This window comes from Eubalaena glacialis, chromosome X (assembly GCF_028564815.1).
Source record: "Eubalaena glacialis isolate mEubGla1 chromosome X, mEubGla1.1.hap2.+ XY, whole genome shotgun sequence".
Lineage (NCBI taxonomy): Eukaryota > Metazoa > Chordata > Mammalia > Artiodactyla > Balaenidae > Eubalaena > Eubalaena glacialis.
In genome coordinates, this window is record NC_083736.1 from 54532672 (window position 1) to 54676118 (window position 143447).

A 143447-nucleotide genomic window follows, 5' to 3' on the forward strand; every position below is an offset into this window, starting at 1 on the left:
CAGCATACACGCAGGAGCAGAGCTTCCTGGTTCTACGCAGTGTTCTGGTACTGAAACGGGTGCTGAAGCAAGGCCCCTAGGAGTGTTGAAAAGCTTACTACCTTGAAACTAAAGCAGAACAACGATGAAGGCCTCATGGAGCTGCTGCACGCCTCTCGTTTTGCAAGGATAATCAGGGCCTTACTTCGAAGCTTGGGCTCACGTTGACTTTCACTTTAGGTATAGCGCAGAGCAGGGTGAGCTTCCAACAAGGAACTGGAAACCCAAGGTTTCTTAGGAGAAAACTCATTTTCTTCTCAGAACCATGCCGGCAGTGAGGAAAACCCCGGCAACAACAATGCTTTTCAGGTAGCTTCGAGGCCGCATGAACGGAGCTTTCATAATGGGAAAAGAAGCCTTATGCCATCAGTCTCCAATTTCTAGGTTGACACGCAGCATACACGCAGGACCAGAGCTTACTGTCTCTACGCAGTGTTCTGGTACCGAAACGGTTGCTTAAGCAAAGTCCCTAGGAGTCTTGGAAAGCTTACTACCGTGAAACTAAAGCAGAACAGCGATGAAGGCCTCATGGAGCTGCTGCACGCCTCCCGTTTTGCCAGCATAATCAGGGCCTTACTTCGAGGCTAGTGCTCACATTGACTTTCACGTTTGGTATAGAGCAGAGCAGGGTGAGCTTCCAACTAGGAACTGGAAGCACAAGGTTTCTTTCGAGAAAACTCATTTTCTTCTATGAACCATGCCGGCTGTAAGTAAAAGCACGGTAACAACAGTGCTTTTCAGGTAGCTTCGGGGCCGCATCAACGGAGCTTTCATAATGGGAAAACTAGCCTTGTGCCATCAGTCTCTAATTTCTAGGTTGACACGCAGCATACACGCAGGAGCAGAGCTTCCTGGTTCTACGCAGTGTTCTGGTACTGAAACGGGTGCTGAAGCAAGGCCCCTAGGAGTGTTGAAAAGCTTACTACCTTGAAACTAAAGCAGAACAACGATGAAGGCCTCATGGAGCTGCTGCACGCCTCTCGTTTTGCAAGGATAATCAGGGCCTTACTTCGAAGCTTGGGCTCCCGTTGACTTTCACTTTAGGTATAGCGCAGAGCAGGGTGAGCTTCCAACAAGGAACTGGAAACCCAAGGTTTCTTAGGAGAAAACTCATTTTCTTCTCAGAACCATGCCGGCAGTGAGGAAAACCCCGGCAACAACAATGCTTTTCAGGTAGCTTCGAGGCCGCATGAACGGAGCTTTCATAATGGGAAAAGAAGCCTTATGCCATCGGTCTCCAATTTCTAGGTTGACACGCAGCATACACGCAGGACCAGAGCTTACTGTCTCTACGCAGTGTTCTGGTACCGAAACGGTTGCTTAAGCAAAGTCCCTAGGAGTCTTGGAAAGCTTACTACCGTGAAACTAAAGCAGAACAGCGATGAAGGCCTCATGGAGCTGCTGCACGCCTCCCGTTTTGCCAGCATAATCAGGGCCTTACTTCGAGGCTAGTGCTCACATTGACTTTCACGTTTGGTATAGAGCAGAGCAGGGTGAGCTTCCAACTAGGAACTGGAAGCACAAGGTTTCTTTCGAGAAAGCTCATTTTCTTCTATGAACCATGCCGGCTGTAAGTAAAAGCACGGTAAGAACAGTGCTTTCAGGTAGCTTCGGGGCCGCATCAACGGAGCTTTCATAATGGGAAAACTAGCCTTGTGCCATCAGTCTCTAATTTCTAGGTTGACACGCAGCATACACGCAGGAGCAGAGCTTCCTGGTTCTACGCAGTGTTCTGGTACTGCAACGGGTGCTGAAGCAAGGCCCCTAGGAGTGTTGAAAAGCTTACTACCTTGAAACTAAAGCAGAACAACGATGAAGGCCTCATGGAGCTGCTGCACGCCTCTCGTTTTGCAAGGATAATCAGGGCCTTACTTCGAAGCTTGGGCTCACGTTGACTTTCACTTTAGGTATAGCGCAGAGCAGGGGGAGCTTCCAACAAGGAACTGGAAACCCAAGGTTTCTTAGGAGAAAACTCATTTTCTTCTCAGAACCATGCCGGCAGTGAGGAAAACCCCGGCAACAACAATGCTTTTCAGGTAGCTTCGAGGCCGCATGAACGGAGCTTTCATAATGGGAAAAGAAGCCTTATGCCATCAGTCTCCAATTTCTAGGTTGACACGCAGCATACACGCAGGACCAGAGCTTACTGTCTCTACGCAGTGTTCTGGTACCGAAACGGTTGCTTAAGCAAAGTCCCTAGGAGTCTTGGAAAGCTTACTACCGTGAAACTAAAGCAGAACAGCGATGAAGGCCTCATGGAGCTGCTGCACGCCTCCCGTTTTGCCAGGATAATCAGGGCCTTACTTCGAGGCTAGTGCTCACATTGACTTTCACGTTTGGTATAGAGCAGAGCAGGGTGAGCTTCCAACTAGGAACTGGAAGCACAAGGTTTCTTTCGAGAAAACTCATTTTCTTCTATGAACCATGCCTACTGTAAGTAAAAGCACGGTAAAAACAGTGCTTTTCAGGTAGCTTCGGAGCCGCATCAACGGCACTTTCATAATGGGAAAACTAGCCTTGTGCCATCAGTCTCTAATTTCTAGGTTGACACGCAGCATACACGCAGGAGCAGAGCTTCCTGGTTCTACGCAGTGTTCTGGTACTGAAACGGGTGCTGAAGCAAGGCCCCTAGGAGTGTTGAAAAGCTTACTACCTTGAAACTAAAGCAGAACAACGATGAAGGCCTCATGGAGCTGCTGCACGCCTCTCGTTTTGCAAGGATAATCAGGGCCTTACTTCGAAGCTTGGGCTCACGTTGACTTTCACTTTAGGTATAGCGCAGAGCAGGGTGAGCTTCCAACAAGGAACTGGAAACCCAAGGTTTCTTAGGAGAAAACTCATTTTCTTCTCAGAACCATGCCGGCAGTGAGGAAAACCCCGGCAACAACAATGCTTCTCAGGTAGCTTCGAGGCCGCATGAACGGAGCTTTCATAATGGGAAAAGAAGCCTTATGCCATCAGTCTCCAATTTCTAGGTTGACACGCAGCATACACGCAGGACCAGAGCTTACTGTCTCTACGCAGTGTTCTGGTACCGAAACGGTTGCTTAAGCAAAGTCCCTAGGAGTCTTGGAAAGCTTACTACCGTGAAACTAAAGAAGAACAGCGATGAAGGCCTCATGGAGCTGCTGCACGCCTCCCGTTTTGCCAGCATAATCAGGGCCTTACTTCGAGGCTAGTGCTCACATTGACTTTCACGTTTGGTATAGAGCAGAGCAGGGTGAGCTTCCAACTAGGAACTGGAAGCACAAGGTTTCTTTCGAGAAAACTCATTTTCTTCTATGAACCATGCCGGCTGTAAGTAAAAGCACGGTAACAACAGTGCTTTTCAGGTAGCTTCGGGGCCGCATCAACGGAGCTTTCATAATGGGAAAACTAGCCTTGTGCCATCAGTCTCTAATTTCTAGGTTGACACGCAGCATACACGCAGGAGCAGAGCTTCCTGGTTCTACGCAGTGTTCTGGTACTGAAACGGGTGCTGAAGCAAGGCCCCTAGGAGTGTTGAAAAGCTTACTACCTTGAAACTAAAGCAGAACAACGATGAAGGCCTCATGGAGCTGCTGCACGCCTCTCGTTTTGCAAGGATAATCAGGGCCTTACTTCGAAGCTTGGGCTCACGTTGACTTTCACTTTAGGTATAGCGCAGAGCAGGGTGAGCTTCCAACAAGGAACTGGAAACCCAAGGTTTCTTAGGAGAAAACTCATTTTCTTCTCAGAACCATGCCGGCAGTGAGGAAAACCCCGGCAACAACAATGCTTTTCAGGTAGCTTCGAGGCCGCATGAACGGAGCTTTCATAATGGGAAAAGAAGCCTTATGCCATCAGTCTCCAATTTCTAGGTTGACACGCAGCATACACGCAGGACCAGAGCTTACTGTCTCTACGCAGTGTTCTGGTACCGAAACGGTTGCTTAAGCAAAGTCCCTAGGAGTCTTGGAAAGCTTACTACCGTGAAACTAAAGCAGAACAGCGATGAAGGTCTCATGGAGCTGCTGCACGCCTCCCGTTTTGCCAGGATAATCAGGGCCTTACTTCGAGGCTAGTGCTCACATTGACTTTCACGTTTGGTATAGAGCAGAGCAGGGTGAGCTTCCAACTAGGAACTGGAAGCACAAGGTTTCTTTCGAGAAAACTCATTTTCTTCTATGAACCATGCCTACTGTAAGTAAAAGCACGGTAACAACAGTGCTTTTCAGGTAGCTTCGGAGCCGCATCAACGGCACTTTCATAATGGGAAAACTAGCCTTGTGCCATCAGTCTCTAATTTCTAGGTTGACACGCAGCATACACGCAGGAGCAGAGCTTCCTGGTTCTACGCAGTGTTCTGGTACTGAAACGGGTGCTGAAGCAAGTCCCCTAGGAGTGTTGAAAAGCTTACTACCTTGAAACTAAAGCAGAACAACGATGAAGGCCTCATGGAGCTGCTGCACGCCTCTCGTTTTGCAAGGATAATCAGGGCCTTACTTCGAAGCTTGGGCTCACGTTGACTTTCACTTTAGGTATAGCGCAGAGCAGGGTGAGCTTCCAACAAGGAACTGGAAACCCAAGGTTTCTTAGGAGAAAACTCATTTTCTTCTCAGAACCATGCCGGCAGTGAGGAAAACCCCGGCAACAACAATGCTTCTCAGGTAGCTTCGAGGCCGCATGAACGGAGCTTTCATAATGGGAAAAGAAGCCTTATGCCATCAGTCTCCAATTTCTAGGTTGACACGCAGCATACACGCAGGACCAGAGCTTACTGTCTCTACGCAGTGTTCTGGTACCGAAACGGTTGCTTAAGCAAAGTCCCTAGGAGTCTTGGAAAGCTTACTACCATGAAACTAAAGCAGAACAGCGATGAAGGCCTCATGGAGCTGCTGCACGCCTCCCGTTTTGCCAGCATAATCAGGGCCTTACTTCGAGGCTAGTGCTCACATTGACTTTCACGTTTGGTATAGAGCAGAGCAGGGTGAGCTTCCAACTAGGAACTGGAAGCACAAGGTTTCTTTCGAGAAAACTCATTTTCTTCTATGAACCATGCCGGCTGTAAGTAAAAGCACGGTAACAACAGTGCTTTTCAGGTAGCTTCGGGGCCGCATCAACGGAGCTTTCATAATGGGAAAACTAGCCTTGTGCCATCAGTCTCTAATTTCTAGGTTGACACGCAGCATACACGCAGGAGCAGAGCTTCCTGGTTCTACGCAGTGTTCTGGTACTGAAACGGGTGCTGAAGCAAGGCCCCTAGGAGTGTTGAAAAGCTTACTACCTTGAAACTAAAGCAGAACAACGATGAAGGCCTCATGGAGCTGCTGCACGCCTCTCGTTTTGCAAGGATAATCAGGGCCTTACTTCGAAGCTTGGGCTCACGTTGACTTTCACTTTAGGTATAGCGCAGAGCAGGGTGAGCTTCCAACAAGGAACTGGAAACCCAAGGTTTCTTAGGAGAAAACTCATTTTCTTCTCAGAACCATGCCGGCAGTGAGGAAAACCCCGGCAACAACAATGCTTTTCAGGTAGCTTCGAGGCCGCATGAACGGAGCTTTCATAATGGGAAAAGAAGCCTTATGCCATCAGTCTCCAATTTCTAGGTTGACACGCAGCATACACGCAGGACCAGAGCTTACTGTCTCTACGCAGTGTTCTGGTACCGAAACGGTTGCTTAAGCAAAGTCCCTAGGAGTCTTGGAAAGCTTACTACCGTGAAACTAAAGCAGAACAGCGATGAAGGCCTCATGGAGCTGCTGCACGCCTCCCGTTTTGCCAGCATAATCAGGGCCTTACTTCGAGGCTAGTGCTCACATTGACTTTCACGTTTGGTATAGAGCAGAGCAGGGTGAGCTTCCAACTAGGAACTGGAAGCACAAGGTTTCTTTCGAGAAAACTCATTTTCTTCTATGAACCATGCCGGCTGTAAGTAAAAGCACGGTAACAACAGTGCTTTTCAGGTAGCTTCGGGGCCGCATCAACGGAGCTTTCATAATGGGAAAACTAGCCTTGTGCCATCAGTCTCTAATTTCTAGGTTGACACGCAGCATACACGCAGGAGCAGAGCTTCCTGGTTCTACGCAGTGTTCTGGTACTGCAACGGGTGCTGAAGCAAGGCCCCTAGGAGTGTTGAAAAGCTTACTACCTTGAAACTAAAGCAGAACAACGATGAAGGCCTCATGGAGCTGCTGCACGCCTCTCGTTTTGCAAGGATAATCAGGGCCTTACTTCGAAGCTTGGGCTCACGTTGACTTTCACTTTAGGTATAGCGCAGAGCAGGGTGAGCTTCCAACAAGGAACTGGAAACCCAAGGTTTCTTAGGAGAAAACTCATTTTCTTCTCAGAACCATGCCGGCAGTGAGGAAAACCCCGGCAACAACAATGCTTTTCAGGTAGCTTCAAGGCCGCATGAACGGAGCTTTCATAATGGGAAAAGAAGCCTTATGCCATCAGTCTCCAATTTCTAGGTTGACACGCAGCATACACGCAGGACCAGAGCTTACTGTCTCTACGCAGTGTTCTGGTACTGAAACGGGTGCTGAAGCAAGTCCCCTAGGAGTGTTGAAAAGCTTACTACCTTGAAACTAAAGCAGAACAACGATGAAGGCCTCATGGAGCTGCTCCACGCCTCTCTTTTTGCAAGGATAATCAGGGCCTTACTTCGAAGCTTGGGCTCACGTTGACTTTCACTTTAGGTATAGCGCAGAGCAGGGGGAGCTTCCAACAAGGAACTGGAAACCCAAGGTTTCTTAGGAGAAAACTCATTTTCTTCTCAGAACCATGCCGGCAATGAGGAAAACCCCGGCAACAACAATGCTTTTCAGGTAGCTTCGAGGCCGCATGAACGGAGCTTTCATAATGGGAAAAGAAGCCTTATGCCATCAGTCTCCAATTTCTAGGTTGACACGCAGCATACACGCAGGACCAGAGCTTACTGTCTCTACGCAGTGTTCTGGTACCGAAACGGTTGCTTAAGCAAAGTCCCTAGGAATGTTGGAAAGCTTACTACCGTGAAACTGAAGCAGAACAGCGATGAAGGCCTCATGGAGCTGCTGCACGCCTCCCGTTTTGCCAGCATAATCAGGGCCTTACTTCGAGGCTAGTGCTCATATTGACTTTCATGTTTGGTATAGAGCAGAGCAGGGTGAGCTTCCAACTAGGAACTGGAAGCACAAGGTTTCTTTCGAGAAAGCTCATTTTCTTCTATGAACCATGCCGGCTGTAAGTAAAAGCACGGTAACAACAGTGCTTTCATGTAGCTTCGGGGCCGCATCAACGGAGCTTTCATGATGGGAAAACTAGCCTTGTGCCATCAGTCTCTAATTTCTAGGTTGACACGCAGCATACACGCAGGAGCAGAGCTTCCTGGTTCTACGCAGTGTTCTGGTACTGAAACGGGTGCTGAAGCAAGGCCCCTAGGAGTGTTGAAAAGCTTACTACCTTGAAACTAAAGCAGAACAACGATGAAGGCCTCATGGAGCTGCTGCACGCCTCTCGTTTTGCAAGGATAATCAGGGCCTTACTTCGAAGCTTGGGCTCACGTTGACTTTCACTTTAGGTATAGCGCAGAGCAGGGTGAGCTTCCAACAAGGAACTGGAAACCCAAGGTTTCTTAGGAGAAAACTCATTTTCTTCTCAGAACCATGCCGGCAGTGAGGAAAACCCCGGCAACAACAATGCTTTTCAGGTAGCTTCGAGGCCGCATGAACGGAGCTTTCATAATGGGAAAAGAAGCCTTATGCCATCAGTCTCCAATTTCTAGGTTGACACGCAGCATACACGCAGGACCAGAGCTTACTGTCTCTACGCAGTGTTCTGGTACCGAAACGGTTGCTTAAGCAAAGTCCCTAGGAGTCTTGGAAAGCTTACTACCGTGAAACTAAAGCAGAACAGCGATGAAGGCCTCATGGAGCTGCTGCACGCCTCCCGTTTTGCCAGCATAATCAGGGCCTTACTTCGAGGCTAGTGCTCACATTGACTTTCACGTTTGGTATAGAGCAGAGCAGGGTGAGCTTCCAACTAGGAACTGGAAGCACAAGGTTTCTTTCGAGAAAACTCATTTTCTTCTATGAACCATGCCGGCTGTAAGTAAAAGCACGGTAACAACAGTGCTTTTCAGGTAGCTTCGGGGCCGCATCAACGGAGCTTTCATAATGGGAAAACTAGCCTTGTGCCATCAGTCTCTAATTTCTAGGTTGACACGCAGCATACACGCAGGAGCAGAGCTTCCTGGTTCTACGCAGTGTTCTGGTACTGAAACGGGTGCTGAAGCAAGGCCCCTAGGAGTGTTGAAAAGCTTACTACCTTGAAACTAAAGCAGAACAACGATGAAGGCCTCATGGAGCTGCTGCACGCCTCTCGTTTTGCAAGGATAATCAGGGCCTTACTTCGAAGCTTGGGCTCACGTTGACTTTCACTTTAGGTATAGCGCAGAGCAGGGTGAGCTTCCAACAAGGAACTGGAAACCCAAGGTTTCTTAGGAGAAAACTCATTTTCTTCTCAGAACCATGCCGGCAGTGAGGAAAACCCCGGCAACAACAATGCTTTTCAGGTAGCTTCGAGGCCGCATGAACGGAGCTTTCATAATGGGAAAAGAAGCCTTATGCCATCAGTCTCCAATTTCTAGGTTGACACGCAGCATACACGCAGGACCAGAGCTTACTGTCTCTACGCAGTGTTCTGGTACCGAAACGGTTGCTTAAGCAAAGTCCCTAGGAGTCTTGGAAAGCTTACTACCGTGAAACTAAAGCAGAACAGCGATGAAGGCCTCATGGAGCTGCTGCACGCCTCCCGTTTTGCCAGCATAATCAGGGCCTTACTTCGAGGCTAGTGCTCACATTGACTTTCACGTTTGGTATAGAGCAGAGCAGGGTGAGCTTCCAACTAGGAACTGGAAGCACAAGGTTTCTTTCGAGAAAACTCATTTTCTTCTATGAACCATGCCGGCTGTAAGTAAAAGCACGGTAACAACAGTGCTTTTCAGGTAGCTTCGGGGCCGCATCAACGGAGCTTTCATAATGGGAAAACTAGCCTTGTGCCATCAGTCTCTAATTTCTAGGTTGACACGCAGCATACACGCAGGAGCAGAGCTTCCTGGTTCTACGCAGTGTTCTGGTACTGAAACGGGTGCTGAAGCAAGTCCCCTAGGAGTGTTGAAAAGCTTACTACCTTGAAACTAAAGCAGAACAACGATGAAGGCCTCATGGAGCTGCTGCACGCCTCTCGTTTTGCAAGGATAATCAGGGCCTTACTTCGAAGCTTGGGCTCACGTTGACTTTCACTTTAGGTATAGCGCAGAGCAGGGTGAGCTTCCAACAAGGAACTGGAAACCCAAGGTTTCTTAGGAGAAAACTCATTTTCTTCTCAGAACCATGCCGGCAGTGAGGAAAACCCCGGCAACAACAATGCTTTTCAGGTAGCTTCGAGGCCGCATGAACGGAGCTTTCATAATGGGAAAAGAAGCCTTATGCCATCAGTCTCCAATTTCTAGGTTGACACGCAGCATACACGCAGGACCAGAGCTTACTGTCTCTACGCAGTGTTCTGGTACCGAAACGGTTGCTTAAGCAAAGTCCCTAGGAGTCTTGGAAAGCTTACTACCGTGAAACTAAAGCAGAACAGCGATGAAGGCCTCATGGAGCTGCTGCACGCCTCCCGTTTTGCCAGCATAATCAGGGCCTTACTTCGAGGCTAGTGCTCACATTGACTTTCACGTTTGGTATAGAGCAGAGCAGGGTGAGCTTCCAACTAGGAACTGGAAGCACAAGGTTTCTTTCGAGAAAACTCATTTTCTTCTATGAACCATGCCGGCTGTAAGTAAAAGCACGGTAACAACAGTGCTTTTCAGGTAGCTTCGGGGCCGCATCAACGGAGCTTTCATAATGGGAAAACTAGCCTTGTGCCATCAGTCTCTAATTTCTAGGTTGACACGCAGCATACACGCAGGAGCAGAGCTTCCTGGTTCTACGCAGTGTTCTGGTACTGAAACGGGTGCTGAAGCAAGGCCCCTAGGAGTGTTGAAAAGCTTACTACCTTGAAACTAAAGCAGAACAACGATGAAGGCCTCATGGAGCTGCTGCACGCCTCTCGTTTTGCAAGGATAATCAGGGCCTTACTTCGAAGCTTGGGCTCACGTTGACTTTCACTTTAGGTATAGCGCAGAGCAGGGTGAGCTTCCAACAAGGAACTGGAAACCCAAGGTTTCTTAGGAGAAAACTCATTTTCTTCTCAGAACCATGCCGGCAGTGAGGAAAACCCCGGCAACAACAATGCTTTTCAGGTAGCTTCAAGGCCGCATGAACGGAGCTTTCATAATGGGAAAAGAAGCCTTATGCCATCAGGCTCCAATTTCTAGGTTGACACGCAGCATACACGCAGGACCAGAGCTTACTGTCTCTACGCAGTGTTCTGGTACTGAAACGGGTGCTGAAGCAAGTCCCCTAGGAGTGTTGAAAAGCTTACTACCTTGAAACTAAAGCAGAACAACGATGAAGGCCTCATGGAGCTGCTCCACGCCTCTCTTTTTGCAAGGATAATCAGGGCCTTACTTCGAAGCTTGGGCTCACGTTGACTTTCACTTTAGGTATAGCGCAGAGCAGGGGGAGCTTCCAACAAGGAACTGGAAACCCAAGGTTTCTTAGGAGAAAACTCATTTTCTTCTCAGAACCATGCCGGCAATGAGGAAAACCCCGGCAACAACAATGCTTTTCAGGTAGCTTCGAGGCCGCATGAACGGAGCTTTCATAATGGGAAAAGAAGCCTTATGCCATCAGTCTCCAATTTCTAGGTTGACACGCAGCATACACGCAGGACCAGAGCTTACTGTCTCTACGCAGTGTTCTGGTACCGAAACGGTTGCTTAAGCAAAGTCCCTAGGAATGTTGGAAAGCTTACTACCGTGAAACTAAAGCAGAACAGCGATGAAGGCCTCATGGAGCTGCTGCACGCCTCCCGTTTTGCCAGCATAATCAGGGCCTTACTTCGAGGCTAGTGCTCATATTGACTTTCATGTTTGGTATAGAGCAGAGCAGGGTGAGCTTCCAACTAGGAACTGGAAGCACAAGGTTTCTTTCGAGAAAGCTCATTTTCTTCTATGAACCATGCCGGCTGTAAGTAAAAGCACGGTAACAACAGTGCTTTCATGTAGCTTCGGGGCCGCATCAACGGAGCTTTCATGATGGGAAAACTAGCCTTGTGCCATCAGTCTCTAATTTCTAGGTTGACACGCAGCATACACGCAGGAGCAGAGCTTCCTGGTTCTACGCAGTGTTCTGGTACTGAAACGGGTGCTGAAGCAAGTCCCCTAGGAGTGTTGAAAAGCTTACTACCTTGAAACTAAAGCAGAACAACGATGAAGGCCTCATGGAGCTGCTGCACGCCTCTCGTTTTGCAAGGATAATCAGGGCCTTACTTCGAAGCTTGGGCTCACGTTGACTTTCACTTTAGGTATAGCGCAGAGCAGGGTGAGCTTCCAACAAGGAACTGGAAACCCAAGGTTTCTTAGGAGAAAACTCATTTTCTTCTCAGAACCATGCCGGCAGTGAGGAAAACCCCGGCAACAACAATGCTTTTCAGGTAGCTTCGAGGCCGCATGAACGGAGCTTTCATAATGGGAAAAGAAGCCTTATGCCATCAGTCTCCAATTTCTAGGTTGACACGCAGCATACACGCAGGACCAGAGCTTACTGTCTCTACGCAGTGTTCTGGTACCGAAACGGTTGCTTAAGCAAAGTCCCTAGGAGTCTTGGAAAGCTTACTACCGTGAAACTAAAGCAGAACAGCGATGAAGGCCTCATGGAGCTGCTGCACGCCTCCCGTTTTGCCAGCATAATCAGGGCCTTACTTCGAGGCTAGTGCTCACATTGACTTTCACGTTTGGTATAGAGCAGAGCAGGGTGAGCTTCCAACTAGGAACTGGAAGCACAAGGTTTCTTTCGAGAAAACTCATTTTCTTCTATGAACCATGCTGGCTGTAAGTAAAAGCACGGTAACAACAGTGCTTTTCAGGTAGCTTCGGGGCCGCATCAACGGAGCTTTCATAATGGGAAAACTAGCCTTGTGCCATCAGTCTCTAATTTCTAGGTTGACACGCAGCATACACGCAGGAGCAGAGCTTCCTGGTTCTACGCAGTGTTCTGGTACTGAAACGGGTGCTGAAGCAAGGCCCCTAGGAGTGTTGAAAAGCTTACTACCTTGAAACTAAAGCAGAACAACGATGAAGGCCTCATGGAGCTGCTGCACGCCTCTCGTTTTGCAAGGATAATCAGGGCCTTACTTCGAAGCTTGGGCTCACGTTGACTTTCACTTTAGGTATAGCGCAGAGCAGGGTGAGCTTCCAACAAGGAACTGGAAACCCAAGGTTTCTTAGGAGAAAACTCATTTTCTTCTCAGAACCATGCCGGCAGTGAGGAAAACCCCGGCAACAACAATGCTTTTCAGGTAGCTTCGAGGCCGCATGAACGGAGCTTTCATAATGGGAAAAGAAGCCTTATGCCATCAGTCTCCAATTTCTAGGTTGACACGCAGCATACACGCAGGACCAGAGCTTACTGTCTCTACGCAGTGTTCTGGTACTGAAACGGGTGCTGAAGCAAGTCCCCTAGGAGTGTTGAAAAGCTTACTACCTTGAAACTAAAGCAGAACAACGATGAAGGCCTCATGGAGCTGCTCCACGCCTCTCTTTTTGCAAGGATAATCAGGGCCTTACTTCGAAGCTTGGGCTCACGTTGACTTTCACTTTAGGTATAGCGCAGAGCAGGGGGAGCTTCCAACAAGGAACTGGAAACCCAAGGTTTCTTAGGAGAAAACTCATTTTCTTCTCAGAACCATGCCGGCAATGAGGAAAACCCCGGCAACAACAATGCTTTTCAGGTAGCTTCGAGGCCGCATGAACGGAGCTTTCATAATGGGAAAAGAAGCCTTATGCCATCAGTCTCCAATTTCTAGGTTGACACGCAGCATACACGCAGGACCAGAGCTTACTGTCTCTACGCAGTGTTCTGGTACCGAAACGGTTGCTTAAGCAAAGTCCCTAGGAATGTTGGAAAGCTTACTACCGTGAAACTGAAGCAGAACAGCGATGAAGGCCTCATGGAGCTGCTGCACGCCTCCCGTTTTGCCAGCATAATCAGGGCCTTACTTCGAGGCTAGTGCTCATATTGACTTTCATGTTTGGTATAGAGCAGAGCAGGGTGAGCTTCCAACTAGGAACTGGAAGCACAAGGTTTCTTTCGAGAAAGCTCATTTTCTTCTATGAACCATGCCGGCTGTAAGTAAAAGCACGGTAACAACAGTGCTTTCATGTAGCTTCGGGGCCGCATCAACGGAGCTTTCATGATGGGAAAACTAGCCTTGTGCCATCAGTCTCTAATTTCTAGGTTGACACGCAGCATACACGCAGGAGCAGAGCTTCCTGGTTCTACGCAGTGTTCTGGTACTGAAACGGGTGCTGAAGCAAGTCCCCTAGGAGTGTTGAAAAGCTTACTACCTTGAAACTAAAGCAGAACAACGATGAAGGCCTCATGGAGCTGCTGCACGCCTCTCGTTTTGCAAGGATAATCAGGGCCTTACTTCGAAGCTTGGGCTCACGTTGACTTTCACTTTAGGTATAGCGCAGAGCAGGGTGAGCTTCCAACAAGGAACTGGAAACCCAAGGTTTCTTAGGAGAAAACTCATTTTCTTCTCAGAACCATGCCGGCAGTGAGGAAAACCCCGGCAACAACAATGCTTTTCAGGTAGCTTCGAGGCCGCATGAACGGAGCTTTCATAATGGGAAAAGAAGCCTTATGCCATCAGTCTCCAATTTCTAGGTTGACACGCAGCATACACGCAGGACCAGAGCTTACTGTCTCTACGCAGTGTTCTGGTACCGAAACGGTTGCTTAAGCAAAGTCCCTAGGAGTCTTGGAAAGCTTACTACCGTGAAACTAAAGCAGAACAGCGATGAAGGCCTCATGGAGCTGCTGCACGCCTCCCGTTTTGCCAGCATAATCAGGGCCTTACTTCGAGGCTAGTGCTCACATTGACTTTCACGTTTGGTATAGAGCAGAGCAGGGTGAGCTTCCAACTAGGAACTGGAAGCACAAGGTTTCTTTCGAGAAAACTCATTTTCTTCTATGAACCATGCCGGCTGTAAGTAAAAGCACGGTAACAACAGTGCTTTTCAGGTAGCTTCGGGGCCGCATCAACGGAGCTTTCATAATGGGAAAACTAGCCTTGTGCCATCAGTCTCTAATTTCTAGGTTGACACGCAGCATACACGCAGGAGCAGAGCTTCCTGGTTCTACGCAGTGTTCTGGTACTGAAACGGGTGCTGAAGCAAGGCCCCTAGGAGTGTTGAAAAGCTTACTACCTTGAAACTAAAGCAGAACAACGATGAAGGCCTCATGGAGCTGCTGCACGCCTCTCGTTTTGCAAGGATAATCAGGGCCTTACTTCGAAGCTTGGGCTCACGTTGACTTTCACTTTAGGTATAGCGCAGAGCAGGGTGAGCTTCCAACAAGGAACTGGAAACCCAAGGTTTCTTAGGAGAAAACTCATTTTCTTCTCAGAACCATGCCGGCAGTGAGGAAAACCCCGGCAACAACAATGCTTTTCAGGTAGCTTCGAGGCCGCATGAACGGAGCTTTCATAATGGGAAAAGAAGCCTTATGCCATCAGTCTCCAATTTCTAGGTTGACACGCAGCATACACGCAGGACCAGAGCTTACTGTCTCTACGCAGTGTTCTGGTACCGAAACGGTTGCTTAAGCAAAGTCCCTAGGAGTCTTGGAAAGCTTACTACCGTGAAACTAAAGCAGAACAGCGATGAAGGCCTCATGGAGCTGCTGCACGCCTCCCGTTTTGCCAGCATAATCAGGGCCTTACTTCGAGGCTAGTGCTCACATTGACTTTCACGTTTGGTATAGAGCAGAGCAGGGTGAGCTTCCAACTAGGAACTGGAAGCACAAGGTTTCTTTCGAGAAAACTCATTTTCTTCTATGAACCATGCCGGCTGTAAGTAAAAGCACGGTAACAACAGTGCTTTTCAGGTAGCTTCGGGGCCGCATCAACGGAGCTTTCATAATGGGAAAACTAGCCTTGTGCCATCAGTCTCTAATTTCTAGGTTGACACGCAGCATACACGCAGGAGCAGAGCTTCCTGGTTCTACGCAGTGTTCTGGTACTGAAACGGGTGCTGAAGCAAGGCCCCTAGGAGTGTTGAAAAGCTTACTACCTTGAAACTAAAGCAGAACAACGATGAAGGCCTCATGGAGCTGCTGCACGCCTCTCGTTTTGCAAGGATAATCAGGGCCTTACTTCGAAGCTTGGGCTCACGTTGACTTTCACTTTAGGTATAGCGCAGAGCAGGGTGAGCTTCCAACAAGGAACTGGAAACCCAAGGTTTCTTAGGAGAAAACTCATTTTCTTCTCAGAACCATGCCGGCAGTGAGGAAAACCCCGGCAACAACAATGCTTTTCAGGTAGCTTCGAGGCCGCATGAACGGAGCTTTCATAATGGGAAAAGAAGCCTTATGCCATCAGTCTCCAATTTCTAGGTTGACACGCAGCATACACGCAGGACCAGAGCTTACTGTCTCTACGCAGTGTTCTGGTACCGAAACGGTTGCTTAAGCAAAGTCCCTAGGAGTCTTGGAAAGCTTACTACCGTGAAACTAAAGCAGAACAGCGATGAAGGCCTCATGGAGCTGCTGCACGCCTCCCGTTTTGCCAGCATAATCAGGGCCTTACTTCGAGGCTAGTGCTCACATTGACTTTCACGTTTGGTATAGAGCAGAGCAGGGTGAGCTTCCAACTAGGAACTGGAAGCACAAGGTTTCTTTCGAGAAAACTCATTTTCTTCTATGAACCATGCCGGCTGTAAGTAAAAGCACGGTAACAACAGTGCTTTTCAGGTAGCTTCGGGGCCGCATCAACGGAGCTTTCATAATGGGAAAACTAGCCTTGTGCCATCAGTCTCTAATTTCTAGGTTGACACGCAGCATACACGCAGGAGCAGAGCTTCCTGGTTCTACGCAGTGTTCTGGTACTGAAACGGGTGCTGAAGCAAGGCCCCTAGGAGTGTTGAAAAGCTTACTACCTTGAAACTAAAGCAGAACAACGATGAAGGCCTCATGGAGCTGCTGCACGCCTCTCGTTTTGCAAGGATAATCAGGGCCTTACTTCGAAGCTTGGGCTCACGTTGACTTTCACTTTAGGTATAGCGCAGAGCAGGGTGAGCTTCCAACAAGGAACTGGAAACCCAAGGTTTCTTAGGAGAAAACTCATTTTCTTCTCAGAACCATGCCGGCAGTGAGGAAAACCCCGGCAACAACAATGCTTTTCAGGTAGCTTCGAGGCCGCATGAACGGAGCTTTCATAATGGGAAAAGAAGCCTTATGCCATCAGTCTCCAATTTCTAGGTTGACACGCAGCATACACGCAGGACCAGAGCTTACTGTCTCTACGCAGTGTTCTGGTACCGAAACGGTTGCTTAAGCAAAGTCCCTAGGAGTCTTGGAAAGCTTACTACCGTGAAACTAAAGCAGAACAGCGATGAAGGCCTCATGGAGCTGCTGCACGCCTCCCGTTTTGCCAGCATAATCAGGGCCTTACTTCGAGGCTAGTGCTCACATTGACTTTCACGTTTGGTATAGAGCAGAGCAGGGTGAGCTTCCAACTAGGAACTGGAAGCACAAGGTTTCTTTCGAGAAAACTCATTTTCTTCTATGAACCATGCCGGCTGTAAGTAAAAGCACGGTAACAACAGTGCTTTTCAGGTAGCTTCGGGGCCGCATCAACGGAGCTTTCATAATGGGAAAACTAGCCTTGTGCCATCAGTCTCTAATTTCTAGGTTGACACGCAGCATACACGCAGGAGCAGAGCTTCCTGGTTCTACGCAGTGTTCTGGTACTGAAACGGGTGCTGAAGCAAGGCCCCTAGGAGTGTTGAAAAGCTTACTACCTTGAAACTAAAGCAGAACAACGATGAAGGCCTCATGGAGCTGCTGCACGCCTCTCGTTTTGCAAGGATAATCAGGGCCTTACTTCGAAGCTTGGGCTCACGTTGACTTTCACTTTAGGTATAGCGCAGAGCAGGGTGAGCTTCCAACAAGGAACTGGAAACCCAAGGTTTCTTAGGAGAAAACTCATTTTCTTCTCAGAACCATGCCGGCAGTGAGGAAAACCCCGGCAACAACAATGCTTTTCAGGTAGCTTCGAGGCCGCATGAACGGAGCTTTCATAATGGGAAAAGAAGCCTTATGCCATCAGTCTCCAATTTCTAGGTTGACACGCAGCATACACGCAGGACCAGAGCTTACTGTCTCTACGCAGTGTTCTGGTACCGAAACGGTTGCTTAAGCAAAGTCCCTAGGAGTCTTGGAAAGCTTACTACCGTGAAACTAAAGCAGAACAGCGATGAAGGCCTCATGGAGCTGCTGCACGCCTCCCGTTTTGCCAGCATAATCAGGGCCTTACTTCGAGGCTAGTGCTCACATTGACTTTCACGTTTGGTATAGAGCAGAGCAGGGTGAGCTTCCAACTAGGAACTGGAAGCACAAGGTTTCTTTCGAGAAAACTCATTTTCTTCTATGAACCATGCCGGCTGTAAGTAAAAGCACGGTAACAACAGTGCTTTTCAGGTAGCTTCGGGGCCGCATCAACGGAGCTTTCATAATGGGAAAACTAGCCTTGTGCCATCAGTCTCTAATTTCTAGGTTGACACGCAGCATACACGCAGGAGCAGAGCTTCCTGGTTCTACGCAGTGTTCTGGTACTGAAACGGGTGCTGAAGCAAGGCCCCTAGGAGTGTTGAAAAGCTTACTACCTTGAAACTAAAGCAGAACAACGATGAAGGCCTCATGGAGCTGCTGCACGCCTCTCGTTTTGCAAGGATAATCAGGGCCTTACTTCGAAGCTTGGGCTCACGTTGACTTTCACTTTAGGTATAGCGCAGAGCAGGGTGAGCTTCCAACAAGGAACTGGAAACCCAAGGTTTCTTAGGAGAAAACTCATTTTCTTCTCAGAACCATGCCGGCAGTGAGGAAAACCCCGGCAACAACAATGCTTTTCAGGTAGCTTCAAGGCCGCATGAACGGAGCTTTCATAATGGGAAAAGAAGCCTTATGCCATCAGTCTCCAATTTCTAGGTTGACACGCAGCATACACGCAGGACCAGAGCTTACTGTCTCTACGCAGTGTTCTGGTACTGAAACGGGTGCTGAAGCAAGTCCCCTAGGAGTGTTGAAAAGCTTACTACCTTGAAACTAAAGCAGAACAACGATGAAGGCCTCATGGAGCTGCTCCACGCCTCTCTTTTTGCAAGGATAATCAGGGCCTTACTTCGAAGCTTGGGCTCACGTTGACTTTCACTTTAGGTATAGCGCAGAGCAGGGGGAGCTTCCAACAAGGAACTGGAAACCCAAGGTTTCTTAGGAGAAAACTCATTTTCTTCTCAGAACCATGCCGGCAGTGAGGAAAACCCCGGCAACAACAATGCTTTTCAGGTAGCTTCAAGGCCGCATGAACGGAGCTTTCATAATGGGAAAAGAAGCCTTATGCCATCAGTCTCCAATTTCTAGGTTGACACGCAGCATACACGCAGGACCAGAGCTTACTGTCTCTACGCAGTGTTCTGGTACTGAAACGGGTGCTGAAGCAAGTCCCCTAGGAGTGTTGAAAAGCTTACTACCTTGAAACTAAAGCAGAACAACGATGAAGGCCTCATGGAGCTGCTCCACGCCTCTCTTTTTGCAAGGATAATCAGGGCCTTACTTCGAAGCTTGGGCTCACGTTGACTTTCACTTTAGGTATAGCGCAGAGCAGGGGGAGCTTCCAACAAGGAACTGGAAACCCAAGGTTTCTTAGGAGAAAACTCATTTTCTTCTCAGAACCATGCCGGCAATGAGGAAAACCCCGGCAACAACAATGCTTTTCAGGTAGCTTCGAGGCCGCATGAACGGAGCTTTCATAATGGGAAAAGAAGCCTTATGCCATCAGTCTCCAATTTCTAGGTTGACACGCAGCATACACGCAGGACCAGAGCTTACTGTCTCTACGCAGTGTTCTGGTACCGAAACGGTTGCTTAAGCAAAGTCCCTAGGAATGTTGGAAAGCTTACTACCGTGAAACTGAAGCAGAACAGCGATGAAGGCCTCATGGAGCTGCTGCACGCCTCCCGTTTTGCCAGCATAATCAGGGCCTTACTTCGAGGCTAGTGCTCATATTGACTTTCATGTTTGGTATAGAGCAGAGCAGGGTGAGCTTCCAACTAGGAACTGGAAGCACAAGGTTTCTTTCGAGAAAGCTCATTTTCTTCTATGAACCATGCCGGCTGTAAGTAAAAGCACGGTAACAACAGTGCTTTCATGTAGCTTCGGGGCCGCATCAACGGAGCTTTCATGATGGGAAAACTAGCCTTGTGCCATCAGTCTCTAATTTCTAGGTTGACACGCAGCATACACGCAGGAGCAGAGCTTCCTGGTTCTACGCAGTGTTCTGGTACTGAAACGGGTGCTGAAGCAAGGCCCCTAGGAGTGTTGAAAAGCTTACTACCTTGAAACTAAAGCAGAACAACGATGAAGGCCTCATGGAGCTGCTGCACGCCTCTCGTTTTGCAAGGATAATCAGGGCCTTACTTCGAAGCTTGGGCTCACGTTGACTTTCACTTTAGGTATAGCGCAGAGCAGGGTGAGCTTCCAACAAGGAACTGGAAACCCAAGGTTTCTTAGGAGAAAACTCATTTTCTTCTCAGAACCATGCCGGCAGTGAGGAAAACCCCGGCAACAACAATGCTTTTCAGGTAGCTTCGAGGCCGCATGAACGGAGCTTTCATAATGGGAAAAGAAGCCTTATGCCATCAGTCTCCAATTTCTAGGTTGACACGCAGCATACACGCAGGACCAGAGCTTACTGTCTCTACGCAGTGTTCTGGTACCGAAACGGTTGCTTAAGCAAAGTCCCTAGGAGTCTTGGAAAGCTTACTACCGTGAAACTAAAGCAGAACAGCGATGAAGGCCTCATGGAGCTGCTGCACGCCTCCCGTTTTGCCAGCATAATCAGGGCCTTACTTCGAGGCTAGTGCTCACATTGACTTTCACGTTTGGTATAGAGCAGAGCAGGGTGAGCTTCCAACTAGGAACTGGAAGCACAAGGTTTCTTTCGAGAAAACTCATTTTCTTCTATGAACCATGCCGGCTGTAAGTAAAAGCACGGTAACAACAGTGCTTTTCAGGTAGCTTCGGGGCCGCATCAACGGAGCTTTCATAATGGGAAAACTAGCCTTGTGCCATCAGTCTCTAATTTCTAGGTTGACACGCAGCATACACGCAGGAGCAGAGCTTCCTGGTTCTACGCAGTGTTCTGGTACTGAAACGGGTGCTGAAGCAAGGCCCCTAGGAGTGTTGAAAAGCTTACTACCTTGAAACTAAAGCAGAACAACGATGAAGGCCTCATGGAGCTGCTGCACGCCTCTCGTTTTGCAAGGATAATCAGGGCCTTACTTCGAAGCTTGGGCTCACGTTGACTTTCACTTTAGGTATAGCGCAGAGCAGGGTGAGCTTCCAACAAGGAACTGGAAACCCAAGGTTTCTTAGGAGAAAACTCATTTTCTTCTCAGAACCATGCCGGCAGTGAGGAAAACCCCGGCAACAACAATGCTTTTCAGGTAGCTTCGAGGCCGCATGAACGGAGCTTTCATAATGGGAAAAGAAGCCTTATGCCATCAGTCTCCAATTTCTAGGTTGACACGCAGCATACACGCAGGACCAGAGCTTACTGTCTCTACGCAGTGTTCTGGTACTGAAACGGGTGCTGAAGCAAGTCCCCTAGGAGTGTTGAAAAGCTTACTACCTTGAAACTAAAGCAGAACAACGATGAAGGCCTCATGGAGCTGCTCCACGCCTCTCTTTTTGCAAGGATAATCAGGGCCTTACTTCGAAGCTTGGGCTCACGTTGACTTTCACTTTAGGTATAGCGCAGAGCAGGGGGAGCTTCCAACAAGGAACTGGAAACCCAAGGTTTCTTAGGAGAAAACTCATTTTCTTCTCAGAACCATGCCGGCAATGAGGAAAACCCCGGCAACAACAATGCTTTTCAGGTAGCTTCGAGGCCGCATGAACGGAGCTTTCATAATGGGAAAAGAAGCCTTATGCCATCAGTCTCCAATTTCTAGGTTGACACGCAGCATACACGCAGGACCAGAGCTTACTGTCTCTACGCAGTGTTCTGGTACCGAAACGGTTGCTTAAGCAAAGTCCCTAGGAATGTTGGAAAGCTTACTACCGTGAAACTGAAGCAGAACAGCGATGAAGGCCTCATGGAGCTGCTGCACGCCTCCCGTTTTGCCAGCATAATCAGGGCCTTACTTCGAGGCTAGTGCTCATATTGACTTTCATGTTTGGTATAGAGCAGAGCAGGGTGAGCTTCCAACTAGGAACTGGAAGCACAAGGTTTCTTTCGAGAAAGCTCATTTTCTTCTATGAACCATGCCGGCTGTAAGTAAAAGCACGGTAACAACAGTGCTTTCATGTAGCTTCGGGGCCACATCAACGGAGCTTTCATGATGGGAAAACTAGCCTTGTGCCATCAGTCTCTAATTTCTAGGTTGACACGCAGCATACACGCAGGAGCAGAGCTTCCTGGTTCTACGCAGTGTTCTGGTACTGAAACGGGTGCTGAAGCAAGTCCCCTAGGAGTGTTGAAAAGCTTACTACCTTGAAACTAAAGCAGAACAACGATGAAGGCCTCATGGAGCTGCTGCACGCCTCTCGTTTTGCAAGGATAATCAGGGCCTTACTTCGAAGCTTGGGCTCACGTTGACTTTCACTTTAGGTATAGCGCAGAGCAGGGTGAGCTTCCAACAAGGAACTGGAAACCCAAGGTTTCTTAGGAGAAAACTCATTTTCTTCTCAGAACCATGCCGGCAGTGAGGAAAACCCCGGCAACAACAATGCTTTTCAGGTAGCTTCGAGGCCGCATGAACGGAGCTTTCATAATGGGAAAAGAAGCCTTATGCCATCAGTCTCCAATTTCTAGGTTGACACGCAGCATACACGCAGGACCAGAGCTTACTGTCTCTACGCAGTGTTCTGGTACCGAAACGGTTGCTTAAGCAAAGTCCCTAGGAGTCTTGGAAAGCTTACTACCGTGAAACTAAAGCAGAACAGCGATGAAGGCCTCATGGAGCTGCTGCACGCCTCCCGTTTTGCCAGCATAATCAGGGCCTTACTTCGAGGCTAGTGCTCACATTGACTTTCACGTTTGGTATAGAGCAGAGCAGGGTGAGCTTCCAACTAGGAACTGGAAGCACAAGGTTTCTTTCGAGAAAACTCATTTTCTTCTATGAACCATGCCGGCTGTAAGTAAAAGCACGGTAACAACAGTGCTTTTCAGGTAGCTTCGGGGCCGCATCAACGGAGCTTTCATAATGGGAAAACTAGCCTTGTGCCATCAGTCTCTAATTTCTAGGTTGACACGCAGCATACACGCAGGAGCAGAGCTTCCTGGTTCTACGCAGTGTTCTGGTACTGAAACGGGTGCTGAAGCAAGGCCCCTAGGAGTGTTGAAAAGCTTACTACCTTGAAACTAAAGCAGAACAACGATGAAGGCCTCATGGAGCTGCTGCACGCCTCTCGTTTTGCAAGGATAATCAGGGCCTTACTTCGAAGCTTGGGCTCACGTTGACTTTCACTTTAGGTATAGCGCAGAGCAGGGTGAGCTTCCAACAAGGAACTGGAAACCCAAGGTTTCTTAGGAGAAAACTCATTTTCTTCTCAGAACCATGCCGGCAGTGAGGAAAACCCCGGCAACAACAATGCTTTTCAGGTAGCTTCGAGGCCGCATGAACGGAGCTTTCATAATGGGAAAAGAAGCCTTATGCCATCAGTCTCCAATTTCTAGGTTGACACGCAGCATACACGCAGGACCAGAGCTTACTGTCTCTACGCAGTGTTCTGGTACCGAAACGGTTGCTTAAGCAAAGTCCCTAGGAGTCTTGGAAAGCTTACTACCGTGAAACTAAAGCAGAACAGCGATGAAGGCCTCATGGAGCTGCTGCACGCCTCCCGTTTTGCCAGCATAATCAGGGCCTTACTTCGAGGCTAGTGCTCACATTGACTTTCACGTTTGGTATAGAGCAGAGCAGGGTGAGCTTCCAACTAGGAACTGGAAGCACAAGGTTTCTTTCGAGAAAACTCATTTTCTTCTATGAACCATGCCGGCTGTAAGTAAAAGCACGGTAACAACAGTGCTTTTCAGGTAGCTTCGGGGCCGCATCAACGGAGCTTTCATAATGGGAAAACTAGCCTTGTGCCATCAGTCTCTAATTTCTAGGTTGACACGCAGCATACACGCAGGAGCAGAGCTTCCTGGTTCTACGCAGTGTTCTGGTACTGAAACGGGTGCTGAAGCAAGGCCCCTAGGAGTGTTGAAAAGCTTACTACCTTGAAACTAAAGCAGAACAACGATGAAGGCCTCATGGAGCTGCTGCACGCCTCTCGTTTTGCAAGGATAATCAGGGCCTTACTTCGAAGCTTGGGCTCACGTTGACTTTCACTTTAGGTATAGCGCAGAGCAGGGTGAGCTTCCAACAAGGAACTGGAAACCCAAGGTTTCTTAGGAGAAAACTCATTTTCTTCTCAGAACCATGCCGGCAGTGAGGAAAACCCCGGCAACAACAATGCTTTTCAGGTAGCTTCGAGGCCGCATGAACGGAGCTTTCATAATGGGAAAAGAAGCCTTATGCCATCAGTCTCCAATTTCTAGGTTGACACGCAGCATACACGCAGGACCAGAGCTTACTGTCTCTACGCAGTGTTCTGGTACCGAAACGGTTGCTTAAGCAAAGTCCCTAGGAGTCTTGGAAAGCTTACTACCGTGAAACTAAAGCAGAACAGCGATGAAGGCCTCATGGAGCTGCTGCACGCCTCCCGTTTTGCCAGCATAATCAGGGCCTTACTTCGAGGCTAGTGCTCACATTGACTTTCACGTTTGGTATAGAGCAGAGCAGGGTGAGCTTCCAACTAGGAACTGGAAGCACAAGGTTTCTTTCGAGAAAACTCATTTTCTTCTATGAACCATGCCGGCTGTAAGTAAAAGCACGGTAACAACAGTGCTTTTCAGGTAGCTTCGGGGCCGCATCAACGGAGCTTTCATAATGGGAAAACTAGCCTTGTGCCATCAGTCTCTAATTTCTAGGTTGACACGCAGCATACACGCAGGAGCAGAGCTTCCTGGTTCTACGCAGTGTTCTGGTACTGAAACGGGTGCTGAAGCAAGGCCCCTAGGAGTGTTGAAAAGCTTACTACCTTGAAACTAAAGCAGAACAACGATGAAGGCCTCATGGAGCTGCTGCACGCCTCTCGTTTTGCAAGGATAATCAGGGCCTTACTTCGAAGCTTGGGCTCACGTTGACTTTCACTTTAGGTATAGCGCAGAGCAGGGTGAGCTTCCAACAAGGAACTGGAAACCCAAGGTTTCTTAGGAGAAAACTCATTTTCTTCTCAGAACCATGCCGGCAGTGAGGAAAACCCCGGCAACAACAATGCTTTTCAGGTAGCTTCGAGGCCGCATGAACGGAGCTTTCATAATGGGAAAAGAAGCCTTATGCCATCAGTCTCCAATTTCTAGGTTGACACGCAGCATACACGCAGGACCAGAGCTTACTGTCTCTACGCAGTGTTCTGGTACCGAAACGGTTGCTTAAGCAAAGTCCCTAGGAGTCTTGGAAAGCTTACTACCGTGAAACTAAAGCAGAACAGCGATGAAGGCCTCATGGAGCTGCTGCACGCCTCCCGTTTTGCCAGCATAATCAGGGCCTTACTTCGAGGCTAGTGCTCACATTGACTTTCACGTTTGGTATAGAGCAGAGCAGGGTGAGCTTCCAACTAGGAACTGGAAGCACAAGGTTTCTTTCGAGAAAACTCATTTTCTTCTATGAACCATGCCGGCTGTAAGTAAAAGCACGGTAACAACAGTGCTTTTCAGGTAGCTTCGGGGCCGCATCAACGGAGCTTTCATAATGGGAAAACTAGCCTTGTGCCATCAGTCTCTAATTTCTAGGTTGACACGCAGCATACACGCAGGAGCAGAGCTTCCTGGTTCTACGCAGTGTTCTGGTACTGAAACGGGTGCTGAAGCAAGGCCCCTAGGAGTGTTGAAAAGCTTACTACCTTGAAACTAAAGCAGAACAACGATGAAGGCCTCATGGAGCTGCTGCACGCCTCTCGTTTTGCAAGGATAATCAGGGCCTTACTTCGAAGCTTGGGCTCACGTTGACTTTCACTTTAGGTATAGCGCAGAGCAGGGTGAGCTTCCAACAAGGAACTGGAAACCCAAGGTTTCTTAGGAGAAAACTCATTTTCTTCTCAGAACCATGCCGGCAGTGAGGAAAACCCCGGCAACAACAATGCTTTTCAGGTAGCTTCGAGGCCGCATGAACGGAGCTTTCATAATGGGAAAAGAAGCCTTATGCCATCAGTCTCCAATTTCTAGGTTGACACGCAGCATACACGCAGGACCAGAGCTTACTGTCTCTACGCAGTGTTCTGGTACCGAAACGGTTGCTTAAGCAAAGTCCCTAGGAGTCTTGGAAAGCTTACTACCGTGAAACTAAAGCAGAACAGCGATGAAGGCCTCATGGAGCTGCTGCACGCCTCCCGTTTTGCCAGCATAATCAGGGCCTTACTTCGAGGCTAGTGCTCACATTGACTTTCACGTTTGGTATAGAGCAGAGCAGGGTGAGCTTCCAACTAGGAACTGGAAGCACAAGGTTTCTTTCGAGAAAACTCATTTTCTTCTATGAACCATGCCGGCTGTAAGTAAAAGCACGGTAACAACAGTGCTTTTCAGGTAGCTTCGGGGCCGCATCAACGGAGCTTTCATAATGGGAAAACTAGCCTTGTGCCATCAGTCTCTAATTTCTAGGTTGACACGCAGCATACACGCAGGAGCAGAGCTTCCTGGTTCTACGCAGTGTTCTGGTACTGAAACGGGTGCTGAAGCAAGGCCCCTAGGAGTGTTGAAAAGCTTACTACCTTGAAACTAAAGCAGAACAACGATGAAGGCCTCATGGAGCTGCTGCACGCCTCTCGTTTTGCAAGGATAATCAGGGCCTTACTTCGAAGCTTGGGCTCACGTTGACTTTCACTTTAGGTATAGCGCAGAGCAGGGTGAGCTTCCAACAAGGAACTGGAAACCCAAGGTTTCTTAGGAGAAAACTCATTTTCTTCTCAGAACCATGCCGGCAGTGAGGAAAACCCCGGCAACAACAATGCTTTTCAGGTAGCTTCGAGGCCGCATGAACGGAGCTTTCATAATGGGAAAAGAAGCCTTATGCCATCAGTCTCCAATTTCTAGGTTGACACGCAGCATACACGCAGGACCAGAGCTTACTGTCTCTACGCAGTGTTCTGGTACCGAAACGGTTGCTTAAGCAAAGTCCCTAGGAGTCTTGGAAAGCTTACTACCGTGAAACTAAAGCAGAACAGCGATGAAGGCCTCATGGAGCTGCTGCACGCCTCCCGTTTTGCCAGCATAATCAGGGCCTTACTTCGAGGCTAGTGCTCACATTGACTTTCACGTTTGGTATAGAGCAGAGCAGGGTGAGCTTCCAACTAGGAACTGGAAGCACAAGGTTTCTTTCGAGAAAACTCATTTTCTTCTATGAACCATGCCGGCTGTAAGTAAAAGCACGGTAACAACAGTGCTTTTCAGGTAGCTTCGGGGCCGCATCAACGGAGCTTTCATAATGGGAAAACTAGCCTTGTGCCATCAGTCTCTAATTTCTAGGTTGACACGCAGCATACACGCAGGAGCAGAGCTTCCTGGTTCTACGCAGTGTTCTGGTACTGAAACGGGTGCTGAAGCAAGGCCCCTAGGAGTGTTGAAAAGCTTACTACCTTGAAACTAAAGCAGAACAACGATGAAGGCCTCATGGAGCTGCTGCACGCCTCTCGTTTTGCAAGGATAATCAGGGCCTTACTTCGAAGCTTGGGCTCACGTTGACTTTCACTTTAGGTATAGCGCAGAGCAGGGTGAGCTTCCAACAAGGAACTGGAAACCCAAGGTTTCTTAGGAGAAAACTCATTTTCTTCTCAGAACCATGCCGGCAGTGAGGAAAACCCCGGCAACAACAATGCTTTTCAGGTAGCTTCGAGGCCGCATGAACGGAGCTTTCATAATGGGAAAAGAAGCCTTATGCCATCAGTCTCCAATTTCTAGGTTGACACGCAGCATACACGCAGGACCAGAGCTTACTGTCTCTACGCAGTGTTCTGGTACCGAAACGGTTGCTTAAGCAAAGTCCCTAGGAGTCTTGGAAAGCTTACTACCGTGAAACTAAAGCAGAACAGCGATGAAGGCCTCATGGAGCTGCTGCACGCCTCCCGTTTTGCCAGCATAATCAGGGCCTTACTTCGAGGCTAGTGCTCACATTGACTTTCACGTTTGGTATAGAGCAGAGCAGGGTGAGCTTCCAACTAGGAACTGGAAGCACAAGGTTTCTTTCGAGAAAACTCATTTTCTTCTATGAACCATGCCGGCTGTAAGTAAAAGCACGGTAACAACAGTGCTTTTCAGGTAGCTTCGGGGCCGCATCAACGGAGCTTTCATAATGGGAAAACTAGCCTTGTGCCATCAGTCTCTAATTTCTAGGTTGACACGCAGCATACACGCAGGAGCAGAGCTTCCTGGTTCTACGCAGTGTTCTGGTACTGAAACGGGTGCTGAAGCAAGGCCCCTAGGAGTGTTGAAAAGCTTACTACCTTGAAACTAAAGCAGAACAACGATGAAGGCCTCATGGAGCTGCTGCACGCCTCTCGTTTTGCAAGGATAATCAGGGCCTTACTTCGAAGCTTGGGCTCACGTTGACTTTCACTTTAGGTATAGCGCAGAGCAGGGTGAGCTTCCAACAAGGAACTGGAAACCCAAGGTTTCTTAGGAGAAAACTCATTTTCTTCTCAGAACCATGCCGGCAGTGAGGAAAACCCCGGCAACAACAATGCTTTTCAGGTAGCTTCGAGGCCGCATGAACGGAGCTTTCATAATGGGAAAAGAAGCCTTATGCCATCAGTCTCCAATTTCTAGGTTGACACGCAGCATACACGCAGGACCAGAGCTTACTGTCTCTACGCAGTGTTCTGGTACCGAAACGGTTGCTTAAGCAAAGTCCCTAGGAGTCTTGGAAAGCTTACTACCGTGAAACTAAAGCAGAACAGCGATGAAGGCCTCATGGAGCTGCTGCACGCCTCCCGTTTTGCCAGCATAATCAGGGCCTTACTTCGAGGCTAGTGCTCACATTGACTTTCACGTTTGGTATAGAGCAGAGCAGGGTGAGCTTCCAACTAGGAACTGGAAGCACAAGGTTTCTTTCGAGAAAACTCATTTTCTTCTATGAACCATGCCGGCTGTAAGTAAAAGCACGGTAACAACAGTGCTTTTCAGGTAGCTTCGGGGCCGCATCAACGGAGCTTTCATAATGGGAAAACTAGCCTTGTGCCATCAGTCTCTAATTTCTAGGTTGACACGCAGCATACACGCAGGAGCAGAGCTTCCTGGTTCTACGCAGTGTTCTGGTACTGAAACGGGTGCTGAAGCAAGGCCCCTAGGAGTGTTGAAAAGCTTACTACCTTGAAACTAAAGCAGAACAACGATGAAGGCCTCATGGAGCTGCTGCACGCCTCTCGTTTTGCAAGGATAATCAGGGCCTTACTTCGAAGCTTGGGCTCACGTTGACTTTCACTTTAGGTATAGCGCAGAGCAGGGTGAGCTTCCAACAAGGAACTGGAAACCCAAGGTTTCTTAGGAGAAAACTCATTTTCTTCTCAGAACCATGCCGGCAGTGAGGAAAACCCCGGCAACAACAATGCTTTTCAGGTAGCTTCGAGGCCGCATGAACGGAGCTTTCATAATGGGAAAAGAAGCCTTATGCCATCAGTCTCCAATTTCTAGGTTGACACGCAGCATACACGCAGGACCAGAGCTTACTGTCTCTACGCAGTGTTCTGGTACCGAAACGGTTGCTTAAGCAAAGTCCCTAGGAGTCTTGGAAAGCTTACTACCGTGAAACTAAAGCAGAACAGCGATGAAGGCCTCATGGAGCTGCTGCACGCCTCCCGTTTTGCCAGCATAATCAGGGCCTTACTTCGAGGCTAGTGCTCACATTGACTTTCACGTTTGGTATAGAGCAGAGCAGGGTGAGCTTCCAACTAGGAACTGGAAGCACAAGGTTTCTTTCGAGAAAACTCATTTTCTTCTATGAACCATGCCGGCTGTAAGTAAAAGCACGGTAACAACAGTGCTTTTCAGGTAGCTTCGGGGCCGCATCAACGGAGCTTTCATAATGGGAAAACTAGCCTTGTGCCATCAGTCTCTAATTTCTAGGTTGACACGCAGCATACACGCAGGAGCAGAGCTTCCTGGTTCTACGCAGTGTTCTGGTACTGAAACGGGTGCTGAAGCAAGGCCCCTAGGAGTGTTGAAAAGCTTACTACCTTGAAACTAAAGCAGAACAACGATGAAGGCCTCATGGAGCTGCTGCACGCCTCTCGTTTTGCAAGGATAATCAGGGCCTTACTTCGAAGCTTGGGCTCACGTTGACTTTCACTTTAGGTATAGCGCAGAGCAGGGTGAGCTTCCAACAAGGAACTGGAAACCCAAGGTTTCTTAGGAGAAAACTCATTTTCTTCTCAGAACCATGCCGGCAGTGAGGAAAACCCCGGCAACAACAATGCTTTTCAGGTAGCTTCGAGGCCGCATGAACGGAGCTTTCATAATGGGAAAAGAAGCCTTATGCCATCAGTCTCCAATTTCTAGGTTGACACGCAGCATACACGCAGGACCAGAGCTTACTGTCTCTACGCAGTGTTCTGGTACCGAAACGGTTGCTTAAGCAAAGTCCCTAGGAGTCTTGGAAAGCTTACTACCGTGAAACTAAAGCAGAACAGCGATGAAGGCCTCATGGAGCTGCTGCACGCCTCCCGTTTTGCCAGCATAATCAGGGCCTTACTTCGAGGCTAGTGCTCACATTGACTTTCACGTTTGGTATAGAGCAGAGCAGGGTGAGCTTCCAACTAGGAACTGGAAGCACAAGGTTTCTTTCGAGAAAACTCATTTTCTTCTATGAACCATGCCGGCTGTAAGTAAAAGCACGGTAACAACAGTGCTTTTCAGGTAGCTTCGGGGCCGCATCAACGGAGCTTTCATAATGGGAAAACTAGCCTTGTGCCATCAGTCTCTAATTTCTAGGTTGACACGCAGCATACACGCAGGAGCAGAGCTTCCTGGTTCTACGCAGTGTTCTGGTACTGAAACGGGTGCTGAAGCAAGGCCCCTAGGAGTGTTGAAAAGCTTACTACCTTGAAACTAAAGCAGAACAACGATGAAGGCCTCATGGAGCTGCTGCACGCCTCTCGTTTTGCAAGGATAATCAGGGCCTTACTTCGAAGCTTGGGCTCACGTTGACTTTCACTTTAGGTATAGCGCAGAGCAGGGTGAGCTTCCAACAAGGAACTGGAAACCCAAGGTTTCTTAGGAGAAAACTCATTTTCTTCTCAGAACCATGCCGGCAGTGGGGAAAACCCCGGCAACAACAATGCTTTTCAGGTAGCTTCAAGGCCGCATGAACGGAGCTTTCATAATGGGAAAAGAAGCCTTATGCCATCAGTCTCCAATTTCTAGGTTGACACGCAGCATACACGCAGGACCAGAGCTTACTGTCTCTACGCAGTGTTCTGGTACTGAAACGGGTGCTGAAGCAAGTCCCCTAGGAGTGTTGAAAAGCTTACTACCTTGAAACTAAAGCAGAACAACGATGAAGGCCTCATGGAGCTGCTCCACGCCTCTCTTTTTGCAAGGATAATCAGGGCCTTACTTCGAAGCTTGGGCTCACGTTGACTTTCACTTTAGGTATAGCGCAGAGCAGGGGGAGCTTCCAACAAGGAACTGGAAACCCAAGGTTTCTTAGGAGAAAACTCATTTTCTTCTCAGAACCATGCCGGCAATGAGGAAAACCCCGGCAACAACAATGCTTTTCAGGTAGCTTCGAGGCCGCATGAACGGAGCTTTCATAATGGGAAAAGAAGCCTTATGCCATCAGTCTCCAATTTCTAGGTTGACACGCAGCATACACGCAGGACCAGAGCTTACTGTCTCTACGCAGTGTTCTGGTACCGAAACGGTTGCTTAAGCAAAGTCCCTAGGAATGTTGGAAAGCTTACTACCGTGAAACTGAAGCAGAACAGCGATGAAGGCCTCATGGAGCTGCTGCACGCCTCCCGTTTTGCCAGCATAATCAGGGCCTTACTTCGAGGCTAGTGCTCATATTGACTTTCATGTTTGGTATAGAGCAGAGCAGGGTGAGCTTCCAACTAGGAACTGGAAGCACAAGGTTTCTTTCGAGAAAGCTCATTTTCTTCTATGAACCATGCCGGCTGTAAGTAAAAGCACGGTAACAACAGTGCTTTCATGTAGCTTCGGGGCCGCATCAACGGAGCTTTCATGATGGGAAAACTAGCCTTGTGCCATCAGTCTCTAATTTCTAGGTTGACACGCAGCATACACGCAGGAGCAGAGCTTCCTGGTTCTACGCAGTGTTCTGGTACTGAAACGGGTGCTGAAGCAAGGCCCCTAGGAGTGTTGAAAAGCTTACTACCTTGAAACTAAAGCAGAACAACGATGAAGGCCTCATGGAGCTGCTGCACGCCTCTCGTTTTGCAAGGATAATCAGGGCCTTACTTCGAAGCTTGGGCTCACGTTGACTTTCACTTTAGGTATAGCGCAGAGCAGGGTGAGCTTCCAACAAGGAACTGGAAACCCAAGGTTTCTTAGGAGAAAACTCATTTTCTTCTCAGAACCATGCCGGCAGTGAGGAAAACCCCGGCAACAACAATGCTTTTCAGGTAGCTTCGAGGCCGCATGAACGGAGCTTTCATAATGGGAAAAGAAGCCTTATGCCATCAGTCTCCAATTTCTAGGTTGACACGCAGCATACACGCAGGACCAGAGCTTACTGTCTCTACGCAGTGTTCTGGTACCGAAACGGTTGCTTAAGCAAAGTCCCTAGGAGTCTTGGAAAGCTTACTACCGTGAAACTAAAGCAGAACAGCGATGAAGGCCTCATGGAGCTGCTGCACGCCTCCTGTTTTGCCAGCATAATCAGGGCCTTACTTCGAGGCTAGTGCTCACATTGACTTTCACGTTTGGTATAGAGCAGAGCAGGGTGAGCTTCCAACTAGGAACTGGAAGCACAAGGTTTCTTTCGAGAAAACTCATTTTCTTCTATGAACCATGCCGGCTGTAAGTAAAAGCACGGTAACAACAGTGCTTTTCAGGTAGCTTCGGGGCCGCATCAACGGAGCTTTCATAATGGGAAAACTAGCCTTGTGCCATCAGTCTCTAATTTCTAGGTTGACACGCAGCATACACGCAGGAGCAGAGCTTCCTGGTTCTACGCAGTGTTCTGGTACTGAAACGGGTGCTGAAGCAAGGCCCCTAGGAGTGTTGAAAAGCTTACTACCTTGAAACTAAAGCAGAACAACGATGAAGGCCTCATGGAGCTGCTGCACGCCTCTCGTTTTGCAAGGATAATCAGGGCCTTACTTCGAAGCTTGGGCTCACGTTGACTTTCACTTTAGGTATAGCGCAGAGCAGGGTGAGCTTCCAACAAGGAACTGGAAACCCAAGGTTTCTTAGGAGAAAACTCATTTTCTTCTCAGAACCATGCCGGCAGTGAGGAAAACCCCGGCAACAACAATGCTTTTCAGGTAGCTTCAAGGCCGCATGAACGGAGCTTTCATAATGGGAAAAGAAGCCTTATGCCATCAGTCTCCAATTTCTAGGTTGACACGCAGCATACACGCAGGACCAGAGCTTACTGTCTCTACGCAGTGTTCTGGTACTGAAACGGGTGCTGAAGCAAGTCCCCTAGGAGTGTTGAAAAGCTTACTACCTTGAAACTAAAGCAGAACAACGATGAAGGCCTCATGGAGCTGCTCCACGCCTCTCTTTTTGCAAGGATAATCAGGGCCTTACTTCGAAGCTTGGGCTCACGTTGACTTTCACTTTAGGTATAGCGCAGAGCAGGGGGAGCTTCCAACAAGGAACTGGAAACCCAAGGTTTCTTAGGAGAAAACTCATTTTCTTCTCAGAACCATGCCGGCAATGAGGAAAACCCCGGCAACAACAATGCTTTTCAGGTAGCTTCGAGGCCGCATGAACGGAGCTTTCATAATGGGAAAAGAAGCCTTATGCCATCAGTCTCCAATTTCTAGGTTGACACGCAGCATACACGCAGGACCAGAGCTTACTGTCTCTACGCAGTGTTCTGGTACCGAAACGGTTGCTTAAGCAAAGTCCCTAGGAATGTTGGAAAGCTTACTACCGTGAAACTGAAGCAGAACAGCGATGAAGGCCTCATGGAGCTGCTGCACGCCTCCCGTTTTGCCAGCATAATCAGGGCCTTACTTCGAGGCTAGTGCTCATATTGACTTTCATGTTTGGTATAGAGCAGAGCAGGGTGAGCTTCCAACTAGGAACTGGAAGCACAAGGTTTCTTTCGAGAAAGCTCATTTTCTTCTATGAACCATGCCGGCTGTAAGTAAAAGCACGGTAACAACAGTGCTTTCATGTAGCTTCGGGGCCGCATCAACGGAGCTTTCATGATGGGAAAACTAGCCTTGTGCCATCAGTCTCTAATTTCTAGGTTGACACGCAGCATACACGCAGGAGCAGAGCTTCCTGGTTCTACGCAGTGTTCTGGTACTGAAACGGGTGCTGAAGCAAGTCCCCTAGGAGTGTTGAAAAGCTTACTACCTTGAAACTAAAGCAGAACAACGATGAAGGCCTCATGGAGCTGCTGCACGCCTCTCGTTTTGCAAGGATAATCAGGGCCTTACTTCGAAGCTTGGGCTCACGTTGACTTTCACTTTAGGTATAGCGCAGAGCAGGGTGAGCTTCCAACAAGGAACTGGAAACCCAAGGTTTCTTAGGAGAAAACTCATTTTCTTCTCAGAACCATGCCGGCAGTGAGGAAAACCCCGGCAACAACAATGCTTTTCAGGTAGCTTCGAGGCCGCATGAACGGAGCTTTCATAATGGGAAAAGAAGCCTTATGCCATCAGTCTCCAATTTCTAGGTTGACACGCAGCATACACGCAGGACCAGAGCTTACTGTCTCTACGCAGTGTTCTGGTACCGAAACGGTTGCTTAAGCAAAGTCCCTAGGAGTCTTGGAAAGCTTACTACCGTGAAACTAAAGCAGAACAGCGATGAAGGCCTCATGGAGCTGCTGCACGCCTCCCGTTTTGCCAGCATAATCAGGGCCTTACTTCGAGGCTAGTGCTCACATTGACTTTCACGTTTGGTATAGAGCAGAGCAGGGTGAGCTTCCAACTAGGAACTGGAAGCACAAGGTTTCTTTCGAGAAAACTCATTTTCTTCTATGAACCATGCCGGCTGTAAGTAAAAGCACGGTAACAACAGTGCTTTTCAGGTAGCTTCGGGGCCGCATCAACGGAGCTTTCATAATGGGAAAACTAGCCTTGTGCCATCAGTCTCTAATTTCTAGGTTGACACGCAGCATACACGCAGGAGCAGAGCTTCCTGGTTCTACGCAGTGTTCTGGTACTGAAACGGGTGCTGAAGCAAGGCCCCTAGGAGTGTTGAAAAGCTTACTACCTTGAAACTAAAGCAGAACAACGATGAAGGCCTCATGGAGCTGCTGCACGCCTCTCGTTTTGCAAGGATAATCAGGGCCTTACTTCGAAGCTTGGGCTCACGTTGACTTTCACTTTAGGTATAGCGCAGAGCAGGGTGAGCTTCCAACAAGGAACTGGAAACCCAAGGTTTCTTAGGAGAAAACTCATTTTCTTCTCAGAACCATGCCGGCAGTGAGGAAAACCCCGGCAACAACAATGCTTTTCAGGTAGCTTCGAGGCCGCATGAACGGAGCTTTCATAATGGGAAAAGAAGCCTTATGCCATCAGTCTCCAATTTCTAGGTTGACACGCAGCATACACGCAGGACCAGAGCTTACTGTCTCTACGCAGTGTTCTGGTACCGAAACGGTTGCTTAAGCAAAGTCCCTAGGAGTCTTGGAAAGCTTACTACCGTGAAACTAAAGCAGAACAGCGATGAAGGCCTCATGGAGCTGCTGCACGCCTCCCGTTTTGCCAGCATAATCAGGGCCTTACTTCGAGGCTAGTGCTCACATTGACTTTCACGTTTGGTATAGAGCAGAGCAGGGTGAGCTTCCAACTAGGAACTGGAAGCACAAGGTTTCTTTCGAGAAAACTCATTTTCTTCTATGAACCATGCCGGCTGTAAGTAAAAGCACGGTAACAACAGTGCTTTTCAGGTAGCTTCGGGGCCGCATCAACGGAGCTTTCATAATGGGAAAACTAGCCTTGTGCCATCAGTCTCTAATTTCTAGGTTGACACGCAGCATACACGCAGGAGCAGAGCTTCCTGGTTCTACGCAGTGTTCTGGTACTGAAACGGGTGCTGAAGCAAGGCCCCTAGGAGTGTTGAAAAGCTTACTACCTTGAAACTAAAGCAGAACAACGATGAAGGCCTCATGGAGCTGCTGCACGCCTCTCGTTTTGCAAGGATAATCAGGGCCTTACTTCGAAGCTTGGGCTCACGTTGACTTTCACTTTAGGTATAGCGCAGAGCAGGGTGAGCTTCCAACAAGGAACTGGAAACCCAAGGTTTCTTAGGAGAAAACTCATTTTCTTCTCAGAACCATGCCGGCAGTGAGGAAAACCCCGGCAACAACAATGCTTTTCAGGTAGCTTCAAGGCCGCATGAACGGAGCTTTCATAATGGGAAAAGAAGCCTTATGCCATCAGTCTCCAATTTCTAGGTTGACACGCAGCATACACGCAGGACCAGAGCTTACTGTCTCTACGCAGTGTTCTGGTACTGAAACGGGTGCTGAAGCAAGTCCCCTAGGAGTGTTGAAAAGCTTACTACCTTGAAACTAAAGCAGAACAACGATGAAGGCCTCATGGAGCTGCTCCACGCCTCTCTTTTTGCAAGGATAATCAGGGCCTTACTTCGAAGCTTGGGCTCACGTTGACTTTCACTTTAGGTATAGCGCAGAGCAGGGTGAGCTTCCAACAAGGAACTGGAAACCCAAGGTTTCTTAGGAGAAAACTCATTTTCTTCTCAGAACCATGCCGGCAATGAGGAAAACCCCGGCAACAACAATGCTTTTCAGGTAGCTTCGAGGCCGCATGAACGGAGCTTTCATAATGGGAAAAGAAGCCTTATGCCATCAGTCTCCAATTTCTAGGTTGACACGCAGCATACACGCAGGACCAGAGCTTACTGTCTCTACGCAGTGTTCTGGTACCGAAACGGTTGCTTAAGCAAAGTCCCTAGGAATGTTGGAAAGCTTACTACCGTGAAACTGAAGCAGAACAGCGATGAAGGCCTCATGGAGCTGCTGCACGCCTCCCGTTTTGCCAGCATAATCAGGGCCTTACTTCGAGGCTAGTGCTCATATTGACTTTCATGTTTGGTATAGAGCAGAGCAGGGTGAGCTTCCAACTAGGAACTGGAAGCACAAGGTTTCTTTCGAGAAAGCTCATTTTCTTCTATGAACCATGCCGGCTGTAAGTAAAAGCACGGTAACAACAGTGCTTTCATGTAGCTTCGGGGCCGCATCAACGGAGCTTTCATGATGGGAAAACTAGCCTTGTGCCATCAGTCTCTAATTTCTAGGTTGACACGCAGCATACACGCAGGAGCAGAGCTTCCTGGTTCTACGCAGTGTTCTGGTACTGAAACGGGTGCTGAAGCAAGTCCCCTAGGAGTGTTGAAAAGCTTACTACCTTGAAACTAAAGCAGAACAACGATGAAGGCCTCATGGAGCTGCTGCACGCCTCTCGTTTTGCAAGGATAATCAGGGCCTTACTTCGAAGCTTGGGCTCACGTTGACTTTCACTTTAGGTATAGCGCAGAGCAGGGTGAGCTTCCAACAAGGAACTGGAAACCCAAGGTTTCTTAGGAGAAAACTCATTTTCTTCTCAGAACCATGCCGGCAGTGAGGAAAACCCCGGCAACAACAATGCTTTTCAGGTAGCTTCGAGGCCGCATGAACGGAGCTTTCATAATGGGAAAAGAAGCCTTATGCCATCAGTCTCCAATTTCTAGGTTGACACGCAGCATACACGCAGGACCAGAGCTTACTGTCTCTACGCAGTGTTCTGGTACCGAAACGGTTGCTTAAGCAAAGTCCCTAGGAGTCTTGGAAAGCTTACTACCGTGAAACTAAAGCAGAACAGCGATGAAGGCCTCATGGAGCTGCTGCACGCCTCCCGTTTTGCCAGCATAATCAGGGCCTTACTTCGAGGCTAGTGCTCACATTGACTTTCACGTTTGGTATAGAGCAGAGCAGGGTGAGCTTCCAACTAGGAACTGGAAGCACAAGGTTTCTTTCGAGAAAACTCATTTTCTTCTATGAACCATGCCGGCTGTAAGTAAAAGCACGGTAACAACAGTGCTTTTCAGGTAGCTTCGGGGCCGCATCAACGGAGCTTTCATAATGGGAAAACTAGCCTTGTGCCATCAGTCTCTAATTTCTAGGTTGACACGCAGCATACACGCAGGAGCAGAGCTTCCTGGTTCTACGCAGTGTTCTGGTACTGAAACGGGTGCTGAAGCAAGGCCCCTAGGAGTGTTGAAAAGCTTACTACCTTGAAACTAAAGCAGAACAACGATGAAGGCCTCATGGAGCTGCTGCACGCCTCTCGTTTTGCAAGGATAATCAGGGCCTTACTTCGAAGCTTGGGCTCACGTTGACTTTCACTTTAGGTATAGCGCAGAGCAGGGTGAGCTTCCAACAAGGAACTGGAAACCCAAGGTTTCTTAGGAGAAAACTCATTTTCTTCTCAGAACCATGCCGGCAGTGAGGAAAACCCCGGCAACAACAATGCTTTTCAGGTAGCTTCGAGGCCGCATGAACGGAGCTTTCATAATGGGAAAAGAAGCCTTATGCCATCAGTCTCCAATTTCTAGGTTGACACGCAGCATACACGCAGGACCAGAGCTTACTGTCTCTACGCAGTGTTCTGGTACCGAAACGGTTGCTTAAGCAAAGTCCCTAGGAGTCTTGGAAAGCTTACTACCGTGAAACTAAAGCAGAACAGCGATGAAGGCCTCATGGAGCTGCTGCACGCCTCCCGTTTTGCCAGCATAATCAGGGCCTTACTTCGAGGCTAGTGCTCACATTGACTTTCACGTTTGGTATAGAGCAGAGCAGGGTGAGCTTCCAACTAGGAACTGGAAGCACAAGGTTTCTTTCGAGAAAACTCATTTTCTTCTATGAACCATGCCGGCTGTAAGTAAAAGCACGGTAACAACAGTGCTTTTCAGGTAGCTTCGGGGCCGCATCAACGGAGCTTTCATAATGGGAAAACTAGCCTTGTGCCATCAGTCTCTAATTTCTAGGTTGACACGCAGCATACACGCAGGAGCAGAGCTTCCTGGTTCTACGCAGTGTTCTGGTACTGAAACGGGTGCTGAAGCAAGGCCCCTAGGAGTGTTGAAAAGCTTACTACCTTGAAACTAAAGCAGAACAACGATGAAGGCCTCATGGAGCTGCTGCACGCCTCTCGTTTTGCAAGGATAATCAGGGCCTTACTTCGAAGCTTGGGCTCACGTTGACTTTCACTTTAGGTATAGCGCAGAGCAGGGTGAGCTTCCAACAAGGAACTGGAAACCCAAGGTTTCTTAGGAGAAAACTCATTTTCTTCTCAGAACCATGCCGGCAGTGAGGAAAACCCCGGCAACAACAATGCTTTTCAGGTAGCTTCGAGGCCGCATGAACGGAGCTTTCATAATGGGAAAAGAAGCCTTATGCCATCAGTCTCCAATTTCTAGGTTGACACGCAGCATACACGCAGGACCAGAGCTTACTGTCTCTACGCAGTGTTCTGGTACCGAAACGGTTGCTTAAGCAAAGTCCCTAGGAGTCTTGGAAAGCTTACTACCGTGAAACTAAAGCAGAACAGCGATGAAGGCCTCATGGAGCTGCTGCACGCCTCCCGTTTTGCCAGCATAATCAGGGCCTTACTTCGAGGCTAGTGCTCACATTGACTTTCACGTTTGGTATAGAGCAGAGCAGGGTGAGCTTCCAACTAGGAACTGGAAGCACAAGGTTTCTTTCGAGAAAACTCATTTTCTTCTATGAACCATGCCGGCTGTAAGTAAAAGCACGGTAACAACAGTGCTTTTCAGGTAGCTTCGGGGCCGCATCAACGGAGCTTTCATAATGGGAAAACTAGCCTTGTGCCATCAGTCTCTAATTTCTAGGTTGACACGCAGCATACACGCAGGAGCAGAGCTTCCTGGTTCTACGCAGTGTTCTGGTACTGAAACGGGTGCTGAAGCAAGGCCCCTAGGAGTGTTGAAAAGCTTACTACCTTGAAACTAAAGCAGAACAACGATGAAGGCCTCATGGAGCTGCTGCACGCCTCTCGTTTTGCAAGGATAATCAGGGCCTTACTTCGAAGCTTGGGCTCACGTTGACTTTCACTTTAGGTATAGCGCAGAGCAGGGTGAGCTTCCAACAAGGAACTGGAAACCCAAGGTTTCTTAGGAGAAAACTCATTTTCTTCTCAGAACCATGCCGGCAGTGAGGAAAACCCCGGCAACAACAATGCTTTTCAGGTAGCTTCAAGGCCGCATGAACGGAGCTTTCATAATGGGAAAAGAAGCCTTATGCCATCAGTCTCCAATTTCTAGGTTGACACGCAGCATACACGCAGGACCAGAGCTTACTGTCTCTACGCAGTGTTCTGGTACTGAAACGGGTGCTGAAGCAAGTCCCCTAGGAGTGTTGAAAAGCTTACTACCTTGAAACTAAAGCAGAACAACGATGAAGGCCTCATGGAGCTGCTCCACGCCTCTCTTTTTGCAAGGATAATCAGGGCCTTACTTCGAAGCTTGGGCTCACGTTGACTTTCACTTTAGGTATAGCGCAGAGCAGGGGGAGCTTCCAACAAGGAACTGGAAACCCAAGGTTTCTTAGGAGAAAACTCATTTTCTTCTCAGAACCATGCCGGCAATGAGGAAAACCCCGGCAACAACAATGCTTTTCAGGTAGCTTCGAGGCCGCATGAACGGAGCTTTCATAATGGGAAAAGAAGCCTTATGCCATCAGTCTCCAATTTCTAGGTTGACACGCAGCATACACGCAGGACCAGAGCTTACTGTCTCTACGCAGTGTTCTGGTACCGAAACGGTTGCTTAAGCAAAGTCCCTAGGAATGTTGGAAAGCTTACTACCGTGAAACTGAAGCAGAACAGCGATGAAGGCCTCATGGAGCTGCTGCACGCCTCCCGTTTTGCCAGCATAATCAGGGCCTTACTTCGAGGCTAGTGCTCATATTGACTTTCATGTTTGGTATAGAGCAGAGCAGGGTGAGCTTCCAACTAGGAACTGGAAGCACAAGGTTTCTTTCGAGAAAGCTCATTTTCTTCTATGAACCATGCCGGCTGTAAGTAAAAGCACGGTAACAACAGTGCTTTCATGTAGCTTCGGGGCCGCATCAACGGAGCTTTCATGATGGGAAAACTAGCCTTGTGCCATCAGTCTCTAATTTCTAGGTTGACACGCAGCATACACGCAGGAGCAGAGCTTCCTGGTTCTACGCAGTGTTCTGGTACTGAAACGGGTGCTGAAGCAAGTCCCCTAGGAGTGTTGAAAAGCTTACTACCTTGAAACTAAAGCAGAACAACGATGAAGGCCTCATGGAGCTGCTGCACGCCTCTCGTTTTGCAAGGATAATCAGGGCCTTACTTCGAAGCTTGGGCTCACGTTGACTTTCACTTTAGGTATAGCGCAGAGCAGGGTGAGCTTCCAACAAGGAACTGGAAACCCAAGGTTTCTTAGGAGAAAACTCATTTTCTTCTCAGAACCATGCCGGCAGTGAGGAAAACCCCGGCAACAACAATGCTTTTCAGGTAGCTTCGAGGCCGCATGAACGGAGCTTTCATAATGGGAAAAGAAGCCTTATGCCATCAGTCTCCAATTTCTAGGTTGACACGCAGCATACACGCAGGACCAGAGCTTACTGTCTCTACGCAGTGTTCTGGTACCGAAACGGTTGCTTAAGCAAAGTCCCTAGGAGTCTTGGAAAGCTTACTACCGTGAAACTAAAGCAGAACAGCGATGAAGGCCTCATGGAGCTGCTGCACGCCTCCCGTTTTGCCAGCATAATCAGGGCCTTACTTCGAGGCTAGTGCTCACATTGACTTTCACGTTTGGTATAGAGCAGAGCAGGGTGAGCTTCCAACTAGGAACTGGAAGCACAAGGTTTCTTTCGAGAAAACTCATTTTCTTCTATGAACCATGCTGGCTGTAAGTAAAAGCACGGTAACAACAGTGCTTTTCAGGTAGCTTCGGGGCCGCATCAACGGAGCTTTCATAATGGGAAAACTAGCCTTGTGCCATCAGTCTCTAATTTCTAGGTTGACACGCAGCATACACGCAGGAGCAGAGCTTCCTGGTTCTACGCAGTGTTCTGGTACTGAAACGGGTGCTGAAGCAAGGCCCCTAGGAGTGTTGAAAAGCTTACTACCTTGAAACTAAAGCAGAACAACGATGAAGGCCTCATGGAGCTGCTGCACGCCTCTCGTTTTGCAAGGATAATCAGGGCCTTACTTCGAAGCTTGGGCTCACGTTGACTTTCACTTTAGGTATAGCGCAGAGCAGGGTGAGCTTCCAACAAGGAACTGGAAACCCAAGGTTTCTTAGGAGAAAACTCATTTTCTTCTCAGAACCATGCCGGCAGTGAGGAAAACCCCGGCAACAACAATGCTTTTCAGGTAGCTTCGAGGCCGCATGAACGGAGCTTTCATAATGGGAAAAGAAGCCTTATGCCATCAGTCTCCAATTTCTAGGTTGACACGCAGCATACACGCAGGACCAGAGCTTACTGTCTCTACGCAGTGTTCTGGTACCGAAACGGTTGCTTAAGCAAAGTCCCTAGGAGTCTTGGAAAGCTTACTACCGTGAAACTAAAGCAGAACAGCGATGAAGGCCTCATGGAGCTGCTGCACGCCTCCCGTTTTGCCAGGATAATCAGGGCCTTACTTCGAGGCTAGTGCTCACATTGACTTTCACGTTTGGTATAGAGCAGAGCAGGGTGAGCTTCCAACTAGGAACTGGAAGCACAAGGTTTCTTTCGAGAAAACTCATTTTCTTCTATGAACCATGCCTACTGTAAGTAAAAGCACGGTAACAACAGTGCTTTTCAGGTAGCTTCGGAGCCGCATCAACGGCACTTTCATAATGGGAAAACTAGCCTTGTGCCATCAGTCTCTAATTTCTAGGTTGACACGCAGCATACACGCAGGAGCAGAGCTTCCTGGTTCTACGCAGTGTTCTGGTACTGAAACGGGTGCTGAAGCAAGGCCCCTAGGAGTGTTGAAAAGCTTACTACCTTGAAACTAAAGCAGAACAACGATGAAGGCCTCATGGAGCTGCTGCACGCCTCTCGTTTTGCAAGGATAATCAGGGCCTTACTTCGAAGCTTGGGCTCACGTTGACTTTCACTTTAGGTATAGCGCAGAGCAGGGTGAGCTTCCAACAAGGAACTGGAAACCGAAGGTTTCTTAGGAGAAAACTCATTTTCTTCTCAGAACCATGCCGGCAGTGAGGAAAACCCCGGCAACAACAATGCTTCTCAGGTAGCTTCGAGGCCGCATGAACGGAGCTTTCATAATGGGAAAAGAAGCCTTATGCCATCAGTCTCCAATTTCTAGGTTGACACGCAGCATACACGCAGGACCAGAGCTTACTGTCTCTACGCAGTGTTCTGGTACCGAAACGGTTGCTTAAGCAAAGTCCCTAGGAATGTTGGAAAGCTTACTACCGTGAAACTGAAGCAGAACAGCGATGAAGGCCTCATGGAGCTGCTGCACGCCTCCCGTTTTGCCAGCATAATCAGAGCCTTACTTCGAGGCTAGTGCTCATATTGACTTTCATGTTTGGTATAGAGCAGAGCAGGGTGAGCTTCCAACTAGGAACTGGAAGCACAAGGTTTCTTTCGAGAAAGCTCATTTTCTTCTATGAACCATGCCGGCTGTAAGTAAAAGCACGGTAACAACAGTGCTTTTCAGGTAGCTTCGGGGCCGCATCAACGGAGCTTTCATAATGGGAAAACTAGCCTTGTGCCATCAGTCTCTAATTTCTAGGTTGACACGCAGCATACACGCAGGAGCAGAGCTTCCTGGTTCTACGCAGTGTTCTGGTACTGAAACGGGTGCTGAAGCAAGGCCCCTAGGAGTGTTGAAAAGCTTACTACCTTGAAACTAAAGCAGAACAACGATGAAGGCCTCATGGAGCTGCTGCACGCCTCTCGTTTTGCAAGGATAATCAGGGCCTTACTTCGAAGCTTGGGCTCACGTTGACTTTCACTTTAGGTATAGCGCAGAGCAGGGTGAGCTTCCAACAAGGAACTGGAAACCCAAGGTTTCTTAGGAGAAAACTCATTTTCTTCTCAGAACCATGCCGGCAGTGAGGAAAACCCCGGCAACAACAATGCTTTTCAGGTAGCTTCGAGGCCGCATGAACGGAGCTTTCATAATGGGAAAAGAAGCCTTATGCCATCAGTCTCCAATTTCTAGGTTGACACGCAGCATACACGCAGGAGCAGAGCTTCCTGGTTCTACGCAGTGTTCTGGTACTGAAACGGGTGCTGAAGCAAGTCCCCTAGGAGTGTTGAAAAGCTTACTACCTTGAAAATAAGCAGAACAACGATGAAGGCCTCATGGAGCTGCTGCACGCCTCTCTTTTTGCAAGGATAATCAGGGCCTTACTTCGAAGCTTGGGCTCACGTTGACTTTCACTTTAGGTATAGCGCAGAGCAGGGGGAGCTTCCAACAAGGAACTGGAAACCCAAGGTTTCTTAGGAGAAAACTCATTTTCTTCTCAGAACCATGCCGGCAATGAGGAAAACCCCGGCAACAACAATGCTTTTCAGGTAGCTTCGAGGCCGCATGAACGGAGCTTTCATAATGGGAAAAGAAGCCTTATGCCATCAGTCTCCAATTTCTAGGTTGACACGCAGCATACACGCAGGACCAGAGCTTACTGTCTCTACGCAGTGTTCTGGTACCGAAACGGTTGCTTAAGCAAAGTCCCTAGGAATGTTGGAAAGCTTACTACCGTGAAACTGAAGCAGAACAGCGATGAAGGCCTCATGGAGCTGCTGCACGCCTCCCGTTTTGCCAGCATAATCAGAGCCTTACTTCGAGGCTAGTGCTCATATTGACTTTCATGTTTGGTATAGAGCAGAGCAGGGTGAGCTTCCAACTAGGAACTGGAAGCACAAGGTTTCTTTCGAGAAAGCTCATTTTCTTATATGAACCATGCCGGCTGTAAGTAAAAGCACGGTAACAACAGTGCTTTTCAGGTAGCTTCGGGGCCGCATCAACGGAGCTTTCATAATGGGAAAACTAGCCTTGTGCCATCAGTCTCTAATTTCTAGGTTGACACGCAGCATACACGCAGGAGCAGAGCTTCCTGGTTCTACGCAGTGTTCTGGTACTGAAACGGGTGCTGAAGCAAGGCCCCTAGGAGTGTTGAAAAGCTTACTACCTTGAAACTAAAGCAGAACAACGATGAAGGCCTCATGGAGCTGCTGCACGCCTCTCGTTTTGCAAGGATAATCAGGGCCTTACTTCGAAGCTTGGGCTCACGTTGACTTTCACTTTAGGTATAGCGCAGAGCAGGGTGAGCTTCCAACAAGGAACTGGAAACCCAAGGTTTCTTAGGAGAAAACTCATTTTCTTCTCAGAACCATGCCGGCAGTGAGGAAAACCCCGGCAACAACAATGCTTTTCAGGTAGCTTCGAGGCCGCATGAACGGAGCTTTCATAATGGGAAAAGAAGCCTTATGCCATCGGTCTCCAATTTCTAGGTTGACACGCAGCATACACGCAGGACCAGAGCTTACTGTCTCTACGCAGTGTTCTGGTACCGAAACGGTTGCTTAAGCAAAGTCCCTAGGAATGTTGGAAAGCTTACTACCGTGAAACTAAAGCAGAACAGCGATGAAGGCCTCATGGAGCTGCTGCACGCCTCCCGTTTTGCCAGCATAATCAGAGCCTTATTTCGAGGCTAGTGCTCACATTGACTTTCACGTTTGGTATAGAGCAGAGCAGGGTGAGCTTCCAACTAGGAACTGGAAGCACAAGGTTTCTTTCGAGAAAACTCATTTTCTTCTATGAAATATGCCTACTGTAAGTAAAAGCACGGTAACAACAGTGCTTTTCAGGTAGCTTCGGGGCCGCATCAACGGCGCTTTCATAATGGGAAAACTAGCCTTGTGCCATCAGTCTCTAATTTCTAGGTTGACACGCAGCATACACGCAGGAGCAGAGCTTCCTGGTTCTAGGCAGTGTTCTGGTACTGAAACGGGTGCTGAAGCAAGTCCCCTAGGAGTGTTGAAAAGCTTACTACCTTGAAACTAAAGCAGAACAACGATGAAGGCCTCATGGAGCTGCTGCACGCCTCTCGTTTTGCAAGGATAATCAGGGCCTTACTTCGAAGCTTGGGCTCACGTTGACTTTCACTTTAGGTATAGCGCAGAGCAGGGTGAGCTTCCAACAAGGAACTGGAAACCCAAGGTTTCTTAGGAGAAAACTCATTTTCTTCTCAGAACCATGCCGGCAGTGAGGAAAACCCCGGCAACAACAATGCTTTTCAGGTAGCTTCGAGGCCGCATGAACGGAGCTTTCATAATGGGAAAAGAAGCCTTATGCCATCAGTCTCCAATTTCTAGGTTGACACGCAGCATACACGCAGGAGCAGAGCTTCCTGGTTCTACGCAGTGTTCTGGTACTGAAACGGGTGCTGAAGCAAGTCCCCTAGGAGTGTTGAAAAGCTTACTACCTTGAAACTAAAGCAGAACAACGATGAAGGCCTCATGGAGCTGCTGCACGCCTCTCTTTTTGCAAGGATAATCAGGGCCTTACTGCGAAGCTTGGGCTCACGTTGACTTTCACTTTAGGTATAGCGCAGAGCAGGGGGAGCTTCCAACAAGGAACTGGAAACCCAAGGTTTCTTAGGAGAAAACTCATTTTCTTCTCAGAACCATGCCGGCAATGAGGAAAACCCCGGCAACAACAATGCTTTTCAGGTAGCTTCGAGGCCGCATGAACGGAGCTTTCATAATGGGAAAAGAAGCCTTATGCCATCAGTCTCCAATTTCTAGGTTGACACGCAGCATACACGCAGGACCAGAGCTTACTGTCTCTACGCAGTGTTCTGGTACCGAAACGGTTGCTTAAGCAAAGTCCCTAGGAATGTTGGAAAGCTTACTACCGTGAAACTAAAGCAGAACAGCGATGAAGGCCTCATGGAGCTGCTGCACGCCTCCCGTTTTGCCAGCATAATCAGGGCCTTACTTCGAGGCTAGTGCTCATATTGACTTTCATGTTTGGTATAGAGCAGAGCAGGGTGAGCTTCCAACTAGGAACTGGAAGCACAAGGTTTCTTTCGAGAAAGCTCATTTTCTTCTATGAACCATGCCGGCTGTAAGTAAAAGCACGGTAACAACAGTGCTTTCATGTAGCTTCGGGGCCGCATCAACGGAGCTTTCATGATGGGAAAACTAGCCTTGTGCCATCAGTCTCTAATTTCTAGGTTGACACGCAGCATACACGCAGGAGCAGAGCTTCCTGGTTCTACGCAGTGTTCTGGTACTGAAACGGGTGCTGAAGCAAGGCCCCTAGGAGTGTTGAAAAGCTTACTACCTTGAAACTAAAGCAGAACAACGATGAAGGCCTCATGGAGCTGCTGCACGCCTCTCGTTTTGCAAGGATAATCAGGGCCTTACTTCGAAGCTTGGGCTCACGTTGACTTTCACATTAGGTATAGCGCAGAGCAGGGTGAGCTTCCAACAAGGAACTGGAAACCCAAGGTTTCTTAGGAGAAAACTCATTTTCTTCTCAGAACCATGCCGGCAATGAGGAAAACCCCGGCAACAACAATGCTTTCAGGTAGCTTCGAGGCCACATGAACGGAGCTTTCATAATGGGAAAAGAAGCCTTATGCCATCAGTCTCCAATTTCTAGGTTGACACGCAGCATACACGCAGGACCAGAGCTTACTGTCTCTACGCAGTGTTCTGGTACCGAAACGGTTGCTTAAGCAAAGTCCCTAGGAATGTTGGAAAGCTTACTACCGTGAAACTGAAGCAGAACAGCGATGAAGGCCTCATGGAGCTGCTGCACGCCTCCCGTTTTGCCAGCATAATCAGGGCCTTACTTCGAGGCTAGTGCTCACATTGACTCTCACGTTTGGTATAGAGCAGAGCAGGGTGAGCTTCCAACTAGGAACTGGAAGCACAAGGTTTCTTTCGAGAAAGCTCATTTTCTTCTATGAACCATGCCGGCTGTAAGTAAAAGCACGGTAACAACAGTGCTTTCAGGTAGCTTCGGGGCCGCATCAACGGAGCTTTCATGATGGGAAAACTAGCCTTGTGCCATCAGTCTCTAATTTCTAGGTTGACACGCAGCATACACGCAGGAGCAGAGCTTCCTGGTTCTACGCAGTGTTCTGGTACTGAAACGGGTGCTGAAGCAAGTCCCCTAGGAGTGTTGAAAAGCTTACTACCTTGAAACTAAAGCAGAACAACGATGAAGGCCTCATGGAGCTGCTGCACGCCTCTCGTTTTGCAAGGATAATCAGGGCCTTACTTCGAAGCTTGGGCTCACGTTGACTTTCACTTTAGGTATAGCGCAGAGCAGGGTGAGCTTCCAACAAGGAACTGGAAACCCAAGGTTTCTTAGGAGAAAACTCATTTTCTTCTCAGAACCATGCCGGCAGTGAGGAAAACCCCGGCAACAACAATGCTTTTCAGGTAGCTTCGAGGCCGCATGAACGGAGCTTTCATAATTGGAAAAGAAGCCTTATGCCATCAGTCTCCAATTTCTAGGTTGACACGCAGCATACACGCAGGACCAGAGCTTACTGTCTCTACGCAGTGTTCTGGTACCGAAACGGTTGCTTAAGCAAAGTCCCTAGGAGTCTTGGAAAGCTTACTACCGTGAAACTAAAGCAGAACAGCGATGAAGGCCTCATGGAGCTGCTGCACGCCTCCCGTTTTGCCAGCATAATCAGGGCCTTACTTCGAGGCTAGTGCTCACATTGACTTTCACGTTTGGTATAGAGCAGAGCAGGGTGAGCTTCCAACTAGGAACTGGAAGCACAAGGTTTCTTTCGAGAAAACTCATTTTCTTCTATGAACCATGCCGGCTGTAAGTAAAAGCACGGTAACAACAGTGCTTTCAGGTAGCTTCGGGGCCGCATCAACGGAGCTTTCATAATGGGAAAACTAGCCTTGTGCCATCAGTCTCTAATTTCTAGGTTGACACGCAGCATACACGCAGGAGCAGAGCTTCCTGGTTCTACGCAGTGTTCTGGTACTGAAACGGGTGCTGAAGCAAGGCCCCTAGGAGTGTTGAAAAGCTTACTACCTTGAAACTAAAGCAGAACAACGATGAAGGCCTCATGGAGCTGCTGCACGCCTCTCGTTTTGCAAGGATAATCAGGGCCTTACTTCGAAGCTTGGGCTCACGTTGACTTTCACTTTAGGTATAGCGCAGAGCAGGGTGAGCTTCCAACAAGGAACTGGAAACCCAAGGTTTCTTAGGAGAAAACTCATTTTCTTCTCAGAACCATGCCGGCAGTGAGGAAAACCCCGGCAACAACAATGCTTTTCAGGAAGCTTCGAGGCCGCATGAACGGAGCTTTCATAATGGGAAAAGAAGCCTTATGCCATCAGTCTCCAATTTCTAGGTTGACACGCAGCATACACGCAGGACCAGAGCTTACTGTCTCTATGCAGTGTTCTGGTACCGAAACGGTTGCTTAAGCAAAGTCCCTAGGAGTCTTGGAAAGCTTACTACCGTGAAACTAAAGCAGAACAGCGATGAAGGCCTCATGGAGCTGCTGCACGCCTCCCGTTTTGCCAGCATAATCAGGGCCTTACTTCGAGGCTAGTGCTCACATTGACTTTCACGTTTGGTATAGAGCAGAGCAGGGTGAGCTTCCAACTAGGAACTGGAAGCACAAGGTTGCTTTCGAGAAAACTCATTTTCTTCTATGAACCATGCCGGCTGTAAGTAAAAGCACGGTAACAACAGTGCTTTTCAGGTAGCTTCGGGGCCGCATCAACGGAGCTTTCATAATGGGAAAACTAGCCTTGTGCCATCAGTCTCTAATTTCTAGGTTGACACGCAGCATACACGCAGGAGCAGAGCTTCCTGGTTCTACGCAGTGTTCTGGTACTGAAACGGGTGCTGAAGCAAGGCCCCTAGGAGTGTTGAAAAGCTTACTACCTTGAAACTAAAGCAGAACAACGATGAAGGCCTCATGGAGCTGCTGCACGCCTCTCGTTTTGCAAGGATAATCAGGGCCTTACTTCGAAGCTTGGGCTCACGTTGACTTTCACTTTAGGTATAGCGCAGAGCAGGGTGAGCTTCCAACAAGGAACTGGAAACCCAAGGTTTCTTAGGAGAAAACTCATTTTCTTCTCAGAACCATGCCGGCAGTGAGGAAAACCCCGGCAACAACAATGCTTTTCAGGTAGCTTCGAGGCCGCATGAACGGAGCTTTCATAATGGGAAAAGAAGCCTTATGCCATCGGTCTCCAATTTCTAGGTTGACACGCAGCATACACGCAGGACCAGAGCTTACTGTCTCTACGCAGTGTTCTGGTACCGAAACGGTTGCTTAAGCAAAGTCCCTAGGAATGTTGGAAAGCTTACTACCGTGAAACTAAAGCAGAACAGCGATGAAGGCCTCATGGAGCTGCTGCACGCCTCCCGTTTTGCCAGCATAATCAGGGCCTCATTTCGAGGCTAGTGCTCACATTGACTTTCACGTTTGGTATAGAGCAGAGCAGGGTGAGCTTCCAACTAGGAACTGGAAGCACAAGGTTTCTTTCGAGAAAACTCATTTTCTTCTATGAAATATGCCTACTGTAAGTAAAAGCACGGTAACAACAGTGCTTTTCAGGTAGCTTCGGGGCCGCATCAACGGCGCTTTCATAATGGGAAAACTAGCCTTGTGCCATCAGTCTCTAATTTCTAGGTTGACACGCAGCATACACGCAGGAGCAGAGCTTCCTGGTTCTACGCAGTGTTCTGGTACTGAAACGGGTGCTGAAGCAAGGCCCCTAGGAGTGTTGAAAAGCTTACTACCTTGAAACTAAAGCAGAACAACGATGAAGGCCTCATGGAGCTGCTGCACGCCTCTCGTTTTGCAAGGATAATCAGGGCCTTACTTCGAAGCTTGGGCTCACGTTGACTTTCACTTTAGGTATAGCGCAGAGCAGGGTGAGCTTCCAACAAGGAACTGGAAACCCAAGGTTTCTTAGGAGAAAACTCATTTTCTTCTCAGAAGCATGCCGGCAGTGAGGAAAACCCCGGCAACAACAATGCTTTTCAGGTAGCTTCGAGGCCGCATGAACGGAGCTTTCATAATGGGAAAAGAAGCCTTATGCCATCAGTCTCCAATTTCTAGGTTGACACGCAGCATACACGCAGGACCAGAGCTTACTGTCTCTACGCAGTGTTCTGGTACCGAAACGGTTGCTTAAGCAAAGTCCCTAGGAGTCTTGGAAAGCTTACTACCGTGAAACTAAAGCAGAACAGCGATGAAGGCCTCATGGAGCTGCTGCACGCCTCCCGTTTTGCCAGCATAATCAGGGCCTTACTTCGAGGCTAGTGCTCACATTGACTTTCACGTTTGGTATAGAGCAGAGCAGGGTGAGCTTCCAACTAGGAACTGGAAGCACAAGGTTTCTTTCGAGAAAACTCATTTTCTTCTATGAACCATGCCGGCTGTAAGTAAAAGCACGGTAAGAACAGTGCTTTCAGGTAGCTTCGGGGCCGCATCAACGGAGCTTTCATAATGGGAAAACTAGCCTTGTGCCATCAGTCTCTAATTTCTAGGTTGACACGCAGCATACACGCAGGAGCAGAGCTTCCTGGTTCTACGCAGTGTTCTGGTACTGAAACGGGTGCTGAAGCAAGGCCCCTAGGAGTGTTGAAAAGCTTACTACCTTGAAACTAAAGCAGAACAACGATGAAGGCCTCATGGAGCTGCTGCACGCCTCTCGTTTTGCAAGGATAATCAGGGCCTTACTTCGAAGCTTGGGCTCACGTTGACTTTCACTTTAGGTATAGCGCAGAGCAGGGTGAGCTTCCAACAAGGAACTGGAAACCCAAGGTTTCTTAGGAGAAAACTCATTTTCTTCTCAGAAGCATGCCGGCAGTGAGGAAAACCCCGGCAACAACAATGCTTTTCAGGTAGCTTCGAGGCCGCATGAACGGAGCTTTCATAATGGGAAAAGAAGCCTTATGCCATCAGTCTCCAATTTCTAGGTTGACACGCAGCATACACGCAGGACCAGAGCTTACTGTCTCTACGCAGTGTTCTGGTACCGAAACGGTTGCTTAAGCAAAGTCCCTAGGAGTCTTGGAAAGCTTACTACCGTGAAACTAAAGCAGAACAGCGATGAAGGCCTCATGGAGCTGCTGCACGCCTCCCGTTTTGCCAGGATAATCAGGGCCTTACTTCGAGGCTAGTGCTCACATTGACTTTCACGTTTGGTATAGAGCAGAGCAGGGTGAGCTTCCAACTAGGAACTGGAAGCACAAGGTTTCTTTCGAGAAAACTCATTTTCTTCTATGAACCATGCCGGCTGTAAGTAAAAGCACGGTAACAACAGTGCTTTCAGGTAGCTTTGGGGCCGCATCAACGGAGCTTTCATAATGGGAAAACTAGCCTTGTGCCATCAGTCTCTAATTTCTAGGTTGACACGCAGCATACACGCAGGAGCAGAGCTTCCTGGTTCTACGCAGTGTTCTGGTACTGAAACGGGTGCTGAAGCAAGGCCCCTAGGAGTGTTGAAAAGCTTACTACCTTGAAACTAAAGCAGAACAACGATGAAGGCCTCATGGAGCTGCTGCACGCCTCTCGTTTTGCAAGGATAATCAGGGCCTTACTTCGAAGCTTGGGCTCACGTTGACTTTCACTTTAGGTATAGCGCAGAGCAGGGTGAGCTTCCAACAAGGAACTGGAAACCCAAGGTTTCTTAGGAGAAAACTCATTTTCTTCTCAGAACCATGCCGGCAGTGAGGAAAACCCCGGCAACAACAATGCTTTTCAGGTAGCTTCGAGGCCGCATGAACGGAGCTTTCATAATGGGAAAAGAAGCCTTATGCCATCAGTCTCCAATTTCTAGGTTGACACGCAGCATACACGCAGGACCAGAGCTTACTGTCTCTACGCAGTGTTCTGGTACCGAAACGGTTGCTTAAGCAAAGTCCCTAGGAGTCTTGGAAAGCTTACTACCGTGAAACTAAAGCAGAACAGCGATGAAGGCCTCATGGAGCTGCTGCACGCCTCCCGTTTTGCCAGCATAATCAGGGCCTTACTTCGAGGCTAGTGCTCACATTGACTTTCACGTTTGGTATAGAGCAGAGCAGGGTGAGCTTCCAACTAGGAACTGGAAGCACAAGGTTTCTTTCGAGAAAACTCATTTTCTTCTATGAACCATGCCGGCTGTAAGTAAAAGCACGGTAACAACAGTGCTTTTCAGGTAGCTTCGGGGCCGCATCAACGGAGCTTTCATAATGGGAAAACTAGCCTTGTGCCATCAGTCTCTAATTTCTAGGTTGACACGCAGCATACACGCAGGAGCAGAGCTTCCTGGTTCTACGCAGTGTTCTGGTACTGCAACGGGTGCTGAAGCAAGGCCCCTAGGAGTGTTGAAAAGCTTACTACCTTGAAACTAAAGCAGAAAAACGATGAAGGCCTCATGGAGCTGCTGCACGCCTCTCGTTTTGCAAGGATAATCAGGGCCTTACTTCGAAGCTTGGGCTCACGTTGACTTTCACTTTAGGTATAGCGCAGAGCTGGGTGAACTTCCAACAAGGAACTGGAAACCCAAGGTTTCGTAGGAGAAAACTCATTTTCTTCTCAGAACCATGCCGGCAGTGAGGAAAACCCCGGCAACAACAATGCTTTTCAGGTAGCTTCGAGGCCGCATGAACGGAGCTTTCATAATGGGAAAAGAAGCCTTATGCCATCAGTCTCCAATTTCTAGGTTGACACGCAGCATACACGCAGGACCAGAGCTTACTGTCTCTACGCAGTGTTCTGGTACCGAAACGGTTGCTTAAGCAAAGTCCCTAGGAGTCTTGGAAAGCTTACTACCGTGAAACTAAAGCAGAACAGCGATGAAGGCCTCATGGAGCTGCTGCACGCCTCCCGTTTTGCCAGGATAATCAGGGCCTTACTTCGAGGCTAGTGCTCACATTGACTTTCACGTTTGGTATAGAGCAGAGCAGGGTGAGCTTCCAACTAGGAACTGGAAGCACAAGGTTTCTTTCGAGAAAACTCATTTTCTTCTATGAAATATGCCTACTGTAAGTAAAAGCACGGTAACAACAGTGCTTTTCAGGTAGCTTCGGGGCCGCATCAACGGCGCTTTCATAATGGGAAAACTAGCCTTGTGCCATCAGTCTCTAATTTCTAGGTTGACACGCAGCATACACGCAGGAGCAGAGCTTCCTGGTTCTACGCAGTGTTCTGGTACTGAAACGGGTGCTGAAGCAAGGCCCCTAGGAGTGTTGAAAAGCTTACTACCTTGAAACTAAAGCAGAACAACGATGAAGGCCTCATGGAGCTGCTGCACGCCTCTCGTTTTGCAAGGATAATCAGGGCCTTACTTCGAAGCTTGGGCTCACGTTGACTTTCACTTTAGGTATAGCGCAGAGCAGGGTGAGCTTCCAACAAGGAACTGGAAACCCAAGGTTTCTTAGGAGAAAACTCATTTTCTTCTCAGAACCATGCCGGCAGTGAGGAAAACCCCGGCAACAACAATGCTTTTCAGGTAGCTTCGAGGCCGCATGAACGGAGCTTTGATAATGGGAAAAGAAGCCTTATGCCATCAGTCTCCAATTTCTAGGTTGACACGCAGCATACACGCAGGACCAGAGCTTACTGTCTCTATGCAGTGTTCTGGTACCGAAACGGTTGCTTAAGCAAAGTCCCTAGGAGTCTTGGAAAGCTTACTACCATGAAACTAAAGCAGAACAGCGATGAAGGCCTCATGGAGCTGCTGCACGCCTCCCGTTTTGCCAGCATAATCAGGGCCTTACTTCGAGGCTAGTGCTCACATTGACTTTCACGTTTGGTATAGAGCAGAGCAGGGTGAGCTTCCAACTAGGAACTGGAAGCACAAGGTTTCTTTCGAGAAAACTCATTTTCTTCTATGAACCATGCCGGCTGTAAGTAAAAGCACGGTAACAACAGTGCTTTTCAGGTAGCTTCGGGGCCGCATCAACGGAGCTTTCATAATGGGAAAACTAGCCTTGTGCCATCAGTCTCTAATTTCTAGGTTGACACGCAGCATACACGCAGGAGCAGAGCTTCCTGGTTCTACGCAGTGTTCTGGTACTGAAACGGGTGCTGAAGCAAGGCCCCTAGGAGTGTTGAAAAGCTTACTACCTTGAAACTAAAGCAGAACAACGATGAAGGCCTCATGGAGCTGCTGCACGCCTCTCGTTTTGCAAGGATAATCAGGGCCTTACTTCGAAGCTTGGGCTCACGTTGACTTTCACTTTAGGTATAGCGCAGAGCAGGGTGAGCTTCCAACAAGGAACTGGAAACCCAAGGTTTCTTAGGAGAAAACTCATTTTTTTCTCAGAACCATGCCGGCAGTGAGGAAAACCCCGGCAACAACAATGCTTTTCAGGTAGCTTCGAGGCCGCATGAACGGAGCTTTCATAATGGGAAAAGAAGCCTTATGCCATCAGTCTCCAATTTCTAGGTTGACACGCAGCATACACGCAGGACCAGAGCTTACTGTCTCTACGCAGTGTTCTGGTACCGAAACGGTTGCTTAAGCAAAGTCCCTAGGAGTCTTGGAAAGCTTACTACCGTGAAACTAAAGCAGAACAGCGATGAAGGCCTCATGGAGCTGCTGCACGCCTCCCGTTTTGCCAGGATAATCAGGGCCTTACTTCGAGGCTAGTGCTCACATTGACTTTCACGTTTGGTATAGAGCAGAGCAGGGTGAGCTTCCAACTAGGAACTGGAATCACAAGGTTTCTTTCGAGAAAACTCATTTTCTTCTATGAACCATGCCGGCTGTAAGTAAAAGCACGGTAACAACAGTGCTTTTCAGGTAGCTTCGGGGCCGCATCAACGGAGCTTTCATAATGGGAAAACTAGCCTTGTGCCATCAGTCTCTAATTTCTAGGTTGACACGCAGCATAAACGCAGGAGCAGAGCTTCCTGGTTCTACGCAGTGTTCTGGTACTGAAACGGGTGCTGAAGCAAGGCCCCTAGGAGTGTTGAAAAGCTTACTACCTTGAAACTAAAGCAGAACAACGATGAAGGCCTCATGGAGCTGCTGCACGCCTCTCGTTTTGCCAGCATAATCAGGGCCTTACTTCGAGGCTAGTGCTCACATTGACTCTCACGTTTGGTATAGAGCAGAGCAGGGTGAGCTTCCAACTAGGAACTGGAAACCCAAGGTTTCTTAGGAGAAAACTCATTTTCTTCTCAGAACCATGCCGGCAGTGAGGAAAACCCCGGCAACAACAATGCTTTTCAGGTAGCTTCGAGGCCGCATGAACGGAGCTTTCATAATGGGAAAAGAAGCCTTATGCCATCAGTCTCCAATTTCTAGGTTGACACGCAGCATACACGCAGGACCAGAGCTTACTGTCTCTACGCAGTGTTCTGGTACCGAAACGGTTGCTTAAGCAAAGTCCCTAGGAGTCTTGGAAAGCTTACTACCGTGAAACTAAAGCAGAACAGCGATGAAGGCCTCATGGAGCTGCTGCACGCCTCCCGTTCTGCCAGGATAATCAGGGCCTTACTTCGAGGCTAGTGCTCACATTGACTTTCACGTTTGGTATAGAGCAGAGCAGGGTGAGCTTCCAACTAGGAACTGGAAGCACAAGGTTTCTTTCGAGAAAACTCATTTTCTTCTATGAACCATGCCGGCTGTAAGTAAAAGCACGGTAACAACAGTGCTTTCAGGTAGCTTCGGGGCCGCATCAACGGAGCTTTCATAATAGGAAAACTAGCCTTGTGCCATCAGTCTCTAATTTCTAGGTTGACACGCAGCATACACGCAGGAGCAGAGCTTCCTGGTTCTACGCAGTGTTCTGGTACTGAAACGGGTGCTGAAGCAAGGCCCCTAGGAGTGTTGAAAAGCTTACTACCTTGAAACTAAAGCAGAACAACGATGAAGGCCTCATGGAGCTGCTGCACGCCTCTCGTTTTGCAAGGATAATCAGGGCCTTACTTCGAAGCTTGGGCTCACGTTGACTTTCACTTTAGGTATAGAGCAGAGCAGGGTGAGCTTCCAACAAGGAACTGGAAACCCAAGGTTTCTTAGGAGAAAACTCATTTTCTTCTCAGAACCATGCCGGCAGTGAGGAAAACCCCGGCAACAACAATGCTTTTCAGGTAGCTTCGAGGCCGCATGAACGGAGCTTTCATAATGGGAAAAGAAGCCTTATGCCATCAGTCTCCAATTTCTAGGTTGACACGCAGCATACACGCAGGACCAGAGCTTACTGTCTCTACGCAGTGTTCTGGTACCGAAACGGTTGCTTAAGCAAAGTCCCTAGGAGTCTTGGAAAGCTTACTACCGTGAAACTAAAGCAGAACAGCGATGAAGGCCTCATGGAGCTGCTGCACGCCTCCCGTTTTGCCAGCATAATCAGGGCCTTACTTCGAGGCTAGTGCTCACATTGACTTTCACGTTTGGTATAGAGCAGAGCAGGGTGAGCTTCCAACTAGGAACTGGAAGCACAAGGTTTCTTTCGAGAAAACTCATTTTCTTCTATGAACCATGCCGGCTGTAAGTAAAAGCACGGTAACAACAGTGCTTTTCAGGTAGCTTCGGGGCCGCATCAACGGAGCTTTCATAATGGGAAAACTAGCCTTGTGCCATCAGTCTCTAATTTCTAGGTTGACACGCAGCATACACGCAGGAGCAGAGCTTCCTGGTTCTACACAGTGTTCTGGTACTGAAACGGGTGCTGAAGCAAGGCCCCTAGGAGTGTTGAAAAGCTTACTACCTTGAAACTAAAGCAGAACAACGATGAAGGCCTCATGGAGCTGCTGCACGCCTCTCGTTTTGCAAGGATAATCAGGGCCTTACTTCGAAGCTTGGGCTCACGTTGACTTTCACTTTAGGTATAGCGCAGAGCAGGGTGAGCTTCCAACAAGGAACTGGAAACCCAAGGTTTCTTAGGAGAAAACTCATTTTCTTCTCAGAACCATGCCGGCAGTGAGGAAAACCCCGGCAACAACAATGCTTTTCAGGTAGCTTCGAGGCCGCATGAACGGAGCTTTCATAATGGGAAAAGAAGCCTTATGCCATCAGTCTCCAATTTCTAGGTTGACACGCAGCATACACGCAGGACCAGAGCTTACTGTCTCTACGCAGTGTTCTGGTACCGAAACGGTTGCTTAAGCAAAGTCCCTAGGAATGTTGGAAAGCTTACTACTGTGAAATTAAAGCAGAACAGCGATGAAGGCCTCATGGAGCTGCTGCACGCCTCCCGTTTTGCCAGCATAATCAGGGCCTTACTTCGAGGCTAGTGCTCACATTGACTTTCACTTTTGGTATAGAACAGAGCAGGGTGAGCTTCCAACTAGGAACTGGAAGCACAAGGTTTCTTTCGAGAAAACTCATTTTCTTCTATGAACCATGCCGGCTGTAAGTAAAAGCACGGTAACAACAGTGCTTTTCAGGTAGCTTCGGGGCCGCATCAACGGAGCTTTCATAATGGGAAAAGTAGCCTTGTGCCATCGGTCTCTAATTTCTAGGTTGACACGCAGCATACACGCAGGAGCAGAGCTTCCTGGTTCTACGCAGTGTTCTGGTACTGAAACGGGTGCTGAAGCAAGGCCCCTAGGAGTGTTGAAAAGCTTACTACCTTGAAACTAAAGCAGAACAACGATGAAGGCCTCATGGAGCTGCTGCACGCCTCTCGTTTTGCAAGGATAATCAGGGCCTTACTTCGAAGCTTGGGCTCACGTTGACTTTCACTTTAGGTATAGCGCAGAGCAGGGTGAGCTTCCAACAAGGAACTGGAAACCCAAGGTTTCTTAGGAGAAAACTCATTTTCTTCTCAGAACCATGCCGGCAGTGAGGAAAACCCCGGCAACAACAATGCTTTTCAGGTAGCTTCGAGGCCGCATGAACGGAGCTTTCATAATGGGAAAAGAAGCCTTATGCCATCAGTCTCCAATTTCTAGGTTGACACGCAGCATACACGCAGGACCAGAGCTTACTGTCTCTACGCAGTGTTCTGGTACCGAAACGGTTGCTTAAGCCAAGTCCCTAGGAATGTTGGAAAGCTTACTACTGTGAAACTAAAGCAGAACAGCGATGAAGGCCTCATGGAGCTGCTGCACGCCTCCCGTTTTGCCAGCATAATCAGGGCCTTACTTCGAGGCTAGTGCTCACATTGACTTTCACGTTTGGTATAGAGCAGAGCAGGGTGAGCTTCCAACTAGGAACTGGAAGCACAAGGTTTCTTTCGAGAAAACTCATTTTCTTCTATGAAGCATGCCGGCTGTAAGTAAAAGCACGGTAACAACAGTGCTTTCAGGTAGCTTCGGGGCCGCATCAACGGAGCTTTCATAATGGGAAAACTAGCCTTGTGCCATCAGTCTCTAATTTCTAGGTTGACACGCAGCATACACGCAGGAGCAGAGCTTCCTGGTTCTACGCAGTGTTCTGGTACTGAAACGTGTGCTGAAGCAAGGCCCCTAGGAGTGTTGAAAAGCTTACTACCTTGAAACTAAAGCAGAACAACGATGAAGGCCTCATGGAGCTGCTGCACGCCTCTCGTTTTGCAAGGATAATCAGGGCCTTACTTCGAAGCTTGGGCTCACGTTGACTTTCACTTTAGGTATAGCGCAGAGCAGGGTGAGCTTCCAACAAGGAACTGGAAACCCAAGGTTTCTTAGGAGAAAACTCATTTTCTTCTCAGAACCATGCCGGCAGTGAGGAAAACCCCGGCAACAACAATGCTTTTCAGGTAGCTTCGAGGCCGCATGAACGGAGCTTTCATAATGGGAAAAGAAGCCTTATGCCATCAGTCTCCAATTTCTAGGTTGACACGCAGCATACACGCAGGACCAGAGCTTACTGTCTCTACGCAGTGTTCTGGTACCGAAACGGTTGCTTAAGCAAAGTCCCTAGGAATGTTGGAAAGCTTACTACTGTGAAACTAAAGCAGAACAGCGATGAAGAACTCATGGAGCTGCTGCACGCCTCCCGTTTTGCCAGCATAATCAAGGCCTTACTTCGAGGCTAGTGCTCACATTGACTTTCACGTTTGGTATAGAGCAGAGCAGGGTGACCTTCCAACTAGGAACTGGAAGCACAAGGTTTCTTTCGAGAAAACTCATTTTCTTCTATGAACCATGCCGGCTGTAACTAAAAGCACGGTAACAACAGTGCTTTTCAGGTAGCTTCGGGGCCTCATCAACGGAGCTTTCATAATGGGAAAACTAGCCTTGTGCCATCAGTCTCTAATTTCTAGGTTGACACGCAGCATACACGCAGGAGCAGAGCTTCCTGGTTCTACGCAGTGTTCTGGTACAGAAACGGGTTTCTGAAGCAAGTCCCCTAGGAGTGTTGAAAAGCTTACTACCTTGAAACTAAAAGCAGAACAACGATGAAGGCCTCATGGAGCTGCTGCACGCCTCTCGTTTTGCAAGGATAATCAGGGCCTTACTTCGAAGCTTGGGCTCACGTTGACTTTCACTTTAGGTATAGAGCAGAGCAGGGTGAGCTTCCAACAAGGAACTGGAAACCCAAGGTTTCTTAGGAGAAAACTCATTTTCTTCTCAGAACCATGCCGGCAGTGAGGAAAACCCCGGCAACAACAATGCTTTTCAGGTAGCTTCGAGGCCGCATGAACGGAGCTTTCATAATGGGAAAAGAAGCCTTATGCCATCAGTCTCCAATTTCTAGGTTGACACGCAGCATACACGCAGGACCAGAGCTTACTGTCTCTACGCAGTGTTCTGGTACCGAAACGGTTGCTTAAGCAAAGTCCCTAGGAATGTTGGAAAGCTTACTACCGTGAAACTAAAGCAGAACAGCGATGAAGGCCTTATGGAGCTGCTGCACGCCTCCCGTTTTGCCAGGATAATCAGGGCCTTACTTCGAGGCTAGTGCTCACATTGACTTTCACGTTTGGTATAGAGCAGAGCAGGGTGAGCTTCCAACTAGGAACTGGAAGCACAAGGTTTCTTTCGAGAAAACTCATTTTCTTCTATGAACCATGCCGGCTGTAAGTAAAAGCATGGTAACAACAGTGCTTTTCAGGTAGCTTCGGCGCCGCATCAACGGAGCTTTCATAATGGGAAAACTAGCCTTGTGCCATCAGTCTCTAATTTCTAGGTTGACACGCAGCATACACGCAGGAGCAGAGCTTCCTGGTTCTACGCAGTGTTCTGGTACTGAAACGGGTGCTGAAGTAAGGCCCCTAGGAGTGTTGAAAAGCTTACTACCTTGAAACTAAAGCAGAACAACGATGAAGGCCTCATGGAGCTGCTGCACGCCTCTCGTTTTGCAAGGATAATCAGGGCCTTACTTCGAAGCTTGGGCTCACGTTGACTTTCACTTTAGGTATAGCACAGAGCAGGGTGAGCTTCCAACAAGGAACTGGAAACACAAGGTTTCTTAGGAGAAAACTCATTTTCTTCTCAGAACCATGCCGGCAGTGAGGAAAACCCCGGCAACAACAATGCTTTTCAGGTAGCTTCGAGGCCGCATGAACGGAGCTTTCATAATGGGAAAAGAAGCCTTATGCCATCAGTCTCCAATTTCTAGGTTGACACGCAGCATACACGCAGGACCAGAGCTTACTGTCTCTACGCAGTGTTCTGGTACCGAAACGGTTGCTTAAGCAAAGTCCCTAGGAATGTTGGAAAGCTTACTACTGTGAAACTAAAGCAGAACAGCGATGAAGGCCTCATGGAGCTGCTGCACGCCTCCCGTTTTGCCAGCATAATCAGGGCCTTACTTCGAGGCTAGTGCTCACATTGACTTTCACGTTTGGTATAGAGCAGAGCAGGGTGAGCTTCCAACTAGGAACTGGAAGCACAAGGTTTCTTTCGAGAAAACTCATTTTCTTCTATGAAGCATGCCGGCTGTAAGTAAAAGCACGGTAACAACAGTGCTTTCAGGTAGCTTCGGGGCCGCATCAACGGAGCTTTCATAATGGGAAAACTAGCCTTGTGCCATCAGTCTCTAATTTCTAGGTTGACACGCAGCATACACGCAGGAGCAGAGCTTCCTGGTTCTACGCAGTGTTCTGGTACTGAAACGGGTGCTGAAGCAAGGCCCCTAGGAGTGTTGAAAAGCTTACTACCTTGAAACTAAAGCAGAACAACGATGAAGGCCTCATGGAGCTGCTGCACGCCTCTCGTTTTGCAAGGATAATCAGGGCCTTACTTCGAAGCTTGGGCTCACGTTGACTTTCACTTTAGGTATAGCGCAGAGCAGGGTGAGCTTCCAACAAGGAACTGGAAACCCAAGGTTTCTTAGGAGAAAACTCATTTTCTTCTCAGAACCATGCCGGCAGTGAGGAAAACCCCGGCAACAACAATGCTTTTCAGGTAGCTTCGAGGCCGCATGAACGGAGCTTTCATAATGGGAAAAGAAGCCTTATGCCATCAGTCTCCAATTTCTAGGTTGACACGCAGCATACACGCAGGACCAGAGCTTACTGTCTCTACGCAGTGTTCTGGTACCGAAACGGTTGCTTAAGCAAAGTCCCTAGGAATGTTGGAAAGCTTACTACTGTGAAACTAAAGCAGAACAGCGATGAAGAACTCATGGAGCTGCTGCACGCCTCCCGTTTTGCCAGCATAATGAAGGCCTTACTTCGAGGCTAGTGCTCACATTGACTTTCACGTTTGGTATAGAGCAGAGCAGGGTGACCTTCCAACTAGGAACTGGAAGCACAAGGTTTCTTTCGAGAAAACTCATTTTCTTCTATGAACCATGCCGGCTGTAACTAAAAGCACGGTAACAACAGTGCTTTTCAGGTAGCTTCGGGGCCTCATCAACGGAGCTTTCATAATGGGAAAACTAGCCTTGTGCCATCAGTCTCTAATTTCTAGGTTGACACGCAGCATACACGCAGGAGCAGAGCTTCCTGGTTCTACGCAGTGTTCTGGTACAGAAACGGGTTTCTGAAGCAAGTCCCCTAGGAGTGTTGAAAAGCTTACTACCTTGAAACTAAAAGCAGAACAACGATGAAGGCCTCATGGAGCTGCTGCACGCCTCTCGTTTTGCAAGGATAATCAGGGCCTTACTTCGAAGCTTGGGCTCACGTTGACTTTCACTTTAGGTATAGAGCAGAGCAGGGTGAGCTTCCAACAAGGAACTGGAAACCCAAGGTTTCTTAGGAGAAAACTCATTTTCTTCTCAGAACCATGCCGGCAGTGAGGAAAACCCCGGCAACAACAATGCTTTTCAGGTAGCTTCGAGGCCGCATGAACGGAGCTTTCATAATGGGAAAAGAAGCCTTATGCCATCAGTCTCCAATTTCTAGGTTGACACGCAGCATACACGCAGGACCAGAGCTTACTGTCTCTACGCAGTGTTCTGGTACCGAAACGGTTGCTTAAGCAAAGTCCCTAGGAATGTTGGAAAGCTTACTACCGTGAAACTAAAGCAGAACAGCGATGAAGGCCTTATGGAGCTGCTGCACGCCTCCCGTTTTGCCAGGATAATCAGGGCCTTACTTCGAGGCTAGTGCTCACATTGACTTTCACGTTTGGTATAGAGCAGAGCAGGGTGAGCTTCCAACTAGGAACTGGAAGCACAAGGTTTCTTTCGAGAAAACTCATTTTCTTCTATGAACCATGCCGGCTGTAAGTAAAAGCATGGTAACAACAGTGCTTTTCAGGTAGCTTCGGCGCCGCATCAACGGAGCTTTCATAATGGGAAAACTAGCCTTGTGCCATCAGTCTCTAATTTCTAGGTTGACACGCAGCATACACGCAGGAGCAGAGCTTCCTGGTTCTACGCAGTGTTCTGGTACTGAAACGGGTGCTGAAGCAAGGCCCCTAGGAGTGTTGAAAAGCTTACTACCTTGAAACTAAAGCAGAACAACGATGAAGGCCTCATGGAGCTGCTGCACGCCTCTCGTTTTGCAAGGATAATCAGGGCCTTACTTCGAAGCTTGGGCTCCCGTTGACTTTCACTTTAGGTATAGCGCAGAGCAGGGTGAGCTTCCAACAAGGAACTGGAAACCCAAGGTTTCTTAGGAGAAAACTCATTTTCTTCTCAGAACCATGCCGGCAGTGAGGAAAACCCCGGCAACAACAATGCTTTTCAGGTAGCTTCGAGGCCGCATGAACGGAGCTTTCATAATGGGAAAAGAAGCCTTATGCCATCAGTCTCCAATTTGTAGGTTGACACGCAGCATACACGCAGGACCAGAGCTTACTGTCTCTACGCAGTGTTCTGGTACCGAAACGGTTGCTTAAGCAAAGTCCCTAGGAATGTTGGAAAGCTTACTACTGTGAAACTAAAGCAGAACAGCGATGAAGGACTCATGGAGCTGCTGCACGCCTCCCGTTTTGCCAGCATAATCAGGGCCTTACTTCGAGGCTAGTGCTCACATTGACTTTCACGTTTGGTATAGAGCAGAGCAGGGTGAGCTTCCAACTAGGAACTGGAAGCACAAGGTTTCTTTCGAGAAAACTCATTTTCTTCTATGAACCATGCCGGCTGTAAGTAAAAGCACGGTAACAACAGTGCTTTTCAGGTAGCTTCGGGGCCGCATCAACGGAGCTTTCATAATGGGAAAACTAGCCTTGTGCCATCAGTCTCTAATTTCTAGGTTGACACGCAGCATACACGCAGGAGCAGAGCTTCCTGGTTCTACGCAGTGTTCTGGTACAGAAACGGGTTTCTGAAGCAAGTCCACTAGGAGTGTTGAAAAGTTTACTACCTTGAAACTAAAAGCAGAACAACGATGAAGGCCTCATGGAGCTGCTGCACGCCTCTCGTTTTGCAAGGATAATCAGGGCCTTACTTGAAGCTTGGGCTCACGTTGACTTTCACTTTAGGTATAGCGCAGAGCAGGGTGAGCTTCCAACAAGGAACTGGAAACCCAAGGTTTCTTAGGAGAAAACTCATTTTCTTCTCAGAACCATGCCGGCAGTGAGGAAAACCCCGGCAACAACAATGCTTTTCAGGTAGCTTCGAGGCCGCATGAACGGAGCTTTCATAATGGGAAAAGAAGCCTTATGCCATCAGTCTCCAATTTCTAGGTTGACACGCAGCATACACGCAGGACCAGAGCTTACTGTCTCTACGCAGTGTTCTGGTACCGAAACGGTTGCTTAAGCAAAGTCCCTAGGAATGTTGGAAAGCTTACTACCGTGAAACTAAAGCAGAACAGCGATGAAGGCCTCAGGGAGCTGCTGCACGCCTCCCGTTTTGCCAGGATAATCAGGGCCTTACTTCGAGGCTAGTGCTCACATTGACTTTCACGTTTGGTATAGAGCAGAGCAGGGTGAGCTTCCAACTAGGAACTGGAAGCACAAGGTTTCTTTCGAGAAAACTCATTTTCTTCTATGAACCATGCCGGCTGTAAGTAAAAACATGGTAACAACAGTGCTTTTCAGGTAGCTTCGGCGCCGCATCAACGGAGCTTTCATAATGGGAAAACTAGCCTTGTGCCATCAGTCTCTAATTTCTAGGTTGACACGCAGCATACACGCAGGAGCAGAGCTTCCTGGTTCTACGCAGTGTTCTGGTACTGAAACGGGTGCTGAAGCAAGTCCCCTAGGAGTGTTGAAAAGCTTACTACCTTGAAACTAAAGCAGAACAACGATGAAGGCCTCATGGAGCTGCTGCACGCCTCTCGTTTTGCAAGGATAATCAGGGCCTTACTTCGAAGCTTGGGCTCACGTTGACTTTCACTTTAGGTATAGCGCAGAGCAGGGTGAGCTTCCAACAAGGAACTGGAAACCCAAGGTTTCTAGGGAGAAAACTCATTTTCTTCTCAGAACCATGCCGGCAGTGAGGAAAACCCTGGCAACAACAATGCTTTTCAGGTAGCTTCGAGGCCGCATGAACGGAGCTTTCATAATGGGAAAAGAAGCCTTATGCCATCAGTCTCCAATTTCTAGGTTGACACGCAGCATACACGCAGGACCAGAGCTTACTGTCTCTACGCAGTGTTCTGGTACCGAAACGGTTGCTTAAGCCAAGTCCCTAGGAATGTTGGAAAGCTTACTACTGTGAAACTAAAGCAGAACAGCGATGAAGGCCTCATGGAGCTGCTGCACGCCTCCCGTTTTGCCAGGATAATCAGGGCCTTACTTCGAGGCTAGTGCTCACATTGACTTTCACGTTTGGTATAGAGCAGAGCAGGGTGAGCTTCCAACTAGGAACTGGAAGCACAAGGTTTCTTTCGAGAAAACTCATTTTCTTCTATGAACCATGCCGGCTGTAAGTAAAAGCATGGTAACAACAGTGCTTTTCAGGTAGCTTCGGCGCCGCATCAACGGAGCTTTCATAATGGGAAAACTAGCCTTGTGCCATCAGTCTCTAATTTCTAGGTTGACACGCAGCATACACGCAGGAGCAGAGCTTCCTGGTTCTACGCAGTGTTCTGGTACTGAAACGGGTGCTGAAGTAAGGCCCCTAGGAGTGTTGAAAAGCTTACTACCTTGAAACTAAAGCAGAACAACGATGAAGGCCTCATGGAGCTGCTGCACGCCTCTCGTTTTGCAAGGATAATCAGGGCCTTACTTCGAAGCTTGGGCTCACGTTGACTTTCACTTTAGGTATAGCACAGAGCAGGGTGAGCTTCCAACAAGGAACTGGAAACACAAGGTTTCTTAGGAGAAAACTCATTTTCTTCTCAGAACCATGCCGGCAGTGAGGAAAACCCCGGCAACAACAATGCTTTTCAGGTAGCTTCGAGGCCGCATGAACGGAGCTTTCATAATGGGAAAAGAAGCCTTATGCCATCAGTCTCCAATTTCTAGGTTGACACGCAGCATACACGCAGGACCAGAGCTTACTGTCTCTACGCAGTGTTCTGGTACCGAAACGGTTGCTTAAGCAAAGTCCCTAGGAATGTTGGAAAGCTTACTACTGTGAAACTAAAGCAGAACAGCGATGAAGGCCTCATGGAGCTGCTGCACGCCTCCCGTTTTGCCAGCATAATCAGGGCCTTACTTCGAGGCTAGTGCTCACATTGACTTTCACGTTTGGTATAGAGCAGAGCAGGGTGAGCTTCCAACTAGGAACTGGAAGCACAAGGTTTCTTTCGAGAAAACTCATTTTCTTCTATGAAGCATGCCGGCTGTAAGTAAAAGCACGGTAACAACAGTGCTTTCAGGTAGCTTCGGGGCCGCATCAACGGAGCTTTCATAATGGGAAAACTAGCCTTGTGCCATCAGTCTCTAATTTCTAGGTTGACACGCAGCATACACGCAGGAGCAGAGCTTCCTGGTTCTACGCAGTGTTCTGGTACTGAAACGGGTGCTGAAGCAAGGCCCCTAGGAGTGTTGAAAAGCTTACTACCTTGAAACTAAAGCAGAACAACGATGAAGGCCTCATGGAGCTGCTGCACGCCTCTCGTTTTGCAAGGATAATCAGGGCCTTACTTCGAAGCTTGGGCTCACGTTGACTTTCACTTTAGGTATAGCGCAGAGCAGGGTGAGCTTCCAACAAGGAACTGGAAACCCAAGGTTTCTTAGGAGAAAACTCATTTTCTTCTCAGAACCATGCCGGCAGTGAGGAAAACCCCGGCAACAACAATGCTTCTCAGGTAGCTTCGAGGCCGCATGAACGGAGCTTTCATAATGGGAAAAGAAGCCTTATGCCATCAGTCTCCAATTTCTAGGTTGACACGCAGCATACACGCAGGACCAGAGCTTACTGTCTCTACGCAGTGTTCTGGTACCGAAACGGTTGCTTAAGCAAAGTCCCTAGGAATGTTGGAAAGCTTACTACTGTGAAACTAAAGCAGAACAGCGATGAAGAACTCATGGAGCTGCTGCACGCCTCCCGTTTTGCCAGCATAATGAAGGCCTTACTTCGAGGCTAGTGCTCACATTGACTTTCACGTTTGGTATAGAGCAGAGCAGGGTGACCTTCCAACTAGGAACTGGAAGCACAAGGTTTCTTTCGAGAAAACTCATTTTCTTCTATGAACCATGCCGGCTGTAAGTAAAAGCATGGTAACAACAGTGCTTTTCAGGTAGCTTCGGCGCCGCATCAACGGAGCTTTCATAATGGGAAAACTAGCCTTGTGCCATCAGTCTCTAATTTCTAGGTTGACACGCAGCATACACGCAGGAGCAGAGCTTCCTGGTTCTACGCAGTGTTCTGGTACTGAAACGGGTGCTGAAGCAAGGCCCCTAGGAGTGTTGAAAAGCTTACTACCTTGAAACTAAAGCAGAACAACGATGAAGGCCTCATGGAGCTGCTGCACGCCTCTCGTTTTGCAAGGATAATCAGGGCCTTACTTCGAAGCTTGGGCTCCCGTTGACTTTCACTTTAGGTATAGCGCAGAGCAGGGTGAGCTTCCAACAAGGAACTGGAAACCCAAGGTTTCTTAGGAGAAAACTCATTTTCTTCTCAGAACCATGCCGGCAGTGAGGAAAACCCCGGCAACAACAATGCTTTTCAGGTAGCTTCGAGGCCGCATGAACGGAGCTTTCATAATGGGAAAAGAAGCCTTATGCCATCAGTCTCCAATTTGTAGGTTGACACGCAGCATACACGCAGGACCAGAGCTTACTGTCTCTACGCAGTGTTCTGGTACCGAAACGGTTGCTTAAGCAAAGTCCCTAGGAATGTTGGAAAGCTTACTACTGTGAAACTAAAGCAGAACAGCGATGAAGGACTCATGGAGCTGCTGCACGCCTCCCGTTTTGCCAGCATAATCAGGGCCTTACTTCGAGGCTAGTGCTCACATTGACTTTCACGTTTGGTATAGAGCAGAGCAGGGTGAGCTTCCAACTAGGAACTGGAAGCACAAGGTTTCTTTCGAGAAAACTCATTTTCTTCTATGAACCATGCCGGCTGTAAGTAAAAGCACGGTAACAACAGTGCTTTTCAGGTAGCTTCGGGGCCGCATCAACGGAGCTTTCATAATGGGAAAACTAGCCTTGTGCCATCAGTCTCTAATTTCTAGGTTGACACGCAGCATACACGCAGGAGCAGAGCTTCCTGGTTCTACGCAGTGTTCTGGTACAGAAACGGGTTTCTGAAGCAAGTCCACTAGGAGTGTTGAAAAGTTTACTACCTTGAAACTAAAAGCAGAACAACGATGAAGGCCTCATGGAGCTGCTGCACGCCTCTCGTTTTGCAAGGATAATCAGGGCCTTACTTGAAGCTTGGGCTCACGTTGACTTTCACTTTAGGTATAGCGCAGAGCAGGGTGAGCTTCCAACAAGGAACTGGAAACCCAAGGTTTCTTAGGAGAAAACTCATTTTCTTCTCAGAACCATGCCGGCAGTGAGGAAAACCCCGGCAACAACAATGCTTTTCAGGTAGCTTCGAGGCCGCATGAACGGAGCTTTCATAATGGGAAAAGAAGCCTTATGCCATCAGTCTCCAATTTCTAGGTTGACACGCAGCATACACGCAGGACCAGAGCTTACTGTCTCTACGCAGTGTTCTGGTACCGAAACGGTTGCTTAAGCAAAGTCCCTAGGAATGTTGGAAAGCTTACTACTGTGAAACTAAAGCAGAACAGCGATGAAGAACTCAGGGAGCTGCTGCACGCCTCCCGTTTTGCCAGCATAATCAAGGCCTTACTTCGAGGCTAGTGCTCACATTGACTTTAACGTTTGGTATAGAGCAGAGCAGGGTGACCTTCCAACTAGGAACTGGAAGCACAAGGTTTCTTTCGAGAAAACTCATTTTCTTCTATGAACCATGCCGGCTGTAACTAAAAGCACGGTAACAACAGTGCTTTTCAGGTAGCTTCGGGGCCTCATCAACGGAGCTTTCATAATGGGAAAACTAGCCTTGTGCCATCAGTCTCTAATTTCTAGGTTGACACGCAGCATACACGCAGGAGCAGAGCTTCCTGGTTCTACGCAGTGTTCTGGTACAGAAACGGGTTTCTGAAGCAAGTCCCCTAGGAGTGTTGAAAAGCTTACTACCTTGAAACTAAAAGCAGAACAACGATGAAGGCCTCATGGAGCTGCTGCACGCCTCTCGTTTTGCAAGGATAATCAGGGCCTTACTTCGAAGCTTGGGCTCACGTTGACTTTCACTTTAGGTATAGAGCAGAGCAGGGTGAGCTTCCAACAAGGAACTGGAAACCCAAGGTTTCTTAGGAGAAAACTCATTTTCTTCTCAGAACCATGCCGGCAGTGAGGAAAACCCCGGCAACAACAATGCTTTTCAGGTAGCTTCGAGGCCGCATGAACGGAGCTTTCATAATGGGAAAAGAAGCCTTATGCCATCAGTCTCCAATTTCTAGGTTGACACGCAGCATACACGCAGGACCAGAGCTTACTGTCTCTACGCAGTGTTCTGGTACCGAAACGGTTGCTTAAGCAAAGTCCCTAGGAATGTTGGAAAGCTTACTACCGTGAAACTAAAGCAGAACAGCGATGAAGGCCTTATGGAGCTGCTGCACGCCTCCCGTTTTGCCAGGATAATCAGGGCCTTACTTCGAGGCTAGTGCTCACATTGACTTTCACGTTTGGTATAGAGCAGAGCAGGGTGAGCTTCCAACTAGGAACTGGAAGCACAAGGTTTCTTTCGAGAAAACTCATTTTCTTCTATGAACCATGCCGGCTGTAAGTAAAAGCATGGTAACAACAGTGCTTTTCAGGTAGCTTCGGCGCCGCATCAACGGAGCTTTCATAATGGGAAAACTAGCCTTGTGCCATCAGTCTCTAATTTCTAGGTTGACACGCAGCATACACGCAGGAGCAGAGCTTCCTGGTTCTACGCAGTGTTCTGGTACTGAAACGGGTGCTGAAGTAAGGCCCCTAGGAGTGTTGAAAAGCTTACTACCTTGAAACTAAAGCAGAACAACGATGAAGGCCTCATGGAGCTGCTGCACGCCTCTCGTTTTGCAAGGATAATCAGGGCCTTACTTCGAAGCTTGGGCTCACGTTGACTTTCACTTTAGGTATAGCACAGAGCAGGGTGAGCTTCCAACAAGGAACTGGAAACACAAGGTTTCTTAGGAGAAAACTCATTTTCTTCTCAGAACCATGCCGGCAGTGAGGAAAACCCCGGTAACAACAATGCTTTTCAGGTAGCTTCGAGGCCGCATGAACGGAGCTTTCATAATGGGAAAAGAAGCCTTATGCCATCAGTCTCCAATTTCTAGGTTGACACGCAGCATACACGCAGGACCAGAGCTTACTGTCTCTACGCAGTGTTCTGGTACCGAAACGGTTGCTTAAGCAAAGTCCCTAGGAATGTTGGAAAGCTTACTACTGTGAAACTAAAGCAGAACAGCGATGAAGGCCTCATGGAGCTGCTGCACGCCTCCCGTTTTGCCAGGATAATCAGGGCCTTACTTCGAGGCTAGTGCTCACATTGACTTTCACGTTTGGTATAGAGCAGAGCAGGGTGAGCTTCCAACTAGGAACTGGAAGCACAAGGTTTCTTTCGAGAAAACTCATTTTCTTCTATGAACCATGCCGGCTGTAAGTAAAAGCACGGTAACAACAGTGCTTTCAGGTAGCTTCGGGGCCGCATCAACGGAGTTTTCATAATGGGAAAACTAGCCTTGTGCCATCAGTCTCTAATTTCTAGGTTGACACGCAGCATACACGCAGGAGCAGAGCTTCCTGGTTCTACGCAGTGTTCTGGTACTGAAACGGGTGCTGAAGCAAGGCCCCTAGGAGTGTTGAAAAGCTTACTACCTTGAAACTAAAGCAGAACAACGATGAAGGCCTCATGGAGCTGCTGCACGCCTCTCGTTTTGCAAGGATAATCAGGGCCTTACTTCGAAGCTTGGGCTCCCGTTGACTTTCACTTTAGGTATAGCGCAGAGCAGGGTGAGCTTCCAACAAGGAACTGGAAACCCAAGGTTTCTTAGGAGAAAACTCATTTTCTTCTCAGAACCATGCCGGCAGTGAGGAAAACCCCGGCAACAACAATGCTTTTCAGGTAGCTTCGAGGCCGCATGAACGGAGCTTTCATAATGGGAAAAGAAGCCTTATGCCATCAGTCTCCAATTTGTAGGTTGACACGCAGCATACACGCAGGACCAGAGCTTACTGTCTCTACGCAGTGTTCTGGTACCGAAACGGTTGCTTAAGCAAAGTCCCTAGGAATGTTGGAAAGCTTACTACTGTGAAACTAAAGCAGAACAGCGATGAAGGACTCATGGAGCTGCTGCCCGCCTCCCGTTTTGCCAGCATAATCAGGGCCTTACTTCGAGGCTAGTGCTCACATTGACTTTCACGTTTGGTATAGAGCAGAGCAGGGTGAGCTTCCAACTAGGAACTGGAAGCACAAGGTTTCTTTCGAGAAAACTCATTTTCTTCTATGAACCATGCCGGCTGTAAGTAAAAGCACGGTAACAACAGTGCTTTTCAGGTAGCTTCGGGGCCTCATCAACGGAGCTTTCATAATGGGAAAACTAGCCTTGTGCCATCAGTCTCTAATTTCTAGGTTGACACGCAGCATACACGCAGGAGCAGAACTTCCTGGTTCTACGCAGTGTTCTGGTACAGAAACGGGTTTCTGAAGCAAGTCCCCTAGGAGTGTTGAAAAGCTTACTACCTTGAAACTAAAAGCAGAACAACGATGAAGGCCTCATGGAGCTGCTGCACGCCTCTCGTTTTGCAAGGATAATCAGGGCCTTACTTCGAAGCTGGGCTCACGTTGACTTTCACTTTAGGTATAGCGCAGAGCAGGGTGAGCTTCCAACAAGGAACTGGAAACCCAAGGTTTCTTAGGAGAAAACTCATTTTCTTCTCAAAACCATGCCGGCAGTGAGGAAAACCCCGGCAACAACAATGCTTTTCAGGTAGCTTCGAGGCCGCATGAACGGAGCTTTCATAATGGGAAAAGAAGCCTTATGCCATCAGTCTCCAATTTCTAGGTTGACACGCAGCATACACGCAGGACCAGAGCTTACTGTCTCTACGCAGTGTTCTGGTACCGAAACGGTTGCTTAAGCAAAGTCCCTAGGAGTCTTGGAAAGCTTACTACCGTGAAACTAAAGCAGAACAGCGATGAAGGCCTCATGGAGCTGCTGCACGCCTCCCGTTTTGCCAGCATAATCAGGGCCTTACTTCGAGGCTAGTGCTCACATTGACTTTCCCGTTTGGTATAGAGCAGAGCAGGGTGAGCTTCCAACTAGGAACTGGAAGCACAAGGTTTCTTTCGAGAAAACTCATTTTCTTCTATGAACCATGCCGGCTGTAAGTAAAAGCATGGTAACAACAGTGCTTTTCAGATAGCTTCGGCGCCGCATCAACGGAGCTTTCATAATGGGAAAACTAGCCTTGTGCCATCAGTCTCTAATTTCTAGGTTGACACGCAGCATACACGCAGGAGCAGAGCTTCCTGGTTCTACGCAGTGTTCTGGTACTGAAACGGGTGCTGAAGTAAGTCCCCTAGGAGTGTTGAAAAGCTTACTACCTTGAAACTAAAGCAGAACAACGATGAAGGCCTCATGGAGCTGCTGCACGCCTCTCGTTTTGCACGGATAATCAGGGCCTTACTTCGAAGCTTGGGCTCACGTTGACTTTCACTTTAGGTATAGCGCAGAGCAGGGTGAGCTTCCAACAAGGAACTGGAAACCCAAGGTTTCTTAGGAGAAAACTCATTTTCTTCTCAGAACCATGCCGGCAGTGAGGAAAACCCCGGCAACAACAATGCTTTCCAGGTAGCTTCGAGGCCGCATGAACGGAGCTTTCATAATGGGAAAAGAAGCCTTATGCCATCAGTCTCCAATTTCTAGGTTGACACGCAGCATACACGCAGGACCAGAGCTTACTGTCTCTACGCAGTGTTCTGGTACCGAAACGGTTGCTTAAGCAAAGTCCCTAGGAATGTTGGAAAGCTTACTACTGTGAAATTAAAGCAGAACAGCGATGAAGGCCTCATGGAGCTGCTGCACGCCTCCCGTTTTGCCAGCATAATCAGGGCCTTACTTCGAGGCTAGTGCTCACATTGACTTTCATGTTTGGTATAGAGCAGAGCAGGGTGAGCTTCCAACTAGGAACTGGAAGCACAAGGTTTCTTTCGAGAAAACTCATTTTCTTCTATGAACCATGCCGGCTGTAAGTAAAAGCACGGTAACAACAGTGCTTTTCAGGTAGCTTCGGGGCCGCATCAACGGAGCTTTCATAATGGGAAAACTAGCCTTGTGCCATCAGTCTCTAATTTCTAGGTTGACACGCAGCATACACGCAGGAGCAGAACTTCCTGGTTCTACGCAGTGTTCTGGTACTGAAACGGGTGCTGAAGTAAGTCCCCTAGGAGTGTTGAAAAGCTTAGTACCTTGAAACTAAAGCAGAACAACGATGAAGGCCTCATGGAGCTGCTGCACGCCTCTCGTTTTGCAAGGATAATCAGGGCCTTACTTCGAAGCTTGTGCTCACGTTGACTTTCACTTTAGGTATAGCGCAGAGCAGGGTGAGCTTCCAACAAGGAACTGGAAACCCAAGGTTTCTTAGGAGAAAACTCATTTTCTTCTCAGAACCATGCCGGCAGTGAGGAAAACCCCGGCAACAACAATGCTTTTCAGGTAGCTTCGAGGCCGCATGAACGGAGCTTTGATAATGGGAAAAGAAGCCTTATGCCATCAGTCTCCAATTTCTAGGTTGACACGCAGCATACACGCAGGACCAGAGCTTACTGTCTCTACGCAGTGTTCTGGTACCGAAACGGTTGCTTAAGCAAAGTCCCTAGGAATGTTGGAAAGCTTACTACTGTGAAACTAAAGCAGAACAGCGATGAAGGCCTCATGGAGCTGCTGCACGCCTCCCGTTTTGCCAGGATAATCAGGGCCTTACTTCGAGGCTAGTGCTCACATTGACTTTCACGTTTGGTATAGAGCAGAGCAGGGTGAGCTTCCAACTAGGAACTGGAAGCACAAGGTTTCTTTCGAGAAAACTCATTTTCTTCTATGAACCATGCCGGCTGTAAGTAAAAGCACGGTAACAACAGTGCTTTCAGGTAGCTTCGGGGCCGCATCAACGGAGCTTTCATAATGGGAAAACTAGCCTTGTGCCATCAGTCTCTAATTTCTAGGTTGACACGCAACATACACGCAGGAGCAGAGCTTCCTGGTTCTACGCAGTGTTCTGGTACTGAAACGGGTGCTGAAGCAAGGCCCCTAGGAGTGTTGAAAAGCTTACTACCTTGAAACTAAAGCAGAACAACGATGAAGGCCTCATGGAGCTGCTGCACGCCTCTCGTTTTGCAAGGATAATCAGGGCCTTACTTCGAAGCTTGGGCTCACGTTGACTTTCACTTTAGGTATAGCGCAGAGCAGGGTGAGCTTCCAACAAGGAACTGGAAACCCAAGGTTTCTTAGGAGAAAACTCATTTTCTTCTCAGAACCATGCCGGCAGTGAGGAAAACCCCGGCAACAACAATGCTTTCCAGGTAGCTTCGAGGCCGCATGAACGGAGCTTTCATAATGGGAAAAGAAGCCTTATGCCATCAGTCTCCAATTTCTAGGTTGACACGCAGCATACACGCAGGACCAGAGCTTACTGTCTCTACGCAGTGTTCTGGTACCGAAACGGTTGCTTAAGCAAAGTCCCTAGGAATGTTGGAAAGCTTACTACTGTGAAATTAAAGCAGAACAGCGATGAAGGCCTCATGGAGCTGCTGCACGCCTCCCGTTTTGCCAGCATAATCAGGGCCTTACTTCGAGGCTAGTGCTCACATTGACTTTCATGTTTGGTATAGAGCAGAGCAGGGTGAGCTTCCAACTAGGAACTGGAAGCACAAGGTTTCTTTCGAGAAAACTCATTTTCTTCTATGAACCATGCCGGCTGTAAGTAAAAGCACGGTAACAACAGTGCTTTTCAGGTAGCTTCGGGGCCGCATCAACGGAGCTTTCATAATGGGAAAACTAGCCTTGTGCCATCAGTCTCTAATTTCTAGGTTGACACGCAGCATACACGCAGGAGCAGAGCTTCCTGGTTCTACGCAGTGTTCTGGTACAGAAACGGGTTTCTGAAGCAAGTCTCCTAGGAGTGTTGAAAAGCTTGCTACCTTGAAACTAAACAGAACAACAATGAAGGCCTCATGGAGCTGCTGCAAGCCTCTCGTTTTGCAAGGATAATCAGGGCCTTACTTCGAAGCTTGGGCTCACGTTGACTTTCACTTTAAGTATAGAGCAGAGCAGGGTGAGCTTCCAACAAGGAACTGGAAACCCAAGGTTTCTTAGGAGAAAACTCATTTTCTTCTCAGAACCATGCCGGCAGTGAGGAAAACCCCGGCAACAACAATGCTTTTCAGGTAGCTTCGAGGCCGCATGAACGGAGCTTTCATAATGGGAAAAGAAGCCTTATGCCATCAGTCTCCAATTTCTAGATTGACACGCAGCATACACGCAGGACCAGAGCTTACTGTCTCTACGCAGTGTTCTGGTACCGAAACGGTTGCTTAAGCAAAGTCCCTAGGAATGTTGGAAAGCTTACTACCGTGAAACTAAAGCAGAACAGCGATGAAGGCCTCATGGAGCTGCTGCACGCCTACCGTTTTGCCAGGATAATCAGGGCCTTACTTCGAGGCTAGTGCTCACATTGACTTTCACGTTTGGTATAGAGCAGAGCAGGGTGAGCTTCCAACTAGGAACTGGAAGCACAAGGTTTCTTTCGAGAAAACTCATTTTCTTCTATGAACCATGCCGGCTGTAAGTAAAAGCACGGTAACAACAGTGCTTTCAGGTAGCTTCGGGGCCGCATCAACGGAGCTTTCATAATGGGAAAACTAGCCTTGTGCCATCAGTCTCTAATTTCTAGGTTGACACGCAACATACACGCAGGAGCAGAGCTTCCTGGTTCTACGCAGTGTTCTGGTACTGAAACGGGTGCTGAAGCAAGGCCCCTAGGAGTGTTGAAAAGCTTACTACCTTGAAACTAAAGCAGAACAACGATGAAGGCCTCATGGAGCTGCTGCACGCCTCTCGTTTTGCAAGGATAATCAGGGCCTTACTTCGAAGCTTGGGCTCACGTTGACTTTCACTTTAGGTATAGCGCAGAGCAGGGTGAGCTTCCAACAAGGAACTGGAAACCCAAGGTTTCTTAGGAGAAAACTCATTTTCTTCTCAAAACCATGCCGGCAGTGAGGAAAACCCCGGCAACAACAATGCTTTTCAGGTAGCTTCGAGGCCGCATGAACGGAGCTTTCATAATGGGAAAAGAAGCCTTATGCCATCAGTCTCCAATTTCTAGGTTGACACGCAGCATACACGCAGGACCAGAGCTTACTGTCTCTACGCAGTGTTCTGGTACCGAAACGGTTGCTTAAGCAAAGTCCCTAGGAGTCTTGGAAAGCTTACTACCGTGAAACTAAAGCAGAACAGCGATGAAGGCCTCATGGAGCTGCTGCACGCCTCCCGTTTTGCCAGCATAATCAGGGCCTTACTTCGAGGCTAGTGCTCACATTGACTTTCACGTTTGGTATAGAGCAGAGCAGGGTGAGCTTCCAACTAGGAACTGGAAGCACAAGGTTTCTTTCGAGAAAACTCATTTTCTTCTATGAACCATGCCGGCTGTAAGTAAAAGCATGGTAACAACAGTGCTTTTCAGATAGCTTCGGCGCCGCATCAACGGAGCTTTCATAATGGGAAAACTAGCCTTGTGCCATCAGTCTCTAATTTCTAGGTTGACACGCAGCATACACGCAGGAGCAGAGCTTCCTGGTTCTACGCAGTGTTCTGGTACTGAAACGGGTGCTGAAGTAAGTCCCCTAGGAGTGTTGAAAAGCTTACTACCTTGAAACTAAAGCAGAACAACGATGAAGGCCTCATGGAGCTGCTGCACGCCTCTCGTTTTGCACGGATAATCAGGGCCTTACTTCGAAGCTTGGGCTCACGTTGACTTTCACTTTAGGTATAGCGCAGAGCAGGGTGAGCTTCCAACAAGGAACTGGAAACCCAAGGTTTCTTAGGAGAAAACTCATTTTCTTCTCAGAACCATGCCGGCAGTGAGGAAAACCCCGGCAACAACAATGCTTTCCAGGTAGCTTCGAGGCCGCATGAACGGAGCTTTCATAATGGGAAAAGAAGCCTTATGCCATCAGTCTCCAATTTCTAGGTTGACACGCAGCATACACGCAGGACCAGAGCTTACTGTCTCTACGCAGTGTTCTGGTACCGAAACGGTTGCTTAAGCAAAGTCCCTAGGAATGTTGGAAAGCTTACTACTGTGAAATTAAAGCAGAACAGCGATGAAGGCCTCATGGAGCTGCTGCACGCCTCCCGTTTTGCCAGCATAATCAGGGCCTTACTTCGAGGCTAGTGCTCACATTGACTTTCATGTTTGGTATAGAGCAGAGCAGGGTGAGCTTCCAACTAGGAACTGGAAGCACAAGGTTTCTTTCGAGAAAACTCATTTTCTTCTATGAACCATGCCGGCTGTAAGTAAAAGCACGGTAACAACAGTGCTTTTCAGGTAGCTTCGGGGCCGCATCAACGGAGCTTTCATAATGGGAAAACTAGCCTTGTGCCATCAGTCTCTAATTTCTAGGTTGACACGCAGCATACACGCAGGAGCAGAACTTCCTGGTTCTACGCAGTGTTCTGGTACTGAAACGGGTGCTGAAGTAAGTCCCCTAGGAGTGTTGAAAAGCTTAGTACCTTGAAACTAAAGCAGAACAACGATGAAGGCCTCATGGAGCTGCTGCACGCCTCTCGTTTTGCAAGGATAATCAGGGCCTTACTTCGAAGCTTGTGCTCACGTTGACTTTCACTTTAGGTATAGCGCAGAGCAGGGTGAGCTTCCAACAAGGAACTGGAAACCCAAGGTTTCTTAGGAGAAAACTCATTTTCTTCTCAGAACCATGCCGGCAGTGAGGAAAACCCCGGCAACAACAATGCTTTTCAGGTAGCTTCGAGGCCGCATGAACGGAGCTTTGATAATGGGAAAAGAAGCCTTATGCCATCAGTCTCCAATTTCTAGGTTGACACGCAGCATACACGCAGGACCAGAGCTTACTGTCTCTACGCAGTGTTCTGGTACCGAAACGGTTGCTTAAGCAAAGTCCCTAGGAATGTTGGAAAGCTTACTACTGTGAAACTAAAGCAGAACAGCGATGAAGGCCTCATGGAGCTGCTGCACGCCTCCCGTTTTGCCAGGATAATCAGGGCCTTACTTCGAGGCTAGTGCTCACATTGACTTTCACGTTTGGTATAGAGCAGAGCAGGGTGAGCTTCCAACTAGGAACTGGAAGCACAAGGTTTCTTTCGAGAAAACTCATTTTCTTCTATGAACCATGCCGGCTGTAAGTAAAAGCACGGTAACAACAGTGCTTTTCAGGTAGCTTCGGGGCTTCATCAACGGAGCTTTCATAATGGGAAAACTAGCCTTGTGCCATCAGTCTCTAATTTCTAGGTTGACACGCAGCATACACGCAGGAGGAGAACTTCCTGGTTCTACGCAGTGTTCTGGTACAGAAACGGGTTTCTGAAGCAAGTCCCCTAGGAGTGTTGAAAAGCTTACTACCTTGAAACTAAAAGCAGAACAACGATGAAGGCCTCATGGAGCTGCTGCACGCCTCTCGTTTTGCAAGGATAATCAGGGCCTTACTTCGAAGCTTGGGCTCACGTTGACTTTCACTTTAGGTATAGCGCAGAGCAGGGTGAGCTTCCAACAAGGAACTGGAAACCCAAGGTTTCTTAGGAGAAAACTCATTTTCTTCTCAGAACCATGCCGGCAGTGAGGAAAACCCCGGCAACAACAATGCTTTCCAGGTAGCTTCGAGGCCGCATGAACGGAGCTTTCATAATGGGAAAAGAAGCCTTATGCCATCAGTCTCCAATTTCTAGGTTGACACGCAGCATACACGCAGGACCAGAGCTTACTGTCTCTACGCAGTGTTCTGGTACCGAAACGGTTGCTTAAGCAAAGTCCCTAGGAATGTTGGAAAGCTTACTACTGTGAAATTAAAGCAGAACAGCGATGAAGGCCTCATGGAGCTGCTGCACGCCTCCCGTTTTGCCAGCATAATCAGGGCCTTACTTCGAGGCTAGTGCTCACATTGACTTTCATGTTTGGTATAGAGCAGAGCAGGGTGAGCTTCCAACTAGGAACTGGAAGCACAAGGTTTCTTTCGAGAAAACTCATTTTCTTCTATGAACCATGCCGGCTGTAAGTAAAAGCACGGTAACAACAGTGCTTTTCAGGTAGCTTCGGGGCCGCATCAACGGAGCTTTCATAATGGGAAAACTAGCCTTGTGCCATCAGTCTCTAATTTCTAGGTTGACACGCAGCATACACGCAGGAGCAGAGCTTCCTGGTTCTACGCAGTGTTCTGGTACAGAAACGGGTTTCTGAAGCAAGTCCCCTAGGAGTGTTGAAAAGCTTACTACCTTGAAACTAAAAGCAGAACAACGATGAAGGCCTCATGGAGCTGCTGCACGCCTCTCGTTTTGCAAGGATAATCAGGGCCTTACTTCGAAGCTTGGGCTCACGTTGACTTTCACTTTAGGTATAGCGCAGAGCAGGGTGAGCTTCCAACAAGGAACTGGAAACCCAAGGTTTCTTAGGAGAAAACTCATTTTCTTCTCAGAACCATGCCGGCAGTGAGGAAAACCCCGGCAACAACAATGCTTTCCAGGTAGCTTCGAGGCCGCATGAACGGAGCTTTCATAATGGGAAAAGAAGCCTTATGCCATCAGTCTCCAATTTCTAGGTTGACACGCAGCATACACGCAGGACCAGAGCTTACTGTCTCTACGCAGTGTTCTGGTACCGAAACGGTTGCTTAAGCAAAGTCCCTAGGAATGTTGGAAAGCTTACTACCGTGAAACTAAAGCAGAACAGCGATGAAGGCCTCATGGAGCTGCTGCACGCCTCCCGTTTTGCCAGCATAATCAGGGCCTTACTTCGAGGCTAGTGCTCACATTGACTTTCACGTTTGGTATAGAACAGAGCAGGGTGAGCTTCCAACTAGGAACTGGAAGCACAAGGTTTCTTTCGAGAAAACTCATTTTCTTCTATGAACCATGCCGGCTGTAAGTAAACGCACGGTAACAACAGTGCTTTTCAGGTAGCTTCGGGGCCGCATCAACGGAGCTTTCATAATGGGAAAACTAGCCTTGTGCCATCAGTCTCTAATTTCTAGGTTGACACGCAGCATACACGCAGGAGCAGAGCTTCCTGGTTCTACGCAGTGTTCTGGTACTGAAACGGGTGCTGAAGCAAGGCCCCTAGGAGTGTTGAAAAGCTTGCTACCTTGAAACTAAACAGAACAACAATGAAGGCCTCATGGAGCTGCTGCAAGCCTCTCGTTTTGCAAGGATAATCAGGGCCTTACTTCGAAGCTTGGGCTCACGTTGACTTTCACTTTAGGTATAGAGCAGAGCAGGGTGAGCTTCCAACAAGGAACTGGAAACCCAAGGTTTCTTAGGAGAAAACTCATTTTCTTCTCAGAACCATGCCGGCAGTGAGGAAAACCCCGGCAACAACAATGCTTTTCAGGTAGCTTCGAGGCCGCATGAACGGAGCTTTCATAATGGGAAAAGAAGCCTTATGCCATCAGTCTCCAATTTCTAGATTGACACGCAGCATACACGCAGGACCAGAGCTTACTGTCTCTACGCAGTGTTCTGGTACCGAAACGGTTGCTTAAGCAAAGTCCCTAGGAATGTTGGAAAACTTACTACCGTGAAACTAAAGCAGAACAGCGATGAAGGCCTCATGGAGCTGCTGCACGCCTACCGTTTTGCCAGGATAATCAGGGCCTTACTTCGAGGCTAGTGCTCACATTGACTTTCACGTTTGGTATAGAGCAGAGCAGGGTGAGCTTCCAACTAGGAACTGGAAGCACAAGGTTTCTTTCGAGAAAACTCATTTTCTTCTATGAACCATGCCGGCTGTAAGTAAAAGCACGGTAACAACAGTGCTTTCAGGTAGCTTCGGGGCCGCATCAACGGAGCTTTCATAATGGGAAAACTAGCCTTGTGCCATCAGTCTCTAATTTCTAGGTTGACACGCAACATACACGCAGGAGCAGAGCTTCCTGGTTCTACGCAGTGTTCTGGTACTGAAACGGGTGCTGAAGCAAGGCCCCTAGGAGTGTTGAAAAGCTTACTACCTTGAAACTAAAGCAGAACAACGATGAAGGCCTCATGGAGCTGCTGCACGCCTCTCGTTTTGCAAGGATAATCAAGGCCTTACTTCGAAGCTTGGGCTCACGTTGACTTTCACTTTAGGTATAGCGCAGAGCAGGGTGAGCTTCCAACAAGGAACTGGAAACCCAAGGTTTCTTAGGAGAAAACTCATTTTCTTCTCAGAACCATGCCGGCAGTGAGGAAAACCTCGGCAACAACAATGCTTTCCAGGTAGCTTCGAGGCCGCATGAACGGAGCTTTCATAATGGGAAAAGAAGCCTTATGCCATCAGTCTCCAATTTCTAGGTTGACACGCAGCATACACGCAGGACCAGAGCTTACTGTCTCTACGCAGTGTTCTGGTACCGAAACGGTTGCTTAAGCAAAGTCCCTAGGAATGTTGGAAAGCTTACTACTGTGAAATTAAAGCAGAACAGCGATGAAGGCCTCATGGAGCTGCTGCACGCCTCCCGTTTTGCCAGCATAATCAGGGCCTTACTTCGAGGCTAGTGCTCACATTGACTTTCATGTTTGGTATAGAGCAGAGCAGGGTGAGCTTCCAACTAGGAACTGGAAGCACAAGGTTTCTTTCGAGAAAACTCATTTTCTTCTATGAACCATGCCGGCTGTAAGTAAAAGCACGGTAACAACAGTGCTTTTCAGGTAGCTTCGGGGCCGCATCAACGGAGCTTTCATAATGGGAAAACTAGCCTTGTGCCATCAGTCTCTAATTTCTAGGTTGACACGCAGCATACACGCAGGAGCAGAGCTTCCTGGTTCTACGCAGTGTTCTGGTACAGAAACGGGTTTCTGAAGCAAGTCCCCTAGGAGTGTTGAAAAGCTTACTACCTTGAAACTAAAAGCAGAACAACGATGAAGGCCTCATGGAGCTGCTGCACGCCTCTCGTTTTGCAAGGATAATCAGGGCCTTACTTCGAAGCTTGGGCTCACGTTGACTTTCACTTTAGGTATAGCGCAGAGCAGGGTGAGCTTCCAACAAGGAACTGGAAACCCAAGGTTTCTTAGGAGAAAACTCATTTTCTTCTCAGAACCATGCCGGCAGTGAGGAAAACCCCGGCAACAACAATGCTTTCCAGGTAGCTTCGAGGCCGCATGAACGGAGCTTTCATAATGGGAAAAGAAGCCTTATGCCATCAGTCTCCAATTTCTAGGTTGACACGCAGCATACACGCAGGACCAGAGCTTACTGTCTCTACGCAGTGTTCTGGTACCGAAACGGTTGCTTAAGCAAAGTCCCTAGGAATGTTGGAAAGCTTACTACCGTGAAACTAAAGCAGAACAGCGATGAAGGCCTCATGGAGCTGCTGCACGCCTCCCGTTTTGCCAGCATAATCAGGGCCTTACTTCGAGGCTAGTGCTCACATTGACTTTCACGTTTGGTATAGAACAGAGCAGGGTGAGCTTCCAACTAGGAACTGGAAGCACAAGGTTTCTTTCGAGAAAACTCATTTTCTTCTATGAACCATGCCGGCTGTAAGTAAACGCACGGTAACAACAGTGCTTTTCAGGTAGCTTCGGGGCCGCATCAACGGAGCTTTCATAATGGGAAAACTAGCCTTGTGCCATCAGTCTCTAATTTCTAGGTTGACACGCAGCATACACGCAGGAGCAGAGCTTCCTGGTTCTACGCAGTGTTCTGGTACTGAAACGGGTGCTGAAGCAAGGCCCCTAGGAGTGTTGAAAAGCTTGCTACCTTGAAACTAAACAGAACAACAATGAAGGCCTCATGGAGCTGCTGCAAGCCTCTCGTTTTGCAAGGATAATCAGGGCCTTACTTCGAAGCTTGGGCTCACGTTGACTTTCACTTTAGGTATAGAGCAGAGCAGGGTGAGCTTCCAACAAGGAACTGGAAACCCAAGGTTTCTTAGGAGAAAACTCATTTTCTTCTCAGAACCATGCCGGCAGTGAGGAAAACCCCGGCAACAACAATGCTTTTCAGGTAGCTTCGAGGCCGCATGAACGGAGCTTTCATAATGGGAAAAGAAGCCTTATGCCATCAGTCTCCAATTTCTAGATTGACACGCAGCATACACGCAGGACCAGAGCTTACTGTCTCTACGCAGTGTTCTGGTACCGAAACGGTTGCTTAAGCAAAGTCCCTAGGAATGTTGGAAAGCTTACTACCGTGAAACTAAAGCAGAACAGCGATGAAGGCCTCATGGAGCTGCTGCACGCCTACCGTTTTGCCAGGATAATCAGGGCCTTACTTCGAGGCTAGTGCTCACATTGACTTTCACGTTTGGTATAGAGCAGAGCAGGGTGAGCTTCCAACTAGGAACTGGAAGCACAAGGTTTCTTTCGAGAAAACTCATTTTCTTCTATGAACCATGCCGGCTGTAAGTAAAAGCACGGTAACAACAGTGCTTTCAGGTAGCTTCGGGGCCGCATCAACGGAGCTTTCATAATGGGAAAACTAGCCTTGTGCCATCAGTCTCTAATTTCTAGGTTGACACGCAACATACACGCAGGAGCAGAGCTTCCTGGTTCTACGCAGTGTTCTGGTACTGAAACGGGTGCTGAAGCAAGGCCCCTAGGAGTGTTGAAAAGCTTACTACCTTGAAACTAAAGCAGAACAACGATGAAGGCCTCATGGAGCTGCTGCACGCCTCTCGTTTTGCAAGGATAATCAGGGCCTTACTTCGAAGCTTGGGCTCACGTTGACTTTCACTTTAGGTATAGCGCAGAGCAGGGTGAGCTTCCAACAAGGAACTGGAAACCCAAGGTTTCTTAGGAGAAAACTCATTTTCTTCTCAGAACCATGCCGGCAGTGAGGAAAACCCCGGCAACAACAATGCTTTCCAGGTAGCTTCGAGGCCGCATGAACGGAGCTTTCATAATGGGAAAAGAAGCCTTATGCCATCAGTCTCCAATTTCTAGATTGACACGCAGCATACACGCAGGACCAGAGCTTACTGTCTCTACGCAGTGTTCTGGTACCGAAACGGTTGCTTAAGCAAAGTCCCTAGGAATGTTGGAAAACTTACTACCGTGAAACTAAAGCAGAACAGCGATGAAGGCCTCATGGAGCTGCTGCACGCCTACCGTTTTGCCAGGATAATCAGGGCCTTACTTCGAGGCTAGTGCTCACATTGACTTTCACGTTTGGTATAGAGCAGAGCAGGGTGAGCTTCCAACTAGGAACTGGAAGCACAAGGTTTCTTTCGAGAAAACTCATTTTCTTCTATGAACCATGCCGGCTGTAAGTAAAAGCACGGTAACAACAGTGCTTTCAGGTAGCTTCGGGGCCGCATCAACGGAGCTTTCATAATGGGAAAACTAGCCTTGTGCCATCAGTCTCTAATTTCTAGGTTGACACGCAACATACACGCAGGAGCAGAGCTTCCTGGTTCTACGCAGTGTTCTGGTACTGAAACGGGTGCTGAAGCAAGGCCCCTAGGAGTGTTGAAAAGCTTACTACCTTGAAACTAAAGCAGAACAACGATGAAGGCCTCATGGAGCTGCTGCACGCCTCTCGTTTTGCAAGGATAATCAGGGCCTTACTTCGAAGCTTGGGCTCACGTTGACTTTCACTTTAGGTATAGCGCAGAGCAGGGTGAGCTTCCAACAAGGAACTGGAAACCCAAGGTTTCTTAGGAGAAAACTCATTTTCTTCTCAGAACCATGCCGGCAGTGAGGAAAACCCCGGCAACAACAATGCTTTCCAGGTAGCTTCGAGGCCGCATGAACGGAGCTTTCATAATGGGAAAAGAAGCCTTATGCCATCAGTCTCCAATTTCTAGGTTGACACGCAGCATACACGCAGGACCAGAGCTTACTGTCTCTACGCAGTGTTCTGGTACCGAAACGGTTGCTTAAGCAAAGTCCCTAGGAATGTTGGAAAGCTTACTACTGTGAAATTAAAGCAGAACAGCGATGAAGGCCTCATGGAGCTGCTGCACGCCTCCCGTTTTGCCAGCATAATCAGGGCCTTACTTCGAGGCTAGTGCTCACATTGACTTTCATGTTTGGTATAGAGCAGAGCAGGGTGAGCTTCCAACTAGGAACTGGAAGCACAAGGTTTCTTTCGAGAAAACTCATTTTCTTCTATGAACCATGCCGGCTGTAAGTAAAAGCACGGTAACAACAGTGCTTTTCAGGTAGCTTCGGGGCCGCATCAACGGAGCTTTCATAATGGGAAAACTAGCCTTGTGCCATCAGTCTCTAATTTCTAGGTTGACACGCAGCATACACGCAGGAGCAGAGCTTCCTGGTTCTACGCAGTGTTCTGGTACAGAAACGGGTTTCTGAAGCAAGTCTCCTAGGAGTGTTGAAAAGCTTGCTACCTTGAAACTAAACAGAACAACAATGAAGGCCTCATGGAGCTGCTGCAAGCCTCTCGTTTTGCAAGGATAATCAGGGCCTTACTTCGAAGCTTGGGCTCACGTTGACTTTCACTTTAAGTATAGAGCAGAGCAGGGTGAGCTTCCAACAAGGAACTGGAAACCCAAGGTTTCTTAGGAGAAAACTCATTTTCTTCTCAGAACCATGCCGGCAGTGAGGAAAACCCCGGCAACAACAATGCTTTTCAGGTAGCTTCGAGGCCGCATGAACGGAGCTTTCATAATGGGAAAAGAAGCCTTATGCCATCAGTCTCCAATTTCTAGATTGACACGCAGCATACACGCAGGACCAGAGCTTACTGTCTCTACGCAGTGTTCTGGTACCGAAACGGTTGCTTAAGCAAAGTCCCTAGGAATGTTGGAAAGCTTACTACCGTGAAACTAAAGCAGAACAGCGATGAAGGCCTCATGGAGCTGCTGCACGCCTACCGTTTTGCCAGGATAATCAGGGCCTTACTTCGAGGCTAGTGCTCACATTGACTTTCACGTTTGGTATAGAGCAGAGCAGGGTGAGCTTCCAACTAGGAACTGGAAGCACAAGGTTTCTTTCGAGAAAACTCATTTTCTTCTATGAACCATGCCGGCTGTAAGTAAAAGCACGGTAACAACAGTGCTTTCAGGTAGCTTCGGGGCCGCATCAACGGAGCTTTCATAATGGGAAAACTAGCCTTGTGCCATCAGTCTCTAATTTCTAGGTTGACACGCAACATACACGCAGGAGCAGAGCTTCCTGGTTCTACGCAGTGTTCTGGTACTGAAACGGGTGCTGAAGCAAGGCCCCTAGGAGTGTTGAAAAGCTTACTACCTTGAAACTAAAGCAGAACAACGATGAAGGCCTCATGGAGCTGCTGCACGCCTCTCGTTTTGCAAGGATAATCAGGGCCTTACTTCGAAGCTTGGGCTCACGTTGACTTTCACTTTAGGTATAGCGCAGAGCAGGGTGAGCTTCCAACAAGGAACTGGAAACCCAAGGTTTCTTAGGAGAAAACTCATTTTCTTCTCAAAACCATGCCGGCAGTGAGGAAAACCCCGGCAACAACAATGCTTTTCAGGTAGCTTCGAGGCCGCATGAACGGAGCTTTCATAATGGGAAAAGAAGCCTTATGCCATCAGTCTCCAATTTCTAGGTTGACACGCAGCATACACGCAGGACCAGAGCTTACTGTCTCTACGCAGTGTTCTGGTACCGAAACGGTTGCTTAAGCAAAGTCCCTAGGAGTCTTGGAAAGCTTACTACCGTGAAACTAAAGCAGAACAGCGATGAAGGCCTCATGGAGCTGCTGCACGCCTCCCGTTTTGCCAGCATAATCAGGGCCTTACTTCGAGGCTAGTGCTCACATTGACTTTCATGTTTGGTATAGAGCAGAGCAGGGTGAGCTTCCAACTAGGAACTGGAAGCACAAGGTTTCTTTCGAGAAAACTCATTTTCTTCTATGAACCATGCCGGCTGTAAGTAAAAGCACGGTAACAACAGTGCTTTTCAGGTAGCTTCGGGGCCGCATCAACGGAGCTTTCATAATGGGAAAACTAGCCTTGTGCCATCAGTCTCTAATTTCTAGGTTGACACGCAGCATACACGCAGGAGCAGAGCTTCCTGGTTCTACGCAGTGTTCTGGTACAGAAACGGGTTTCTGAAGCAAGTCCCCTAGGAGTGTTGAAAAGCTTACTACCTTGAAACTAAAAGCAGAACAACGATGAAGGCCTCATGGAGCTGCTGCACGCCTCTCGTTTTGCAAGGATAATCAGGGCCTTACTTCGAAGCTTGGGCTCACGTTGACTTTCACTTTAGGTATAGCGCAGAGCAGGGTGAGCTTCCAACAAGGAACTGGAAACCCAAGGTTTCTTAGGAGAAAACTCATTTTCTTCTCAGAACCATGCCGGCAGTGAGGAAAACCCCGGCAACAACAATGCTTTCCAGGTAGCTTCGAGGCCGCATGAACGGAGCTTTCATAATGGGAAAAGAAGCCTTATGCCATCAGTCTCCAATTTCTAGGTTGACACGCAGCATACACGCAGGACCAGAGCTTACTGTCTCTACGCAGTGTTCTGGTACCGAAACGGTTGCTTAAGCAAAGTCCCTAGGAATGTTGGAAAGCTTACTACCGTGAAACTAAAGCAGAACAGTGATGAAGGCCTCATGGAGCTGCTGCACGCCTCCCGTTTTGCCAGCATAATCAGGGCCTTACTTCGAGGCTAGTGCTCACATTGACTTTCACGTTTGGTATAGAACAGAGAAGGGTGAGCTTCCAACTAGGAACTGGAAGCACAAGGTTTCTTTCGAGAAAACTCATTTTCTTCTATGAACCATGCCGGCTGTAAGTAAACGCACGGTAACAACAGTGCTTTTCAGGTAGCTTCGGGGCCGCATCAACGGAGCTTTCATAATGGGAAAACTAGCCTTGTGCCATCAGTCTCTAATTTCTAGGTTGACACGCAGCATACACGCAGGAGCAGAGCTTCCTGGTTCTACGCAGTGTTCTGGTACTGAAACGGGTGCTGAAGCAAGGCCCCTAGGAGTGTTGAAAAGCTTGCTACATTGAAACTAAAGCAGAACAACAATGAAGGCCTCATGGAGCTGCTGCACGCCTCTCGTTTTGCAAGGATAATCAGGGCCTTACTTCGAAGCTTGGGCTCACGTTGACTTTCACTTTAGGTATAGAGCAGAGCAGGGTGAGCTTCCAACAAGGAACTGGAAACACAAGGTTTCTTAGGAGAAAACTCATTTTCTTCTCAGAACCATGCCGGCAGTGAGGAAAACCCCGGCAACAACAATGCTTTTCAGGTAGCTTCGAGGCCGCATGAACGGAGCTTTCATAATGGGAAAAGAAGCCTTATGCCATCAGTCTCCAATTTCTAGGTTGACACGCAGCATACACGCAGGACCAGAGCTTACTGTCTCTACGCAGTGTTCTGGTACCGAAACGGTTGCTTAAGCAAAGTCCCTAGGAATGTTGGAAAGCTTACTACCGTGAAACTAAAGCAGAACAGCGATGAAGGCCTCATGGAGCTGCTGCACGCCTCCCGTTTTGCCAGGATAATCAGGGCCTTACTTCGAGGCTAGTGCTCACATTGACTTTCACGTTTGGTATAGAGCAGAGCAGGGTGAGCTATCAACTAGGAACTGGAAGCACAAGGTTTCTTTCGAGAAAACTCATTTTCTTCTATGAACCATGCCGGCTGTAAGTAAAAGCACGGTAACAACAGTGCTTTCAGGTAGCTTCGGGGCCGCATCAACGGAGCTTTCATAATGGGAAAACTAGCCTTGTGCCATCAGTCTCTAATTTCTACGTTGACACGCAGCATACACGCAGGAGCAGAGCTTCCTGGTTCTACGCAGTGTTCTGGTACTGAAACGGGTGCTGAAGCAAGGCCCCTAGGAGTGTTGAAAAGCTTACTACCTTGAAACTAAAGCAGAACAACGATGAAGGCCTCATGGAGCTGCTGCACGCCTCTCGTTTTGCAAGGATAATCAGGGCCTTACTTCGAAGCTTGGGCTCACGTTGACTTTCACTTTAGGTATAGCGCAGAGCAGGGTGAGCTTCCAACAAGGAACTGGAAACCCAAGGTTTCTTAGGAGAAAACTCATTTTCTTCTCAGAACCATGCCGGCAGTGAGGAAAACCCCGGCAACAACAATGCTTTCCAGGTAGCTTCGAGGCCGCATGAACGGAGCTTTCATAATGGGAAAAGAAGCCTTATGCCATCAGTCTCCAATTTCTAGGTTGACACGCAGCATACACGCAGGACCAGAGCTTACTGTCTCTACGCAGTGTTCTGGTACCGAAACGGTTGCTTAAGCAAAGTCCCTAGGAATGTTGGAAGCTTACTACTGTGAAATTAAAGCAGAACAGCGATGAAGGCCTCATGGAGCTGCTGCACGCCTCCCGTTTTGCCAGCATAATCAGGGCCTTACTTCGAGGCTAGTGCTCACATTGACTTTCATGTTTGGTATAGAGCAGAGCAGGGTGAGCTTCCAACTAGGAACTGGAAGCACAAGGTTTCTTTCGAGAAAACTCATTTTCTTCTATGAACCATGCCGGCTGTAAGTAAAAGCACGGTAACAACAGTGCTTTTCAGGTAGCTTCGGGGCCGCATCAACGGAGCTTTCATAATGGGAAAACTAGCCTTGTGCCATCAGTCTCTAATTTCTAGGTTGACACGCAGCATACACGCAGGAGCAGAGCTTCCTGGTTCTACGCAGTGTTCTGGTACCGAAACGGGTTTCTGAAGCAAGTCCCCTAGGAGTGTTGAAAAGCTTACTACCTTGAAACTAAAGCAGAACAACAATGAAGGCCTCATGGAGCTGCTGCACGCCTCTCGTTTTGCAAGGATAATCAGGGCCTTACTGCGAAGCTTGGGCTCACGTTGACTTTCACTTTAGGTATAGCGCAGAGCAGGGTGAGCTTCCAACAAGGAACTGGAAACCCAAGGTTTCTTAGGAGAAAACTCATTTTCTTCTCAGAACCATGCCGGCAGTGAGGAAAACCCCGGCAACAACAATGCTTTTCAGGTAGCTTCGAGGCCGCATGAACGGAGCTTTCATAATGGGAAAAGAAGCCTTATGCCATCAGTCTCCAATTTCTAGGTTGACACGCAGCATACACGCAGGACCAGAGCTTACTGTCTCTACGCAGTGTTCTCGTACCGAAACGGTTGCTTAAGCAAAGTCCCTAGGAATGTTGGAAAGCTTACTACTGTGAAACTAAAGCAGAACAGCGATGAAGGCCTCATGGAGCTGCTGCACGCCTCCCGTTTTGCCAGCATAATCAGGGCCTTACTTCGAGGCTAGTGCTCACATTGACTTTCACGTTTGGTATAGAGCAGAGCAGGGTGAGCTTCCAACTAGGAACTGGAAGCACAAGGTTTCTTTCGAGAAAACTCATTTTCTTCTATGAACCATGCCGGCTGTAAGTAAAAGCACGGTAACAACAGTGCTTTCAGGTAGCTTCGGGGCCGCATCAACGGAGCTTTCATAATGGGAAAACTAGCCTTGTGCCATCAGTCTCTAATTTCTAGGTTGACACGCAGCATACACGCAGGAGCAGAGCTTCCTGGTTCTACGCAGTGTTCTGGTACTGAAACGGGTGCTGAAGCAAGGCCCCTAGGAGTGTTGAAAAGCTTACTACCTTGAAACTAAAAGCAGAACAACGATGAAGGCCTCATGGAGCTGCTGCACGCCTCTCGTTTTGCAAGGATAATCAGGGCCTTACTTCGAAGCTTGGGCTCACGTTGACTTTCACTTTAGGTATAGCGCAGAGCAGGGTGAGCTTCCAACAAGGAACTGGAAACCCAAGGTTTCTTAGGAGAAAACTCATTTTCTTCTCAGAACCATGCCGGCAGTGAGGAAAACCCCGGCAACAACAATGCTTTTCAGGTAGCTTCGAGGCCGCATGAACGGAGCTTTCATAATGGGAAAAGAAGCCTTATGCCATCAGTCTCCAATTTCTAGGTTGACACGCAGCATACACGCAGGACCAGAGCTTACTGTCTCTACGCAGTGTTCTGGTACCGAAACGGTTGCTTAAGCAAAGTCCCTAGGAATGTTGGAAAGCTTACTACTGTGAAATTAAAGCAGAACAGCGATGAAGGCCTCATGGAGCTGCTGCACGCCTCCCGTTTTGCCAGCATAATCAGGGCCTTACTTCGAGGCTAGTGCTCACATTGACTTTCATGTTTGGTATAGAGCAGAGCAGGGTGAGCTTCCAACTAGGAACTGGAAGCACAAGGTTTCTTTCGAGAAAACTCATTTTCTTCTATGAACCATGCCGGCTGTAAGTAAAAGCACGGTAACAACAGTGCTTTCAGGTAGCTTCGGGGCCGCATCAACGGAGCTTTCATAATGGGAAAACTAGCCTTGTGCCATCAGTCTCTAATTTCTAGGTTGACACGCAGCATACACGCAGGAGCAGAGCTTCCTGGTTCTACGCAGTGTTCTGGTACTGAAACGGGTGCTGAAGCAAGGCCCCTAGGAGTGTTGAAAAGCTCAGTACCTTGAAACTAAAGCAGAACAACGATGAAGGCCTCATGGAGCTGCTGCACGCCTCTCGTTTTGCAAGGATAATCAGGGCCTTACTTCGAAGCTTGGGCTCACGTTGACTTTCACTTTAGGTATAGCGCAGAGCAGGGTGAGCTTCCAACAAGGAACTGGAAACCCAAGGTTTCTTAGGAGAAAACTCATTTTCTTCTCAGAACCATGCCGGCAGTGAGGAAAACCCCGGCAACAACAATGCTTTTCAGGTAGCTTCGAGGCCGCATGAACGGAGCTTTCATAATGGGAAAAGAAGCCTTATGCCATCAGTCTCCAATTTCTAGGTTGACACGCAGCATACACGCAGGACCAGAGCTTACTGTCTCTACGCAGTGTTCTGGTACCGAAACGGTTGCTTAAGCAAAGTCCCTAGGAGTCTTGGAAAGCTTACTACCGTGAAACTAAAGCAGAACAGCGATGAAGGCCTCATGGAGCTGCTGCACGCCTCCCGTTTTGCCAGGATAATCAGGGCCTTACTTCGAGGCTAGTGCTCACATTGACTTTCACGTTTGGTATAGAGCAGAGCAGGGTGAGCTTCCAACTAGGAACTGGAAGCACAAGGTTTCTTTCGAGAAAACTCATTTTCTTCTATGAACCATGCCGGCTGTAAGTAAAAGCACGGTAACAACAGTGCTTTTCAGGTAGCTTCGGGGCCGCATCAACGGAGCTTTCATAATGGGAAAACTATCCTTGTGCCATCAGTCTCTAATTTCTAGGTTGACACGCAGCATACACGCAGGAGCAGAGCTTCCTGGTTCTACGCAGTGTTCTGGTACTGAAACGGGTGCTGAAGTAAGTCCCCTAGGAGTGTTGAAAAGCTTACTACCTTGAAACTAAAGCAGAACAACGATGAAGGCCTCATGGAGCTGCTGCACGCCTCTCGTTTTGCAAGGATAATCAGGGCCTTACTTTGAAGCTTGGGCTCACGTTGACTTTCACTTTAGGTATAGCGCAGAGCAGGGTGAGCTTCCAACAAGGAACTGGAAACCCAAGGTTTCTTAGGAGAAAACTCATTTTCTTCTCAGAACCATGCCGGCAGTGAGGAAAACCCCGGCAACAACAATGCTTTTCAGGTAGCTTCGAGGCCGCATGAACGGAGCTTTCATAATGGGAAAAGAAGCCTTATGCCATCAGTCTCCAATTTCTAGGTTGACACGCAGCATACACGCAGGACCAGAGCTTACTGTCTCTACGCAGTGTTCTGGTACCGAAACGGTTGCTTAAGCAAAGTCCCTAGGAATGTTGGAAAGCTTACCACTGTGAAACTAAAGCAGAACAGCGATGAAGGCCTCATGGAGCTGCTGCACGCCTCCCGTTTTGCCAGGATAATCAGGGCCTTACTTCGAGGCTAGTGCTCACATTGACTTTCACGTTTGGTATAGAGCAGAGCAGGGTGAGCTTCCAACTAGGAACTGGAAGCACAAGGTTTCTTTCGAGAAAACTCATTTTCTTCTATGAACCATGCCGGCTGTAAGTAAAAGCACGGTAACAACAGTGCTTTCAGGTAGCTTCGGGGCCGCATCAACGGAGCTTTCATAATGGGAAAACTAGCCTTGTGCCATCAGTCTCTAATTTCTAGGTTGACACGCAGCATACACGCAGGAGCAGAGCTTCCTGGTTCTACGCAGTGTTCTGGTACTGAAACGGGTGCTGAAGCAAGGCCCCTAGGAGTGTTGAAAAGCTCACTACCTTGAAACTAAAGCAGAACAACGATGAAGGCCTCATGGAGCTGCTGCACGCCTCTCGTTTTGCAAGGATAATCAGGGCCTTACTTCGAAGCTTGGGCTCACGTTGACTTTCACTTTAGGTATAGCGCAGAGCAGGGTGAGCTTCCAACAAGGAACTGGAAACCCAAGGTTTCTTAGGAGAAAACTCATTTTCTTCTCAGAACCATGCCGGCAGTGAGGAAAACCCCGGCAACAACAATGCTTTTCAGGTAGCTTCGAGGCCGCATGAACGGAGCTTTCATAATGGGAAAAGAAGCCTTATGCCATCAGTCTCCAATTTCTAGGTTGACACGCAGCATACACGCAGGACCAGAGCTTACTGTCTCTACGCAGTGTTCTGGTACCGAAACGGTTGCTTAAGCAAAGTCCCTAGGAATGTTGGAAAGCTTACTACCGTGAAACTAAAGCAGAACAGCGATGAAGGCCTCATGGAGCTGCTGCACGCCTACCGTTTTGCCAGGATAATCAGGGCCTTACTTCGAGGCTAGTGCTCACATTGACTTTCACGTTTGGTATAGAGCAGAGCAGGGTGAGCTTCCAACTAGGAACTGGAAGCACAAGGTTTCTTTCGAGAAAACTCATTTTCTTCTATGAACCATGCCGGCTGTAAGTAAAAGCACGGTAACAACAGTGCTTTCAGGTAGCTTCGGGGCCGCATCAACGGAGCTTTCATAATGGGAAAACTAGCCTTGTGCCATCAGTCTCTAATTTCTAGGTTGACACGCAACATACACGCAGGAGCAGAGCTTCCTGGTTCTACGCAGTGTTCTGGTACTGAAACGGGTGCTGAAGCAAGGCCCCTAGGAGTGTTGAAAAGCTTACTACCTTGAAACTAAAGCAGAACAACGATGAAGGCCTCATGGAGCTGCTGCACGCCTCTCGTTTTGCAAGGATAATCAGGGCCTTACTTCGAAGCTTGGGCTCACGTTGACTTTCACTTTAGGTATAGCGCAGAGCAGGGTGAGCTTCCAACAAGGAACTGGAAACCCAAGGTTTCTTAGGAGAAAACTCATTTTCTTCTCAAAACCATGCCGGCAGTGAGGAAAACCCCGGCAACAACAATGCTTTTCAGGTAGCTTCGAGGCCGCATGAACGGAGCTTTCATAATGGGAAAAGAAGCCTTATGCCATCAGTCTCCAATTTCTAGGTTGACACGCAGCATACACGCAGGACCAGAGCTTACTGTCTCTACGCAGTGTTCTGGTACCGAAACGGTTGCTTAAGCAAAGTCCCTAGGAGTCTTGGAAAGCTTACTACCGTGAAACTAAAGCAGAACAGCGATGAAGGCCTCATGGAGCTGCTGCACGCCTCCCGTTTTGCCAGCATAATCAGGGCCTTACTTCGAGGCTAGTGCTCACATTGACTTTCATGTTTGGTATAGAGCAGAGCAGGGTGAGCTTCCAACTAGGAACTGGAAGCACAAGGTTTCTTTCGAGAAAACTCATTTTCTTCTATGAACCATGCCGGCTGTAAGTAAAAGCACGGTAACAACAGTGCTTTTCAGGTAGCTTCGGGGCCGCATCAACGGAGCTTTCATAATGGGAAAACTAGCCTTGTGCCATCAGTCTCTAATTTCTAGGTTGACACGCAGCATACACGCAGGAGCAGAGCTTCCTGGTTCTACGCAGTGTTCTGGTACAGAAACGGGTTTCTGAAGCAAGTCCCCTAGGAGTGTTGAAAAGCTTACTACCTTGAAACTAAAAGCAGAACAACGATGAAGGCCTCATGGAGCTGCTGCACGCCTCTCGTTTTGCAAGGATAATCAGGGCCTTACTTCGAAGCTTGGGCTCACGTTGACTTTCACTTTAGGTATAGCGCAGAGCAGGGTGAGCTTCCAACAAGGAACTGGAAACCCAAGGTTTCTTAGGAGAAAACTCATTTTCTTCTCAGAACCATGCCGGCAGTGAGGAAAACCCCGGCAACAACAATGCTTTCCAGGTAGCTTCGAGGCCGCATGAACGGAGCTTTCATAATGGGAAAAGAAGCCTTATGCCATCAGTCTCCAATTTCTAGGTTGACACGCAGCATACACGCAGGACCAGAGCTTACTGTCTCTACGCAGTGTTCTGGTACCGAAACGGTTGCTTAAGCAAAGTCCCTAGGAATGTTGGAAAGCTTACTACCGTGAAACTAAAGCAGAACAGTGATGAAGGCCTCATGGAGCTGCTGCACGCCTCCCGTTTTGCCAGCATAATCAGGGCCTTACTTCGAGGCTAGTGCTCACATTGACTTTCACGTTTGGTATAGAACAGAGAAGGGTGAGCTTCCAACTAGGAACTGGAAGCACAAGGTTTCTTTCGAGAAAACTCATTTTCTTCTATGAACCATGCCGGCTGTAAGTAAACGCACGGTAACAACAGTGCTTTTCAGGTAGCTTCGGGGCCGCATCAACGGAGCTTTCATAATGGGAAAACTAGCCTTGTGCCATCAGTCTCTAATTTCTAGGTTGACACGCAGCATACACGCAGGAGCAGAGCTTCCTGGTTCTACGCAGTGTTCTGGTACTGAAACGGGTGCTGAAGCAAGGCCCCTAGGAGTGTTGAAAAGCTTGCTACATTGAAACTAAAGCAGAACAACAATGAAGGCCTCATGGAGCTGCTGCACGCCTCTCGTTTTGCAAGGATAATCAGGGCCTTACTTCGAAGCTTGGGCTCACGTTGACTTTCACTTTAGGTATAGAGCAGAGCAGGGTGAGCTTCCAACAAGGAACTGGAAACACAAGGTTTCTTAGGAGAAAACTCATTTTCTTCTCAGAACCATGCCGGCAGTGAGGAAAACCCCGGCAACAACAATGCTTTTCAGGTAGCTTCGAGGCCGCATGAACGGAGCTTTCATAATGGGAAAAGAAGCCTTATGCCATCAGTCTCCAATTTCTAGGTTGACACGCAGCATACACGCAGGACCAGAGCTTACTGTCTCTACGCAGTGTTCTGGTACCGAAACGGTTGCTTAAGCAAAGTCCCTAGGAATGTTGGAAAGCTTACTACCGTGAAACTAAAGCAGAACAGCGATGAAGGCCTCATGGAGCTGCTGCACGCCTCCCGTTTTGCCAGGATAATCAGGGCCTTACTTCGAGGCTAGTGCTCACATTGACTTTCACGTTTGGTATAGAGCAGAGCAGGGTGAGCTATCAACTAGGAACTGGAAGCACAAGGTTTCTTTCGAGAAAACTCATTTTCTTCTATGAACCATGCCGGCTGTAAGTAAAAGCACGGTAACAACAGTGCTTTCAGGTAGCTTCGGGGCCGCATCAACGGAGCTTTCATAATGGGAAAACTAGCCTTGTGCCATCAGTCTCTAATTTCTACGTTGACACGCAGCATACACGCAGGAGCAGAGCTTCCTGGTTCTACGCAGTGTTCTGGTACTGAAACGGGTGCTGAAGCAAGGCCCCTAGGAGTGTTGAAAAGCTTACTACCTTGAAACTAAAGCAGAACAACGATGAAGGCCTCATGGAGCTGCTGCACGCCTCTCGTTTTGCAAGGATAATCAGGGCCTTACTTCGAAGCTTGGGCTCACGTTGACTTTCACTTTAGGTATAGCGCAGAGCAGGGTGAGCTTCCAACAAGGAACTGGAAACCCAAGGTTTCTTAGGAGAAAACTCATTTTCTTCTCAGAACCATGCCGGCAGTGAGGAAAACCCCGGCAACAACAATGCTTTCCAGGTAGCTTCGAGGCCGCATGAACGGAGCTTTCATAATGGGAAAAGAAGCCTTATGCCATCAGTCTCCAATTTCTAGGTTGACACGCAGCATACACGCAGGACCAGAGCTTACTGTCTCTACGCAGTGTTCTGGTACCGAAACGGTTGCTTAAGCAAAGTCCCTAGGAATGTTGGAAGCTTACTACTGTGAAATTAAAGCAGAACAGCGATGAAGGCCTCATGGAGCTGCTGCACGCCTCCCGTTTTGCCAGCATAATCAGGGCCTTACTTCGAGGCTAGTGCTCACATTGACTTTCATGTTTGGTATAGAGCAGAGCAGGGTGAGCTTCCAACTAGGAACTGGAAGCACAAGGTTTCTTTCGAGAAAACTCATTTTCTTCTATGAACCATGCCGGCTGTAAGTAAAAGCACGGTAACAACAGTGCTTTTCAGGTAGCTTCGGGGCCGCATCAACGGAGCTTTCATAATGGGAAAACTAGCCTTGTGCCATCAGTCTCTAATTTCTAGGTTGACACGCAGCATACACGCAGGAGCAGAGCTTCCTGGTTCTACGCAGTGTTCTGGTACCGAAACGGGTTTCTGAAGCAAGTCCCCTAGGAGTGTTGAAAAGCTTACTACCTTGAAACTAAAGCAGAACAACAATGAAGGCCTCATGGAGCTGCTGCACGCCTCTCGTTTTGCAAGGATAATCAGGGCCTTACTGCGAAGCTTGGGCTCACGTTGACTTTCACTTTAGGTATAGCGCAGAGCAGGGTGAGCTTCCAACAAGGAACTGGAAACCCAAGGTTTCTTAGGAGAAAACTCATTTTCTTCTCAGAACCATGCCGGCAGTGAGGAAAACCCCGGCAACAACAATGCTTTTCAGGTAGCTTCGAGGCCGCATGAACGGAGCTTTCATAATGGGAAAAGAAGCCTTATGCCATCAGTCTCCAATTTCTAGGTTGACACGCAGCATACACGCAGGACCAGAGCTTACTGTCTCTACGCAGTGTTCTCGTACCGAAACGGTTGCTTAAGCAAAGTCCCTAGGAATGTTGGAAAGCTTACTACTGTGAAACTAAAGCAGAACAGCGATGAAGGCCTCATGGAGCTGCTGCACGCCTCCCGTTTTGCCAGCATAATCAGGGCCTTACTTCGAGGCTAGTGCTCACATTGACTTTCACGTTTGGTATAGAGCAGAGCAGGGTGAGCTTCCAACTAGGAACTGGAAGCACAAGGTTTCTTTCGAGAAAACTCATTTTCTTCTATGAACCATGCCGGCTGTAAGTAAAAGCACGGTAACAACAGTGCTTTCAGGTAGCTTCGGGGCCGCATCAACGGAGCTTTCATAATGGGAAAACTAGCCTTGTGCCATCAGTCTCTAATTTCTAGGTTGACACGCAGCATACACGCAGGAGCAGAGCTTCCTGGTTCTACGCAGTGTTCTGGTACTGAAACGGGTGCTGAAGCAAGGCCCCTAGGAGTGTTGAAAAGCTTACTACCTTGAAACTAAAAGCAGAACAACGATGAAGGCCTCATGGAGCTGCTGCACGCCTCTCGTTTTGCAAGGATAATCAGGGCCTTACTTCGAAGCTTGGGCTCACGTTGACTTTCACTTTAGGTATAGCGCAGAGCAGGGTGAGCTTCCAACAAGGAACTGGAAACCCAAGGTTTCTTAGGAGAAAACTCATTTTCTTCTCAGAACCATGCCGGCAGTGAGGAAAACCCCGGCAACAACAATGCTTTTCAGGTAGCTTCGAGGCCGCATGAACGGAGCTTTCATAATGGGAAAAGAAGCCTTATGCCATCAGTCTCCAATTTCTAGGTTGACACGCAGCATACACGCAGGACCAGAGCTTACTGTCTCTACGCAGTGTTCTGGTACCGAAACGGTTGCTTAAGCAAAGTCCCTAGGAATGTTGGAAAGCTTACTACTGTGAAATTAAAGCAGAACAGCGATGAAGGCCTCATGGAGCTGCTGCACGCCTCCCGTTTTGCCAGCATAATCAGGGCCTTACTTCGAGGCTAGTGCTCACATTGACTTTCATGTTTGGTATAGAGCAGAGCAGGGTGAGCTTCCAACTAGGAACTGGAAGCACAAGGTTTCTTTCGAGAAAACTCATTTTCTTCTATGAACCATGCCGGCTGTAAGTAAAAGCACGGTAACAACAGTGCTTTCAGGTAGCTTCGGGGCCGCATCAACGGAGCTTTCATAATGGGAAAACTAGCCTTGTGCCATCAGTCTCTAATTTCTAGGTTGACACGCAGCATACACGCAGGAGCAGAGCTTCCTGGTTCTACGCAGTGTTCTGGTACTGAAACGGGTGCTGAAGCAAGGCCCCTAGGAGTGTTGAAAAGCTCACTACCTTGAAACTAAAGCAGAACAACGATGAAGGCCTCATGGAGCTGCTGCACGCCTCTCGTTTTGCAAGGATAATCAGGGCCTTACTTCGAAGCTTGGGCTCACGTTGACTTTCACTTTAGGTATAGCGCAGAGCAGGGTGAGCTTCCAACAAGGAACTGGAAACCCAAGGTTTCTTAGGAGAAAACTCATTTTCTTCTCAGAACCATGCCGGCAGTGAGGAAAACCCCGGCAACAACAATGCTTTTCAGGTAGCTTCGAGGCCGCATGAACGGAGCTTTCATAATGGGAAAAGAAGCCTTATGCCATCAGTCTCCAATTTCTAGGTTGACACGCAGCATACACGCAGGACCAGAGCTTACTGTCTCTACGCAGTGTTCTGGTACCGAAACGGTTGCTTAAGCAAAGTCCCTAGGAGTCTTGGAAAGCTTACTACCGTGAAACTAAAGCAGAACAGCGATGAAGGCCTCATGGAGCTGCTGCACGCCTCCCGTTTTGCCAGGATAATCAGGGCCTTACTTCGAGGCTAGTGCTCACATTGACTTTCACGTTTGGTATAGAGCAGAGCAGGGTGAGCTTCCAACTAGGAACTGGAAGCACAAGGTTTCTTTCGAGAAAACTCATTTTCTTCTATGAACCATGCCGGCTGTAAGTAAAAGCACGGTAACAACAGTGCTTTTCAGGTAGCTTCGGGGCCGCATCAACGGAGCTTTCATAATGGGAAAACTATCCTTGTGCCATCAGTCTCTAATTTCTAGGTTGACACGCAGCATACACGCAGGAGCAGAGCTTCCTGGTTCTACGCAGTGTTCTGGTACTGAAACGGGTGCTGAAGTAAGTCCCCTAGGAGTGTTGAAAAGCTTACTACCTTGAAACTAAAGCAGAACAACGATGAAGGCCTCATGGAGCTGCTGCACGCCTCTCGTTTTGCAAGGATAATCAGGGCCTTACTTTGAAGCTTGGGCTCACGTTGACTTTCACTTTAGGTATAGCGCAGAGCAGGGTGAGCTTCCAACAAGGAACTGGAAACCCAAGGTTTCTTAGGAGAAAACTCATTTTCTTCTCAGAACCATGCCGGCAGTGAGGAAAACCCCGGCAACAACAATGCTTTCCAGGTAGCTTCGAGGCCGCATGAACGGAGCTTTCATAATGGGAAAAGAAGCCTTATGCCATCAGTCTCCAATTTCTAGGTTGACACGCAGCATACACGCAGGACCAGAGCTTACTGTCTCTACGCAGTGTTCTGGTACCGAAACGGTTGCTTAAGCAAAGTCCCTAGGAATGTTGGAAAGCTTACCACTGTGAAACTAAAGCAGAACAGCGATGAAGGCCTCATGGAGCTGCTGCACGCCTCCCGTTTTGCCAGGATAATCAGGGCCTTACTTCGAGGCTAGTGCTCACATTGACTTTCACGTTTGGTATAGAGCAGAGCAGGGTGAGCTTCCAACTAGGAACTGGAAGCACAAGGTTTCTTTCGAGAAAACTCATTTTCTTCTATGAACCATGCCGGCTGTAAGTAAAAGCACGGTAACAACAGTGCTTTCAGGTAGCTTCGGGGCCGCATCAACGGAGCTTTCATAATGGGAAAACTAGCCTTGTGCCATCAGTCTCTAATTTCTAGGTTGACACGCAGCATACACGCAGGAGCAGAGCTTCCTGGTTCTACGCAGTGTTCTGGTACTGAAACGGGTGCTGAAGCAAGGCCCCTAGGAGTGTTGAAAAGCTCACTACCTTGAAACTAAAGCAGAACAACGATGAAGGCCTCATGGAGCTGCTGCACGCCTCTCGTTTTGCAAGGATAATCAGGGCCTTACTTCGAAGCTTGGGCTCACGTTGACTTTCACTTTAGGTATAGCGCAGAGCAGGGTGAGCTTCCAACAAGGAACTGGAAACCCAAGGTTTCTTAGGAGAAAACTCATTTTCTTCTCAGAACCATGCTGGCAGTGAGGAAAACCCCGGCAACAACAATGCTTTTCAGGTAGCTTCGAGGCCGCATGAACGGAGCTTTCATAATGGGAAAAGAAGCCTTATGCCATCAGTCTCCAATTTCTAGGTTGACACGCAGCATACACGCAGGACCAGAGCTTACTGTCTCTACGCAGTGTTCTGGTACCGAAACGGTTGCTTAAGCAAAGTCCCTAGGAGTCTTGGAAAGCTTACTACCGTGAAACTAAAGCAGAACAGCGATGAAGGCCTCATGGAGCTGCTGCACGCCTCCCGTTTTGCCAGGATAATCAGGGCCTTACTTCGAGGCTAGTGCTCACATTGACTTTCACGTTTGGTATAGAGCAGAGCAGGGTGAGCTTCCAACTAGGAACTGGAAGCACAAGGTTTCTTTCGAGAAAACTCATTTACTTCTATGAACCATGCCGGCTGTAAGTAAAAGCACGGTAACAACAGTGCTTTTCAGGTACCTTCGGGGCCGCATCAACGGACCTTTCATAATGGGAAAACTAGCCTTGTGCCATCAGTCTCTAATTTCTAGGTTGACACGCAGCATACACGCAGGAGCAGAGCTTCCTGGTTCTACGCAGTGTTCTGGTACTGAAACGGGTGCTGAAGCAAGGCCCCTAGGAGTGTTGAAAACCTTACTACCTTGAAACTAAAGCAGAACAACAATGAAGGCCTCATGTAGCTGCTGCACGCCTCTCGTTTTGCAAGGATAATCAGGGCCTTACTTCGAAGCTTGGGCTCACGTTGACTTTCACTTTAGGTATAGAGCAGAGCAGGGTGAGCTTCCAACAAGGAACTGGAAACCCAAGGTTTCTTAGGAGAAAACTCATTTTCTTCTCAGAACCATGCCGGCAGTGAGGAAAACCCCGGCAACAACAATGCTTTTCAGGTAGCTTCGAGGCCGCATGAACGGAGCTTTCATAATGGGAAAAGAAGCCTTATGCCATCAGTCTCCAATTTCTAGATTGACACGCAGCATACACGCAGGACCAGAGCTACTGTCTCTACGCAGTGTTCTGGTACCGAAACGGTTGCTTAAGCAAAGTCCCTAGGAATGTTGGAAAGCTTACTACCGTGAAACTAAAGCAGAACAGCGATGAAGGCCTCATGGAGCTGCTGCACGCCTCCCGTTTTGCCAGCATAATCAGGGCCTTACTTCGAGGCTAGTGCTCACATTGACTTTCACGTTTGGTATAGAGCAGAGCAGGGTGAGCTTCCAACTAGGAACTGGAAGCACAAGGTTTCTTTCGAGAAAACTCATTTTCTTCTATGAACCATGCCGGCTGTAAGTAAAAGCACGGTAACAACAGTGCTTTCAGGTAGCTTCGGGGCCGCATCAACGGAGCTTTCATAATGGGAAAACTAGCCTTGTGCCATCAGTCTCTAATTTCTAGGTTGACACGCAGCATACACGCAGGAGCAGAGCTTCCTGGTTCTACGCAGTGTTCTGGTACTGAAACGGGTGCTGAAGCAAGGCCCCTAGGAGTGTTGAAAAGCTTACTACCTTGAAACTAAAGCAGAACAACGATGAAGGCCTCATGGAGCTGCTGCACGCCTCTCGTTTTGCAAGGATAATCAGGGCCTTACTTCGAAGCTTGGGCTCACGTTGACTTTCACTTTAGGTATAGCGCAGAGCAGGGTGAGCTTCCAACAAGGAACTGGAAACCCAAGGTTTCTTAGGAGAAAACTCATTTTCTTCTCAGAACCATGCCGGCAGTGAGGAAAACCCCGGCAACAACAATGCTTTTCAGGTAGCTTCGAGGCCGCATGAACGGAGCTTTCATAATGGGAAAAGAAGCCTTATGCCATCAGTCTCCAATTTCTAGGTTGACACGCAGCATACACGCAGGACCAGAGCTTACTGTCTCTACGCAGTGTTCTGGTACCGAAACGGTTGCTTAAGCAAAGTCCCTAGGAATGTTGGAAAGCTTACTACTGTGAAATTAAAGCAGAACAGCGATGAAGGCCTCATGGAGCTGCTGCACGCCTACCGTTTTGCCAGGATAATCAGGGCCTTACTTCGAGGCTAGTGCTCACATTGACTTTCACGTTTGGTATAGAGCAGAGCAGGGTGAGCTTCCAACTAGGAACTGGAAGCACAAGGTTTCTTTCGAGAAAACTCATTTTCTTCTATGAACCATGCCGGCTGTAAGTAAAAGCACGGTAACAACAGTGCTTTTCAGGTAGCTTCGGGGCCGCATCAACGGAGCTTTCATAATGGGAAAAGTAGCCTTGTGCCATCGGTCTCTAATTTCTAGGTTCACACGCAGCATACACGCAGGAGCAGAGCTTCCTGGTTCTACGCAGTGTTCTGGTACTGAAACGGGTGCTGAAGCAAGGCCCCTAGGAGTGTTGAAAAGCTTACTACCTTGAAACTAAAGCAGAACAACGATGAAGGCCTCATGGAGCTGCTGCACGCCTCTCGTTTTGCAAGGATAATCAGGGCCTTACTTCGAAGCTTGGGCTCACGTTGACTTTCACTTTAGGTATAGCGCAGAGCAGGGTGAGCTTCCAACAAGGAACTGGAAACCCAAGGTTTCTTAGGAGAAAACTCATTTTCTTCTCAGAACCATGCCGGCAGTGAGGAAAACCCCGGCAACAACAATGCTTTTCAGGTAGCTTCGAGGCCGCATGAACGGAGCTTTCATAATGGGAAAAGAAGCCTTATGCCATCAGTCTCCAATTTCTAGGTTGACACGCAGCATACACGCAGGACCAGAGCTTACTGTCTCTACGCAGTGTTCTGGTACCGAAACGGTTGCTTAAGCAAAGTCCCTAGGAATGTTGGATAGCTTACTACTGTGAAACTAAAGCAGAACAGCGATGAAGGCCTCATGGAGCTGCTGCACGCCTCCCGTTTTGCCAGGATAATCAGGGCCTTACTTCGAGGCTAGTGCTCACATTGACTTTCACGTTTGGTATAGAACAGAGCAGGGTGAGCTTCCAACTAGGAACTGGAAGCACAAAGTTTCTTTCGAGAAAACTCATTTTCTTCTATGAACCATGCCGGCTGTAAGTAAAAGCACGGTAACAACAGTGCTTTTCAGGTAGCTTCGGGGCCGCATCAACGGAGCTTTCATAATGGGAAAACTAGCCTTGTGCCATCAGTCTCTAATTTCTAGGTTGACACGCAGCATACACGCAGGAGCAGAGCTTCCTGGTTCTACGCAGTGTTCTGGTACTGAAACGGGTGCTGAAGCAAGGCCCCTAGGAGTGTTGAAAAGCTTACTACCTTGAAACTAAAGCAGAACAACAATGAAGGCCTCATGGAGCTGCTGCACGCCTCTCGTTTTGCAAGGATAATCAGGGCCTTACTTCGAAGCTTGGGCTCACGTTGACTTTCACTTTAGGTATAGAGCAGAGCAGGGTGAGCTTCCAACAAGGAACTGGAAACCCAAGGTTTCTTAGGAGAAAACTCATTTTCTTCTCAGAACCATGCCGGCAGTGAGGAAAACCCCGGCAACAACAATGCTTTTCAGGTAGCTTCGAGGCCGCATGAACGGAGCTTTCATAATGGGAAAAGAAGCCTTATGCCATCAGTCTCCAATTTCTAGGTTGACACGCAGCATACACGCAGGACCAGAGCTTACTGTCTCTACGCAGTGTTCTGGTACCGAAACGGTTGCTTAAGCAAAGTCCCTAGGAGTCTTGGAAAGCTTACTACCGTGAAACTAAAGCAGAACAGCGATGAAGGCCTCATGGAGCTGCTGCACGCCTCCCGTTTTGCCAGCATAATCAGGGCCTTACTTCGAGGCTAGTGCTCACATTGACTTTCACGTTTGGTATAGAGCAGAGCAGGGTGAGCTTCCAACTAGGAACTGGAAGCACAAGGTTTCTTTCGAGAAAACTCATTTTCTTCTATGAACCATGCCGGCTGTAAGTAAAAGCACGGTAACAACAGTGCTTTTCAGGTAGCTTCGGGGCCGCATCAACGGAGCTTTCATAATGGGAAAACTAGCCTTGTGCCATCGGTCTCTAATTTCTAGGTTGACACGCAGCATACACGCAGGAGCAGAGCTTCCTGGTTCTACGCAGTGTTCTGGTACTGAAACGGGTGCTGAAGCAAGGCCCCTAGGAGTGTTGAAAAGCTTACTACCTTGAAACTAAAGCAGAACAACAATGAAGGCCTCATGGAGCTGCTGCACGCCTCTCGTTTTGCAAGGATAATCAGGGCCTTACTTCGAAGCTTGGGCTCACGTTGACTTTCACTTTAGGTATAGCGCAGAGCAGGGTGAGCTTCCAACAAGGAACTGGAAACCCAAGGTTTCTTAGGAGAAAACTCATTTTCTTCTCAGAACCATGCCGGCAGTGAGGAAAACCCCGGCAACAACAATGCTTTTCAGGTAGCTTCGAGGCCGCATGAACGGAGCTTTCATAATGGGAAAAGAAGCCTTATGCCATCAGTCTCCAATTTCTAGGTTGACACGCAGCATACACGCAGGACCAGAGCTTACTGTCTCTACGCAGTGTTCTGGTACCGAAACGGTTGCTTAAGCAAAGTCCCTAGGAATGTTGGAAAGCTTACTACTGTGAAACTAAAGCAGAACAGCGATGAAGGCCTCATGGAGCTGCTGCACGCCTCCCGTTTTGCCAGGATAATCTGGGCCTTACTTCGCGGCTAGTGCTCACATTGACTTTCACGTTTGGTATAGAGCAGAGCAGGGTGAGCTTCCAACTAGGAACTGGAAGCACAAGGTTTCTTTCGAGAAAACTCATTTTCTTCTATGAACCATGCCGGCTGTAAGTAAAAGCACGGTAACAACAGTGCTTTCAGGTAGCTTCGGGGCCGCATCAACGGAGCTTTCATAATGGGAAAACTAGCCTTGTGCCATCAGTCTCTAATTTCTAGGTTGACACGCAGCATACACGCAGGAGCAGAGCTTCCTGGTTCTACGCAGTGTTCTGGTACTGAAACGGGTGCTGAAGTAAGTCCCCTAGGAGTGTTGAAAAGCTTACTACCTTGAAACTAAAGCAGAACAACGATGAAGGCCTCATGGAGCTGCTGCACGCCTCTCGTTTTGCAAGGACAATCAGGGCCTTACTTCGAAGCTTGGGCTCACGTTGACTTTCACTTTAGGTATAGCGCAGAGCAGGGTGAGCTTCCAACAAGGAACTGGAAACCCAAGGTTTCTTAGGAGAAAACTCATTTTCTTCTCAGAACCATGCCGGCAGTGAGGAAAACCCCGGCAACAACAATGCTTTTCAGGTAGCTTCGAGGCCGCATGAACGGAGCTTTCATAATGGGAAAAGAAGCCTTATGCCATCAGTCTCCAATTTCTAGGTTGACACGCAGCATACACGCAGGACCAGAGCTTACTGTCTCTACGCAGTGTTCTGGTACCGAAACGGTTGCTTAAGCAAAGTCCCTAGGAATGTTGGAAAGCTTACTACTGTGAAATTAAAGCAGAACAGCGATGAAGGCCTCATGGAGCTGCTGCACGCCTCCCGTTTTGCCAGCATAATCATGGCCTTACTTCGAGGCTAGTGCTCACATTGACTTTCATGTTTGGTATAGAGCAGAGCAGGGTGAGCTTCCAACTAGGAACTGGAAGCACAAGGTTTCTTTCGAGAAAACTCATTTTCTTCTATGAACCATGCCGGCTGTAAGTAAAAGCACGGTAACAACAGTGCTTTTCAGGTAGCTTCGGGGCCGCATCAACGGAGCTTTCATAATGGGAAAACTAGCCTTGTGCCATCAGTCTCTAATTTCTAGGTTGACACGCAGCATACACGCAGGAGCAGAGCTTCCTGGTTCTACGCAGTGTTCTGGTACAGAAACGGGTTTCTGAAGCAAGTCCCCTAGGAGTGTTGAAAAGTTTACTACCTTGAAACTAAAAGCAGAACAACGATGAAGGCCTCATGGAGCTGCTGCACGCCTCTCGTTTTGCAAGGATAATCAGGGCCTTACTTGAAGCTTGGGCTCACGTTGACTTTCACTTTAGGTATAGCGCAGAGCAGGGTGAGCTTCCAACAAGGAACTGGAAACCCAAGGTTTCTTAGGAGAAAACTCATTTTCTTCTCAGAACCATGCCGGCAGTGAGGAAAACCCCGGCAACAACAATGCTTTTCAGGTAGCTTCGAGGCCGCATGAACGGAGCTTTCATAATGGGAAAAGAAGCCTTATGCCATCAGTCTCCAATTTCTAGGTTGACACGCAGCATACACGCAGGACCAGAGCTTACTGTCTCTACGCAGTGTTCTGGTACCGAAACGGTTGCTTAAGCAAAGTCCCTAGGAATGTTGGAAAGCTTACTACCGTGAAACTAAAGCAGAACAGCGATGAAGGCCTCAGGGAGCTGCTGCACGCCTCCCGTTTTGCCAGGATAATCAGGGCCTTACTTCGAGGCTAGTGCTCACATTGACTTTCACGTTTGGTATAGAGCAGAGCAGGGTGAGCTTCCAACTAGGAACTGGAAGCACAAGGTTTCTTTCGAGAAAACTCATTTTCTTCTATGAACCATGCCGGCTGTAAGTAAAAACATGGTAACAACAGTGCTTTTCAGGTAGCTTCGGCGCCGCATCAACGGAGCTTTCATAATGGGAAAACTAGCCTTGTGCCATCAGTCTCTAATTTCTAGGTTGACACGCAGCATACACGCAGGAGCAGAGCTTCCTGGTTCTACGCAGTGTTCTGGTACTGAAACGGGTGCTGAAGCAAGTCCCCTAGGAGTGTTGAAAAGCTTACTACCTTGAAACTAAAGCAGAACAACGATGAAGGCCTCATGGAGCTGCTGCACGCCTCTCGTTTTGCAAGGATAATCAGGGCCTTACTTCGAAGCTTGGGCTCACGTTGACTTTCACTTTAGGTATAGCGCAGAGCAGGGTGAGCTTCCAACAAGGAACTGGAAACCCAAGGTTTCTAGGGAGAAAACTCATTTTCTTCTCAGAACCATGCCGGCAGTGAGGAAAACCCTGGCAACAACAATGCTTTTCAGGTAGCTTCGAGGCCGCATGAACGGAGCTTTCATAATGGGAAAAGAAGCCTTATGCCATCAGTCTCCAATTTCTAGGTTGACACGCAGCATACACGCAGGACCAGAGCTTACTGTCTCTACGCAGTGTTCTGGTACCGAAACGGTTGCTTAAGCCAAGTCCCTAGGAATGTTGGAAAGCTTACTACTGTGAAACTAAAGCAGAACAGCGATGAAGGCCTCATGGAGCTGCTGCACGCCTCCCGTTTTGCCAGCATAATCAGGGCCTTACTAGGAGGCTAGTGCTCACATTGACTTTCACGTTTGGTATAGAGCAGAGCAGGGTGAGCTTCCAACTAGGAACTGGAAGCACAAGGTTTCTTTCGAGAAAACTCATTTTCTTCTATGAAGCATGCCGGCTGTAAGTAAAAGCACGGTAACAACAGTGCTTTCAGGTAGCTTCGGGGCCGCATCAACGGAGCTTTCATAATGGGAAAACTAGCCTTGTGCCATCAGTCTCTAATTTCTAGGTTGACACGCAGCATACACGCAGGAGCAGAGCTTCCTGGTTCTACGCAGTGTTCTGGTACTGAAACGGGTGCTGAAGCAAGGCCCCTAGGAGTGTTGAAAAGCTTACTACCTTGAAACTAAAGCAGAACAACGATGAAGGCCTCATGGAGCTGCTGCACGCCTCTCGTTTTGCAAGGATAATCAGGGCCTTACTTCGAAGCTTGGGCTCACGTTGACTTTCACTTTAGGTATAGCGCAGAGCAGGGTGAGCTTCCAACAAGGAACTGGAAACCCAAGGTTTCTTAGGAGAAAACTCATTTTCTTCTCAGAACCATGCCGGCAGTGAGGAAAACCCCGGCAACAACAATGCTTTTCAGGTAGCTTCGAGGCCGCATGAACGGAGCTTTCATAATGGGAAAAGAAGCCTTATGCCATCAGTCTCCAATTTCTAGGTTGACACGCAGCATACACGCAGGACCAGAGCTTACTGTCTCTACGCAGTGTTCTGGTACCGAAACGGTTGCTTAAGCAAAGTCCCTAGGAATGTTGGAAAGCTTACTACTGTGAAACTAAAGCAGAACAGCGATGAAGGCCTCATGGAGCTGCTGCACGCCTCCCGTTTTGCCAGCATAATCAGGGCCTTACTTCGAGGCTAGTGCTCACATTGACTTTCACGTTTGGTATAGAGCAGAGCAGGGTGAGCTTCCAACTAGGAACTGGAAGCACAAGGTTTCTTTCGAGAAAACTCATTTTCTTCTATGAAGCATGCCGGCTGTAAGTAAAAGCACGGTAACAACAGTGCTTTCAGGTAGCTTCGGGGCCGCATCAACGGAGCTTTCATAATGGGAAAACTAGCCTTGTGCCATCAGTCTCTAATTTCTAGGTTGACACGCAGCATACACGCAGGAGCAGAGCTTCCTGGTTCTACGCAGTGTTCTGGTACTGAAACGGGTGCTGAAGCAAGGCCCCTAGGAGTGTTGAAAAGCTTACTACCTTGAAACTAAAGCAGAACAACGATGAAGGCCTCATGGAGCTGCTGCACGCCTCTCGTTTTGCAAGGATAATCAGGGCCTTACTTCGAAGCTTGGGCTCACGTTGACTTTCACTTTAGGTATAGCGCAGAGCAGGGTGAGCTTCCAACAAGGAACTGGAAACCCAAGGTTTCTTAGGAGAAAACTCATTTTCTTCTCAGAACCATGCCGGCAGTGAGGAAAACCCCGGCAACAACAATGCTTTTCAGGTAGCTTCGAGGCCGCATGAACGGAGCTTTCATAATGGGAAAAGAAGCCTTATGCCATCAGTCTCCAATTTCTAGGTTGACACGCAGCATACACGCAGGACCAGAGCTTACTGTCTCTACGCAGTGTTCTGGTACCGAAACGGTTGCTTAAGCAAAGTCCCTAGGAATGTTGGAAAGCTTACTACTGTGAAACTAAAGCAGAACAGCGATGAAGAACTCATGGAGCTGCTGCACGCCTCCCGTTTTGCCAGCATAATCAAGGCCTTACTTCGAGGCTAGTGCTCACATTGACTTTCACGTTTGGTATAGAGCAGAGCAGGGTGACCTTCCAACTAGGAACTGGAAGCACAAGGTTTCTTTCGAGAAAACTCATTTTCTTCTATGAACCATGCCGGCTGTAAGTAAAAGCACGGTAACAACAGTGCTTTTCAGGTAGCTTCGGGGCCGCATCAACGGAGCTTTCATAATGGGAAAACTAGCCTTGTGCCATCAGTCTCTAATTTCTAGGTTGACACGCAGCATACACGCAGGAGCAGAGCTTCCTGGTTCTACGCAGTGTTCTGGTACAGAAACGGGTTTCTGAAGCAAGTCCCCTAGGAGTGTTGAAAAGTTTACTACCTTGAAACTAAAAGCAGAACAACGATGAAGGCCTCATGGAGCTGCTGCACGCCTCTCGTTTTGCAAGGATAATCAGGGCCTTACTTGAAGCTTGGGCTCACGTTGACTTTCACTTTAGGTATAGCGCAGAGCAGGGTGAGCTTCCAACAAGGAACTGGAAACCCAAGGTTTCTTAGGAGAAAACTCATTTTCTTCTCAGAACCATGCCGGCAGTGAGGAAAACCCCGGCAACAACAATGCTTTTCAGGTAGCTTCGAGGCCGCATGAACGGAGCTTTCATAATGGGAAAAGAAGCCTTATGCCATCAGTCTCCAATTTCTAGGTTGACACGCAGCATACACGCAGGACCAGAGCTTACTGTCTCTACGCAGTGTTCTGGTACCGAAACGGTTGCTTAAGCAAAGTCCCTAGGAATGTTGGAAAGCTTACTACCGTGAAACTAAAGCAGAACAGCGATGAAGGCCTCAGGGAGCTGCTGCACGCCTCCCGTTTTGCCAGGATAATCAGGGCCTTACTTCGAGGCTAGTGCTCACATTGACTTTCACGTTTGGTATAGAGCAGAGCAGGGTGAGCTTCCAACTAGGAACTGGAAGCACAAGGTTTCTTTCGAGAAAACTCATTTTCTTCTATGAACCATGCCGGCTGTAAGTAAAAACATGGTAACAACAGTGCTTTTCAGGTAGCTTCGGCGCCGCATCAACGGAGCTTTCATAATGGGAAAACTAGCCTTGTGCCATCAGTCTCTAATTTCTAGGTTGACACGCAGCATACACGCAGGAGCAGAGCTTCCTGGTTCTACGCAGTGTTCTGGTACTGAAACGGGTGCTGAAGCAAGTCCCCTAGGAGTGTTGAAAAGCTTACTACCTTGAAACTAAAGCAGAACAACGTGAAGGCCTCATGGAGCTGCTGCACGCCTCTCGTTTTGCAAGGATAATCAGGGCCTTACTTCGAAGCTTGGGCTCACGTTGACTTTCACTTTAGGTATAGCGCAGAGCAGGGTGAGCTTCCAACAAGGAACTGGAAACCCAAGGTTTCTAGGGAGAAAACTCATTTTCTTCTCAGAACCATGCCGGCAGTGAGGAAAACCCTGGCAACAACAATGCTTTTCAGGTAGCTTCGAGGCCGCATGAACGGAGCTTTCATAATGGGAAAAGAAGCCTTATGCCATCAGTCTCCAATTTCTAGGTTGACACGCAGCATACACGCAGGACCAGAGCTTACTGTCTCTACGCAGTGTTCTGGTACCGAAACGGTTGCTTAAGCCAAGTCCCTAGGAATGTTGGAAAGCTTACTACTGTGAAACTAAAGCAGAACAGCGATGAAGGCCTCATGGAGCTGCTGCACACCTCCCGTTTTGCCAGCATAATCAGGGCCTTACTAGGAGGCTAGTGCTCACTTTGACTTTCACGTTTGGTATAGAGCAGAGCAGGGTGAGCTTCCAACTAGGAACTGGAAGCACAAGGTTTCTTTCGAGAAAACTCATTTTCTTCTATGAACCATGCCGGCTGTAAGTAAAAGCACGGTAACAACAGTGCTTTCAGGTAGCTTCGGGGCCGCATCAACGGAGCTTTCATAATGGGAAAACTAGCCTTGTGCCATCAGTCTCTAATTTCTAGGTTGACACGCAGCATACACGCAGGAGCAGAGCTTCCTGGTTCTACGCAGTGTTCTGGTACTGAAACGGGTGCTGAAGCAAGGCCCCTAGGAGTGTTGAAAAGCTTACTACCTTGAAACTAAAGCAGAACAACGATGAAGGCCTCATGGAGCTGCTGCACGCCTCTCGTTTTGCAAGGATAATCAGGGCCTTACTTCGAAGCTTGGGCTCACGTTGACTTTCACTTTAGGTATAGCGCAGAGCAGGGTGAGCTTCCAACAAGGAACTGGAAACCCAAGGTTTCTTAGGAGAAAACTCATTTTCTTCTCAGAACCATGCCGGCAGTGAGGAAAACCCCGGCAACAACAATGCTTTTCAGGTAGCTTCGAGGCCGCATGAACGGAGCTTTCATAATGGGAAAAGAAGCCTTATGCCATCAGTCTCCAATTTCTAGGTTGACACGCAGCATACACGCAGGACCAGAGCTTACTGTCTCTACGCAGTGTTCTGGTACCGAAACGGTTGCTTAAGCAAAGTCCCTAGGAATGTTGGAAAGCTTACTACTGTGAAACTAAAGCAGAACAGCGATGAAGGCCTCATGGAGCTGCTGCACGCCTCCCGTTTTGCCAGCATAATCAGGGCCTTACTTCGAGGCTAGTGCTCACATTGACTTTCACGTTTGGTATAGAGCAGAGCAGGGTGAGCTTCCAACTAGGAACTGGAAGCACAAGGTTTCTTTCGAGAAAACTCATTTTCTTCTATGAAGCATGCCGGCTGTAAGTAAAAGCACGGTAACAACAGTGCTTTCAGGTAGCTTCGGGGCCGCATCAACGGAGCTTTCATAATGGGAAAACTAGCCTTGTGCCATCAGTCTCTAATTTCTAGGTTGACACGCAGCATACACGCAGGAGCAGAGCTTCCTGGTTCTACGCAGTGTTCTGGTACTGAAACGGGTGCTGAAGCAAGGCCCCTAGGAGTGTTGAAAAGCTTACTACCTTGAAACTAAAGCAGAACAACGATGAAGGCCTCATGGAGCTGCTGCACGCCTCTCGTTTTGCAAGGATAATCAGGGCCTTACTTCGAAGCTTGGGCTCACGTTGACTTTCACTTTAGGTATAGCGCAGAGCAGGGTGAGCTTCCAACAAGGAACTGGAAACCCAAGGTTTCTAGGGAGAAAACTCATTTTCTTCTCAGAACCATGCCGGCAGTGAGGAAAACCCCGGCAACAACAATGCTTTTCAGGTAGCTTCGAGGCCGCATGAACGGAGCTTTCATAATGGGAAAAGAAGCCTTATGCCATCAGTCTCCAATTTCTAGGTTGACACGCAGCATACACGCAGGACCAGAGCTTACTGTCTCTACGCAGTGTTCTGGTACCGAAACGGTTGCTTAAGCAAAGTCCCTAGGAATGTTGGAAAGCTTACTACTGTGAAACTAAAGCAGAACAGCGATGAAGAACTCATGGAGCTGCTGCACGCCTCCCGTTTTGCCAGCATAATCAAGGCCTTACTTCGAGGCTAGTGCTCACATTGACTTTCACGTTTGGTATAGAGCAGAGCAGGGTGACCTTCCAACTAGGAACTGGAAGCACAAGGTTTCTTTCGAGAAAACTCATTTTCTTCTATGAACCATGCCGGCTGTAACTAAAAGCACGGTAACAACAGTGCTTTTCAGGTAGCTTCGGGGCCTCATCAACGGAGCTTTCATAATGGGAAAACTAGCCTTGTGCCATCAGTCTCTAATTTCTAGGTTGACACGCAGCATACACGCAGGAGCAGAGCTTCCTGGTTCTACGCAGTGTTCTGGTACAGAAACGGGTTTCTGAAGCAAGTCCCCTAGGAGTGTTGAAAAGCTTACTACCTTGAAACTAAAAGCAGAACAACGATGAAGGCCTCATGGAGCTGCTGCACGCCTCTCGTTTTGCAAGGATAATCAGGGCCTTACTTCGAAGCTTGGGCTCACGTTGACTTTCACTTTAGGTATAGAGCAGAGCAGGGTGAGCTTCCAACAAGGAACTGGAAACCCAAGGTTTCTTAGGAGAAAACTCATTTTCTTCTCAGAACCATGCCGGCAGTGAGGAAAACCCCGGCAACAACAATGCTTTTCAGGTAGCTTCGAGGCCGCATGAACGGAGCTTTCATAATGGGAAAAGAAGCCTTATGCCATCAGTCTCCAATTTCTAGGTTGACACGCAGCATACACGCAGGACCAGAGCTTACTGTCTCTACGCAGTGTTCTGGTACCGAAACGGTTGCTTAAGCAAAGTCCCTAGGAATGTTGGAAAGCTTACTACCGTGAAACTAAAGCAGAACAGCGATGAAGGCCTTATGGAGCTGCTGCACGCCTCCCGTTTTGCCAGGATAATCAGGGCCTTACTTCGAGGCTAGTGCTCACATTGACTTTCACGTTTGGTATAGAGCAGAGCAGGGTGAGCTTCCAACTAGGAACTGGAAGCACAAGGTTTCTTTCGAGAAAACTCATTTTCTTCTATGAACCATGCCGGCTGTAAGTAAAAGCATGGTAACAACAGTGCTTTTCAGGTAGCTTCGGCGCCGCATCAACGGAGCTTTCATAATGGGAAAACTAGCCTTGTGCCATCAGTCTCTAATTTCTAGGTTGACACGCAGCATACACGCAGGAGCAGAGCTTCCTGGTTCTACGCAGTGTTCTGGTACTGAAACGGGTGCTGAAGTAAGGCCCCTAGGAGTGTTGAAAAGCTTACTACCTTGAAACTAAAGCAGAACAACGATGAAGGCCTCATGGAGCTGCTGCACGCCTCTCGTTTTGCAAGGATAATCAGGGCCTTACTTCGAAGCTTGGGCTCACGTTGACTTTCACTTTAGGTATAGCACAGAGCAGGGTGAGCTTCCAACAAGGAACTGGAAACACAAGGTTTCTTAGGAGAAAACTCATTTTCTTCTCAGAACCATGCCGGCAGTGAGGAAAACCCCGGTAACAACAATGCTTTTCAGGTAGCTTCGAGGCCGCATGAACGGAGCTTTCATAATGGGAAAAGAAGCCTTATGCCATCAGTCTCCAATTTCTAGGTTGACACGCAGCATACACGCAGGACCAGAGCTTACTGTCTCTACGCAGTGTTCTGGTACCGAAACGGTTGCTTAAGCAAAGTCCCTAGGAATGTTGGAAAGCTTACTACTGTGAAACTAAAGCAGAACAGCGATGAAGGCCTCATGGAGCTGCTGCACGCCTCCCGTTTTGCCAGGATAATCTGGGCCTTACTTCGAGGCTAGTGCTCACATTGACTTTCACGTTTGGTATAGAGCAGAGCAGGGTGAGCTTCCAACTAGGAACTGGAAGCACAAGGTTTCTTTCGAGAAAACTCATTTTCTTCTATGAACCATGCCGGCTGTAAGTAAAAGCACGGTAACAACAGTGCTTTCAGGTAGCTTCGGGGCCGCATCAACGGAGCTTTCATAATGGGAAAACTAGCCTTGTGCCATCAGTCTCTAATTTCTAGGTTGACACGCAGCATACACGCAGGAGCAGAGCTTCCTGGTTCTACGCAGTGTTCTGGTACTGAAACGGGTGCTGAAGCAAGGCCCCTAGTAGTGTTGAAAAGCTTACTACCTTGAAACTAAAGCAGAACAACGATGAAGGCCTCATGGAGCTGCTGCACGCCTCTCGTTTTGCAAGGATAATCAGGGCCTTACTTCGAAGCTTGGGCTCCCGTTGACTTTCACTTTAGGTATAGCGCAGAGCAGGGTGAGCTTCCAACAAGGAACTGGAAACCCAAGGTTTCTTAGGAGAAAACTCATTTTCTTCTCAGAACCATGCCGGCAGTGAGGAAAACCCCGGCAACAACAATGCTTTTCAGGTAGCTTCGAGGCCGCATGAACGGAGCTTTCATAATGGGAAAAGAAGCCTTATGCCATCAGTCTCCAATTTCTAGGTTGACACGCAGCATACACGCAGGAGCAGAGCTTACTGTCTCTACGCAGTGTTCTGGTACCGAAACGGTTGCTTAAGCAAAGTCCCTAGGAATGTTGGAAAGCTTACTACTGTGAAACTAAAGCAGAACAGCGATGAAGAACTCATGGAGCTGCTGCACGCCTCCCGTTTTGCCAGCATAATCAAGGCCTTACTTCGAGGCTAGTGCTCACATTGACTTTCACGTTTGGTATAGAGCAGAGCAGGGTGACCTTCCAACTAGGAACTGGAAGCACAAGGTTTCTTTCGAGAAAACTCATTTTCTTCTATGAACCATGCCGGCTGTAACTAAAAGCACGGTAACAACAGTGCTTTTCAGGTAGCTTCGGGGCCTCATCAACGGAGCTTTCATAATGGGAAAACTAGCCTTGTGCCATCAGTCTCTAATTTCTAGGTTGACACGCAGCATACACGCAGGAGCAGAGCTTCCTGGTTCTACGCAGTGTTCTGGTACAGAAACGGGTTTCTGAAGCAAGTCCCCTAGGAGTGTTGAAAAGCTTACTACCTTGAAACTAAAAGCAGAACAACGATGAAGGCCTCATGGAGCTGCTGCACGCCTCTCGTTTTGCAAGGATAATCAGGGCCTTACTTCGAAGCTTGGGCTCACGTTGACTTTCACTTTAGATATAGAGCAGAGCAGGGTGAGCTTCCAACAAGGAACTGGAAACCCAAGGTTTCTTAGGAGAAAACTCATTTTCTTCTCAGAACCATGCCGGCAGTGAGGAAAACCCCGGCAACAACAATGCTTTTCAGGTAGCTTCGAGGCCGCATGAACGGAGCTTTCATAATGGGAAAAGAAGCCTTATGCCATCAGTCTCCAATTTCTAGGTTGACACGCAGCATACACGCAGGACCAGAGCTTACTGTCTCTACGCAGTGTTCTGGTACCGAAACGGTTGCTTAAGCAAAGTCCCTAGGAATGTTGGAAAGCTTACTACCGTGAAACTAAAGCAGAACAGCGATGAAGGCCTTATGGAGCTGCTGCACGCCTCCCGTTTTGCCAGGATAATCAGGGCCTTACTTCGAGGCTAGTGCTCACATTGACTTTCACGTTTGGTATAGAGCAGAGCAGGGTGAGCTTCCAACTAGGAACTGGAAGCACAAGGTTTCTTTCGAGAAAACTCATTTTCTTCTATGAACCATGCCGGCTGTAAGTAAAAGCATGGTAACAACAGTGCTTTTCAGGTAGCTTCGGCGCCGCATCAACGGAGCTTTCATAATGGGAAAACTAGCCTTGTGCCATCAGTCTCTAATTTCTAGGTTGACACGCAGCATACACGCAGGAGCAGAGCTTCCTGGTTCTACGCAGTGTTCTGGTACTGAAACGGGTGCTGAAGTAAGGCCCCTAGGAGTGTTGAAAAGCTTACTACCTTGAAACTAAAGCAGAACAACGATGAAGGCCTCATGGAGCTGCTGCACGCCTCTCGTTTTGCAAGGATAATCAGGGCCTTACTTCGAAGCTTGGGCTCACGTTGACTTTCACTTTAGGTATAGCACAGAGCAGGGTGAGCTTCCAACAAGGAACTGGAAACACAAGGTTTCTTAGGAGAAAACTCATTTTCTTCTCAGAACCATGCCGGCAGTGAGGAAAACCCCGGTAACAACAATGCTTTTCAGGTAGCTTCGAGGCCGCATGAACGGAGCTTTCATAATGGGAAAAGAAGCCTTATGCCATCAGTCTCCAATTTCTAGGTTGACACGCAGCATACACGCAGGACCAGAGCTTACTGTCTCTACGCAGTGTTCTGGTACCGAAACGGTTGCTTAAGCAAAGTCCCTAGGAATGTTGGAAAGCTTACTACTGTGAAACTAAAGCAGAACAGCGATGAAGGCCTCATGGAGCTGCTGCACGCCTCCCGTTTTGCCAGGATAATCAGGGCCTTACTTCGAGGCTAGTGCTCACATTGACTTTCACGTTTGGTATAGAGCAGAGCAGGGTGAGCTTCCAACTAGGAACTGGAAGCACAAGGTTTCTTTCGAGAAAACTCATTTTCTTCTATGAACCATGCCGGCTGTAAGTAAAAGCACGGTAACAACAGTGCTTTCAGGTAGCTTCGGGGCCGCATCAACGGAGCTTTCATAATGGGAAAACTAGCCTTGTGCCATCAGTCTCTAATTTCTAGGTTGACACGCAGCATACACGCAGGAGCAGAGCTTCCTGGTTCTACGCAGTGTTCTGGTACTGAAACGGGTGCTGAAGCAAGGCCCCTAGGAGTGTTGAAAAGCTTACTACCTTGAAACTAAAGCAGAACAACGATGAAGGCCTCATGGAGCTGCTGCACGCCTCTCGTTTTGCAAGGATAATCAGGGCCTTACTTCGAAGCTTGGGCTCCCGTTGACTTTCACTTTAGGTATAGCGCAGAGCAGGGTGAGCTTCCAACAAGGAACTGGAAACCCAAGGTTTCTTAGGAGAAAACTCATTTTCTTCTCAGAACCATGCCGGCAGTGAGGAAAACCCCGGCAACAACAATGCTTTTCAGGTAGCTTCGAGGCCGCATGAACGGAGCTTTCATAATGGGAAAAGAAGCCTTATGCCATCAGTCTCCAATTTGTAGGTTGACACGCAGCATACACGCAGGACCAGAGCTTACTGTCTCTACGCAGTGTTCTGGTACCGAAACGGTTGCTTAAGCAAAGTCCCTAGGAATGTTGGAAAGCTTACTACTGTGAAACTAAAGCAGAACAGCGATGAAGGACTCATGGAGCTGCTGCACGCCTCCCGTTTTGCCAGCATAATCAGGGCCTTACTTCGAGGCTAGTGCTCACATTGACTTTCACGTTTGGTATAGAGCAGAGCAGGGTGAGCTTCCAACTAGGAACTGGAAGCACAAGGTTTCTTTCGAGAAAACTCATTTTCTTCTATGAACCATGCCGGCTGTAAGTAAAAGCACGGTAACAACAGTGCTTTCAGGTAGCTTCGGGGCCGCATCAACGGAGCTTTCATAATGGGAAAACTAGCCTTGTGCCATCAGTCTCTAATTTCTAGGTTGACACGCAGCATACACGCAGGAGCAGAGCTTCCTGGTTCTACGCAGTGTTCTGGTACTGAAACGGGTGCTGAAGCAAGGCCCCTAGGAGTGTTGAAAAGCTTACTACCTTGAAACTAAAGCAGAACAACGATGAAGGCCTCATGGAGCTGCTGCACGCCTCTCGTTTTGCAAGGATAATCAGGGCCTTACTTCGAAGCTTGGGCTCCCGTTGACTTTCACTTTAGGTATAGCGCAGAGCAGGGTGAGCTTCCAACAAGGAACTGGAAACCCAAGGTTTCTTAGGAGAAAACTCATTTTCTTCTCAGAACCATGCCGGCAGTGAGGAAAACCCCGGCAACAACAATGCTTTTCAGGTAGCTTCGAGGCCGCATGAACGGAGCTTTCATAATGGGAAAAGAAGCCTTATGCCATCAGTCTCCAATTTGTAGGTTGACACGCAGCATACACGCAGGACCAGAGCTTACTGTCTCTACGCAGTGTTCTGGTACCGAAACGGTTGCTTAAGCAAAGTCCCTAGGAATGTTGGAAAGCTTACTACTGTGAAACTAAAGCAGAACAGCGATGAAGGACTCATGGAGCTGCTGCACGCCTCCCGTTTTGCCAGCATAATCAGGGCCTTACTTCGAGGCTAGTGCTCACATTGACTTTCACGTTTGGTATAGAGCAGAGCAGGGTGAGCTTCCAACTAGGAACTGGAAGCACAAGGTTTCTTTCGAGAAAACTCATTTTCTTCTATGAACCATGCCGGCTGTAAGTAAAAGCACGGTAACAACAGTGCTTTTCAGGTAGCTTCGGGGCCGCATCAACGGAGCTTTCATAATGGGAAAACTAGCCTTGTGCCATCGGTCTCTAATTTCTAGGTTGACACGCAGCATACACGCAGGAGCAGAGCTTCCTGGTTCTACGCAGTGTTCTGGTACTGAAACGGGTGCTGAAGCAAGGCCCCTAGGAGTGTTGAAAAGCTTACTACCTTGAAACTAAAGCAGAACAACAATGAAGGCCTCATGGAGCTGCTGCACGCCTCTCGTTTTGCAAGGATAATCAGGGCCTTACTTCGAAGCTTGGGCTCACGTTGACTTTCACTTTAGGTATAGCGCAGAGCAGGGTGAGCTTCCAACAAGGAACTGGAAACCCAAGGTTTCTTAGGAGAAAACTCATTTTCTTCTCAGAACCATGCCGGCAGTGAGGAAAACCCCGGCAACAACAATGCTTTTCAGGTAGCTTCGAGGCCGCATGAACGGAGCTTTCATAATGGGAAAAGAAGCCTTATGCCATCAGTCTCCAATTTCTAGGTTGACACGCAGCATACACGCAGGACCAGAGCTTACTGTCTCTATGCAGTGTTCTGGTACCGAAACGGTTGCTTAAGCAAAGTCCCTAGGAATGTTGGAAAGCTTACTACTGTGAAACTAAAGCAGAACAGCGATGAAGGCCTCATGGAGCTGCTGCACGCCTCCCGTTTTGCCAGGATAATCTGGGCCTTACTTCGCGGCTAGTGCTCACATTGACTTTCACGTTTGGTATAGAGCAGAGCAGGGTGAGCTTCCAACTAGGAACTGGAAGCACAAGGTTTCTTTCGAGAAAACTCATTTTCTTCTATGAACCATGCCGGCTGTAACTAAAAGCACGGTAACAACAGTGCTTTTCAGGTAGCTTCGGGGCCTCATCAACGGAGCTTTCATAATGGGAAAACTAGCCTTGTGCCATCAGTCTCTAATTTCTAGGTTGACACGCAGCATACACGCAGGAGCAGAGCTTCCTGGTTCTACGCAGTGTTCTGGTACAGAAACGGGTTTCTGAAGCAAGTCCCCTAGGAGTGTTGAAAAGCTTACTACCTTGAAACTAAAAGCAGAACAACGATGAAGGCCTCATGGAGCTGCTGCACGCCTCTCGTTTTGCAAGGATAATCAGGGCCTTACTTCGAAGCTTGGGCTCACGTTGACTTTCACTTTAGGTATAGAGCAGAGCAGGGTGAGCTTCCAACAAGGAACTGGAAACCCAAGGTTTCTTAGGAGAAAACTCATTTTCTTCTCAGAACCATGCCGGCAGTGAGGAAAACCCCGGCAACAACAATGCTTTTCAGGTAGCTTCGAGGCCGCATGAACGGAGCTTTCATAATGGGAAAAGAAGCCTTATGCCATCAGTCTCCAATTTCTAGGTTGACACGCAGCATACACGCAGGACCAGAGCTTACTGTCTCTACGCAGTGTTCTGGTACCGAAACGGTTGCTTAAGCAAAGTCCCTAGGAATGTTGGAAAGCTTACTACCGTGAAACTAAAGCAGAACAGCGATGAAGGCCTTATGGAGCTGCTGCACGCCTCCCGTTTTGCCAGGATAATCAGGGCCTTACTTCGAGGCTAGTGCTCACATTGACTTTCACGTTTGGTATAGAGCAGAGCAGGGTGAGCTTCCAACTAGGAACTGGAAGCACAAGGTTTCTTTCGAGAAAACTCATTTTCTTCTATGAACCATGCCGGCTGTAAGTAAAAGCATGGTAACAACAGTGCTTTTCAGGTAGCTTCGGCGCCGCATCAACGGAGCTTTCATAATGGGAAAACTAGCCTTGTGCCATCAGTCTCTAATTTCTAGGTTGACACGCAGCATACACGCAGGAGCAGAGCTTCCTGGTTCTACGCAGTGTTCTGGTACTGAAACGGGTGCTGAAGTAAGGCCCCTAGGAGTGTTGAAAAGCTTACTACCTTGAAACTAAAGCAGAACAACGATGAAGGCCTCATGGAGCTGCTGCACGCCTCTCGTTTTGCAAGGATAATCAGGGCCTTACTTCGAAGCTTGGGCTCACGTTGACTTTCACTTTAGGTATAGCACAGAGCAGGGTGAGCTTCCAACAAGGAACTGGAAACACAAGGTTTCTTAGGAGAAAACTCATTTTCTTCTCAGAACCATGCCGGCAGTGAGGAAAACCCCGGTAACAACAATGCTTTTCAGGTAGCTTCGAGGCCGCATGAACGGAGCTTTCATAATGGGAAAAGAAGCCTTATGCCATCAGTCTCCAATTTCTAGGTTGACACGCAGCATACACGCAGGACCAGAGCTTACTGTCTCTACGCAGTGTTCTGGTACCGAAACGGTTGCTTAAGCAAAGTCCCTAGGAATGTTGGAAAGCTTACTACTGTGAAACTAAAGCAGAACAGCGATGAAGGCCTCATGGAGCTGCTGCACGCCTCCCGTTTTGCCAGGATAATCAGGGCCTTACTTCGAGGCTAGTGCTCACATTGACTTTCACGTTTGGTATAGAGCAGAGCAGGGTGAGCTTCCAACTAGGAACTGGAAGCACAAGGTTTCTTTCGAGAAAACTCATTTTCTTCTATGAACCATGCCGGCTGTAAGTAAAAGCACGGTAACAACAGTGCTTTCAGGTAGCTTCGGGGCCGCATCAACGGAGCTTTCATAATGGGAAAACTAGCCTTGTGCCATCAGTCTCTAATTTCTAGGTTGACACGCAGCATACACGCAGGAGCAGAGCTTCCTGGTTCTACGCAGTGTTCTGGTACTGAAACGGGTGCTGAAGCAAGGCCCCTAGGAGTGTTGAAAAGCTTACTACCTTGAAACTAAAGCAGAACAACGATGAAGGCCTCATGGAGCTGCTGCACGCCTCTCGTTTTGCAAGGATAATCAGGGCCTTACTTCGAAGCTTGGGCTCCCGTTGACTTTCACTTTAGGTATAGCGCAGAGCAGGGTGAGCTTCCAACAAGGAACTGGAAACCCAAGGTTTCTTAGGAGAAAACTCATTTTCTTCTCAGAACCATGCCGGCAGTGAGGAAAACCCCGGCAACAACAATGCTTTTCAGGTAGCTTCGAGGCCGCATGAACGGAGCTTTCATAATGGGAAAAGAAGCCTTATGCCATCAGTCTCCAATTTGTAGGTTGACACGCAGCATACACGCAGGACCAGAGCTTACTGTCTCTACGCAGTGTTCTGGTACCGAAACGGTTGCTTAAGCAAAGTCCCTAGGAATGTTGGAAAGCTTACTACTGTGAAACTAAAGCAGAACAGCGATGAAGGCCTCATGGAGCTGCTGCACGCCTCCCGTTTTGCCAGCATAATCAGGGCCTTACTTCGAGGCTAGTGCTCACATTGACTTTCACGTTTGGTATAGAGCAGAGCAGGGTGAGCTTCCAACTAGGAACTGGAAGCACAAGGTTTCTTTCGAGAAAACTCATTTTCTTCTATGAACCATGCCGGCTGTAAGTAAAAGCACGGTAACAACAGTGCTTTCAGGTAGCTTCGGGGCCGCATCAACGGAGCTTTCATAATGGGAAAACTAGCCTTGTGCCATCAGTCTCTAATTTCTAGGTTGACACGCAGCATACACGCAGGAGCAGAGCTTCCTGGTTCTACGCAGTGTTCTGGTACTGAAACGGGTGCTGAAGCAAGGCCCCTAGGAGTGTTGAAAAGCTTACTACCTTGAAACTAAAGCAGAACAACGATGAAGGCCTCATGGAGCTGCTGCACGCCTCTCGTTTTGCAAGGATAATCAGGGCCTTACTTCGAAGCTTGGGCTCACGTTGACTTTCACTTTAGGTATAGCGCAGAGCAGGGTGAGCTTCCAACAAGGAACTGGAAACCCAAGGTTTCTTAGGAGAAAACTCATTTTCTTCTCAGAACCATGCCGGCAGTGAGGAAAACCCCGGCAACAACAATGCTTTTCAGGTAGCTTCGAGGCCGCATGAACGGAGCTTTCATAATGGGAAAAGAAGCCTTATGCCATCAGTCTCCAATTTCTAGGTTGACACGCAGCATACACGCAGGACCAGAGCTTACTGTCTCTACGCAGTGTTCTGGTACCGAAACGGTTGCTTAAGCAAAGTCCCTAGGAATGTTGGAAAGCTTACTACTGTGAAACTAAAGCAGAACAGCGATGAAGGCCTCATGGAGCTGCTGCACGCCTCCCGTTTTGCCAGCATAATCAGGGCCTTACTTCGAGGCTAGTGCTCACATTGACTTTCACGTTTGGTATAGAGCAGAGCAGGGTGAGCTTCCAACTAGGAACTGGAAGCACAAGGTTTCTTTCGAGAAAACTCATTTTCTTCTATGAAGCATGCCGGCTGTAAGTAAAAGCACGGTAACAACAGTGCTTTCAGGTAGCTTCGGGGCCGCATCAACGGAGCTTTCATAATGGGAAAACTAGCCTTGTGCCATCAGTCTCTAATTTCTAGGTTGACACGCAGCATACACGCAGGAGCAGAGCTTCCTGGTTCTACGCAGTGTTCTGGTACTGAAACGGGTGCTGAAGCAAGTCCCCTAGGAGTGTTGAAAAGCTTACTACCTTGAAACTAAAGCAGAACAACGATGAAGGCCTCATGGAGCTGCTGCACGCCTCTCGTTTTGCAAGGATAATCAGGGCCTTACTTCGAAGCTTGGGCTCACGTTGACTTTCACTTTAGGTATAGCGCAGAGCAGGGTGAGCTTCCAACAAGGAACTGGAAACCCAAGGTTTCTTAGGAGAAAACTCATTTTCTTCTCAGAACCATGCCGGCAGTGAGGAAAACCCCGGCAACAACAATGCTTTTCAGGTAGCTTCGAGGCCGCATGAACGGAGCTTTCATAATGGGAAAAGAAGCCTTATGCCATCAGTCTCCAATTTCTAGGTTGACACGCAGCATACACGCAGGACCAGAGCTTACTGTCTCTACGCAGTGTTCTGGTACCGAAACGGTTGCTTAAGCAAAGTCCCTAGGAATGTTGGAAAGCTTACTACTGTGAAACTAAAGCAGAACAGCGATGAAGAACTCATGGAGCTGCTGCACGCCTCCCGTTTTGCCAGCATAATCAAGGCCTTACTTCGAGGCTAGTGCTCACATTGACTTTCACGTTTGGTATAGAGCAGAGCAGGGTGACCTTCCAACTAGGAACTGGAAGCACAAGGTTTCTTTCGAGAAAACTCATTTTCTTCTATGAACCATGCCGGCTGTAACTAAAAGCACGGTAACAACAGTGCTTTTCAGGTAGCTTCGGGGCCTCATCAACGGAGCTTTCATAATGGGAAAACTAGCCTTGTGCCATCAGTCTCTAATTTCTAGGTTGACACGCAGCATACACGCAGGAGCAGAGCTTCCTGGTTCTACGCAGTGTTCTGGTACAGAAACGGGTTTCTGAAGCAAGTCCCCTAGGAGTGTTGAAAAGCTTACTACCTTGAAACTAAAAGCAGAACAACGATGAAGGCCTCATGGAGCTGCTGCACGCCTCTCGTTTTGCAAGGATAATCAGGGCCTTACTTCGAAGCTTGGGCTCACGTTGACTTTCACTTTAGGTATAGAGCAGAGCAGGGTGAGCTTCCAACAAGGAACTGGAAACCCAAGGTTTCTTAGGAGAAAACTCATTTTCTTCTCAGAACCATGCCGGCAGTGAGGAAAACCCCGGCAACAACAATGCTTTTCAGGTAGCTTCGAGGCCGCATGAACGGAGCTTTCATAATGGGAAAAGAAGCCTTATGCCATCAGTCTCCAATTTCTAGGTTGACACGCAGCATACACGCAGGACCAGAGCTTACTGTCTCTACGCAGTGTTCTGGTACCGAAACGGTTGCTTAAGCAAAGTCCCTAGGAATGTTGGAAAGCTTACTACCGTGAAACTAAAGCAGAACAGCGATGAAGGCCTTATGGAGCTGCTGCACGCCTCCCGTTTTGCCAGGATAATCAGGGCCTTACTTCGAGGCTAGTGCTCACATTGACTTTCACGTTTGGTATAGAGCAGAGCAGGGTGAGCTTCCAACTAGGAACTGGAAGCACAAGGTTTCTTTCGAGAAAACTCATTTTCTTCTATGAACCATGCCGGCTGTAAGTAAAAGCATGGTAACAACAGTGCTTTTCAGGTAGCTTCGGCGCCGCATCAACGGAGCTTTCATAATGGGAAAACTAGCCTTGTGCCATCAGTCTCTAATTTCTAGGTTGAAACGCAGCATACACGCAGGAGCAGAGCTTCCTGGTTCTACGCAGTGTTCTGGTACTGAAACGGGTGCTGAAGTAAGGCCCCTAGGAGTGTTGAAAAGCTTACTACCTTGAAACTAAAGCAGAACAACGATGAAGGCCTCATGGAGCTGCTGCACGCCTCTAGTTTTGCAAGGATAATCAGGGCCTTACTTCGAAGCTTGGGCTCACGTTGACTTTCACTTTAGGTATAGCACAGAGCAGGGTGAGCTTCCAACAAGGAACTGGAAACACAAGGTTTCTTAGGAGAAAACTCATTTTCTTCTCAGAACCATGCCGGCAGTGAGGAAAACCCCGGCAACAACAATGCTTTTCAGGTAGCTTCGAGGCCGCATGAACGGAGCTTTCATAATGGGAAAAGAAGCCTTATGCCATCAGTCTCCAATTTCTAGGTTGACACGCAGCATACACGCAGGACCAGAGCTTACTGTCTCTACGCAGTGTTCTGGTACCGAAACGGTTGCTTAAGCAAAGTCCCTAGGAATGTTGGAAAGCTTACTACTGTGAAACTAAAGCAGAACAGCGATGAAGGCCTCATGGAGCTGCTGCACGCCTCCCGTTTTGCCAGCATAATCAGGGCCTTACTTCGAGGCTAGTGCTCACATTGACTTTCACGTTTGGTATAGAGCAGAGCAGGGTGAGCTTCCAACTAGGAACTGGAAGCACAAGGTTTCTTTCGAGAAAACTCATTTTCTTCTATGAAGCATGCCGGCTGTAAGTAAAAGCACGGTAACAACAGTGCTTTCAGGTAGCTTCGGGGCCGCATCAACGGAGCTTTCATAATGGGAAAACTAGCCTTGTGCCATCAGTCTCTAATTTCTAGGTTGACACGCAGCATACACGCAGGAGCAGAGCTTCCTGGTTCTACGCAGTGTTCTGGTACTGAAACGGGTGCTGAAGCAAGGCCCCTAGGAGTGTTGAAAAGCTTACTACCTTGAAACTAAAGCAGAACAACGATGAAGGCCTCATGGAGCTGCTGCACGCCTCTCGTTTTGCAAGGATAATCAGGGCCTTACTTCGAAGCTTGGGCTCACGTTGACTTTCACTTTAGGTATAGCGCAGAGCAGGGTGAGCTTCCAACAAGGAACTGGAAACCCAAGGTTTCTTAGGAGAAAACTCATTTTCTTCTCAGAACCATGCCGGCAGTGAGGAAAACCCCGGCAACAACAATGCTTTTCAGGTAGCTTCGAGGCCGCATGAACGGAGCTTTCATAATGGGAAAAGAAGCCTTATGCCATCAGTCTCCAATTTCTAGGTTGACACGCAGCATACACGCAGGACCAGAGCTTACTGTCTCTACGCAGTGTTCTGGTACCGAAACGGTTGCTTAAGCAAAGTCCCTAGGAATGTTGGAAAGCTTACTACCGTGAAACTAAAGCAGAACAGCGATGAAGGCCTTATGGAGCTGCTGCACGCCTCCCGTTTTGCCAGGATAATCAGGGCCTTACTTCGAGGCTAGTGCTCACATTGACTTTCACGTTTGGTATAGAGCAGAGCAGGGTGAGCTTCCAACTAGGAACTGGAAGCACAAGGTTTCTTTCGAGAAAACTCATTTTCTTCTATGAACCATGCCGGCTGTAAGTAAAAGCATGGTAACAACAGTGCTTTTCAGGTAGCTTCGGCGCCGCATCAACGGAGCTTTCATAATGGGAAAACTAGCCTTGTGCCATCAGTCTCTAATTTCTAGGTTGACACGCAGCATACACGCAGGAGCAGAGCTTCCTGGTTCTACGCAGTGTTCTGGTACTGAAACGGGTGCTGAAGTAAGGCCCCTAGGAGTGTTGAAAAGCTTACTACCTTGAAACTAAAGCAGAACAACGATGAAGGCCTCATGGAGCTGCTGCACGCCTCTCGTTTTGCAAGGATAATCAGGGCCTTACTTCGAAGCTTGGGCTCACGTTGACTTTCACTTTAGGTATAGCACAGAGCAGGGTGAGCTTCCAACAAGGAACTGGAAACACAAGGTTTCTTAGGAGAAAACTCATTTTCTTCTCAGAACCATGCCGGCAGTGAGGAAAACCCCGGCAACAACAATGCTTTTCAGGTAGCTTCGAGGCCGCATGAACGGAGCTTTCATAATGGGAAAAGAAGCCTTATGCCATCAGTCTCCAATTTCTAGGTTGACACGCAGCATACACGCAGGACCAGAGCTTACTGTCTCTACGCAGTGTTCTGGTACCGAAACGGTTGCTTAAGCAAAGTCCCTAGGAATGTTGGAAAGCTTACTACTGTGAAACTAAAGCAGAACAGCGATGAAGGCCTCATGGAGCTGCTGCACGCCTCCCGTTTTGCCAGCATAATCAGGGCCTTACTTCGAGGCTAGTGCTCACATTGACTTTCACGTTTGGTATAGAGCAGAGCAGGGTGAGCTTCCAACTAGGAACTGGAAGCACAAGGTTTCTTTCGAGAAAACTCATTTTCTTCTATGAAGCATGCCGGCTGTAAGTAAAAGCACGGTAACAACAGTGCTTTCAGGTAGCTTCGGGGCCGCATCAACGGAGCTTTCATAATGGGAAAACTAGCCTTGTGCCATCAGTCTCTAATTTCTAGGTTGACACGCAGCATACACGCAGGAGCAGAGCTTCCTGGTTCTACGCAGTGTTCTGGTACTGAAACGGGTGCTGAAGCAAGGCCCCTAGGAGTGTTGAAAAGCTTACTACCTTGAAACTAAAGCAGAACAACGATGAAGGCCTCATGGAGCTGCTGCACGCCTCTCGTTTTGCAAGGATAATCAGGGCCTTACTTCGAAGCTTGGGCTCACGTTGACTTTCACTTTAGGTATAGCGCAGAGCAGGGTGAGCTTCCAACAAGGAACTGGAAACCCAAGGTTTCTTAGGAGAAAACTCATTTTCTTCTCAGAACCATGCCGGCAGTGAGGAAAACCCCGGCAACAACAATGCTTTTCAGGTAGCTTCGAGGCCGCATGAACGGAGCTTTCATAATGGGAAAAGAAGCCTTATGCCATCAGTCTCCAATTTCTAGGTTGACACGCAGCATACACGCAGGACCAGAGCTTACTGTCTCTACGCAGTGTTCTGGTACCGAAACGGTTGCTTAAGCAAAGTCCCTAGGAATGTTGGAAAGCTTACTACTGTGAAACTAAAGCAGAACAGCGATGAAGAACTCATGGAGCTGCTGCACGCCTCCCGTTTTGCCAGCATAATCAAGGCCTTACTTCGAGGCTAGTGCTCACATTGACTTTCACGTTTGGTATAGAGCAGAGCAGGGTGACCTTCCAACTAGGAACTGGAAGCACAAGGTTTCTTTCGAGAAAACTCATTTTCTTCTATGAACCATGCCGGCTGTAACTAAAAGCACGGTAACAACAGTGCTTTTCAGGTAGCTTCGGGGCCTCATCAACGGAGCTTTCATAATGGGAAAACTAGCCTTGTGCCATCAGTCTCTAATTTCTAGGTTGACACGCAGCATACACGCAGGAGCAGAGCTTCCTGGTTCTACGCAGTGTTCTGGTACAGAAACGGGTTTCTGAAGCAAGTCCCCTAGGAGTGTTGAAAAGCTTACTACCTTGAAACTAAAAGCAGAACAACGATGAAGGCCTCATGGAGCTGCTGCACGCCTCTCGTTTTGCAAGGATAATCAGGGCCTTACTTCGAAGCTTGGGCTCACGTTGACTTTCACTTTAGGTATAGAGCAGAGCAGGGTGAGCTTCCAACAAGGAACTGGAAACCCAAGGTTTCTTAGGAGAAAACTCATTTTCTTCTCAGAACCATGCCGGCAGTGAGGAAAACCCCGGCAACAACAATGCTTTTCAGGTAGCTTCGAGGCCGCATGAACGGAGCTTTCATAATGGGAAAAGAAGCCTTATGCCATCAGTCTCCAATTTCTAGGTTGACACGCAGCATACACGCAGGACCAGAGCTTACTGTCTCTACGCAGTGTTCTGGTACCGAAACGGTTGCTTAAGCAAAGTCCCTAGGAATGTTGGAAAGCTTACTACCGTGAAACTAAAGCAGAACAGCGATGAAGGCCTTATGGAGCTGCTGCACGCCTCCCGTTTTGCCAGGATAATCAGGGCTTACTTCGCGGCTAGTGCTCACATTGACTTTCACGTTTGGTATAGAGCAGAGCAGGGTGAGCTTCCAACTAGGAACTGGAAGCACAAGGTTTCTTTCGAGAAAACTCATTTTCTTCTATGAACCATGCCGGCTGTAAGTAAAAGCACGGTAACAACAGTGCTTTCAGGTAGCTTCGGGGCCGCATCAACGGAGCTTTCATAATGGGAAAACTAGCCTTGTGCCATCAGTCTCTAATTTCTAGGTTGACACGCAGCATACACGCAGGAGCAGAGCTTCCTGGTTCTACGCAGTGTTCTGGTACTGAAACGGGTGCTGAAGTAAGTCCCCTAGGAGTGTTGAAAAGCTTACTACCTTGAAACTAAAGCAGAACAACGATGAAGGCCTCATGGAGCTGCTGCACGCCTCTCGTTTTGCAAGGACAATCAGGGCCTTACTTCGAAGCTTGGGCTCACGTTGACTTTCACTTTAGGTATAGCGCAGAGCAGGGTGAGCTTCCAACAAGGAACTGGAAACCCAAGGTTTCTTAGGAGAAAACTCATTTTCTTCTCAGAACCATGCCGGCAGTGAGGAAAACCCCGGCAACAACAATGCTTTTCAGGTAGCTTCGAGGCCGCATGAACGGAGCTTTCATAATGGGAAAAGAAGCCTTATGCCATCAGTCTCCAATTTCTAGGTTGACACGCAGCATACACGCAGGACCAGAGCTTACTGTCTCTACGCAGTGTTCTGGTACCGAAACGGTTGCTTAAGCAAAGTCCCTAGGAATGTTGGAAAGCTTACTACTGTGAAATTAAAGCAGAACAGCGATGAAGGCCTCATGGAGCTGCTGCACGCCTCCCGTTTTGCCAGCATAATCATGGCCTTACTTCGAGGCTAGTGCTCACATTGACTTTCATGTTTGGTATAGAGCAGAGCAGGGTGAGCTTCCAACTAGGAACTGGAAGCACAAGGTTTCTTTCGAGAAAACTCATTTTCTTCTATGAACCATGCCGGCTGTAAGTAAAAGCACGGTAACAACAGTGCTTTTCAGGTAGCTTCGGGGCCGCATCAACGGAGCTTTCATAATGGGAAAACTAGCCTTGTGCCATCAGTCTCTAATTTCTAGGTTGACACGCAGCATACACGCAGGAGCAGAGCTTCCTGGTTCTACGCAGTGTTCTGGTACAGAAACGGGTTTCTGAAGCAAGTCCCCTAGGAGTGTTGAAAAGTTTACTACCTTGAAACTAAAAGCAGAACAACGATGAAGGCCTCATGGAGCTGCTGCACGCCTCTCGTTTTGCAAGGATAATCAGGGCCTTACTTGAAGCTTGGGCTCCCGTTGACTTTCACTTTAGGTATAGCGCAGAGCAGGGTGAGCTTCCAACAAGGAACTGGAAACCCAAGGTTTCTTAGGAGAAAACTCATTTTCTTCTCAGAACCATGCCGGCAGTGAGGAAAACCCCGGCAACAACAATGCTTTTCAGGTAGCTTCGAGGCCGCATGAACGGAGCTTTCATAATGGGAAAAGAAGCCTTATGCCATCAGTCTCCAATTTCTAGGTTGACACGCAGCATACACGCAGGACCAGAGCTTACTGTCTCTACGCAGTGTTCTGGTACCGAAACGGTTGCTTAAGCAAAGTCCCTAGGAATGTTGGAAAGCTTACTACCGTGAAACTAAAGCAGAACAGCGATGAAGGCCTCAGGGAGCTGCTGCACGCCTCCCGTTTTGCCAGGATAATCAGGGCCTTACTTCGAGGCTAGTGCTCACATTGACTTTCACGTTTGGTATAGAGCAGAGCAGGGTGAGCTTCCAACTAGGAACTGGAAGCACAAGGTTTCTTTCGAGAAAACTCATTTTCTTCTATGAACCATGCCGGCTGTAAGTAAAAACATGGTAACAACAGTGCTTTTCAGGTAGCTTCGGCGCCGCATCAACGGAGCTTTCATAATGGGAAAACTAGCCTTGTGCCATCAGTCTCTAATTTCTAGGTTGACACGCAGCATACACGCAGGAGCAGAGCTTCCTGGTTCTACGCAGTGTTCTGGTACTGAAACGGGTGCTGAAGCAAGTCCCCTAGGAGTGTTGAAAAGCTTACTACCTTGAAACTAAAGCAGAACAACGATGAAGGCCTCATGGAGCTGCTGCACGCCTCTCGTTTTGCAAGGATAATCAGGGCCTTACTTCGAAGCTTGGGCTCACGTTGACTTTCACTTTAGGTATAGCGCAGAGCAGGGTGAGCTTCCAACAAGGAACTGGAAACCCAAGGTTTCTAGGGAGAAAACTCATTTTCTTCTCAGAACCATGCCGGCAGTGAGGAAAACCCTGGCAACAACAATGCTTTTCAGGTAGCTTCGAGGCCGCATGAACGGAGCTTTCATAATGGGAAAAGAAGCCTTATGCCATCAGTCTCCAATTTCTAGGTTGACACGCAGCATACACGCAGGACCAGAGCTTACTGTCTCTACGCAGTGTTCTGGTACCGAAACGGTTGCTTAAGCCAAGTCCCTAGGAATGTTGGAAAGCTTACTACTGTGAAACTAAAGCAGAACAGCGATGAAGGCCTCATGGAGCTGCTGCACGCCTCCCGTTTTGCCAGCATAATCAGGGCCTTACTAGGAGGCTAGTGCTCACATTGACTTTCACGTTTGGTATAGAGCAGAGCAGGGTGAGCTTCCAACTAGGAACTGGAAGCACAAGGTTTCTTTCGAGAAAACTCATTTTCTTCTATGAAGCATGCCGGCTGTAAGTAAAAGCACGGTAACAACAGTGCTTTCAGGTAGCTTCGGGGCCGCATCAACGGAGCTTTCATAATGGGAAAACTAGCCTTGTGCCATCAGTCTCTAATTTCTAGGTTGACACGCAGCATACACGCAGGAGCAGAGCTTCCTGGTTCTACGCAGTGTTCTGGTACTGAAACGGGTGCTGAAGCAAGGCCCCTAGGAGTGTTGAAAAGCTTACTACCTTGAAACTAAAGCAGAACAACGATGAAGGCCTCATGGAGCTGCTGCACGCCTCTCGTTTTGCAAGGATAATCAGGGCCTTACTTCGAAGCTTGGGCTCACGTTGACTTTCACTTTAGGTATAGCGCAGAGCAGGGTGAGCTTCCAACAAGGAACTGGAAACCCAAGGTTTCTTAGGAGAAAACTCATTTTCTTCTCAGAACCATGCCGGCAGTGAGGAAAACCCCGGCAACAACAATGCTTTTCAGGTAGCTTCGAGGCCGCATGAACGGAGCTTTCATAATGGGAAAAGAAGCCTTATGCCATCAGTCTCCAATTTCTAGGTTGACACGCAGCATACACGCAGGACCAGAGCTTACTGTCTCTACGCAGTGTTCTCGTACCGAAACGGTTGCTTAAGCAAAGTCCCTAGGAATGTTGGAAAGCTTACTACTGTGAAACTAAAGCAGAACAGCGATGAAGAACTCATGGAGCTGCTGCACGCCTCCCGTTTTGCCAGCATAATCAAGGCCTTACTTCGAGGCTAGTGCTCACATTGACTTTCACGTTTGGTATAGAGCAGAGCAGGGTGACCTTCCAACTAGGAACTGGAAGCACAAGGTTTCTTTCGAGAAAACTCATTTTCTTCTATGAACCATGCCGGCTGTAACTAAAAGCACGGTAACAACAGTGCTTTTCAGGTAGCTTCGGGGCCTCATCAACGGAGCTTTCATAATGGGAAAACTAGCCTTGTGCCATCAGTCTCTAATTTCTAGGTTGACACGCAGCATACACGCAGGAGCAGAGCTTCCTGGTTCTACGCAGTGTTCTGGTACAGAAACGGGTTTCTGAAGCAAGTCCCCTAGGAGTGTTGAAAAGCTTACTACCTTGAAACTAAAAGCAGAACAACGATGAAGGCCTCATGGAGCTGCTGCACGCCTCTCGTTTTGCAAGGATAATCAGGGCCTTACTTCGAAGCTTGGGCTCACGTTGACTTTCACTTTAGGTATAGAGCAGAGCAGGGTGAGCTTCCAACAAGGAACTGGAAACCCAAGGTTTCTTAGGAGAAAACTCATTTTCTTCTCAGAACCATGCCGGCAGTGAGGAAAACCCCGGCAACAACAATGCTTTTCAGGTAGCTTCGAGGCCGCATGAACGGAGCTTTCATAATGGGAAAAGAAGCCTTATGCCATCAGTCTCCAATTTCTAGGTTGACACGCAGCATACACGCAGGACCAGAGCTTACTGTCTCTACGCAGTGTTCTGGTACCGAAACGGTTGCTTAAGCAAAGTCCCTAGGAATGTTGGAAAGCTTACTACCGTGAAACTAAAGCAGAACAGCGATGAAGGCCTTATGGAGCTGCTGCACGCCTCCCGTTTTGCCAGCATAATCAAGGCCTTACTTCGAGGCTAGTGCTCACATTGACTTTCACGTTTGGTATAGAGCAGAGCAGGGTGAGCTTCCAACTAGGAACTGGAAGCACAAGGTTTCTTTCGAGAAAACTCATTTTCTTCTATGAACCATGCCGGCTGTAAGTAAAAGCATGGTAACAACAGTGCTTTTCAGGTAGCTTCGGCGCCGCATCAACGGAGCTTTCATAATGGGAAAACTAGCCTTGTGCCATCAGTCTCTAATTTCTAGGTTGACACGCAGCATACACGCAGGAGCAGAGCTTCCTGGTTCTACGCAGTGTTCTGGTACTGAAACGGGTGCTGAAGTAAGGCCCCTAGGAGTGTTGAAAAGCTTACTACCTTGAAACTAAAGCAGAACAACGATGAAGGCCTCATGGAGCTGCTGCACGCCTCTCGTTTTGCAAGGATAATCAGGGCCTTACTTCGAAGCTTGGGCTCACGTTGACTTTCACTTTAGGTATAGCACAGAGCAGGGTGAGCTTCCAACAAGGAACTGGAAACACAAGGTTTCTTAGGAGAAAACTCATTTTCTTCTCAGAACCATGCCGGCAGTGAGGAAAACCCCGGCAACAACAATGCTTTTCAGGTAGCTTCGAGGCCGCATGAACGGAGCTTTCATAATGGGAAAAGAAGCCTTATGCCATCAGTCTCCAATTTCTAGGTTGACACGCAGCATACACGCAGGACCAGAGCTTACTGTCTCTACGCAGTGTTCTGGTACCGAAACGGTTGCTTAAGCAAAGTCCCTAGGAATGTTGGAAAGCTTACTACTGTGAAACTAAAGCAGAACAGCGATGAAGGCCTCATGGAGCTGCTGCACGCCTCCCGTTTTGCCAGCATAATCAGGGCCTTACTTCGAGGCTAGTGCTCACATTGACTTTCACGTTTGGTATAGAGCAGAGCAGGGTGAGCTTCCAACTAGGAACTGGAAGCACAAGGTTTCTTTCGAGAAAACTCATTTTCTTCTATGAACCATGCCGGCTGTAAGTAAAAGCACGGTAACAACAGTGCTTTCAGGTAGCTTCGGGGCCGCATCAACGGAGCTTTCATAATGGGAAAACTAGCCTTGTGCCATCAGTCTCTAATTTCTAGGTTGACACGCAGCATACACGCAGGAGCAGAGCTTCCTGGTTCTACGCAGTGTTCTGGTACTGAAACGGGTGCTGAAGCAAGGCCCCTAGGAGTGTTGAAAAGCTTACTACCTTGAAACTAAAGCAGAACAACGATGAAGGCCTCATGGAGCTGCTGCACGCCTCTCGTTTTGCAAGGATAATCAGGGCCTTACTTCGAAGCTTGGGCTCACGTTGACTTTCACTTTAGGTATAGCGCAGAGCAGGGTGAGCTTCCAACAAGGAACTGGAAACCCAAGGTTTCTTAGGAGAAAACTCATTTTCTTCTCAGAACCATGCCGGCAGTGAGGAAAACCCCGGCAACAACAATGCTTTTCAGGTAGCTTCGAGGCCGCATGAACGGAGCTTTCATAATGGGAAAAGAAGCCTTATGCCATCAGTCTCCAATTTGTAGGTTGACACGCAGCATACACGCAGGACCAGAGCTTACTGTCTCTACGCAGTGTTCTGGTACCGAAACGGTTGCTTAAGCAAAGTCCCTAGGAATGTTGGAAAGCTTACTACTGTGAAACTAAAGCAGAACAGCGATGAAGGCCTCATGGAGCTGCTGCACGCCTCCCGTTTTGCCAGCATAATCAGGGCCTTACTTCGAGGCTAGTGCTCACATTGACTTTCACGTTTGGTATAGAGCAGAGCAGGGTGAGCTTCCAACTAGGAACTGGAAGCACAAGGTTTCTTTCGAGAAAACTCATTTTCTTCTATGAAGCATGCCGGCTGTAAGTAAAAGCACGGTAACAACAGTGCTTTCAGGTAGCTTCGGGGCCGCATCAACGGAGCTTTCATAATGGGAAAACTAGCCTTGTGCCATCAGTCTCTAATTTCTAGGTTGACACGCAGCATACACGCAGGAGCAGAGCTTCCTGGTTCTACGCAGTGTTCTGGTACTGAAACGGGTGCTGAAGCAAGGCCCCTAGGAGTGTTGAAAAGCTTACTACCTTGAAACTAAAGCAGAACAACGATGAAGGCCTCATGGAGCTGCTGCACGCCTCTCGTTTTGCAAGGATAATCAGGGCCTTACTTCGAAGCTTGGGCTCACGTTGACTTTCACTTTAGGTATAGCGCAGAGCAGGGTGAGCTTCCAACAAGGAACTGGAAACCCAAGGTTTCTTAGGAGAAAACTCATTTTCTTCTCAGAACCATGCCGGCAGTGAGGAAAACCCCGGCAACAACAATGCTTTTCAGGTAGCTTCGAGGCCGCATGAACGGAGCTTTCATAATGGGAAAAGAAGCCTTATGCCATCAGTCTCCAATTTCTAGGTTGACACGCAGCATACACGCAGGACCAGAGCTTACTGTCTCTACGCAGTGTTCTGGTACCGAAACGGTTGCTTAAGCAAAGTCCCTAGGAATGTTGGAAAGCTTACTACTGTGAAACTAAAGCAGAACAGCGATGAAGAACTCATGGAGCTGCTGCACGCCTCCCGTTTTGCCAGCATAATCAAGGCCTTACTTCGAGGCTAGTGCTCACATTGACTTTCACGTTTGGTATAGAGCAGAGCAGGGTGACCTTCCAACTAGGAACTGGAAGCACAAGGTTTCTTTCGAGAAAACTCATTTTCTTCTATGAACCATGCCGGCTGTAACTAAAAGCACGGTAACAACAGTGCTTTTCAGGTAGCTTCGGGGCCTCATCAACGGAGCTTTCATAATGGGAAAACTAGCCTTGTGCCATCAGTCTCTAATTTCTAGGTTGACACGCAGCATACACGCAGGAGCAGAGCTTCCTGGTTCTACGCAGTGTTCTGGTACAGAAACGGGTTTCTGAAGCAAGTCCCCTAGGAGTGTTGAAAAGCTTACTACCTTGAAACTAAAAGCAGAACAACGATGAAGGCCTCATGGAGCTGCTGCACGCCTCTCGTTTTGCAAGGATAATCAGGGCCTTACTTCGAAGCTTGGGCTCACGTTGACTTTCACTTTAGGTATAGAGCAGAGCAGGGTGAGCTTCCAACAAGGAACTGGAAACCCAAGGTTTCTTAGGAGAAAACTCATTTTCTTCTCAGAACCATGCCGGCAGTGAGGAAAACCCCGGCAACAACAATGCTTTTCAGGTAGCTTCGAGGCCGCATGAACGGAGCTTTCATAATGGGAAAAGAAGCCTTATGCCATCAGTCTCCAATTTCTAGGTTGACACGCAGCATACACGCAGGACCAGAGCTTACTGTCTCTACGCAGTGTTCTGGTACCGAAACGGTTGCTTAAGCAAAGTCCCTAGGAATGTTGGAAAGCTTACTACCGTGAAACTAAAGCAGAACAGCGATGAAGGCCTTATGGAGCTGCTGCACGCCTCCCGTTTTGCCAGCATAATCAGGGCCTTACTTCGCGGCTAGTGCTCACATTGACTTTCACGTTTGGTATAGAGCAGAGCAGGGTGAGCTTCCAACTAGGAACTGGAAGCACAAGGTTTCTTTCGAGAAAACTCATTTTCTTCTATGAACCATGCCGGCTGTAAGTAAAAGCACGGTAACAACAGTGCTTTCAGGTAGCTTCGGGGCCGCATCAACGGAGCTTTCATAATGGGAAAACTAGCCTTGTGCCATCAGTCTCTAATTTCTAGGTTGACACGCAGCATACACGCAGGAGCAGAGCTTCCTGGTTCTACGCAGTGTTCTGGTACTGAAACGGGTGCTGAAGCAAGTCCCCTAGGAGTGTTGAAAAGCTTACTACCTTGAAACTAAAGCAGAACAACGATGAAGGCCTCATGGAGCTGCTGCACGCCTCTCGTTTTGCAAGGATAATCAGGGCCTTACTTCGAAGCTTGGGCTCACGTTGACTTTCACTTTAGGTATAGCGCAGAGCAGGGTGAGCTTCCAACAAGGAACTGGAAACCCAAGGTTTCTAGGGAGAAAACTCATTTTCTTCTCAGAACCATGCCGGCAGTGAGGAAAACCCTGGCAACAACAATGCTTTTCAGGTAGCTTCGAGGCCGCATGAACGGAGCTTTCATAATGGGAAAAGAAGCCTTATGCCATCAGTCTCCAATTTCTAGGTTGACACGCAGCATACACGCAGGACCAGAGCTTACTGTCTCTACGCAGTGTTCTGGTACCGAAACGGTTGCTTAAGCCAAGTCCCTAGGAATGTTGGAAAGCTTACTACTGTGAAACTAAAGCAGAACAGCGATGAAGGCCTCATGGAGCTGCTGCACGCCTCCCGTTTTGCCAGCATAATCAGGGCCTTACTAGGAGGCTAGTGCTCACATTGACTTTCACGTTTGGTATAGAGCAGAGCAGGGTGAGCTTCCAACTAGGAACTGGAAGCACAAGGTTTCTTTCGAGAAAACTCATTTTCTTCTATGAAGCATGCCGGCTGTAAGTAAAAGCACGGTAACAACAGTGCTTTCAGGTAGCTTCGGGGCCGCATCAACGGAGCTTTCATAATGGGAAAACTAGCCTTGTGCCATCAGTCTCTAATTTCTAGGTTGACACGCAGCATACACGCAGGAGCAGAGCTTCCTGGTTCTACGCAGTGTTCTGGTACTGAAACGGGTGCTGAAGCAAGGCCCCTAGGAGTGTTGAAAAGCTTACTACCTTGAAACTAAAGCAGAACAACGATGAAGGCCTCATGGAGCTGCTGCACGCCTCTCGTTTTGCAAGGATAATCAGGGCCTTACTTCGAAGCTTGGGCTCACGTTGACTTTCACTTTAGGTATAGCGCAGAGCAGGGTGAGCTTCCAACAAGGAACTGGAAACCCAAGGTTTCTTAGGAGAAAACTCATTTTCTTCTCAGAACCATGCCGGCAGTGAGGAAAACCCCGGCAACAACAATGCTTTTCAGGTAGCTTCGAGGCCGCATGAACGGAGCTTTCATAATGGGAAAAGAAGCCTTATGCCATCAGTCTCCAATTTCTAGGTTGACACGCAGCATACACGCAGGACCAGAGCTTACTGTCTCTACGCAGTGTTCTCGTACCGAAACGGTTGCTTAAGCAAAGTCCCTAGGAATGTTGGAAAGCTTACTACTGTGAAACTAAAGCAGAACAGCGATGAAGAACTCATGGAGCTGCTGCACGCCTCCCGTTTTGCCAGCATAATCAAGGCCTTACTTCGAGGCTAGTGCTCACATTGACTTTCACGTTTGGTATAGAGCAGAGCAGGGTGACCTTCCAACTAGGAACTGGAAGCACAAGGTTTCTTTCGAGAAAACTCATTTTCTTCTATGAACCATGCCGGCTGTAACTAAAAGCACGGTAACAACAGTGCTTTTCAGGTAGCTTCGGGGCCTCATCAACGGAGCTTTCATAATGGGAAAACTAGCCTTGTGCCATCAGTCTCTAATTTCTAGGTTGACACGCAGCATACACGCAGGAGCAGAGCTTCCTGGTTCTACGCAGTGTTCTGGTACAGAAACGGGTTTCTGAAGCAAGTCCCCTAGGAGTGTTGAAAAGCTTACTACCTTGAAACTAAAAGCAGAACAACGATGAAGGCCTCATGGAGCTGCTGCACGCCTCTCGTTTTGCAAGGATAATCAGGGCCTTACTTCGAAGCTTGGGCTCACGTTGACTTTCACTTTAGGTATAGAGCAGAGCAGGGTGAGCTTCCAACAAGGAACTGGAAACCCAAGGTTTCTTAGGAGAAAACTCATTTTCTTCTCAGAACCATGCCGGCAGTGAGGAAAACCCCGGCAACAACAATGCTTTTCAGGTAGCTTCGAGGCCGCATGAACGGAGCTTTCATAATGGGAAAAGAAGCCTTATGCCATCAGTCTCCAATTTCTAGGTTGACACGCAGCATACACGCAGGACCAGAGCTTACTGTCTCTACGCAGTGTTCTGGTACCGAAACGGTTGCTTAAGCAAAGTCCCTAGGAATGTTGGAAAGCTTACTACCGTGAAACTAAAGCAGAACAGCGATGAAGGCCTTATGGAGCTGCTGCACGCCTCCCGTTTTGCCAGCATAATCAAGGCCTTACTTCGAGGCTAGTGCTCACATTGACTTTCACGTTTGGTATAGAGCAGAGCAGGGTGAGCTTCCAACTAGGAACTGGAAGCACAAGGTTTCTTTCGAGAAAACTCATTTTCTTCTATGAACCATGCCGGCTGTAAGTAAAAGCATGGTAACAACAGTGCTTTTCAGGTAGCTTCGGCGCCGCATCAACGGAGCTTTCATAATGGGAAAACTAGCCTTGTGCCATCAGTCTCTAATTTCTAGGTTGACACGCAGCATACACGCAGGAGCAGAGCTTCCTGGTTCTACGCAGTGTTCTGGTACTGAAACGGGTGCTGAAGTAAGGCCCCTAGGAGTGTTGAAAAGCTTACTACCTTGAAACTAAAGCAGAACAACGATGAAGGCCTCATGGAGCTGCTGCACGCCTCTCGTTTTGCAAGGATAATCAGGGCCTTACTTCGAAGCTTGGGCTCACGTTGACTTTCACTTTAGGTATAGCACAGAGCAGGGTGAGCTTCCAACAAGGAACTGGAAACACAAGGTTTCTTAGGAGAAAACTCATTTTCTTCTCAGAACCATGCCGGCAGTGAGGAAAACCCCGGCAACAACAATGCTTTTCAGGTAGCTTCGAGGCCGCATGAACGGAGCTTTCATAATGGGAAAAGAAGCCTTATGCCATCAGTCTCCAATTTCTAGGTTGACACGCAGCATACACGCAGGACCAGAGCTTACTGTCTCTACGCAGTGTTCTGGTACCGAAACGGTTGCTTAAGCAAAGTCCCTAGGAATGTTGGAAAGCTTACTACTGTGAAACTAAAGCAGAACAGCGATGAAGGCCTCATGGAGCTGCTGCACGCCTCCCGTTTTGCCAGCATAATCAGGGCCTTACTTCGAGGCTAGTGCTCACATTGACTTTCACGTTTGGTATAGAGCAGAGCAGGGTGAGCTTCCAACTAGGAACTGGAAGCACAAGGTTTCTTTCGAGAAAACTCATTTTCTTCTATGAAGCATGCCGGCTGTAAGTAAAAGCACGGTAACAACAGTGCTTTCAGGTAGCTTCGGGGCCGCATCAACGGAGCTTTCATAATGGGAAAACTAGCCTTGTGCCATCAGTCTCTAATTTCTAGGTTGACACGCAGCATACACGCAGGAGCAGAGCTTCCTGGTTCTACGCAGTGTTCTGGTACTGAAACGGGTGCTGAAGCAAGGCCCCTAGGAGTGTTGAAAAGCTTACTACCTTGAAACTAAAGCAGAACAACGATGAAGGCCTCATGGAGCTGCTGCACGCCTCTCGTTTTGCAAGGATAATCAGGGCCTTACTTCGAAGCTTGGGCTCACGTTGACTTTCACTTTAGGTATAGCGCAGAGCAGGGTGAGCTTCCAACAAGGAACTGGAAACCCAAGGTTTCTTAGGAGAAAACTCATTTTCTTCTCAGAACCATGCCGGCAGTGAGGAAAACCCCGGCAACAACAATGCTTTTCAGGTAGCTTCGAGGCCGCATGAACGGAGCTTTCATAATGGGAAAAGAAGCCTTATGCCATCAGTCTCCAATTTCTAGGTTGACACGCAGCATACACGCAGGACCAGAGCTTACTGTCTCTACGCAGTGTTCTGGTACCGAAACGGTTGCTTAAGCAAAGTCCCTAGGAATGTTGGAAAGCTTACTACCGTGAAACTAAAGCAGAACAGCGATGAAGGCCTTATGGAGCTGCTGCACGCCTCCCGTTTTGCCAGGATAATCAGGGCCTTACTTCGAGGCTAGTGCTCACATTGACTTTCACGTTTGGTATAGAGCAGAGCAGGGTGAGCTTCCAACTAGGAACTGGAAGCACAAGGTTTCTTTCGAGAAAACTCATTTTCTTCTATGAACCATGCCGGCTGTAAGTAAAAGCATGGTAACAACAGTGCTTTTCAGGTAGCTTCGGCGCCGCATCAACGGAGCTTTCATAATGGGAAAACTAGCCTTGTGCCATCAGTCTCTAATTTCTAGGTTGACACGCAGCATACACGCAGGAGCAGAGCTTCCTGGTTCTACGCAGTGTTCTGGTACTGAAACGGGTGCTGAAGTAAGGCCCCTAGGAGTGTTGAAAAGCTTACTACCTTGAAACTAAAGCAGAACAACGATGAAGGCCTCATGGAGCTGCTGCACGCCTCTCGTTTTGCAAGGATAATCAGGGCCTTACTTCGAAGCTTGGGCTCACGTTGACTTTCACTTTAGGTATAGCACAGAGCAGGGTGAGCTTCCAACAAGGAACTGGAAACACAAGGTTTCTTAGGAGAAAACTCATTTTCTTCTCAGAACCATGCCGGCAGTGAGGAAAACCCCGGTAACAACAATGCTTTTCAGGTAGCTTCGAGGCCGCATGAACGGAGCTTTCATAATGGGAAAAGAAGCCTTATGCCATCAGTCTCCAATTTCTAGGTTGACACGCAGCATACACGCAGGACCAGAGCTTACTGTCTCTACGCAGTGTTCTGGTACCGAAACGGTTGCTTAAGCAAAGTCCCTAGGAATGTTGGAAAGCTTACTACTGTGAAACTAAAGCAGAACAGCGATGAAGGCCTCATGGAGCTGCTGCACGCCTCCCGTTTTGCCAGGATAATCAGGGCCTTACTTCGAGGCTAGTGCTCACATTGACTTTCACGTTTGGTATAGAGCAGAGCAGGGTGAGCTTCCAACTAGGAACTGGAAGCACAAGGTTTCTTTCGAGAAAACTCATTTTCTTCTATGAACCATGCCGGCTGTAAGTAAAAGCACGGTAACAACAGTGCTTTCAGGTAGCTTCGGGGCCGCATCAACGGAGCTTTCATAATGGGAAAACTAGCCTTGTGCCATCAGTCTCTAATTTCTAGGTTGACACGCAGCATACACGCAGGAGCAGAGCTTCCTGGTTCTACGCAGTGTTCTG